Source organism: Lampetra fluviatilis, chromosome 56, assembly GCF_964198595.1.
Source record: "Lampetra fluviatilis chromosome 56, kcLamFluv1.1, whole genome shotgun sequence".
Lineage (NCBI taxonomy): Eukaryota > Metazoa > Chordata > Hyperoartia > Petromyzontiformes > Petromyzontidae > Lampetra > Lampetra fluviatilis.
The window spans coordinates 1,402,188-1,542,630 of NC_136330.1; the positions used below are offsets into that span (position 1 = coordinate 1,402,188).

Here is a 140,443-nt window from a genome sequence, read left to right on the forward strand (position 1 = left end):
CTTAATTTAGTGCAGTGCTTTGATTAAAATGCAAGCAGGGATTTATCGTGGCCATGAAATATCTGCTTATTAAAATACCGAGCGTCACACTTAAAAGTTTAAAGTCGAATTGATGTATTCGCGTTGGAAAGCAAACGCTGATAATTTTGTGGCCCTGTTTTATCGTTTTGGTGGGTTCGTTTTAGCTATCTGCATCTAACATACCCGTCATAGCATCTGCCATACTAATGTGGAATTTCTATCACTGGCTAAGGAGACACCAACAAAATTGAGCACCGCCAATGCTGCAATTTCAGCAAAGCACATCAATTGATGAATGTATCTTGATATAGGTGAGTGAACACAGCAAGCCATTGTGGTGTATTCTCAACAGAGCCTTGTTTCATCGTCTACCGGGGCATGTGGGGACCATGCCAAATTGACTGGGTTTACATGGCCAACTTTTAGCGCGCAGATTTGTACGATTGCGTGCCACTGCGAGGGATTCTATAACGCAGCGGATGCATCGAGAGCGCCCCCTGCCACCCTGAGTTGTACCAGCAGGGGGGGCAGGAACGTGCGCTCAGAGCTGTGACGCTTCCCGCCCTGAGATTCACTCTCAATGCAATACAGCACGACCGGTAGTTTGACTGGCGTGCACTTATTCTTTGGGTCTTTTGGCTAAAAGGGCCGTCCATAAATGACGTCACGCACCTAAGGGGGGGCGGGGTCAGACATTTGTGACGATGTGTGACGAGGGGGGGGGGGGTTGAGAAATGTGACGTCACATCAAAATGCGCAACTTTAAATAAATATATATAACACGTTCTACTTAATTAAATATACTTCTGTCATTCAGACGCTGTCTTTCCGACAGACTTGTTCTTCACCTGAGGACGGCTGCTTGCGTTGTGGCCGAAACGTCGTGAGAATTGTATTATTTTATTATGTTTTATTTTTATTATTTTATTATCTCCCTTCTACGTGACTTTACCGAAAGAACCAAGAATAACTTCCACCTTGCTGCGCAGAGATACCAAAGTGTAAAACTCTGCATTGCAACTTCGGCATACTATTCATCATTAAACCCCTCCATATGGCAGCAACTGCAATTGAATCAACAGCCGTTCAGAAAGAACTTGTCACCTGCATCGCTTCTGCATGGCCAGCGCACACGATCCATCCTCCGCGTCGTGCGATCCGGCACGCCGTTTCGCGTTTTCCGGGACGTTTGCTTGTGCACGCGCGTCCCCGGCACGCTGGGTCAACGGGGAGCTATAGCGCAACGGGTTCCTGCGCGTTCACTTGCGCGGAGCCGCGTGGCCGGTGGGGAAATCAGCCAAAGACGACGTCTGTTTCCCTTGACGCATCAAAACCATTACTTCCGGTGCGGTGCCTGCACCGCCTCTGCTCGAGTAACATCATAAATGGCGTGCCTACAGCGAGCACCTTAACCACATGAAGGTACCAAGCGGACACTTACGACGAAACAATTCGGTCCCTTTGGATTTCTGTTAATAAAAACACGTACTGCTCTCTCCGTGTGTTAATTGCGTATAGACACACGAGCAAAACTCTGTATACCGTACAGGCAAGAATATATCCTAAGTGTTTGGCTTTGCTTTAGGGAATCGTACCTTTCTCTTCACGTGACTCGTTGGTTTTGCCCGCGATTGAGGCTGTGCAGGAATACCCACAAGAGGTCAATAAATGAATCGAGTGGCAAAAGCCGAAGAAAATTGTCCCAATAATTTTGAGTAAAAATTGCTCTTGTCACCATCGGTGAGGTGAATCCCACCAGACTGTGTTCGATACTGTCTTATCCAGACGTGTATCTGACCCTAAATGGAAAGATTCCACGCAGATCGATAAAGATATCCCCATAGATCTGTTAAAATTAAAGAAACCACCGCTGCATCTTCAACTTCTCACGTTTCCCTTGTAAAAGTGGGAATTAACATCAGTGGGCTATTATCTATTCAAATAAAAGACATTAAACCGTGATTGATTTTTTTTCAACACCGGTAAATGTGCTCTGGCCCATCTCGTATCGCCAGCGCCGACGCGTGGAGCCGTTTGTCGGCGGTGTTTGTTGATGAGTGAAGAGCGTTGGGTGTGGGGCGCCTGCCTCTGCTCCCAGGATTGTCCCTCCAGCCCAGTGGTGATTAGAGTGTGCTTCCTCTGCCCAGTTGTTATCAGAGTGTGCTTCCTCTGGACCCACCAGCAAGTGGTCTGGGACGTTCCTCCAGGTGGTCTGCGGGGCGGTGGTGTAAACGCACGTTGATCGGGAAATAATGACCATGCTTTTCACTTTTGTTCCGTACGTTAATTCATATTTTACTCAGGATATTGAATTTGAAAATTGAATTAGGTTGTCTGCCGTGATTAAACTACCATCACCGTAAAATTAAAATACCTTCACCCTAACAAAAAAAACTTACAGCTGCGTTTAACAAAAAAAATGTTCCGGTAACACAGAAGGAATCATTTTCTATTACTGGCATTTAAGGGCTGGGTGGTCCGTGGAAATGTTTGCATCGGCTGAGTGGTCCGTTGGCCCAAGAAAGTTTGAGAAACACCGCTCTAGTATCACGGGGAACAACCCACAGGAGTCCCGGGGCAAGCCTCAACGAGCGTGGCCCAACGCCACTCAGATCCCGCACCTCCGATTCGTGTGGATGGTTACGTACAGTGCGTAAGAAGTTCAACATACATACAACCATCATCGGAACATGTATTTATGCTGGAGGAATCCGATGAGCGGTAAAGCTCTTCTTCAGAGATGTCTGGTAGGGGCACGGGGTGAGAACGTCACAACAACTCCTTGTTCATGTAACTTGGTGGTGTCCCGTGCCTTCGTCAAACGCCGCGCGATCCCTGTGAACCTCGGACGTTCACGTCGCACCCGAGGAATTGCAAACGTTGCCTCTGCCTGGTTTTGAATCTTGTGCATGAACACTGCATCAGCAGAAGCCTACATTTATTTAGATTTTGCTCTGAACCTCTGGCATTGACATTGAACTGTGAGAATCTGAAAGGTGCCTTAGTCTGGCTCTATGGGCCTCGCTTCTGTGTCCCTTTTTGTGTGTCGATATATATGCCCAGCTGCTGTGCAAGTGGCGAGTTCATGTATACGCGGAATGTGGACAGGAAACTAAAATGTAAATGTTACCACAGTGACGTTTGCTGCCCGTTGTGACGTCTCGCGATCCAGCGTGCCGTTGACTTTCTCGTGACGGACGCAGCTGATTGACGTTGACGAGGGCACGTGCCGCGTCCTGGAACAGTTGATGATTTGAGCATCTCTGTGTAACCGCGCACGCGTGTCCACTGCTCACGCCCGCGGTCGTCACTCTCTTGGCAGTCGCCTACATGCTGCAAGTGTCTCCGGAGGAGCTCGGCACAGCCCTCACCTCGGACACGATCTACACTAAAGGTATCGCGTTGCGTACGTCTTGGGTTCGCTGACTGTGAATTAAACTGTTGTTTTTTTTTAGATGTCCTTTAGCAACATTTTCGACGCATGGTACGTTCCAACGATACACACACTGCCCGGAATTACAGGTCCTACGCCTACTTATTTAAAGAGCTCCTTGTTGGGATGAGAAAATTTGAGGTTAATGGGTGACCGAACACCACCGGCTTTCTAGTAGAAGATTCTTTACCTCCGTGACTTTACCGAAAAAAACAATGAGTGTGGAGGAGTGAGTCGTTGGATTTTCTCGAGCTAAATCTGGAGTTTTCTGCATATTTCCGGCAGTGGCGCTGTCTTATGTTGGAGTAACAGGCGCAGATGTTGAGATGAGCTCCAGTGCTGGGTGGATACAAGTGGAGGCGGTAGCGGCAGCTGCTGGCCAACACAGCATGTGGACGCGTCCGCCCCTCCACTCTGGGGATCCCAGGCATTATAGAGAGCTGCCCCTCGGCGTCGCTATCATCGCAGAGCGCGAATTCCCGCAGGAACTGGGGCAGCAGAAGGGAAGCCCTCGTTGCGTTGCGCTGTGCACGGCAGGTGGCTCGCCGAGAGCCGCAGTCGGTCGTGTCGGTCCGCCTGAGTCCGCAGACCGATTGACCAGAGCACCGCTGAGAGTGAAGCGTGAGTGAGGGATTGTCTCTGCTCGACCACGTGATAACTGCACCGCACTCGTCTCGCTGCTGAGACAATTGCGGCGCTTTCGTCGCGCGCGGTGGCTAGGAGATGTTGACTACCTCGGCTGGTGTGTAGGAGGTCGTGGGTTCGATCCCGACCCTGATGCCTGCTGTATATTTGGAGTTTGCGTGTCTCTCTCTCTCTCTCTTCCCGTGGTCGCGTGGATTTTTCTCTGGGTCCTCCGGTTGTTCCCTCCACATTTAGAATCAACATCACGCGTTTAGAGTGTTTGTCTGCTGTAAATATCAACGTGAAAAGCTACTTGGTTGAGCTATCTTTCGTGGCCAGGTCACTTCTGGAAAAGAGCTTTCCAGCTCAGTGGGCCTTACCTGGTAAAACAAAAGAGTTGGTGTTTAGCGATGGAGATGGTTTTATTGGCGACATCAGTTCGCAACTGTCAGCTTTTTATAACATTTGCAATGCTTTCCAGGCATTGCACTCGTAAACTGCAGTCTGTTAGCCAATCTGGCTATGCTCTCTCTGTTTTTTTTTTCTTCCAGAAGGGCCATTGCCTCCTTACATCGTTAGCTAACTCTGTACGCTGGTCTTATAAAAGCGGCGTTAATGGCCCAAGGTGGTGAAGCGATTACGGCCGCACAACTCCTTAATGCAGATGGCCTCGTGGCTGAAGCAGACGGTGTGGTCAATCTGGCGTAGGGGACAGCTGTGGGCTCGAGCAGGGATGCACGTGTGAGCGATGGGCCGCGCGGTCTCTGTCCAGAGGGAGCGGTGCACAGCAATCTGTGACAGAGGCTCCATGATCCCGCGGCCCGGGATGGCCTCGGACATCAACAGCACTGAGCCTGGCACCGCTGCGAACCTGGTTTTTGTCATTGTGCTGACCCAGGATCGCTCTTGCAAATCAGACTACATCCTGGCCTCTTGAGTTCTCTTACATCGTTCAACAAAATAGACTTAGTTCAGACCTACCCTCTATTGTCCTTGCGGCATTGCCTAAACTCACGTTGGTTGATGATCAGCGATGGAGATGCAGACGGACGGAAGCGGCGTCACTTAGTGAGCGTAGAGCGGCTGTGGTGTGAGGAGGAGGATCAGGAAGGGGCGCCACGGTGGTGAGATGTTAACTACCTCGCCCGGTATACAGGAGGTCGTGGGTTCGATCCAGACCCTGACGCCTGCTGCTGTATATTTGGAGTTCGCGTGTCTCTCTCCCTGTGGTCGCGTGGATTTTTCTCCAGGTCCTCCGATTTTCCCCTCGACATTTAGAATCAACGTCACGTGTTTCGAGTATTTGTCCGCTATAAATATCCACGTGAAAAGCCACGTTGTTGAGCTGTCTCTTGTGGCCAGGTCGCTTCTGTAAAAGAGCGTTACAGCTCAGTGGGCCCTACCTGGTAACGTAACCGGGCAGCAGAAACCATCCATCAAACAACTGCCACCCCCCCCAACCTTGTCCACCCCCCCCCAACCTTGTCCACCCCCCCCACCACCTGGTCTACCCCCCCCCCACCTGGTCCACCCCCCCCCCCACCTGGTCCACCCCCCCCACCTGGTCCACCCCCCCCCCCCACCTGGTCCACCACCCCCCCCCCCCACCTGGTCCACCCCCCCACCTGGTCCACCCCCCCCCCACCTGGTCCACCCCCCCCCACCTGGTCCACCCCCCCCCACTTGGTCCACCCCCCCCTACCTGGTCCCCCCCCACCTGGTCCACCCCCCCCCCACCTGGTCCACCACCCCCCCCACCTGGTCCACCACCCCCCCCACCTGGTCCACCACCCCCCCCCCCACCTGGTCCACCCCCCCACCTGGTCCACCCCCCCCCCACCTGGTCCACCCCCCCCCACCTGGTCCACCCCCCCCCCCCCACCTGGTCCACCCCCCCTACCTGGTCCCCCCCCACCTGGTCCACCCCCCCCCACCTGGTCCACCCCCCCCCCCTACCTGGTCCACCCCCCCCCCACCTGGTCCACCCCCCCCCCTACCTGGTCCACCACCCCCCCCATCTGGTCCACCCCCCCCCCACCTGGTCCATCCCCCCCCCCCCCCCACCTGGTCCACGTGTGGTTGGCGCAGCAGGAGAGCTGCTGGCGCGCAAGCTGAGCGCCGAGGCGGCGTCGTGGGCCCGCGACCTCCTCGCCAGGGCCATCTACGGCCGCCTCTTCGGCTTCCTCGTCCAAGGCGCCAACCGCTACCTGCCAGCGGCCGCTGGCAGGTACGTCTCGGCCTCCCCGTCGCCATTTTGTGTTTAACACGTTTACCGCTATTTTACCGACTCGTTATTTTTTTTTATTGTGCTTTGCGCGAATGTTTAACTTATTTCGCGCCGCCGTACGTAGCCGACCCTGCTAATCGGAGTTGCCGGGAAGGACAAACTAAACACAAAAGCAACGTAGCGAAGTCCGCCGACCAAGTAGCTTGACAAATCTTATTTTTTTAACTCTGCTAATTTTCCGTCAACTGCCACAGCTCCCTCGTGTGCGGCACGTGTCCTCAAAGTCCTCGCCTCCAAACTCAAGATGATCCGTAATGCCGCTTCCTGGACTGCAAATTATACCGCGTCACCCCAATCCGCAGACTGCTCAGCCGGCTCCAGTCCGGTCCCGGATCGCGATTGCCCTCACCATCTCGAAGAGACTCCTTGCCTCTGCTTACCTCTCTCCACTCGTATTTCTAGATGTCGACTTCTGGCATGCTGGTGGTGACCATGATGACCATGATAATGATACAGTGGTGCCCGTCACATATTTAAACTCACACATCGTGTCTACGATGGCATCACTTGCGCCGCTGCCGCACGGAATTGCTTCCTCTGCCGATTTTAAGTCGGTGATAGAGTTCTGTGAGGACTCGAACACGCGCACACAAACACGGCGCAAACCCACGGAGTTTGCTTGAGTCACCGCTCTCCCGATAGAGCGTCATTTATTATTTATTAATGTTTTCTGCCGAGGCAAGCGCGGGCGAAAAGCCGCGGGAGAGAGATATTTCATTGTCCCGTCAGGCAGGCTCACGCACGCGCGCTACATTACGTTCCCATTTCATACACATCTCTTTTACATGTTAATACACTCACGGCCCCGCATGAGCCGCTGATAAGGGCTGGGACTCGGGTACAATTTATTGTGTTTGGGAGGAGTGAAGAACTGCATTATCACGCACCTCAAAAAGGGCCGCCGGAGAGATATCGGGGCCTCGCGGAGTGTTTTGGAACGATAACATTTCCCGCCGGCTGTTTATCGATTGCAGTCGTTCCCGCGCTCGTTACTCACGCGGCCACCACGCGCCGCCGCCACCGTTGCTGCATTCGACGCGAGCCGGACGCGCCGGTCCATCGCGCGGGCGGCGACGTGGTCCGCAAAGACGCGTCAACCGCTACGATGCATGGCGGCGGCGGCAGCGGCGTCTCTATAAGCGGGAGGTGTCACGCGACCGCGGGTGTTAATTTCGAGGAAGAAATTTAGCGGTAAACATATTCGCGGGGCAAATGTTTTTTTTTCATTCTTCCTTTTGTCAACGCTGGCCGTGAGTGGATGAAAATATGTCCAGCGTGACGACGCGCCGGCTGCTGCCCGCCCGTCAGAGACCGAAGCGCTGACCGCGACGAGACGAAATGACGAACGAGTCTGAATGAGGACGCGGACCCAAGTTATCGGTAATGTTATTGGAGGCTGCGGTGGACAGGAGGAAGGACCATAGCAGGCAATAGGCTATTTACTGCTTCTGTATTCAATGTTTTTTTGTGTTACGGAGTTCACCGATGGGCTGAGCTGATAATATCGGCGTTGTGGAGGGAGAATTGTGCTCATCTCACACCGGCGTTTAGAAACCTGCGAGTGTTTGACTACATTTTTTGATTGCTTCAGCCAACTTGACCAAGGAAATGGTTTAATGAAAATATTGACTTGACTAAAATTGACAGCAACATCTACAACAACATCAGCATAGAACGCATCGACTAAATTTCTGCAGGTCATCGTCAACTCGAGTAAGGCCGTGACCGAGACTAATTTGAACCGTTGAACTCAATGATGCCGGCCAAGTCCTCTGACCCGTATGCCGCGACCGGCTCCAGCTCGGCCCGGCAAATTCTACAGTGAATTACCGAGCGGGGTTGCTACCAACGAAATCTGTGACATCATTCACAAGAGAGGCCCATTGTACGCCCACACACATCGACTGAATCAAAATGATTGATAATGCATCTGCAAATAAATGTAATTAAAATCGGGTACCGCAATTTAATCCAGCTTTGCCAATCTCCCCATCAGAACGGTGGGGGTGGGGGGGGATTTTAACGACTACTCCACCTGGTTCTAAACAAGTGGCAGCAAAATTGAACTGAAAATTACCTTAAATTGCCCCTCCACATGTCCAGGCCTCGGTTACATAATGGAGTTGAGCACGGACATTAACCTTCCAGTGTCATTTACTCTGAGCAATTTGAATTTTTGCAATGTGTACGTGGGGTTTTAATCTCTCTCTTTTCATGCCGACGTTTTTTTCCGGCACCACAAATGAAGACGGTGGCTCTCCATCGTTGCCGGGTTGTTGCGGTCACAATCATGAAGGGATCTGAGGATTTGGGCGACGTGGGTGATGAGTTTGGCTGTTACATTCTCGATGATTATGTATTTTATTGGCGAAGGATTTCTGGAGACCATCTAGGAGAGTTAGAAGTTTCACTGCATCGCGCGCTGTCAGATGCGTTTCTGCGGCCGTCTGGAACGCTCTTCCTCCCGATATTATGAAGCCACAGGAGCTATGCTGTTTTAAATCTATATTGAAAAGTAATTTCTTTAGAAGTGCGTTTTGTGTTTAGTTTGTTGTCCTTCCCCCGCACCTACGATTATCATGGCTACGTACGGTGCCAAAGAAGTTCAACATACATACATACACGTATCAAGAGGAAGGTGGTGAAGGCATATATTTGTATCGGTCACAGCAGTAGACGGGATATAGAAACAGCAGTGGAATTATCACCTTTGAGGAAGACGTCAGTTTTGGCAATGTCTAATTGGGTGAAGTTCGAACCAATCCAAGATTGTGACAGAATACAATGCGGAGTGGCTTGTGTTGCGTCGATGAAATCGCAGATCTCGGTGACATGAGCAACGACACGAATGTTTACGTTGAAGCTGGAAATGAGCAAAAAGGCCCAACAATGAAAGGTCATGAAACACCGCAGCAGACATAGGTATTTTTTTAGAAGATGACAGCTCATGTATGGAAACATTTTTAATATTAATTTGAGAGGCAAGAGCGGAAGCAGGAGAGCTGTGTTGACCGGTAGCTATCGCTTCAGAGGACGTCGTCATCGACGCACACCTTCTCTTGGGAAATGACCATCGCCGTTGTGGGTCGGCGGTGGCTGCTATGCACGTGATCCCAGCACTCTGGAAGCGAGTGGGTTTGGTAGATCGAGCAGAAACGTCGTGAAACCTCCCTTCCCCGTGGGGCGCCGAGGAGGTGGTTGCAATACCCTGGCTCGCCAGGAGAGGGCGGTTAAGCGGACGTGGACTCCACCTGTTCCATCTGTGCACGGAAGAGAGCTTTGCCCCCCCGCCTCCTCACACGCGTGTGCGTTTTTTTTTTTCCTCCGGGATGCTCCAGTTTGCTCCCACGTCTAAACGCGCATTCGGGTATGAAAAATTATAATAGGTGTCTACCCTTTCTGGCAATTAAACAGGAGGTGTTAATCTTGATTTGAAGCTTTCGTGCCCGCAGGAATCCATACTCTTTGGTTCTTTCGGTAAAGTCACGTAGGTAGAAAAAATAAAATAATAATGTATTATTTTTATACCTACGTGACTTTACCGAAAGAACCAAGGAGTAAGCAGGTGTTAAGATGTTCAAACACCAAATGGATTCCCTTTGCAATGAATCAAAGTCTGCATTAACCACACACCATAATTGTGGTGATCATGCAAATAAACGTACTCTGATATATACTGCAGATATAATTTCATATCGGCAAAAAGGTCCCATTAAATAGCTGCTCACCCCAAGCTGTAAATGTTCTGATACGTGCATTGTCTTTGTACTGCTCGCCTTTTAGCGTTCTCTGGCCTAACACTGGTAAGTCTAGGCCAATCAGTTTCAAAGACCAAGGCAATTATTATAATATATTGGGGGGGGGGGGGGAACATCACAATATTCAAATTTGCTCTAAATGTCCCCCCCAATATATTGCTATTAAATAGATTTCTGTTTATGTGATTGTGGTTATGGTTGTACTTTATTAATCCCTAATCTCTGCCATTACATACAATAAAACAAGAACATGAAAGAGAAGAAACAGAGCAATGTAATACAATACACTATTAGACATTATTGTAAAAAAAATCCATCCTATGTGTTACTGAATTTGTTTATATTTTAGGCAGGAAAAGGCAGGAAATTCGTTTTCAAATTTAGATATTTTTTTCTGTAGGGGGGACCCCCACACCCCCTGGAAGATTTGGTCCCCCCCATGTTGACTACATGGCTACGGCCTTGTCAAAGGAAATGCACATATTTGATACTGGCAAAAAGGCCTCATTATACTTGTGCATGTACAGGGTGCTTAAAAAAAATGTGAACACTTCCGAGAATTTGCAACTACACCACAGGAAATTTGCTGCCTCCGGGCTCTGGAGACCACCTGGAGAAGATTCCAGGCAACGCGTTGACAACGATGGCGAGCAAGTGGGAGAGACTATTTGACTTTTTAAAGCTATTAACATTACATTTGTTATCATGTCACAGTGTATTCTTATCCGTTGTTTTTCCATAAAAAACGATATTCCCATGTAAGTCTTCACATTTTTTTTAAGCACCCTGTATTTGGTTTTTAAGCAAAAAATAAATGACAACTTTATTTGATTGACTCCATTGGGCAGTGAGTGGTTTTCGTCAAGACAAAGACACCTGTGGAAGAAATTACTTTGGCTGCACTGACCGGTATGGGACGCCAGAAAGTGTCTTTCCCCAGTGAAGCCCATCAAGCTACACTGCCCTTCTGCAAGCACAACCCGCCCAGCAGACAAACACGATTAGCACGGTTGGCTACGTACGGTGCGGAAGAAGTTCAACATGCTCACACCGTACTCTTTGGTTCTTTCAGTAAAGTCACGTAGGTATAAAATAAAATTAATCACGACGTCTCGATTGCAACACAAACGATCATCATCAGGTGGGAAACCAGTCAAACCACGGCAATAAATTGATTTCTTGCTGTGACTTTACCGAAGAAACCAAAGAGTTTGGATTCGTGCAGTCACGAAAGCTTCAAATCTAGATGCTTACACGTACGTAACAATATCATCTTACACATGAACACCGGGCGTTCACTCTTGCTTGCTGTTCCATCGACGCTGGGCAGTCCAGTCAGGTGAGGCGTGGCTGATCTGCCACCCATAGGGTGCGCACCGCACATCGACGTGGCGACGGTGCAGGATATCTTGCGATGTCTCCTGCCCTGACCGCCGGTACGCTTTGTGTTGCAGCGAACCCACGATGGAAATTGGCATCCTCAACATATGCGGCTTCGAGCGATTCCAGAAGAACTCCTTCGAGCAGGTAAACGACCGCAAGCCATGCGGCTGCGCCAGCGGACGTGTGGAGAGAGAAAATGTTGCGCTGGTTTTCATCGTACTCGGTTTTATTGGCAGACCTCTCCCTCCTCGCCTGCCAGTCTCCACACACTTCGTGTCCCCCCATCGCTCTGAATTGTGCGTTCAAGCAATTTTAACTCCCCAGCCGCGTGGCATCGTAGAGTAGCGGGAGGTCGCCAACTCGAATCTCGATCATTGGGGTGGAACCTGGCTCTAGTTCGTGCATGGCCCCGCCCATTCTTATCTAAGCCCCGCCTATTTATGTTTAAGCCCCGCCTATTAATATTTAGGCCCCGCCTATTTATGTTTAAGCCCCGCCTATGTATCTTTAGGCCCCGCCTATTTATGTTTAAGCCCCGCCCCCTCCTCTGGACGCGGGGTTGGGCTGGTTTTGGTCGTGGTGGGGGGGTTGTGGACGGAGTAGCAGTGGTACGTGTGTGTGTTGAACTTATACTCTTTGGATCTTTCGGTAAAGTCACGTGGGGTAGAAATACAATAAAACTATTGCTTGTGTTGCGATCGAAACGTCGTGATTTGTTTTATTTTATTTCTAACTACGTGACTTTAAAATAAAATAAAACAAATCACGACGTTTCGATCACAACACAAGCAATAGTTGTATTGTATTTCTACCCCACGTGACTTTACCGAAAGAACCAAAGAGTATGGATTCCTGCAGTCACGAAAGCTTCAAATCAAGATTGTGTTGAACTTCTTTCGCATGTCGCGTAGTCAACCGTGCGTGTCGGAGGTGCGTGAAAGTACGTAGCGGGTGCGTGAGGCTAATAGGTATGGGTGAGCTGGCTTCACAACTAAGGACCAGATATCCTTTTCGGACAATATCATAATGGATTGGGAAAATCGAATGTTCTCTATAGTGGAGCAGCTACGATTCCATTACATAGGAGATGTGCTACTAACCCATTGGAACTTTCGAATGCGATTCAAGAGTAGTTTTTGCACTTGTATGGACCTGTCAGTGAGCTACAGCTGTTTATTCAATTATATGTAATGGGCAAGGTTTGAGGATCAGTGTGTTGAGTTTTATACCAGTAAGGGCTGTTCCATAAGATACAAATAAAAAGGGAATTAAAATGTTACAAAAGTGTAACTTTAAACTTTTCTAAGAAGTGAAATTACAGCCATTTTTTGCCCAATTATTTCAACGTAACTGGATTGGATATTTTATCACGTAAAGATAATAATTCTGTAAAATTTAAAACGAGTTTTTCGTTAAAATTGTACATTAAATATCGTATGATGCCAGTACTCGTGCAATATGGATTTTCCTAAACCTGCCACTAGATGGCAGACTCGTAACGTGATCAGAGATGGTGGCACCGTTGCCCATCTGCACATGAGAACGGCGACAAGCTGTTTTGTCATTTGAACTCTGAGGATGTAAATACAATTGATATTGTATCGAAGAAATGTGGCAATCGAGGCATTAACCATTTTTGTGATGGCCCAGTTGCTGCTGCAACTCCATCCAAAGCGGGCTTGTGTCGAGATTGATTTTTGAAAATGCCTGACTTCATCAGAAAATTGTATATTCTTTAAAAATAATAATCATAAAGAAAAAGCTAAAGGAATTCCATGACAAGCATGTACCCGTACACTCGAGTTGACAAACCTCCTGGATTGGCCAGAGTCTCTACCGGAATTGGCATCGACCTCCCCGTGGCTATTGAAAGAGATTTTATTCGGATATTTAAATAAAATACATTAATTAGAAGAAGAACAAAAAATCTCCCGGAATATCTTCAAGCCATAGTTGGCAAACCATAATTTGCACACTGCATGTACCGGTGGTGCAGTAATTGCCTGGGACAGTTTGAATGGGATCTTCTGGAGCACCTGTCACACAGGCCAGATCCGGGCTCGTTGGATTCATTAATCTGTTGGGACGTCGAGAAGAATCTGTAGCTGGCAAATGGTGGGACATTGACGAGTGCTTTGAAAGCAGCGGGGCAGCCGTGTGGCCTGCCTGCACACGATTGTTTCAGTAGACGCTGCCTATGTGGGCAAATTGGCTATAGATGTTTTAGTTAATGTTTTTTTTTATAGTAAACAAAAATAAGTCTATATCTTGAAACACTCCTGGATGAGTAATATATAAATACGTACATGTTATATTTTACTCCATGCTGATAGGAAAAACATACATTTGTCGAATGTGCGCACGCGGTGTTTATGTAAGTTATATTTTAGCATTCTATCGACCCAATCGTAGCATATACATGTCAACTTGTAGAAGATCCGTGCACGTGCATGTGTGTCCAATTGCCTATCTGCGTGTGCATGCATTCCTGTATGCATCTGTGTGTACAAGTGCACGTAAAAATGTGTGTGTGCCTATGTGTACAAATGCCTATCTGCGTATGCATGCGCGCGTGCACAAATGCACGTGCATTTGTGCACAAGTGCCGACCGGCTTGTGCGTGCATGCCAGTGTGCATGCGCCGATCTACACGCTTGCAGGTGCCTATCTGTGCGTGCGCGCGCGTGCGCGTGTGTTTGTGCGCGTGTGTGTGCGTGCGTGCGCGTGCACGTCAGCTGTGCGTGAACCTGGCGAGCGAGCGGCTGCAGCAGCACACCGAGCTGCAGCTCTTCGCGCTGGAGCAGACCCAGTGCGCCCAGGAGGGCGTCGCCACGGAGACCGGCAGTCTCCACGGCAACCAGCGCCTCCTCGACTTTTTCTTCCAGGTGCCACTGCCGCCTCCACCGCGCCGTCTTAATTGGGTTCTGTGCCAAGGATGAGCGTTTGTATTTTCCACACGGAGACGGGAGAATTGTTGCGCCGGCTATATTTTGGTGTCGCACGTTGGGCTTTTGCCAAATTTGTTGACGGGTGCTTTTGTTTGCGATTTCGTTTGCGTGCTTCTCTCATACATATGCACATGTGTCAAGCGGTTGTTGTTGTTGTGCACAAGCCCAAAGGCTAAACATTGCCAAGCGGCCAGCAACGAACAGCACTCGCGAAGGTGTAATAGACAACGCGTGTCGTGCATGTCTCGCATTTATGCATTTCTAACGCGCATGGCGATGCTGCCACGGTTGAAACAATGCACGTGTCTTAAATCGCGCCTCGCCTCTTTCCTGCCAGCAGCAAATAAAAAAAGCGTATTCCGCAGTCAGTCGATCTGCCGAATCACGTCTGGACGGTGCGGAAGAGTCGGGACAAAGCACCGTCTAGAAACGGCTCGCCGAGATCACTTTCCCCAGCAAGTGGATAAGACTGAGCGGAGGCTCGTCGCGCTCTGTGGCTGAATAGCGCGCGGTACGCGTCCTACCCGTAAGGACGCAACGGGGTGTGGGGGGGGGAGATTACGCAGCGCCGGATCGCGCTGCACAGATGGTGCACACATTCAGACGGTGAATCAAAATTGATTCTGCGTTCCCCTGCTACCCCACTGCCGCCCCCTCCCCCCCACGTGCCGCACCTACACGGACAAATTAAAGCGGCTGCAAATGACGATGTTAAACAAGAGGGCAGCGCAGGACACGGGGATGGGATTCTCTCTGGGGCGGGGAGGGCGGCGTTCAGGCGCGTGCGCGGGAACGGGCCTGCGGGGACGCTGAGGGTTTACCTCTCTGCGTAGGCAGGGCCCGCGTCAATGATTGGTCGGCGGGTCATCAATCGCACGCCGGAGCATTCTACGAATTCCGATAGTAGTGGGCGGCTCTACCCATGTGAGACCCACGAGATGTGCGCATTTGATTTTGTGCGTGGGTAACACGTGCGTGATATAAATGCGTCCCCGAGTGACCCCCGCCCATGAAAAATAAGCGGAGTTCCGCTGGGAGGTGGCTCAGGTCGGGCCGTTGAGCTGGCACCGCTGAGTACCTGGGTTCGAATCATAGGCAGCCGCGTCGCGGTTAAACCGTCCTCTCGAATGTAGTTAGTCGATGGTCTTAGCCCGGTCACAAATGATTGCGAATAAATACCCATCACTTTACATTTGGTTCTGGCTAAATTCGTATGTATGTAAAACTTTTGTCGCACCGTGACGTAGCCAACCATGCTAATTGGAGGTGCGATTCCAGAACTGAGAATATATTGGTTTAAAGACTCCCATGCGACGAACATCACTCTCACCTGCGTAACGGACGGGAAAGTGCCGCCCTCTAAGAGACGTTTGGCCCGCACAGTAAAGAGATCTCAGAGGTAGTCCTGTGACAGCCACTTCCGTGGTTCGCTCTCTAACACGAAGGGTTTCACCGCTGTGCGAGGGATGTATCATGACAACGCTCCGATAGCACAATCGTCATGAAACGGAGGAGGTGGTGGCGCGGGGGTGGTGGTGGTGGATAATGATGACCCTGTGATTACTCTGCGGCACACAGAGACCGCAGGGCATGCTGCATCTCCTGGATGAAGAGAGCACGTCGCCTCAGCCATCAGACCAGGCCCTGGTGAAGAGGATACAGGGCTCCATGGAGAGGAGTCACACCAACGGGGTGCTCAGCATGCCGGGGAGGGACCGCAACGGCAACGCCCAGACCCTTTTCACCATCAAGCACTTTGCCGGAGAGGTATTGACCCCTGTCCGCCGAGCCTCTCCTGATGTGTGGGGCGGTGACGACGCCTCGGTTTGCGGTCCGAGTCCAGCAGCCGCGCCCTGGGTTAATAGTCGGAGCGATTTCTTGTTCAATTGAGTATTGAGTAGGCATTACGCGTTCCTATGGCGGGGGCGGGTATTCCCCATAGGATAACCACCGTTAAATTCCCGACTGAGCGGTACTCATTTAAACGACTGGAGTGCCGGGAGCTTCTTCAGAAAGCTAGCGTAGAATGTTAAACTCCCAAAGAAGCTCCAAGCGCGCGGAGCGAAACATTCGGACGTCTTGCCAAACAACCAGCGAGCGCATTGGAGAGCCGTCCAGCCAAGAAGTCGTCGCCTTCCGCTACCCTCGGCGCTGATCTCGCCGTCCCACGGCATGCCCTCGGTGTGCTCTGCCCACCGCTGATATTTCACAATAATTGGCCGTTTTTTTTTTTCTTTCAACAAACCCGACCCAGGGGGAGTGTAAATCTAATGAAAAACACGGCTCTCACGTCTCGTTCGGAAGTGCCTTTGTGTGCCGGACCATTGCTCTCCATTACAATAAAGCGTTAATTAAATTGCGGTACCCTTAACGTGCAAATAAATTAATTCTCAGTGGCCGGTTAGGATGACGGGAGGTATTGCCAACAACTGGAGTTATTCAAGAAGTGCCCGCGTCTCGTTCCGACCTGCTCGTGGCAGCACTCTATCCCCATAAAGATGGAAACAGATGGCGATTAGTCCACTTGCTGTACTGAGCATGCTCCACCTCGATGCCCACAACATCCTCCAGTATAAATAAATATTCTGATTCTGATCCACCAACCCTCGATGCTGACACAGTCGTGGATCGCAGGCCACGTGCGTAGCCACCGCGGTCCCATCGTGAAGGCCCTCATCCAGCAGTGCATCGACTAAAGGGCCCTACATGATGCCGTGCGGCGCACGAAACGCAATCGGTCTGGGCGGCGTCCTTAGAAGACCGACGTGACTGCTGGCTGACTTGTCCCGTTTCCGGACCACCGTTCGGAGTTGGGAATGACAGCGGACGCGTCCTGAGTGGTGCGTCAGCTGGCTGCAGTGAAATTCGCGTCGCTGCAGCCGTGGAAGCTGTGCGTGAAACGCCCTCCGGTGTCTTTCTTCGCAGGTCACCTACGACCTCATGGGTGCGGCAGCAAAGAATAAAGACCAGCTCCCTCAAAGCCTCCTCTTTGTCATGAAGAGTAAGTGAGCGTGCATGCGAGCGGGCTGCATAATGTGACGTGCGCGTGTATCCGGAACCAATAAAACAATAACGCGGTGATGATGATGTTGATGGTGACGGTTGATTTTCATGGTGATGATTGTAGTGATTGATTGAAGAAGTTTTAACACAAACCAGTGCTGAAAGCATGACTGTATTTTCAAATATGTATTTTGCAAGAACACGTTTTGGCTTGCCCTCTACACCATTGGCTTCCGTGCTGCTAATAATAAACACATCCGAGGACAAACGGCTGTTGGAGAGCAAAGGCCAAGACGGGAATATAAAAACGGCGGAGGAAGAATTGGCGAAAGAGTTAGCGAATCAAAATCAGAGTTCAAGGCTCAATGCTCGACAAGGACAACGAAGGGAAGGAAGGAATGGGAGAGAATGGTGGGTGGGTGGGGGGCTTTTTGCGAGCAGTGGGAAATCACAAGCTGACAACGACGACGACGACGACAGAATCCATACACATGATTTTCCTTCCTTGTTTTTGACATCATAATTATTGTTTTTGTTGCTGCTGTTGTTGTGCAGCTAGCGAGAACGTGGTGCTGAGGCAGCTGTTCCAGGCCCGGCTGTCGCCCACTGGGGCGCTGCTGCCCCCCACGGGGAACCGCTTCCCCTTCCGCCTCGCCAAGGCAGGCCGCCTGCACCCGCAAGCAGCGGCAGCAGCAGCCGCCGCGGCCACCGCCACCGCAGCGCGGCCTCGCGAGCCGACGGCGCTCACGAGCAAGGTGCGTGACACGGCCCCCAGGGGTGGGGGGTGGGAGGGGGCGGGGGTGGGGGTCAAGCGCCCCCGTCACTTTAGGTGAATGCCGCAGTTATAACGCCGTGCGGAAAACGGGCACAGGAAATAAAAAAAATAACTAAATTATATAAACTATACTCTTTGGTTGTTTCGCTTGTGTTGTGCCCGAAACGTCGTTATTTATTTCATTTTATACCTACGTGACTTTACCGAAAGAACCAAAGAGTATGGATTCCTGCAGTCACGAAAGCTTAAAATCAAGATTAAATAAACTATTTTCTAAGAAGGTAAGGCCCACTGAGCTGTCCAGCTCTTTTTCAGAAGCGACCAGACCACAAATGAAAGCTCAACGAAGAAGGCTTTCATCGTGTGGATATTTATAGCAGCCAAATACTCGAAAACGGACATCCATTCTAAATGTGGTGGGAAGAACCGGAGAACTCTGAGAAAAGTCCACGCGACCATGGGAAGAGAGACACGCAAACTTCAAATGTTACAGCAGACATCAGGGTCGGGATCGAACCCACGACATCCTGTATACCAGGCGAGATAGTTAACATCTCACCACCGCGGTGAAATGGGGTGTGCCACGCAGAGCACGATGCGTTCTGGGGGCGGGGAGCAGAACATTGCATGAAATGTGTTTTAGTTGGCATAGTTTTTAGTTTATTGCATGATATGCGGACCACGATGTACACGGCATCGACGCGCCGCTATCTGTGTGCACGCACGCAAAGGAGCAGCCACTCGCGTACCAATTTCCACGCTTAGCACGGTTAGCTACGTACGGCGCAAAAGAAGTTCACATTCATACACACGTAATGAGCGACTGCCGAGAGCCCTCGTGTAGAGGGGTCTCTAGTTTAGCTACACACAGCCGACCTCTCGTCATAGTCCCATCGCCTACATCCAACCACACGGCTGGCTGGCTGACTGGTGTGACAATGACGGCGATGGGAGCCGTGCGGAGGATCTTCCATGCGGCCGGACGACGGGGACAGATGACTGAGAGAGATGATGGAGAGAGATGATGGAGAGAGATGACGGAGAGAGATGAACGGCGAGCAGCGGACGCAGCCAGGACCCGGGACCCTGCAACAACCCTGAACCTTCGGTTCCATCTCCCTTATATACCTCTTGGCGTGGCCAGGCCCAGCCTCTGGCCACGCCCCCCTTCCAGAACCTTCCAGCAGGTTCCCGGAGCTTCCCGACTAACCCCAACTTTTAGCTTTAACCCAGATACGCCCCCTTCTGATTAGTTGTTACATAACCTTGCCCATACCCGCGATTACCCGTCCAGGCCGGCAGGTGGCACCCTGTCATTACACACACGCAGAGCACAGTGCACCAAGATAAAGGGTGCAGCTCTGCAATAGCCTGCTGTCACTGCCGCTCGCAGAAGAGACCTCCACGTTTAGAGCTTTCTCTGGCCCTCCAGAGGGTGTTTGGCCTACTCTTCCACGCTGACCAGACATCTTGGAAGAGGGTGGGAGCACCCACCGATCAACTCACTGGCGAACGCGATTAGACTGCCCTGGGTGGCTATACGCAGGCAGATTCATCCTCTCTCTCTCTTTGAGAGTGAGTGGATACTGTGCGGTGTGCGTTACGAGTTGAAATTATTAAGAGGCAAAGAACACTGTGATGTGACAGAATACGATGCACAGCACACAGAATATTACGAACGCAATTCAGAACACAGTATACAGTGGCTAATAGGGGGCATGTGGGACCATTGTCGAGGCCAGTGGTTCCCTGTGCTTAATTTAGAATCTAATTAAGGTATCCACAGCAATCGTGGAAATTAGACGAATGAAAAAATATATATATTAAAATGCCAGTGACAATTACAAATATGTTACAATATTTCTTCGCATTCATTACACCGAATATGGCAGGCTAATTAAGGCGCTGTTCCCAGTGGAGTTCGACTCATTAGTGCTAATGATTTAGGTTGAGGAAGAAGCAGTTTGGGCAAATATGTAATGTTAATTCGTAACTCCAGTCACAATCCCACACCTGTGGATCAACCCGTACGCGGTCTCGTAAGACTTCGTACCAAACCCCCATTGCCTTGCAGCCACATTCTCACAGCTGCACACAAGCTGATCTCAGCCGCCGCTCCATCTCCGTGGTGGATGTCCCCTCGGACGCGTTCAATTCCTCCGCTATTATCCCTGACCATCGGTCAACGTCCCTCCGAGCGACGTGTCCCGTTACACACACATATATATGATTTTATACGTAAATATATATAAATATATATAAAATCATGCATATGTACGTACGGTAGATCATCGATTATCCGGCAGCTTCGGAGGGAAGGTGGTGTCTGATTTTCAAAAACACCAGATAATCACTATTAATCGTGATTTAATATATATTATTTTAGCACATTCTTTCATAAGATTATGTTTACAGGTGTTGTGTATGTTTTAAGTTTGTTTACTATGTGAAATTGGTATAAATAAACATACACAATAGAGGTTGTTTTGGGTTAGATTGCGTAAATATATAAATGTGTCGCTTAAACCCGCCACCACCTGACACAGCCAACTAGTAAGGGTTGTCACGTAAACAGAACGTGGCAATTCGTCACTAGTACAGCACACCGGTGTGTCGGAGAGCCAAGCCACAACATTTACAATCTGAGTACGACGTTTCGCCAGTAATTACAGTAGCTTCATCAGGCGACAGCCAGATTTGTGGAGAAGTCAACCTGTTTCGTTCCTTATGTAGAGGCGTAGATGTGGTGACCACGCTTCTGCGCTCTCGCGCAAAGTGGGAGGGGGGGGTTAATGAGTCAACGTACATTATGCATTGTGCGAGCCCATTTAACTTGTCCTTCCTGTCTATTGTGTGTAATAAAATAGCCGTACCAACGGTAATCTCTATTGAAGTACGGTGGCCTGTATAGGCACGCATTTAAATAATGTATTATTTGATGATTCGCTTCCACGCAGCACTAAGGCGGTAGCTATCTGAACAGTTAAAGTTATTTTTATTTCTTTCAATTTCGATAGATTATAGAATTAGTCTTGGCCAGTAGTAGCTATTTTACACAGAACTTCAACATTATCAAAATCAATTGAGTGTCCTCGTTGGCACGCGTGTTCTGCTTCTGCTGAAAGTTGTATTTGGGATAATTTCATATTTCTCTGATGTTCTTTTAGTCTCGTGCTGATCATTCATCCTGTTTGCCCAACCAAACATTTACCACATTTGCAGTTAATCCTGTACACACCTTCTGTTGATAGCTTTGTATTTTACGTACCGTGCCAAATCTGACTCGGATGTTTTGTTTTTCCAAACATCTGGCTAGTTTATCAATTACTCCCGCAATGTACGGTATTTTGATCGTTTTAATTACTTGGGCAGTTTGAATGCTCGTGTTATTTGATTTTGTTTTGGCATTCAATGCCTTGTTGATTTGTGCATCATTGTAACCGTTCATTTGCAGCGCTTCTTTAACATCTTGAATTTCACTTCTCAGACTGTCACCATCTGACACTTTCTTAGCTCGATGAATGAGCGTCTTGATAAGAGCAAATTTCTGTGCGGGGTGATGGTGTGACTTTGCATTCAGACCAGGACTGGAACTTTTTGGAGTTTTGTTTTTCTTATTTACCCACTGAAAAGCCAGGAGGCTCCTACATTGGGTTGTTCGCCGACATCTAAATAATGGCACCGTGTGCTTTTACCTATGGGAGGACACCGGAGAACCCAGAGAAAATCCACGCAGAATATGGGGAGACCCTACAAACTCCACACGGAAGGGCGGCGTGAGTCGGGAATCGAACCCAGGGACTCCTTGCAGCGAGGCACGAGTATCACCGCTGCGCTACTGCCCACCTCTTCGCATGCATTTTAAATTTGTATTGAAAACTCATTTGTTGAGACCTGCTTTTTGTGTTTCGTTTGTTGTCTTTCCTCGGCACCTCCGATTATCACGGTTGGCTATGTACGGCGTGAAAGAAGTTCAACGAACATACTGTACGCACGCACCGTCTGAAGGCCGGTGCTCCGATGTCCGGAGTGCTCGCAAACATTTAGTGACCGTGTCCGTCCCGCCAGGCGACGGTGTTTCGTGTGCCGCTGCGTGGTTTTTACTTCGCAGAAAGGAGACTTGACCGACAGCGGCCCAGCAGCTGACCCGCAAATGGGAAGGTTTGCTCACTTAAACTTTTACTCGGCCCGTACTTGTTTTTCTCCACCGTTGATGTATCGACTCCCGTCTCGTGGGAAGCAGCAGGGGCCTGTGATTCAGATAGACTGCTCCCGGTGAAAACGGTGGCATTTCCATCATGGAATTTTCATCATGGAAATTCCTTAAGAGGGGGAGGGGGGAGTAGCGTAAACATAAATTAGCACTACCGTTCATTTGCATGAACAAGGAAACGCTGACTTTAACAAAAACATGTTATTTGACTGTTTTCGAGCGTCTGAAGCGTGTTGTGTATTGTGTGCGCATGCACGCGTTCCTCACGTTGCACACGTTTCAGAAAATGCAACGATGCACACGTCTCGACACAACATTTTGAATGCAATCTGAAATGAACACGTGCAGGAACGAGTGGATGAACGCGTGCACGCACGCAACGTAATCATGCATGCGAGCTGACACGCGGAGATAAATGCGTACGAGCTAGCGTGCAGAATTAATTGCACTTTCCTTCGCAACGTGCATTAAAAGACTTTCAATTTGCCATCAAAGCTTTACACAAACACAAAGACAAAGATCCCCCGTATATCCTGAACAGGCTGTTGGGGAAAGTGTTGTTGGCTAGTCGCACCTGTGAAGGCCGGCACGGCACACGAAGAGGTTGGGGGCAGGCACCACGCCCAGCCGCCTTTGTCTCCCTCGTGGTGATGTTGTACACATGGCACCAGGTACTCATTTGAGGCTGAGCCGACTTAGGGGAGGGCCAGGACCAGCTCAGATAATCGGCACTGGTGTCGGCCGTGAGTGGGAATCAATCTCCGATCGCCGGCAACGTAGCGCAGGACTCCACTCCTGCTCTGCCAAAGCTCTGTACACACACGCACACACACCTTACACACGCACGCATAATATACAGAGGGCGTTAATAATCATTAACATATGAATAATGAATGAAATACAAAGACCATCTCGAGATTCTGTACGGTGTAACCATATAAACCGTGAACCGTGCACATCGAGGACAATGATAATGAAGCAGGAGAATAAAACAACAGCCGGTGTGAGACCAATGGGGACACTTCAACAAGCGGAGTGTTTGGTCTGGTTAGACTTTCAAAGTCAATGCTGTTAGCGAGCACCTATTAATGTGCATGCGAGGCAGAGCAGTGGACCATTCGTTAATGTACGTAGGTATGTTGAAATTCTTTTGCACCGTACGTAGCCATGATGATCATAGGTGCGGGGGAAGGACAACAAACTAAACACACAAAGCACTTATCAAGAAATACTTTTCAATCTTTGTTCGATGACCGGCCAGAAAATGCACTGCGCAGTCAGCCCAGCGACTTGCGTTAGATCCCCCAGCCACCACGGCTAACATGAGTGGTGAGTAACATCTGACATCAGTGGTGAGTAACATCTGACATGAGTGGTGAGTAACATCTGACATGAGTGGTGAGTAGTATCTGACATGAGTGGTGAGTAACATCTGACATGAGTGGTGAGTAACATCTGACATGAGTGGTGAGTAGTATCTGACATCAGTGGTGAGTAACATCTGACATGAGTGGTGAGTAGTATCTGACATGAGTGGTGAGTAACACCTGACATCAGTGGTGAGTAGTATCTGACTTCAGTGGTGAGTAGTATCTGACATGAGTGGTGAGTAGTATCTGACATGAGTGGTGAGTAACATCTGACATCAGTGGTGAGTAACATCTGACATGAGTGGTGAGTAACATCTGACATGAGTGGTGAGTAGTATCTGACATGAGTGGTGAGTAACATCTGACATGAGTGGTGAGTAACATCTGACATGAGTGGTGAGTAGTATCTGACATGAGTGGTGAGTAACATCTGACATGAGTGGTGAGTAACATCTGACATGAGTGGTGAGTAGTATCTGACATCAGTGGTGAGTAACATCTGACATGAGTGGTGAGTAGTATCTGACATGAGTGGTGAGTAACACCTGACATCAGTGGTGAGTAGTATCTGACTTCAGTGGTGAGTAGTATCTGACATGAGTGGTGAGTAGTATCTGACATGAGTGGTGAGTAACATCTGACATCAGTGGTGAGTAACATCTGACATGAGTGGTGAGTAACATCTGACATGAGTGGTGAGTAGTATCTGACATGAGTGGTGAGTAACATCTGACATGAGTGGTGAGTAACATCTGACATGAGTGGTGAGTAGTATCTGACATGAGTGGTGAGTAACATCTGACATGAGTGGTGAGTAACATCTGACATGAGTGGTGAGTAGTATCTGACATCAGTGGTGAGTAACATCTGACATGAGTGGTGAGTAGTATCTGACATGAGTGGTGAGTAACACCTGACATCAGTGGTGAGTAGTATCTGACTTCAGTGGTGAGTAGTATCTGACATGAGTGGTGAGTAGTATCTGACATGAGTGGTGAGTAACATCTGACATGAGTGGTGAGTAACATCTGACATGAGTGGTGAGTAGTATCTGACATCAGTGGTGAGTAACATCTGACATGAGTGGTGAGTAGTATCTGACATCAGTGGTGAGTAACATCTGACATGAGTGGTGAGTAGTATCTGACTTCAGTGGTGAGTAATATCTGACATCAGTGGTGAGTAGTATCTGACATCAGTGGTGAGTAGCAGAGGTGTGGACTCGAGTCATGTGACTTGGACTCGAGTCAGACTCGAGTCATGAATTTGATGACTTGCGACTCGACTTGGACTTGCATAACAATGACTTTGTCCCACCTATGAGATGTGGACTCGAGTCATGTGACTTGGACTCGAGTCAGACTCGAGTCATGAATTTGATGACTTGCGACTCGACTTGGACTTGCATAACAATGACTTTGTCCCACCTCTGGTGAGTAGTATCGGACATCAGTGGTGAGTAGTATCTGACTTCAGTGGTGAGTAATATCTGACATCAGTGGTGAGTAGTATCTGACTTCAGTGGTGAGTAACATCTGACATCAGTGGTGAGTAGTATCTGACATCAGTGGTGAGGAGATGTTAACTCCCTCGTCTGGCGCGCGGGAGGTCGTTGGTGCGATCCCGGACCCAAGTGTTGTATGAGAATAGGGTTTATCTCTTTTGTCTGGCAACAAAACAGGTGTTAACTTGTCAAAGCATCAAACTTAAACCTTTGACAAGGAATCATGTCAGTTTTAACAACTTAAAACCTGTTTTTTTGCCAGATGAAAGGGGAAGAACCTATTCTCATATTTTATTACTGGCAAAGGAGGTCCCATGATGTAGATGACCCAAGAGTTGTATATTTGGAGTTAGCATGTTCTTTCTCACCTTGGTGGTCGCGTGGATTTTTCTCCGGGTCCTTCCAGTTTTGTGCCACCCCCCCTCTCCCTCTTGACATTTATAAACATGCCTTTCCCTTATTTGGCTGTTGCTATACATTTTTACGTGTAATGATGATGATATAGCCACTTCGATGAGCTGTCGTGTCTGGCATGTATGGCCAGGTTGCCTCTGAAAACGAGTTTATTGCTGAGTGGGCTTTACCCTGTAAGGAAATGAAATAGAAAAATACGACTATCAATAACTTTATAACACTTCCGAAAAACCTAAAAAGAAACGTACAATTCATGGCACAACGTGGCATCATTGCATTTATTATATCTTCATGCGTGTTGGGCAAAGCGAGGCAGGGTCCTCCTCCCGCCCCTGCTGTGCCAGGCATGACCCCGCCGCTTGTCGCGCGTCGCGACGAGCGGAGCCGCGTCGACTCCGTCAGACAACGGCCACACGCGGTGCTCGTCCCACTAAGACGCCACCGCCGCCGCTGCGGTGAGCGTGGGCGCTCCCCCTCTAGCCCCCTCGCCAGGAACCCCCCCCTCCCCCGGAACCGCGGGGGCCACTGATCGATGGGCAGCAATAAGCGAGCCGTTAGCCGCAATAAGCGCCATTGCCGCCGCGCTGGATACGCCCGGGGTCCGCGGTCGAATTAGCTTCGGTAATCGGGCAGGCGCCCAAAACCTTCAGAAGCGGGGGGGGAGGGGGGTGGGAGTTCCGCGAAGAGAATTCGCCGCAGGAATCACCCTCGGAATTACTCTCGGCGTCCAGCGTGAGAGAGAGGCGTCCGTGCATCTTGTAACCGCGCTCGCTCGCGCGCACGACCCGAGTTCAAACCGGTGGGTCCGGTAGTGGAATGCGATGGCCGCTGCGGCGATGAACGATTCGGAGCCCGGCTGCTCGTCGCTGCAATTTCGGTTACGCCGTCGTGCGAACGAACTCACCGCGCTTAAGGCGTCCAATGCGGCGTGACGAGCTCTGGGTCCAACTGCACGGTGCCAGGTGCAGCTCGCGAGCTGCAATGCTTTGGAAGATGTGATGCTTCAAATTAGTTTTTTTGTCAGATGATCTTACTGACTTCACGATCGCTCCAGCCAAGTGAGGCTGGGGTGGGCACTGCCGTGCCTTCTCACAGCAAAGCAACAAGTTCTAGATTTGAAATGTTTCTCCCCGCGTCGACACGTGCTTGCTACGTATATGTGAGCTGGCACCCTGGACACCCGTGCAAATGAAGTGTCCCATCTGAAGCAATTATCCAGGTGGAATGTTTTAAGGAATGGATGTGTCACACTGCAGTGACATCACGCACTGCTCTTCACTACACATCATTCACTACACATCATCACGCACTGCTCTTCACTACACATCATCCACTACACATCATCACGCACTGCTCTTCACTACACATCATTCACTACACATCATCACGCACTGCTCTTCACTACACATCATCCACTACACATCATCACGCACTGCTCTTCACTACACATCATCCACTACACATCATCACGCACTGCTCTTCACTACACATCATCCACTACACATCATCACGCACTGCTCTTCACTACACATCATCCACTACACATCATCACGCACTGCTCTTCACTACACATCATCCACTACACATCATCACGCACTGCTCTTCACTACACATCATTCACTACACATCATCACGCACTGCTCTTCACTACACATCATCCACTACACATCATCACGCACTGCTCTTCACTACACATCATCCACTACACATCATCACGCACTGCTCTTCACTACACATCATCCACTACACATCATCACGCACTGCTCTTCACTACACATCATCCACTACACATCATCACGCACTGCTCTTCACTACACATCATTCACTACACATCATCACGCACTGCTCTTCACTACACATCATCCACTACACATCATCACGCACTGCTCTTCACTACACATCATTCACTACACATCATCACGCACTGCTCTTCACTACACATCATCCACTACACATCATCACGCACTGCTCTTCACTACACATCATCCACTACACATCATCACGCACTGCTCTTCACTACACATCATCCACGGCATGCAGCTGAATCACTCGAGCAGCATCACAAGCTATCGCGACTCAACCAAAACTTTTGTCGAAACCTGGGATCTGGTAATAGGTTTTTACCCTTTGATCTGGCAACAAAACTGACACCTTTATACAAGGGATCATGTTTGCATTAACCACAACACTTGCTGTCAAAATGTGTTTGGTAGAATGTGTTTGAGCGAGGTGTGGTGGTGGCATCTACAGCTTTGGCCACGATGGCGTCTTGATCTTGACTCTGCATGAAACAGATGCATCGGTGCGTAACCCTCATCGTACACGAGTGTACGTATGTTGAACTTCTTTCGCACCGTACTTAGCCAAAGCGTGCTGGTCATACCTTTCCGCCCTCGTCGCACCTGTGAGATAGCTGTCGTGTCGGCGAACTCCGAACGCGTTGTCGCTCTTTTCTCTCCTTCTTCCTCCTGCAGCTGCTCAAGAAGAAGGGCGAGACCAGCAGCCTGGCAGAGAGCCTGGAGCATGGGCAGCAGCTGACACTCACCTCTCAGCTGCGGGTGAGTGCACCTGCTGATGACGACGACGACGATGATGATGATGATGATCGTAATCAGGGGCAGGAGATTACGTATAAACCATAATCCGCTTTTTTATTTTACTAAGCAAGGCCCACTGAGCTATGTTGCTATTTTTCAGAAGCGACGTGGCCACCAATGATAGTTTGAGGAAGTGGCTTATCATGTGAAAATTTGGGCGGCCAAAAAATCTGAACGCCTCTTTCTAAATGTGGAGGGAAAAACCAGAGAGCCCGGCGAAGAAAAATCCACACGACCACGGTGAGAAGAGGCAAACTCCAAATATACAGCAGGCGTCAGGATCGGGATCGAACACACGACCTCCTGTATACCAGGCGAGGTAGTTAACATCTCACCACCGTGCCGCCCCTGTTATCACGTGCAGCTGGCAATTTGCACAGTCTAGTAGAATTCCATAACGATTTTACCCCCCGTGTGATTGGGCACATTTTCATGATTCATGATCACGATTCAATTCAAGCATCGAATGTTTCTGACTTTGTGGTGAATGTAGCAGCTCTACCGGTGGCAGGATGTGTGTGTGCTAAACCGAGCGCAGTAGTGGCCTCATCAGCACCTGCAGATGCCTGTGTTAGCACGTGGAGAGAGCTTCAGAGAAGAAATGATCAACTCACGACCTGATCCGGGAGACCACACTTTGTATTCACCACGCACGGGAAAGTAATGGAGTTAGCCGGGTGGCCCAGGGGTCGGAGCACTGAGCCCGGCACCACTCAGTACCTGGGTTCGCATCCAAGCACCCACCGCCATGATTTAATACGGTTCCCAATTGTAATGAGTTGCTGGTTTTAGCCTGGTCACAAATTACTGTACACAAACATGTATGTTAAATTTAAATTTTCACAAGAAATTAAAAAAAGATATCTGCTTGATTTGTGAGCAAAATTTTTTTTTTTTCGTAGGGAATATGGAATAGTCCAGCATTTCCTTTTGTGCTGGGAGGAAAACGTAACGTGAAGGGAATTCAGAAGTGGTTCTGTGATATTTCCTTCTGCGGGTCATTCTATAACAGACTGGGTATGCACTGCTGGGAGAGAGAGAGGTCTGAGTGAACACTCCATCCAGTGACTTGACACTGGAAGCAGATTATGAATAGGAATAAGACCCAAAAACAATATAGAAAATAAACACATAAATGCACAAGATATCTTTACTCAGCAACATGAATAAACATTCTAGCTCAACATACAAATCACGGGCACGTGCAGCACATATTTCATTTATGCAAACACGGAGCGCACGTTATGACATTATCAGTCTAAATCCCACCTCTCATATTCATCCTGCCAAGAGATGACTAAAAATTCCCGGATTTCTACTGTAAAAAAAAAACCTTGCTCACTGAGATACAGAAATTACAAAATATGTGTGCAAACGTTGCAATAACTCCGGACCATACCCGTGGGTGGTGTAATCGGAAAAAAAGCGGAGGCCACAGCTGATCGATGACACCGCCAGACGTGAGAGCAAACGGCTTCGGGGCAGAGGCATCAGCCCCCCGCTGAGAGAGGCATTACAGGCGAGAGACCCCACACTGCCCCCCCCCCCCCCCATGGAGCGTGGCGGTGCAAAGTGCTCGGTCGCTTTCGCGTGACCCTCGACGCTATCACCGCCGCTGGTTGCCATCACATCCCCGCCCCATGCCGTCACCTGTGCTCGCCGCCTGTGAGTGCATTTATCGGAGAGGCCGAGCTGCGAGCGTGACCTTACGGAGGGTGGGGTGGGGTCACGAACGGTCATGCTCATGAAGTGCTCAGGGAGGAGGGGGGTGACCGTTACATAGGCCAGAGAGAGGAGTTTGGTGCCAGCTGATGTGGCAGTAAGAATAATGTTCCTTTATTTATCCAGCAAAAAACTCGCCAAGTCTCAAGACATTCCAGTGGAGGGTGCTGCATTGGAATGTTTGGAAAATTCAATAAGTTAGTGGTTGATTCGACTTGAAAAATACGTCCGCTGCTATAATTACGTGAGTGAGCTTGGGCAGGAGACATTGCGCGAAGAGTTGAGATTAACAACAGTGGCAATGCACCTCGGACAATGTCCATGGCTGAGACGGAGCGATGACATCGGCTAATAGAAGGTTGGATCGCAGCATTATGCGAGATGCTGACGGGGTTGGAGTTCTTCATCAAACAGTGGACTCATGATGGTTGCTGCTGCTTATAATTCCAGAATGTTTCTACATTCGCGGTCATTGATGATCCAGCACTCACCGACTCGCTCTCCGGCGATCGGTCGCATCCTTTACCACCCTCCTATCGCTACTACCTTGGTTACTGTTCCCAGTGACCTTACCTCATTGATTCCTTCACCCATGTTGAAGACTCTTGTCTCCCCGAGTGACCGTACCGCCCCCGTGCCGGCCCCCATCAGATGTCGCTGAGCGACGCGCTGCTGCGGCTGGGCGGCTGCACCCAGCACCACCTGCGCTGCGTGCGTCCCAACGAGGCCGGCCGGCCCGACGCCTTCGAGGCCGAGCTGGTGTCGGCCCAGCTGCGGCACGCGCGGGTGCTGCACACCGTCCGCCTGCGCCGCTTCGGGTTCCCGGCGCGACTCCCGTTCGCCGACTTCCTGGACCGGTGCGTTGCCCGGCGCTGAGTCTCTGTTTGGTGCAGTGTCTGTTGCTGCGTGCGTGCAGGTGTGTTAGCGTGGCGGTTAGCGCTACGCTGCGCTATGAAGCTGGCGACCCGGGTTCGATTGCTGCTCACGGCCAACATCAGTGACTATTATGTGAACCGGTCCTGGGTCTCCCCTAGGTCGACTCGGCCTCAAATTCGTACCTGGTGCGATGTTTATACATCGTTACTCGGGAGATAAAGGCGGCCGGGCGTGGTGTTGGCCATCCACTCCCTCGTGTGCCGTGCCGGCCTTTATAGGTGCTCGCTAACAGCACTCGCTTCTACAGTCTGTTCAGGCTATACGGGGGATCTTTGTCTTTGTAGTGGTTAGCGCGCTGCGCTGCGGTTTAAGCAAGCAATCGCAGGGCAGCACCATTACCCTTTACGGTGTTAAAATAAAACTACAACTCAAGATGCCGTACCGAGCCATTGCCAATTTGTCATGGATAATAATTGGAGTTTTACTGGATAGTGAATTTGTTGCATCGATTTGAAACAATCACCACGTAGCTTGCTCTCAGCGATGAGTGCTGGTCGATGCTTAACAATGCACTGTGACCTTCCACCTCTTTGCTACCGGTGGCTGCCTCTTCTCTGTGCAGTGCCTCCAATTGTGCCTGACCTTAATATTGAAAGCCGTGACAAAATATATATATATATAATAGGCCGATGTTTCGGTACATGGCCCTTTTTGAGGGCACAATAAAATCAATCGGAAAAGACTAAAAGCGATCGATCGAAGACCGATTTCCAACGAAGCAGCTCCGTGTCCTCTTGTCACCTCGGCTACGGCTCCTCCGAGCGGACGCCGTTTTTTTGTGTTTTCGTACTTGAACATCATTGAGCAATGCACGACGTCTCGCGGCCCTGACCTCTGACTGACCTCCACCCTCGTCGAGCGTCCAGCTCGTGGCAGTGGCTGACAACCTCGCCAGGCCTCTGTGATCACAGCAGCGAGCGACACGGAAAGAGACGACGTGGCAAACGCAGCCTCGGCGACGTCGCGAGTCGCCGTCTTGGGTCGCGCGTCTTTCTTAGGTCGCACGAGCCTCGCTCTCGAATCCCCATGGTGCCCTGGCGCAAAACTGCCCCCTGCCAGGCTGGGCCGCGTTGCCTTCCCTCTCTTCCCCGAGGGGTGCTGGTGATGGTCGGGGGTGATCTCTCCTTTCTGATTCGCGGCGGGCAAAATATCTGTAGATGTTTGAAGCGAATCATTCGGATTTTGCCGGTGTGTCATTTGCTTTTGTCCATGCTGTTTAGCACCCTGAGAACGATCGTTTAAGGGTGCTTTATAAGTTTAAATTATTATTTTATTCATACATAAATAAATAAAAACTCAACATATTCGTCAATAACATTGTGTGGCCTTAAAATAACAAACTATATTTAACATCGGGGCCCTTCTTCATAGCACATAAAGGGCTATTGCCCGAAACGTCACCTATTATAAATGTTCTCTTTTTAAGGCCGCAGTGTTTGTTGACGGATCTGTGCGTTTCTTAAAGGTGCGCGTGCACCACTCATAATGCAGCAGCATAATCGCCAAATATTTTTTTATATTTTCAAGGTTGCCTTGCACAGCATGCTGGTGCAATTGCAGGTCTTTAGACACAACAGCGTACAGATAATAATCATTATCGATGTTTAGTAAACAATGCTGTCATGCCAAATGATCGGGTAGCGCACGAAGCAAGGGTCCTTGGTGCACAGCGGCCATGAAGGAATGGAGCTCCCGCTTCCCTTCCAGGTTTAACCCCGAGACATTCCTCTCCGTTGCCTCCCCGAAGCCACGGGTTTCAACGGCGGCTACAACAACAACAACAATAACATCATCATCATCATCAACAGTCGTCCCCGACGCACGTTCTGACGTTTCGCTCATTCGGCTGAAAAAAAAAGAAATGTATCCCCTGGGGAAAAATAAAATGAAAGCGAACGTGGCGTCGCTGACGGGACGAGCGTGGAAAGGTCACCGGCGTGCCGGGATCTGTCGTCCCGCGCGCGCCGTTCCTCCGCCGGTGACAACCGGCCCCGTCGCTTTCATCCGCGAAGGTCGCCGCGCCGCTTTGCTCCGGAGGACTCCGCCGGAATCCTTTTTAGGTTCCGCCTCCCCGCGAGCGGACGAGGGGCACGGCCGCTGTGATCAACCGCCTGCGTGCGCCGGGCCACCGCCGCGTATTAAAAATACATTTCAAGGAGAGGAATAAAAACAGCCGCGTGTCAAAATAGCGGCAACGAGGCCTGCTCGCTCAGTCGCTCGCTCGGTCGCTCGCCTTCAACCCTCGATCGAGGCGAGTGTGCAGCGGTACGTAATTGGGCCGTTGATGTGTGATGTTGAAGGACGTAAAATCTCGTTGCGCGCTTCACGTGTCCATCACCCTGCGAGCTCGACGGTGTTTACACCTTAACCAGAGTCCCCTGGGGCGCGTGTGTGTGTGCGCGTGCGCGTGTGTGTGCGCGCGTGCGCGGCGAGGTGAAACGAGTGCACGTTTGACCGACGCGCAAGCCAGCTCGTGGTTTATCCTCCATGCCGAACGCCGTCTCCACGGAGCCACGTGGCCGAGTTTGATTCCTACAGCAGCCCACGGTGCGCACGATGCGGTCGTCGGTCGCGCCGTGGCATCAATTACAAGAGTAATGCCGATGTGATAACCTAAATCTCAAATTTGCACAATTTAAATTAAGACAAATGAGAGGGCACGCATGGTTATCTGAGGCCCCACTTTGGGGCCAACATGGGCCTTGAACCTCAGGCCGCAAGGACCACTGTCCGTGGCCTGTTGCCGTGGAGGTCACGATGACCTACCTCCAATTAGCACGGTTGGCTACGCACGGTGCGAAAGAAGTTCAACACGTGCATATCCGTACACGCGTATCCCTAGCTTTGGTGTCCACGCTCAAATATCACGAGAAACAAATGGTGAAAAACCCAGCAACTTTCACAATCGCCAATTGTCCAGGAAACGATTGCAGAAATACGAGGGCGACAGCAACTTTGATCACCGCGAATTGGAATTCTCTTGCCTTCGGTCGCGAGGCTTCCAACGCACCAACTCGTTCATGTAAATTCGAGCCATGAACTCGCGACCCATGTGCAAGAATCGATGTTCTTTTCTATTTGTGCATTGCCTGTAATGAGTTCACGTGACCCCGGCAACCACGAGCGGCCACTGCGTTCGCCAAAATTCTTGAATCGAATCCCGAATCTGATTTGCGACAATGTCTCGGGACAGTAAGGGGGGGGGTAAGTAGGGCAAAATGGGGGGCAGGGCGAGGTACAGAGGGGGGGGGAGAAATGGGGGGGGGGGCTGGACCGGGGGGGGGTTGGGGGTTGAACACAGTGCTGCAACTGAGACGACGCAGTCTGATGGACCGAGGCTGGTTGCCGTAGATCACGTCACCGGACTTTCAGTCTGCACCTCACGGCAATGTGTGTGCTTGACTGGCACTAAAACCAATATTTTTCCAAAAATGTCTTCCTCTCCTCTCCATCCCAGACTCTGCGAGGTCTCGTGGCTCCTCAGGCCATTCCGGAGGTCTTCCTCCGCCTATTTCTGTAAACGGAGTAGCTGTTGGCATTGCATTCGTACGTCCAATTATTCCAGAGTGACACCCATCCGGTCCGCTTCTGTGGACCTCTTTTTCCCGCTGTTGCCTTCAACTCTCGTTTGCCGTGGGCATTGTGCCCGCACGTCCGTCACGTGGCATCTTGTGGGCTGTGGCGAATTAAAACCGTTGATTCGTTGCTGCCCCATCGCAGGCAGAAGCTCGGGTTGCCGGTGGCCAGGTTTAAATTGAGCCTCGGCAAATGTAACCATTAACGCCCCATTGATCTGCGGTACGATGGTTACCTTGTAATTAAAGACCTGACATTTGTGCGCTGCGCTGCGCTAATGGAAACGTTCAGGCTTGTCCGAGGACGCCGTCTTTTCGGCGTGAGTGGCCGGGGGGAGGTGACGGGGATGGCTTATGCAGTGCGGGTCCCCCCCCACCCATCTCTCTCAGCTGGCAGGATGAAGGCTGCACTTGCCCGCAGGAAGTCTGCGATCGATGGGGAGCGAAAGGGACAAAAGGGCTTGCGTGAGGTGCAAGCCGCTCGCTGCGCCAGTTTATGCAGTTTCAGAGGTTCCAATCACGTCATTATAATGACAATGATCTTCCCGGCTTGTGACGCGCCGCCGCGTAGGATTTGCTGGCTCTCGAAGAAGAGAAAACCTCTCAGAGTGGCGAGGAACCAGAGAGAAGTGGGAAAGGCAGCAACAACGTGGTTAGCCGGCACCAACAGTTGGCCAAGATCTGCAGTCCTCTTATATTTTAAGGTGTTATCGGCGAATTAATGGTGTTTGCTCGTGGTGGGAAACTGGAGCACCCGGAGAAAACTCACTTGTGCCAGGGGGGTAACCCTCTGTCCCGTACAGACGTAACAGGTGGAGGCCACACTTGGCTGTACCACCTTCTTCTGGGGAGCCAGGAGACGGCACCACGGGAAGGGAGATTTTCAACATCTGTGTGGTGACCCACCAACCCTTGCTGCTGCCTCCACGGGGCTGGATAATAAGCCACGTGCATAGCCACCACCACCCGGCTAAATTCCATTTCCCTGACCCAGCGTTGTTCTGATAATTACCAAAGTGGGCCACCTGCATAGCAAGAAATACAAGTTGTTCATCTGTGAGTCAGTGAGGCTGTGAGTCAGAGGGCCTGAGTGTGTTTTCAGTGTAGAGTCGTGAGTTGACTGACCACAAGGGACCAGTGGAGTCTAACGTGGTAGTAATGGTCAGAGGTGTGGACTCGAGTCATGTGACTTGGACTCGAGTCAGACTCGAGTCATGAATTTGATGACTTGCGACTCGACTTGGACTTGCATAACAATGACTTTGTCCCACCTATGAGATGTGGACTCGAGTCATGTGACTTGGACTCGAGTCAGACTCGAGTCATGAATTTGATGACTTGCGACTCGACTTGGACTTGCATAACAATGACTTTGTCCCACCTCTGGTAATGGTGAGCCAAGCATAACCTGTGGACTTTGACCAAGACAAACAAAACTGAGCAAAACAGTTCACCATGATGATCGTCAAAGGTTTTACACATTTTAAACAACTTTCCCATTTCTAGATATGGCTTTGATTTATTTGAGGGTTAGGAATATGAAATATATTTATGGGTCATTATTTTTGTACTTTTGTTCAATGTACCTTTCATTGGTTGTGTACAAATGATTAGGTTAAAAGTGATTGAATGAGGCTTCAGGTCACTCGTACAATCATACCATGCAGTCATGGAACGCCTCTGAAGAGACCTCTACTGAGGAGATGGAACGATTAAATCATCTCGTGTGCAGGTGCTAGGTGGATTATTACATCGCAGCATCGTAAGATTGGTGAGGGCACAGAGAGGCCATCGTCTAGCAGTGGATTAATCATGGCTGATGATGATCATCATCATGCATTACTATTTTGAGCGTGGCCTTTTCGATATGCCGATCATCGATGCACTGTCTCATGCCTGGTTTTCATTTGACGCTTCTTGCAAAATCGGCGTAAACTTGTGTCCGCAATTAAAACGAAGTTACCGGCTTGACTCGACACCGATAGACAACGATCGTCTGGCTCTCACCTGCGCCGCTCATAAATATTATCACCCTGATGAGAACCTACCTTGGCCTGGTCCTATGACTGGGACCATGGCCCATGAAAGCCTTGTGTCTGCCATCAGCAGAGGGCACTGTCTTCTCTCAGAGCCAGAGCTCAGCCGTTGGCACTGCACCGTGGCTCACCCAGTACTGTGCGTAGGTTTTTAATAATGAGACCTTAACCAGCGGTCCTGTCTGCTGGACATCAGTGGCTTTCATATCTGTGTTCTGCGTAAAACATATTGTGGCAGCAGATCGACAACATTTCTCTACTCTTGAGCACACCCAAATATCTGGACAATTCCTTTGTTAAAGTTACTTCGTTTTCCACCTTGGCAATGTTTGTCTGGACAAGCAAGGTGTTTACTCCCTCCGGGCTAATGAGTTAAACGCACATTTGCGATGTACGCACATAAGCAAATGAATCGACGTTTCGCGTGCGTTTGCGAACAAATCGGTGTTTGTATTCAGACGGCGCTTTCGGCAACAAAATCGACCGGCGCGTCGTACACGCAGAACAAATCGTGAAAAACAAACAAACGACTGCTCACACAACAACATTCATCGAAGAAAATAATGAATACAAGATTATGGACGGACGTCAAACCTCCGCTGGCTGAGCCGAGCGAGCGAGCGCTTGCGGCCGTGGCGAGAAATATTTTAGAATTTCCTCCCATTTCCCCCGGGAATGAGATCAGTTGCCAGAGACAATAATGACGCCCGTAATGGGGCAGCTGCCTCGCTCCGTCCTCTGCTCTTGCAGATGATGATTGTCGTGCCTCCTGCTGGCGTCAGGTTCAAGCATGTAATGGGACACCGGGTCTCCCATGCACACGCTCACTGGTGTATCGTCCTAATGACTTGTCTCAATTACACCCAACTCGACAGCCACTTACACTGGGGCTGGCATTTCCTCTGCTTGTAGTGGACGGGAATATGCTATTAAAAAGGTAATGCTATTAGTGTCTGAGGTGTGGCTGGGTGTCTCTGGGGCCTAATGATCCTCCCCTGTCGTAGCCGTGAGCGAGCTTCGCTGGGATAGCCTGGGTTCGAATTCTGATATCTCACTCGAGTTGCCAGGAAAACAACGACGTGAGACTAAGTGCAAGGATGAAGAACGGCGTGGTTTTGGATGCGTCATGAGACTGATCCCCCCGAACATGGATCCTGTACTTGGCCGTGTGATTACAAAAGTGGAAGGAATCAGGAGTAGAGGCCAAGACGGTGAAATCGAGGCAACGGTTCAAGATGTTGGAGGGAAATGATTGCGACTGAGCGACGCAGTGATACTAGTTAAAGACAGAGAACGGTGGTGGAAATGTGTCAAGTCCCGTTGTCGTTAATGAGCTGAAGAAAGGGAACAGATGGTGAAGATGATAATGATCGCTTTTGATTAAAACTGGTCTTCAAGTATCAGGAGTTTACACTCTTTGGTTCTTTCGGTAAAGTCACGTAAGTATAAAATAAAATAATCAATCTAGATTTGAAGTTTTCGTGACTGCAGGGATCCATACTCTTTGGTTCTTTTGGTAAAGTTTCTTACCTACATAGCCTCTTGTCACAGCAGCCCTTTTGCCCACTTCAGCAATTGTTTCTTGCTGTGGTTGTCCCACCTGATGACGGACGCTTGTATTGCGCCCGTAACGTCGTGATTTAATTTATTTTATACCTACGTGACTTTACCGAAAGAACCAAAGAGTATGGATGCCTCCAGTCACGAAAGCTTCAAATCAAGATATCATGAGTTGAATTACCTGAGTCTGGCTATGTATTAATGTGCAACATAAAGACATTCCTTTATTAGTTTGTTTTTATTTCATTCAGCCTAGTTCACTCCCGAGACGTTGTTCAGTCAACACATCGGGTAAATTTAGTTCACTGGTACAGCTGAGGTGACCGACTTCTGTCGAGTGATTGTGTAAGATGATGCGCCTTTTAAACTTGAGCCCATTGTGCAAGGGAAACACGTGTCCGTGTTGTAAGCAGCATAGAGGTGTAACAATGGATCACGTGAGAACCGCCGAGGGGAGTCACGGGGTATAAGAGCGTTGACCAATATACATCAGCACAGTCCAGAACGGAAACGGCATTGTAGCTGAGCAATACATTAAAAGTTAAGTAACCCTAGCCCGCACTGATGCCCGTGGGCCAGCCGGTAGACTGTCCCCGGGGTGCCGTGTGAACACACAACCACGGCCCCACCTCTTGACCTCGCGGCATCGCCCCAGGGCTCCCCATGGGCCATTACATCCTCCTAATGGGGGGCACGTGGTCACTGTGGGGGGGGGGGCAGTTAAGACGGGCGGTCTGCGTGCACTCTGCTGTCGTGCGCGTTCCGTGAATTATGGCGATTGAACGGGGACCAGAATTTACGTTCATCGCACTAAACTCATTTTCATTTTACCAGGTAAGGCCCACTGAGATATATATTTTCAGAAGCGACCTGGCCACAAATGATAGCACGTTGATTCTGACCATGGAGGGTAAGCTCGGAGAAAAATCTACGTGATCACGGTGAGAACATGCAAACTCCAAATATACAACAGGCGTCAGGGTCGGGATCAAACCCATAACCTTCTGTATACCAGGCGAGGTAGTGAATATCTTGCCACTGCGACACCCCAATGAAGGAAGGAATCCTGCTTGCTGGTCAGCTGATGTCTGTTACAGGCGGAGTAAGGATGGCTTGGAAGGTAAAATCGGTCCAGGATCACCAAATGCTCAATCTCTTATGGGTAACTTGACTATGCGTGGAGATATTCGCCATCCCTTCCCATCAGCGATTCAACGAATTATCACGATAAAGAGTCTATTACATTAGTACACATCGTGATACTCTGTACACCATTACTACTGGACATCTGTGTAAAAAGAGCTTCATAGCTCATCGGATTTTTCCAGGATAAAATAAAGATTCTGAAAATACATAGAGACGGTCCCTCCGTGCTAGTAAAGGATAAACTGGCCACTGCCACATGAACGTGGAATGTCTACCATCGAATCAGTGGCACCAGTAGAGATGAGTGAGGCTCCCACGCTCATTTGCGCGCGGAGACAGTTTGACGTAAAGACGAAGGTCACCCAAGGTCAAATGCTGGCAATCCCTCATGAGCGCTCGTCTCGAGCAGTCGTGTAATATCTGGATGGGACCCGTTTAATTCCTACTTTGCAGATCACCTCGGTCGTCTCCCAATTGTGAGGGCGTATCCTGAATGAATGTTGTGCGGTGTGGTGATGCTCTGGTTCGACTGTATTATTATTCTGGGTTTTTTTCGCTCAGGAAATCCTTATTGAGTTTGTTTTTAACTTATGACTTTTTATGTCGACCGTGCTTTGTAGGTTGATGATGATTTTGGCTTTCCCACCAAAACGCCATCTTATAAACAGCAGGCCTGCGCCACAGTGGTTACAATCCCATATTGGGGGAGGCCTTGCAAAGGAATTGACACGTGAATTGACACGTGGTTTGACACGTGGTTTGACACGCGAATTGACACGTGGTTTGACACATGAATTAACAAGTGGTTTGACACGTGGTTTGACACGCTAATTGACACGTGGTTTGACACGCGAATTGACACGTGGTTCCCATGTTGACAGGTACAGGGAGCTGTCCTTGGTGCTGATCCCTCTGAGGAGCAAGATGGCCCCTCAAGAGAAATGCCGTCGCATTCTGCAGTACTGCGGACTACAGGAGTGGCAGGTAGCACGCAGCACAGCACTGCTCTCTACAGCGTCACTCTCTACAACGTCACTCGCACATACATCACACACGTTAGCATCGTGTGATGACTTGGGCGGTGGTGGTTATGCCGCATGTGGCCCGTGATCCAGCACTTTGGAGGCAGTGAGCATTGGCAGATCACCCCAAAGATGTTGTGACGCTCCCTTTCCGGAGGGCGTCGGGGACGTGCCATACCCTAGCTCGCCAGCAGAAAGTGGCACATCAAAATGTTGACTCCATCTGTTCCATCAGTACGGGATCGAGTGTTGTCCCCTCACATGTGTGAATTTTCTCCAGGTACTTCGGTTTCCTCACAAGTGTAAACACTCATTCATTGGCCCATAGCAGCTTAACATAGAGGATCGCAGAGCTTGGAAGAAACGTTGGCACTGGCCCCTCTGCCTTGTTGGCTGCCTTCTCACTTTGCCTGTGGTTCCTCGTACCTCTGAGTCATTCCGTCTCTACGAGAAGCGGGTGAGCACCGTACAGCGGCAGCGCGTTACAAGTTCTTAATATTATTAGCATCACAGCTAAGCGTCATCAGACAATACCACAGGCACAGCAGCATCACACAGAGCATCACAAATGTTACCGACTGCAGCGTTACACAGCATCACACACGGCGTCACTTGCACGCCTCGTTACTCACGTGCATCATCACGCGTGCAACATTGCAGCACAGCATCAATCACAGATCACCGACTTGCAGCATCGCGAGGCAGCATCACAGACCCCGTCGCACAAAGCGTCACCGATAATAATAGTTTTTTTACCCTTTTATCTGGCAACAAAACTGACACTTTTTTTGTATTGTGACTGCAGGTATTGTGGTCAATGCAAACATGACTCCTTGTAAATAAAAAAAAGGTGTCAGTTTTGTTGCCAGATAAAAGGGTAAAAAAACTATTGTCATATTTTGCTATTGGCAAATGAGGTTCCAATGGTGTTAAAGCGGCACTGCTCAATGTAATGCCGCATGGCAACCTGCTATTCTACCCCTGACATGCATCATCAGGCGCAGCTTCACTCACAGCATCGCGCTCAACTTAGTCCCGGCTGCCCCATCCGCCATGAAGTGCCTGTGCTCGGCGTGTTTGCTCACGCAACCGAGAGAGTGTGAATGGTGAGGCGAGTGAGCTTTGTTGTCTTGTGTGTTGTATGCGCATTATACTCAACCCACATTTGGTGGGATGTAAGTTCAAATCCCAGTAGGGGATCGACTCGGCTCATCATTCCGAACTGGGTTAACAAAGCGAGCACGGCAGTGTGAGACGTCACTGGGATTTATCATACGGATCTCCTGGGCTTCACCATAGAAATGGGGAATTGCCAACACTGGCTCTGGGGCCACCAATATGAATAAGATTCCGCTCCACAGGTATTCGAGCACTAGTACACTTTTATTTTCTATATTTAAAAAAATATGTATTCACTTAATTTTGGATATTATTCAGAATATGGTTAGATGGACAGAGTCATTTTAATGATCTTGAGAAAGGGGCTCTTAATGCACTGGTGATATATTTCAGATACATTTAATAGCATAAATTAAATATAATATATCCATGAATGCAGATATCTGCACTCAATTAAATCGTGTTTTCCCCATAAATATCCATGAATTATATCGCTCTTGTTGTAGATGCCCATCACCATTCATTCACATTCCACTATGTCCACACCTGCTCCAAACCTCAACTCGCCGGGTAAAATCTGCCACTGAATTTAGCCTCATGCCTCACCCAAAATTTATCTGTGCATTGTTGACTGCATCTTGGTCCCTTCCTTTGTTACCGAATATAAAAGTCTGTCGGTCAGGATTCGTGTTTAACGGTCATCGTAAATACGCGTATCGCACAACAACGGTTGCTCCTCTACTTGGTTCTTTCTTTTTATTATTTTATTATTTCCCTTCTACGTGACTTTACCGAAATAACCAAGAAGATGAATCCCTGCAGTCACGAAAGCTTTAAATCGAAACGGTTGCTCCCTCAACCCGCTAACTCTTGAAGCTTCTGCTTTACAGACTTTGAGCGTTCCTTCCATTTTATAGTTCTCGTGCGCAATCTTTCCATGACGTTATGCACGGACAAACCTGGTTGTTTCACATCCTCACTTCTGATTGTTTCCAGCCGGGTCGCTCGACCAACCACGTGGCTCAACGCGAGTTCAAATCCCGGGTTGGGGGTTGACTCAGGGGCATCATCGCCTCATCCCGGGATCGATCAAATGAGTGCCACTTTGTGGGAAATCAACAGCGAGTGTCCTGTGGTGGGATTTTCCCCTGCCATAGTAATGTGGAATTTGCATTACTGGCTAAGGACCGCGAGTAGGAAACGAGCACCGCCTCAATGCTCATTTTGAACCAAAAAAATCGACTTTTTCTGCATTTAATTCACCCCTAAGGTCTCATTTACAAACGACTTGTCATATCAATAGCGTGCTACCCTTGTGGGCTGCTGCCCTCAGCTGACCCATACACGGCCAAGGGTATTTTCACAATCGCTGCCGGTGTAACTGCCGCGTGCATTACAGGCTTGCACGGAACAAAGACAGAGACGAAGAACTCCTCTTTTAGCCTTAACAATAGACTGTTGGGGCAAGTACTGTTAGCGAGCACCTATGAAGGCGCTCTCTAAAATACGCACACACACTCGCACACACGCACGCACACACGCACGCACGCACACACGCACACACGCGCGGAATCAATGGCAACCGCTTGGAGAAAAGAATTTGAAATCAGAGGCAGCAACCCCCCTGGGTGTTCACGCTGCGTCGGGGAAAAAAAAGGGCCTCCCGTTTGCCCCCCCTCCCCCCGACCGCCTCCCTGGGCTGCTCCCTGCGTTCGCTGGGCCGTGCATGAGCCACGGGGCCTCCTGCGTCATACCGCTCCCGGAGCGAATCTCGTTTGTAGTTCCACCTCGCCGGGAATGATTGCGGCGAGCGTGATGACGTTTGCAGGGGACTCTGGAAAGAGCCGTGTGTTGCCTCTAACGAGATCAGCCTGAAGGCGCCGAATCTCGGGAGCCCACCGCGACGCGTGTGCCCGGTGTAGTCGCTGGATCGGAGACTGCTGGGGAAAATCAGCTGTGGTGTTTATAACAAAATCACGTGACCACAGGTGGTAATTTTTTTGGGATGTAATAACTTACTGGCAGCGCATGAACGATGATTGCGAATGACACTGGGGAGGAGCACACTTACTCTGCACGGTGTAAGAAGGTCGTACACGCTATGATGGCATCATCATTGTCGTTGTAATTGTTTTACATAGATGGACTCGTCCATCTGAACAACTGCCAAAATCGCTGTCCGTGGTGCTGACGTTAAGAAAAAACCGCCACGTTTTTCAAAATTTCTTGCTGTGTTTTTTCACACCTGATGATGATGATGATTGCTTGTGTTGCAGTCGACACGTCGTGATAATTTTATTGTTTTTTTTTTATTTTATTGTTTCCCTTCTACGTGACTTTACCGAGAGAACCAAGAATATTCTAAAGATATTAACATTTCTACAACAGCCAGTCATTTCACTTGCGTCCGAGGTAAAGGCAAGAGGAGCAGCCCCTGCAATTGCTCACTCACTCAGCTGCTGGCGGAAGGGCATCGATTAGGGGGAGCTCCAGAGAGCCCGTATAAAGTTGTATTTGACCTACTTTTCTATGCTGGCCAGACATCTTAGAAGAGGTGGAAGTATACTCTTAGGTTTTTTCGGTAAAGTCACGTAGGTAAAAATAAATAATAAAAATAATATAAATACAATTTTAAATCACGACGTTTCGGAGGCAACACAAGCTTCAGTTTAACACGTAGGCTTTCGCGACCAATATTGTTCATAAACCCAAAAATCGTTGATTATGAACAACACAAGCTTCCTTCATCAGGTGTAAAAAGGCACAGCAAAATAACTGTAGTGGGAGTTATTTGTGATGGGGAATGAATATATAGGGTAAGAGGAGGGGGGAGGAGCCAAGGGGGACGGGTGCAGGATGGGGGTGTTGGTGGAGCCAGGAAGGTGAAGGTGGTACTAAAAGACGGCGCCACGGAAGGTGGAAGGGGGACGCAGAGCGGGGGAGAGTGGCGGTTGAGGTTTAACGTGTCATTAACATGTCATTAACATGGTTAATCACACCTTTCCAATGATTGCTCCATCTTCTCGCTTGAAGTTATGTCTGTGTTTGTATATCTGTATGGCTTCATGAACAAATCTTTGGTGGTATCCAGACGGTGGGAGTATCCCACACTTTGCCCCACCACACGCAAAGTACACTGCAGTATAGCCACGCACGCTGCTGGGTGGACAGGGGGTGAGCTGGGGGTGGGGTTGGATTTAATAAACTTTCCCGCTGCAAGTCCAGCGACGCTGACTGTTCTCACCGTGTCAGCACCCTCTCTCTGCAGTCGAGTTTGTGTGCCCGTCTCACAACACGAAGAAGTGCTTATCAGCGGCGATGCCGTCCGCGTCTCCTGCGTGGACCGCTGCGAGCGGCGAGGCCACTGCGTGCCGGTGAGCAGCCGGAGCTGACGACAGCCGCCGGTCGTTCCCAGCGTCGCGTGTGCCGGGAAGCGTCGTGCTGCGGCTCACGCGACGCGCAGCCTCGGAGGGCCATGGGGCACCCTCGCTGGCCACACCGCCGCCGGCGGCTCTTGCGCCTCTTCATTCGTTCGTTCGTTCGTTCGTTTGTCCTCAGGGCTCATCGAGATGGACAATGCAAGAGGTGGCCGGGGAGACTGGAGGTTAATGCAGTCGGTCATCGTGCATGGACAGCAAAGGAGCTTTGTCCCAAACGCGTGACCTCACAAACTGCTCTTGCTGCCATAATTTATAGGACTCAATCACAACGCCTCTGAGGTTCCGGGTCAAATTTTGGGCTATTCAAAGCGGGTTCTCGACAATAATTTCGCCCCTACGATTAGCACGGTTTGACTACGTACTGTGCGGAAGGCATTCCACGGACATACTGTAATGATTTGATGATGTCAGGCAACTTGCCATTGGCCGCACGAAGGGACCATTGTGTAGGTTTAGCGTGCGTCTTCATTCCGCTGTGCCTACCGAGGCTGCAGGAGAGAGCAGGTGTGTGCTATCCGCGGCAATGCGGGGGTTGGGGGGTGGACATTGGGGATCTTCATATCGGCGAATTCACGTCGTTTTTTTGTGGGTTAACTGAAAATATGATGATTTTTTTCCAGATGGCCTCCACTTATGCGCAATAAGAAAATGTGACACGTAACAGGAGTTGCGATGGAATTTTCTGCAGAGCGTGTTGGGGGGTTCGGGACATGGCCAGTCAGGACCCGCGTATGATAGGATACGCTTCCCAATGTTACTCCACTTATCAACAACAACAAAAATCGCAGATAATAGGAAGCCATTGCACTATGCAGGATTGGAAAACATGCGTACATTATGCACGTGCATAGACAGGAAGGACAAGTTCAAAGGGCTCGCATAATGCACATGCATCATGCACGTTGACTCAGTAATCCTCCCCCCCATCATTGTGCAAGAGCGCAAAAGGGTGGTCAACACATCTACGCCTCTATATAAGGAACGAAACATTAAGACTTCTACGCAAATCTGGCTGTCGCCTGATGAAGCTGGTTGTAATTACTGGCGAAACGTCGTACTCAGATTGTAAATGTTGTGGCTTGGCTCTCCATCACACCGGTGTGCTGTACTAATGACGAATTGGCCACGTTCTGTTTACGTGACAACCCTTACTAGTTGGCTGTGTCGAGTGGTGGCGGGTTTTAAAGACACATTTATATATTTACGCGATCTAACACAAAAACCTCTATTACGTTTCACTTCGTTACATTCATCAGTTAGCGATCGCATCGTATGCTGTGCGAGTGGTGGTTCTAAGAACGCGTTCACGACGTACGAACCTTTCTCCCTTCAATCTTGATTTGAAGCTTTCGTGACTGCAGGAATCCATGCTCTTTGGCTCTTTCGGTATAGTCACGTGGGTAGAAAATTTAATAAAACATAAATCACGACGTTTCGGGCGCAACACAAGCGTCCGTCATCAGGTGGGAAAGCATGGTCTGCTGCTGCCGATTCATAGTTTAACTACGAAGGGAACAAAGTGTCGCGAGGTGTCTTCTTCTTGGTTCTTTCGGTAAAGTCACGTAGAAGGGAAATAATAAAATAAATAAAATAAAACATAATAAAATAATTATCACGACGTTTCGGCCACAACGCAAGCAGCCGTCCTCAGGTGAAGAACAGGTCTGTCGGGAAGATAGCGTCTGAATGAAACACCCCAGGCTTGTCGCGAGGTGTTTCATAGGTAAGCCGGCTTCAGGCTGCAAGAGCTCACGATGCTGACCAGCCGTGGGGAACGCAGGTCTGGGAGCTGTAGGTGCAGGCAGTCCTGCAATGGAGGCTGCTTGGGTTGGTGAAATGTATTCAGTCTTCTTCGTCTGCTTTCGTATGTCACGGTGAAATATTTGCAACATTTTATTTGTGTTCTTGATTCTTTCGGTAAAGTCACGTAGAAGGGAAGTAATAAAATATTATTATTTTTTTTATTATTTTATTACTTCCCTTCTACGTGACTTTACCGAAAGAACCAAGAAGATGAATCCCTGCAGTCACGAAAGCTTTAAATCGAAATTTTATTTGTGATTATCCGGGCTCTTGAGCTGTTCAAACCGTTGATCAGCCTCGGTGGATGCTGGGGGATGTCTGGGGATGGCAGTGCTGGGTCACGTGATCCACGGTGCAGGGGGCACCGTGAGAATCAAACCCGCGTCCCTTGTCAAAAACGTTCCAAGTTTTATTTGAATTTTACCAGGTAAGGCCCACTGAGCTACGTTGCTTTTTTTCAGAAGCGACCTTATCGCGTGGAATTTATAGCGGCCACATACTCTAAACGCACGTTTCGAAATCTGGAGGGGAAAACCAGAGGAGCCGGAGGAAAATCTACATCGCCACTGAGAGAACACACAAACTACAAATGTAAAGGCATCATGGTCGGGATCAAACCCACGACCTCATGTATACCAGGCGAGGTAGTTAAGATCTCGCCACCGTGATCTATACAAACCTGATCACGCACGCACACACCTACTGGATTACAATCAGCACCCCCAACAATCCGGAGAATACAGGGTCATTGTTCCTCTTTGGGACCGTGTCATTGACCAACGCGCGCACTTTCATCACGCACACCCACACTCGGACTCCATTGACGTCTCCGTCCCGAGCACCGTGCTTGGGGCAGAGACGAGTCCGCTCCTCGGCGTGCGATCGCCTCCCCTCTCTTCGAGGTGCCCACGTGCCCTCGGCTCCCTCCGGCTTCCCGCTCGCCGCTACGGGTGCCAAACGCTTCGGGCGGTGGCGGCGAGAGGAGTTCGCTCCGATCCACACGCATCCCCCCCCCCTCCGTGCAATGAGCCATCCCTGCGCCCACACCCCCCACCACCCCCCGCGCCATCCTGCGCTGTGGTGGCGGCGGCGGCGACGCGCCAGCCCTGCCTTCTTCATCGCGGCGAAGCGCACGCACCTGTGCCTTGATAAAATTACTTTGCAGCGCGCCGGGCGGAGGAAGGAGCTACGCTCGCGATCGCGATAGAAGCGGCGGCCAGGCGATCCGAGACCGCGTACGCACACACAGACACACGCGCAGAAGCCATTTATTTTTTCATATTCCGCAGAAGCAAGCAAAATGTTTTTTTTTGTTGCAATAAATAAAACGAGCCCGGAAGGCATTTCGATGTGTTTTATAGCTTGCCGCGCCGTGCTCGGATACTAGGGTCGGTGTTTTGGTGGTTGCCGGCAACGCCGCCGGACTGACTGCTGCGAGAGCAATCGCCGCTCGCCGGCGTGGGTTGTTGGTGATCCACGCTCGCTCGCTCGCTCGCCTGCTGCCCCTGCCAGCGCCAGCTTCTCCCGGGAAGCGGCGTCACCATGTCGGGGTTGCACTGTGACACTAGAAGTCTGCCCGTGTCGGTAATGTTGAGTGTGCTTCGCGCGCGTGTGTATGTGCTGTCTGGGGAGGGGTAATCGTCACGGTTAGCGCACCGCGATTAAGACGCGGCGCGATTTTCGATTCCCACACGCGGTCAACGTCGCTGGGCGAATATCTCACCTGGTTCTGTACCTCCCCTAGATCGACTCGGCCTCAAATAAGTATTGAGAGCGGCGCGTGTAGACATCGGCGCTGCGGAGACGTTGGCGGCTGCGCGTGGTGTTGGCCACGCCACCACTCGCGTGCCGCCCTGGCATTCATGGGTGCCACTCGCTCGCAGCACTTGCTCCGACCGACTGTGTAGGCTTCACGGGGGATCTTTGTCTCTGCGTCCTTGTGTTCTTGTACGCGCGCGCACGCCTGCGTTTGAAAATACGCGCGTATGTAAATGTGATTGTCGCCGCTTTGGAGGTCACTTAGAGGGTGATGAAAGAACCTCCCGTGTATCGGTTGTACATTTTTTTACACGAAAGAACAAAAGACGAAATGTGTGTATGACCTTGGCTTAGAAACGCTGTTAATGCCATTATTGAATCCACGCTTGCTTTGTGTAGATTTCCTCGAAGAGAGATAACCCTCTGCTCGCAATGGCATTTTAATTAAACAGGGCAGACATGAGAGTTGTATTTTAACACATGCCAACGGTGTTGTGCGCGGCATTGTATCACGCTTTTTCTATACGGGTAGACGGTTACTGAGATTAGTAACTCGGCACGCGCACTCTGCAGTGTTGTTTAATTCTATTAATGTATGTCCAGGTGAGAACACATTCGACAACCGCAAGTCTTAGCAATGGATGAGCTGGGTGGTGTGATGGTTCAATTGCTACAGCTGGCAGACGATTTTTGCGAGGAAATTCACCAAAGCGTGCCATCTGCCGTAGCCTGTTAAAGACCGCGTGTGTCGCACCGTCGGCAATGATGTTCTGAAGAGGATTGCAGTCCCCGCATGCGTTGTTAGGTAGCGGTGAGAGAAGGGATTGCGACAAAGCGTGGCGACAAAGCAGACGATTACACAGTTGCGGTTTTCATGAAGTGGAGTTGACTGTTTTTTTTGTTGTAGTTTTAGTTTCAATGCCATCGTGTGCATGATCGTCTACAAGCTCCCGTGTTTCGCTGCTGGTCTGTGCTGGACTGCGTGGTGTTCGGACTCGTGAGCGCTGGGTTGTTGCGCCCTGGGCCCGTAGCGCTGCATTGATGCGCCGTGTGACAGCCGCCCCCTTATCAATGGAACATGAATTAACTGACCAAGCATCTCAAGGCTCACTGATTGCCTCACCCATGTTGAACGTTCGGTCTACCAGAGTCTCATCCGCACCGAGTTCAACCACCGCACCGCAGCTCACCACACTTCTCTTGCCGCGTCTTCCCTTGCACCACTCCACTTTGGAATTTCTCCCATCATCTGTTTCCTGTCAAGCTCATACAACAACCTCGCGCATTACTAGAAACTTGTTGCACTCTTATCGATTACAAGTTTACGGTGAGAATGATAGTCGGTCGTTCATATTAACAATAATAACAACCACTATTTCATGAAGTGCCTTTCATATTGAAGTATGAAAGTCTAGTGGAAAGCGTGACGGTAATTTAGCCTGCACTTTAAACAGGGCCAGGGAGTGGACGGCACAGATGGCTGTACCACTGGGCTCAAGGACTTAGAGAACAGCGTGACCTCGGACTGCTGAGGGAAGGTTGACTGGGGGGCTGAGAGCACGTTGGGGGTTTGGTGGTGGGGGGCGTAGTGAGCTGAGAGGGCACGGATCGGCAGGCAGACGTGAGGCAATGGAGGAGGATCGTAGGGTGCGAGCTCGCGGGTTGATGGTGGTGCCTGCCGCGGGCCCAAGGAGCATACCGCGTGAACGCGCGCCGCAGGAATTGGCGTTCGCTCGGTCAGAATGTAAACACCAGAAGTTCAAATGTGTCTTTTACACCGTGAGAATTTGAGGCTTAAAATGGGGCTGGGCCTGGTCAAGGAAACCTTTGAGATTGTCGAAAAGTCTTTGGATTTTGTACTTCGTCATTACATTTAGAAATAATGACTCAACACTAGACTCGGTCAAACACACAGACTCAGGCTTGATTAACATGCCACAGTTAACTTAAACACGGTAGGTTTTTTGTTTTACGGCCAATATTACGATTCATAATTGGTGGTGGTTTTTTTGTTCAGAAATAATTTCTTTTTACATGGCCTAACCCGCCCAAAAAAACAATAATGAGTCGTAAGGTTCGTCGAGCAGACTTAAGACTAAACACACTGCCATGTTCACCACCACAGGCCGCATATGTCCTCCTTTGCAATGGGTCTATCTCGCGCAGCCACCACCCAGCCCAGTGTCCTTCACTCATTTTCAGAGGGGGGGCGCTCTCGCCGATAAGACATCATCAGTGGGAGGGCCACCACACCGTTTGAAACCATCGGGGGTTTGACAACAGCACGATGATGATGGGGTGGTGTTGTCACTCTTTGTGTATTGTCTGGGGCCGCATGCCAGGTGCCGCCAGTGCAATGAAGAACACTGCTCTGGCCTACACTCCTTTTTCTGTGTGCAGATGCACGAGTTATTTCTCTTTAAATGTTTACCATGCATGTCAACAATACATATAGCACTCACACAAGGATACCTCGGATAGAGTGGAGAAAACAATCCGTTGTCAATGTTGGATTGGGGTAGCAGGAGGGGAGGGGGGGCCTTTGGGTTGTTCAGTAATTGATGGCCGCAAAGAGGCTATTCAAACACACGAGAATCCGATTTTGTCTCTCGGGCGAGTGGACCGGGACTCAATCCCCGGGCTCTTAGAGTGCTCTCACGTCGGTGTCATTAGCCTTGAAGCCACCTCGTGTTAAAGCGATCGCCAATGTTACTGCATCATAAAAACCCAACAATTCCGTGCGAAAGCCACACATTTTCTCAAACCGGCGATCGCTTGAAATATTGATGAGCTCTCAGGCTCCATGTTGGGAGCGCGGATCCCTGCTTTGACTTGCTAATCGCTCTCCGTTTGGCAGATGGTGAATGACTCCGTTGAAATTAATTACTCGACAGATCTCTCAGACAATAACGTGATATTTTTTTTATTCGTATGTGGGATGAGCGATGGTTTTTTTCTCTCGTAAAAATGTTAAATGCTTTCTTTTGGTTGTTTGTGCTCTGATCCAAAACACGCGTGTGGAACTGCGCTTTTTTTATTTGTTTCAAATTTTAGGGGGTAGTGGGGAGGTTTGCACTTCCTTTTACGTGGCACTTCCATTGTCATGGCTCTACCGTCAACGGGCCGGCATAGTTGCGTTGATTTTCATGGAATGTATCGCTGTTGGAATGTGTTCATCGAGCTCGCACATAAGTCTGCTGTTGTTCTTTCCTCAAGCTCACCGTTGAGGCCAGCACCACAGAGCTCCCTCGCACCGGGGTGGTTACTTTGGCAAGGACAGACTGACATTTTGATAAGATTATTCTTCTTTATACAGACTGCACTCTCAGTTAATTTCTTCCCCCATTGTTGATTGATAGCTAATTTCTTTAGAACTGCTCGTTGTTGTGTTTAGTCTGTTGTCCTTTCCCCGCGCCTCCGATTATCACGGTTGACTACGTACAGTGCAAAAGAAGTTCAACATACATACAAAAATCCACGTTTTTGTTGTTTTAACGATTTTGCAACTGCATAGGTTTGTGCTATCATGGTGCTGCTGCTGCTGCGGCTCTCTGAGAAGTGTGTTTGTGTCTTACCGCGTAGCCTTGTTCAGAATTGTGTTTGTGTTGTACCGCGTAGCGTTGTCTAGAAGCGTGTTTGTGTCATACCGAGTAGTGTTGTCTAGAAGTGTGTTTGGGTCGTACCACGTAACGTTGTTCAGAACGATGTCCGACGTTTTGCTGCGTATGCGTGGAACTTCCAGCATTGTGGGAATAGGATTTCACTGCTGGGTTTACGGTAAAATTAAAGTTAACATTTTCCAGTCACGTGTTTGACAATTAAATATTGTTCACACTTTGTATTGCCTCGTTTAAATTAATATGGACAATCAAATAAAAAAAATGCTTTTTTTTCAGCGATAACAATGTAATTATATCCATAGTGTGGGGTTTAGCGGTCGTTAACTGACGGCAATAAACCTGGTGACCTGAGATCAATTCCCGACCGTGGTTAAGATCAGTGGCGAGTGGCATCTGAACAAGCCCAACACGCGTTAACCAGTGTGGTGGAGTACAGTCAAATAATCTCCACGGCGGACACTACCAGAACAAAGAGACCTTCATTCGGTCGTAGATTCATAAAGGGGGCCGTAATTACGTACGCCAATCCATTTCAAAGACAATGCATATATTACCAGAGCATGTTTGTTTGCCTGTTTTGCCACAAGTATGTGTCGTTAATGCAGACGTAATGCCTTGCAAAATATATATTTTGGTCTTTGAACATCTGAACACCTCTTTTATTGCCAGATAAGGATAAAACCTATTATTTATTTTTTTATACTGGCAAAAAAGGTATCCCATAGCTATGATTGCTTTTGTTACTTTGTTAAAAAAGAATAGCGATCGCAACGTGAATCCAATTTCCTTTCGCGGCGTCGCTCGTGACGCATCGCGTCCGCACCGCACGCATCGCTGTAGCGTCCTCGCTGCCTTCCGTCAGTCGGACGACGGTGTTGACGCTCACCTCCTGCGTCGGCGGGGTGTCGTGCGGGTTGGTCGGTGTTTGCGAGTTCACCCCCCCCCCGGACAAAGCGACTCCATTATTTCCACATCTCCTTGAGGGAGCAGTCAAAACAAAGCGTGACGCGCGAGGTTTGGGGCGTGAGCGAGCGCAGGACGTTGACAGAGGGGAGACATCGCCATGATGACCGGTGGACGGGGGGAAATCCACTTATCTTTCGTAATGAATTTATAGGGAAATCTGGCTCTGCTGAAATGTCGAACACAAGGGTTATCTGTTGTTCTCGTGTTATGCGTGAGTGTTGTGATTTGTGTGAGAGTTGTGTGTGTGTGTGTCTGCACGTGTGTTGGGTTTGCCTGATTGTGATGTCTGTGTCTGTATGAATGCGAGTGTGAGTGTGCGTGTGTATTAGCACGGTAGTTGGGGGCAGTTAGCGTGCTACGCTATGATCCCTGCGACACCTGCGAGCCGAGTTCGAATCCAGCTCATGGCCAAGATCAGTGGCAATAATCTGAACCGCGCCTGGGAACTCGACTATGTCGACTCGGCCTGAAAAATGAGCACTCCATCGCAGTCTGTAAACACGGGCACTGGGGAGACACTGCATGTCGAACCCCGGTCCAGAGTTGTGTTGTCCTGAATAAATTCGACTGAAATGATATAATTATCTACTCCCGTGCGGCTAGTAGATTTGGCAAGAATTACTTTTTTTCCGCGTTTGGAGAGAAGGATATGTGAAGGAAACGTATGTTGAACCCATCAACGCGGGCACCGCCGTTTACCCACGGTGCCGCACAAACGACATTCATTTCACTCCCCATTGAGTTCCGATGTCTTCGCTCCATCTTTCCCGCGGCCATCCCGTTGCGCGCGCTGAGACGTCATCACATCACATTCCTCCAGACGAACGCGGCGCTGCGTAGAGCGATGATGTCGTGTGGTTTTTAGAATCGTGTGTTTTTAAACTCGTGTGTTTTTCAACTCGTGGGTTTTTGTAATTCGTGGGTTTTTAAACTCGTGTGTTTTTTAATTCGTGTGTTTTTAAACTCGTGTGTTTTTCAACTCGTGGGTTTTTAAACTCGTGCGTTTTTTAATTCGTGGGTTTTTAAACTCGTGTGTTTTTTAATTCGTGTGTTTTTAAACTTGTGTGTTTTTCAACTCGTGGGTTTTTAAACTCGTGCGTTTTTTAATTCGTGGGGTTTTTAAACTCGTGTGTTTTTTAATTCGTGTGTTTTTAAACTCGTGCGTTTTTTAACTCGTGCGTTTTTTAACTCGTGCGTTTTTTAACTCGTGCGTTTTTTTAGCTCGTGGGTTTTTTAACTCGTGTGTTTTTTAACTCGTGTGTTTTTAAACCCGTGGGTTTTTTAACTCGTGCGTTTTCTTTTTCAACTCGTGGGTTTTTAAACTCGTGCGTTTTTTAATTCGTGGGTTTTTAAACTCGTGTGTTTTTTAATTCGTGTGTTTTTAAACTCGTGTGTTTTTCAACTCGTGGGTTTTTAAACTCGTGCGTTTTTTAACTCGTGCGTTTTTAAACTCGTGCGTTTTTTAACTCGTGCGTTTTTTAACTCGTGCGTTTTTAAACTCGTGCGTTTTTTAACTCGTGCGTTTTTAAACTCGTGTGTTTTTAAACCCGTGGGTTTTTTAACTCGTGTGTTTTTTAACTCGTGCGTTTTTAAACCCGTGGGTTTTTTTAACTCGTGGGTTTTCTTTTTTAACTTGTGGGTTTTTAAACTTGTCACACTTGGCGGGCGGCGCTGACCGCCTCCGCGTTCTCCGCTCACTGCAGAGCTTCACGATTCGACTCCTGCGGCCGCCCCGATTAATGCCACGACCCCCAAACAGGAGGAGGAATTTCCTTCAAGTCCGGCCGTCGCCTGATGAGGCTGCGTGTAATTACCGGCGAAACATCACGGTACTCGAATTGTAAATGTTGTAGTGGATTTACTCTACAACACACAACCGGTGTGCTGTACTAGTGACGAATTGGCATGTTTAGTTTACGTGTTGGGCGGTGGCGAGTGTAACGACACATTTATATTCACGCGATTTAACCCAAAAAACCTGTATGATGGGTGACCCACCTGCGTCGCCAAAATGACAAATCGTGAAACAAGTCGAGTAAAGTGCAGCGATGCAGGCAAAATAGAAATGGGAGCAAAATCAGCGGCGCCACCGCGAGTCGTCTGGCGCGGTGTGCGACGAAACCTCCGACAAAACGTCGGACGTCCGGACGAACGTGCGGTGCGATCCCGCTGGAAAATGCGCGAGAGACGGGGGCAAATATAACCCTCCTTCACTCTCGAGCAAGCGAGCACCACTGCAGGCAAACGCAACCATTCACACGCGACGCCGAACCTTAAATCGATCATCCCCGCGGCTTCTTCCGCGTCAGCGTGATAACGGACGAGGTGTAATTGAGAAGGACCGCGGCGTTTCAATCCCGCGGCGCGTAAGACGCAATATTTGTGTGAATCGTAGATCAATCGAACCCACGTCCATCGTGGAGGGGGGGCGGGGGGGGGCCACGCGTTTGCTGGAGACGCGGGCGCAGGCAGGAGGCTGTTTGTTGCTTCTCGTGTGCGTTAATTCCACTTACTGTGTTTTAAGCCACGCTTTTTCACAATTGAATGGCCCTTTGATGTCTTGAGCATGCAAAGTGACAGCCTCTCCATATGTCGGATTGATTTGATTTATTCGGTGCATATAAATGGGGTTCGTGCCTTAAGGGTGATTGTATGTTTTTGCACATTAGATAGTAATAATAATCATGCGTGTTACCGTGCTCGCCTACAGTGCATATTTGCTCATGGCACAATGTAATAACGTTTGATTGCTGATGTGTGCATGCGTGTGTGTGATTGCATTATGGGGAGCGGTCCCGCAGCGGTTAGCGGACCGCGCTACGAACTCTCGACGATCCACGTTCGATTTCCCGCTCGCGATGACGAATTTTTGAACTGGTTTTGGTCCTCCGCTAGGTCAACTCAGCCTTAAGTGGGTACCTGGTGCGGCGTGTAAGCATCAGCACCGGGGAGCATGGTGCTGGCCACCCACCCCCTCGTGCATTAATAAGTGCTCGCTTACAGCACTTGCCCCAACAGTTTGTTCAGGCTATATGGACGAGCTTTGTCTCTTTGTCTGTGTGTGTACGTGTGTCTCCATTAGCTCGGCCCCTCACGAGTCCTGCTCAAGCACTGGCACGGAGACCAGCTGGCCGAGATCTGCCACCAGCTGCAGCGGAAGGTGGTCGTCTGCCAAAAGGGTAGGGCGCTCTAACCCCTCGACGGCCACCGGGCAGCAGGGCGCACCAGAGACAGAGATCCCCCGTATAGCTTCAACAGGATGCCGGAGCAAGAGCTGAGGAGCCACGAAGTCCGTGCTCAGCGCACGACGGGGTTGGTCGCCAGCACCGTACTCGGCTGCTTTCATATCCCCGGTTCTGATGTTTTATGCACAGCACCAGGTTCTCATTTAAGGCTAAGCCGACCTAGCAGAGAACCATGACTGGTTAAAATATTCACCACTGCCATTGGGCATGAGCGGGAATGGAACTCGGGTCACCGGGTTCAGGGTGCGGTGTGCTAACCACGACGTCCCCACCGCCAACATGGCACACACACACACGCTCACTGCACCTTCTCAGCGCTGGTCTCTCACGGGGATGTATACACATATGTCTATGTACAGCCACTGCTGGATGAGCGTCTCACCACGCCGCGTGGCTCGTGGGGTGTGTGTGACCACGCAGGTCATCACGCACGCCGGGGGTGCGGGGTAGTGGAGGCAGCGATCAGTAACTGGCCAACGAAAACAGAGACAAAGAAGATAGCAGAGAGAAAGTCACGGTGCCAGATGAGAAGAGAGTCGAGACAGACTTGGCGCCATGGGGATATACTAATAACAGGAGCAAACGATCGGAAGAGTAAGTAAGCACATTTATTCACACGTGACTCTTGAAACCCGGGTTATCATGAGTGGCATGAGCTCGTGCCGACCGCACGCGCGGAATCTCTTCGCGGCAACAACTGGTGACCAGGATGCTGCAACATGCCCACCTCCGGGGCTTTACGAATTCAACTCTAACCTCAGCTCTGGGAAAAAACAATGTTTCGTGAGAACACTGACCAAAGCCGTGAGCTTTTATGCCAATTTGTGCGGATTTAAAAAAAAATCTCATTACGGTTCATAATAAGAGCCCCTTGTTTGTGATCTGATGTATGGATATATAAATAGATCACTCGCCACGCCACCATTGGCAAATTCTCAGATTGTCTCTGCACTCGAGCGCTTGCCAGGGCCAGATGTCCTCGTGCTTAAAACTGAGCCGATGTCACTCGGAGCTCAGCTTGCACCCAGCACCATGGCGCACGCACGCGGACGAAGGCAGTCACGATGAAGATGATAATGATGTCTGAAACTTTGTTTAACCACGTAAGCTTTCGCGACCAATATTGTCCATGATAAAGGTGGATATTGTTGCCAATTCTGGCTGTCGCCCGATGAAGCTGGTTGCAATCACCAGCAAAACGTCACAGTACTCGAATTGTAAAATGTTGTGAATTTACTCTCCAACACACCGGTGTGCTGAAGTAGTAACTAATTGGCAAGTTTTGTTTACGTGACGAACCTTACTGCTAGGTTGTGTCGGGTGGTGGCGAGTTTAACGACAGATTTATATTTACACGATTTCACCCGAAAAAATCCTTTATTATGGATAATAACATTCCCTCATTTTCCTTGCAAGGCCTCACTGAGACTCGCCACTTTTTCAAGGAAGTTCTACTTTTAGGTTGTTTGGCCGATTATACTAACGAGCATGTCACAGTTTTTTGAGAAGACACACGTGTGCAAGGTGTGACACTTATGGAAGCAGGTGACGTGGTAAAAGCAATACAAGAGTAATAAGGAAGCCACTGAAAGTTAATGTGTGATTGGAGTGAATCGGGGAACATTTGAACTTCAGAAAAACCAAACTGCTTTCGCGTTAGAACTCAACTCAGTTCGTAAACGCTCCATGGCCGATACAACAACAAAAATATACCGTTTTTCTGCTAGTCAACAGGAGTAGTTGAATCCAAGGTCTGGCCCCTTCCACATCAATGGCCTTTCCACTCCTGACCAAAGGCCATCATTCGAGGCAAAACCGTTGAGATGATTCCATCAAAACGCTCGAAGTTTTGATGAAATCATCTCAACGGGTTGGTTTTTTTTCCCTCCCAAACTTGACGAGAGGTGCAGCTCTTCGATGCTTCTTTGGGTTGTACGCCTGTACCCGGATCTGTGTTGTCCGGCATGATTTCCGACGTTTCGCTCCACGTGCTCGGAGTTTCTTCAGGAATTGAATTGAGCGAGAAGCTCACAATATGCTCACACAACCGTGAAAACAAACGTAGTAGGTAGTTAGTCAATAGTTAAACGGTGACAACCCCCAGAGTAGTTTAGACAATAGTTAAACTATTAAAACACACAGTACTTTAGCCTTCAAATAAACCGTGAAAACACGTAGTTATTTAACCAAAGGTTAAACCGTGAACACTCACGTCGTAGTTTAACCAATGGTAGTATTACTATTAAATAGTAGTTTAACCAATCCTATTTTTACTACTACTACTACCAAGTTCGAGATTTAGTGTCCAGTTTGACAGTGTGAAAATGCAATAAGCACCATGTGGCCCGGCTGTCAAGATGTCTGGGCATGTGTGAAAAAATGCATCTCAGCTCATCGGATTCCTCCAGTTTAAATAAAGCGATTCTGATTCTGGCGTCAGCCGGTTTCTTGTGTTCCGTCTTCTCCCCTCCGTCCACGTGGAACGGACCACGTGCCACCACTCTGCCAGGGGTGAGAGCAAAGGGGGCAGCTGGTACAGCCTTACAGAGCCCTGATCTCACCGCTCGCAGCTGAGCCGATCCCAACCGGAGGACTTCTTATGCCAAAGCGCGGCATTACAAGCTCCCGGCTTTGCAATAGTCCAAACAAACAAACGAGTCGGTGATTTCCTGCTCGAATTAACATTTAGACGGTACGTACTCATCTCCCGTTTTCTGCCCTGTGGCCCGAGGTGGAGCGGATATTCCACATTCTGATGACCGGGGGCAAGTCATTCAACAGCATATTGACTTGCCCACAAAGTTGTACTTATTTTATAGACCCAGAGGGATGATGGGCTGAGTCAACCCCCCACCACGCCAATGAGGATGTGAACTCGCAACCTTTCCCATTGCGAGCCGCCTGCTCTACCACGGAACCATCGGGTCAGTTATTGTGATTGAAGGTTGTATTTGCAAGTACATGTTGGGTGTGCGTGCGTGTGTGTGTATTAGCGGTAGTCTAGTGGTTAGCACGCTGCGCTATGAACCAGAGGTCGCAACCGGGTACCCGATACCCGTACCCTACCCGATACCCAGCTACCCGGCCGAGTACGGGTACGGGTACACGTTTGTGACCCTGGTGCGGCCGGGTACGGATACGGGTAGGCCGTGAGTCACTGGTGAGTCACCGTTTGTCACTCATTTCCCAACGTCTTGTCTCTTCTCACAATTCAAGTTCCTACAATCAACCCACCCGCGCCTGCAACATGGATTCATCCCAGAGATCGCAATCAGGTACCCGATACCCGTACTCTACCCGTACCCAGTCGAGTGTGGGTAGGGTACGGGTACGGTCAGGTACGGGTACCCGTTTGCGACCCTGGTGTGGCCGGGTACGGGTACGGGTAAGGAATCAAAACTCGTTTGCGACCTCTGCTATGAACCCGGTGACCCGCTCAAGGCCAACACCAGAGACGATTATTTGAACCGGTCCTGGGCCTCCCCTAGGTCGATTCAGCCTCAAATGAGTACCTGGTGTGGTGTGTAAAATCGCCACTAGGGAGACAAAGGCGGTCTGATGTGGTGCTGGCCACCCAGACCCCCGTGTACCATTCCGGCCTTCATAGGTGCTCGCTAACAACACTTGCCCCTACAGTCTGTTAAGGTTATACGGGCGATCTTTGTTTTTGTGTGTGTGAATAGAGCCGACCTAATGTGAACCTATTGAACATTTAAGAATAGCGAGGAGGGTCTGGTGCAGAACCGTTCTGCAAAGCTGTTTTGCTTCATTCCATTGACATTCACTTCGGCTCTCCGTAATTTTTCAATTCCAATTAGCAGATGAATGTTTTTTTGTCCGCGGTAATTTGCGCTGCCTTAAAGAGCGTCGCCACAGCGTCGCCGTCGTGCGGTGGATGTGACGGGCGAGGTGGACGGGGGTGCGTGTGGGTGGTGCCGAACAACATTTTGACATTCTGCGCCACAGCTGAAGCTGGCGATGCTGAGATTGAGCCGCCCCTGCTGTCTTCCGCCGCTCACGTGTGCAGATTATTTCCAGCACGAGTGTTTGTTGTGTTTGGGTGGGTGGGGGAAGGAGGTGATCACTGGCCATCTGCCAAGCCGATGATCCATGTCACCCAGCATTGATTAGGACAGCGTTTGATGTATTAGTCAGTGGTATGCAACTGGGGCCCCTTGACCGACAACACGTTTTTTGAGAAAGAAAAGAATGTAACACAGTTCGACTGTACGTGCTTGGTGCAGTGCATGAACCACTGCCCGAACGCTCCCTCCGCCTGTTCACAAACACTAAGCCGATGGGGGTTGCTAATTTGTCGACACAATTGGGGCCTTTATTAGTTTTCGCTAGTTTTCGTCATACAACGGTCCAGTATTTTTTTGAGAATTCGTTATTGTAATTTTAAAGTTGAAGTATGCAGAGATATATTTCAATACCAGAACACGGTTCACATGCAGTCATAATATTTTCTTTCGTCAATATTTAATTGGTCAAATCCACATTTCAAATGTTTACTTTCAGGATCGGTGTAAAAAAATAATTGCTAAACTTGAATAATTCTTAACAGTTTAAGATTTGAATCGCGACACGTACATGTAAGCATATGTCAATACAAACTAGCGACAACGTGTGCATCATGTAGGTAAAGGAGGCGCGCATATGATACATTGGCGCACTGAGATCCCTGGATACATTGCGCCTTATAAATGTAAATTATTATTTTGTACGCATTATTTATATTTTAGAAGGCTGTCATAGGGGAAATAAACAAGGGAAGGTCTTAAGCCTGGACTTGGGCAGGGAGTGAACAGCATGAGTGACTGATGGGAGGGAATTCCAAACTACAGAGAGGAGGAAGGTCGAGGAGAGGCAGTAGAGGATACGGAGCAACATCTCACTAGGCAATCTCCCACTGTTATGGTTACATAATTTATACATGAACTACGTGGTCAACAAAAGAAAATCCATCCATCCGTGTAGGAGCTGATCCTCTTGAACATACACCCATGCGATCTGTTTCCACGTTCGATTTTCATTCGGAACATTGCACATTCTTTGTTATTTCTCACCCAAAAAAGAAAAAAACGTGTCGTCAAAGTCGTCTTACATGGAAGGGCCTTCGGACGAGTAATGTTTTCTGGACCCTGGACAGAATGGATCCTTTCGATTTAAAGCTTTCGTGACTGCAGGGATTCATCTTCTTGGTTCTTTCGGTAAAGTCATGTAGAAGGGAAATAATAAAATAAAATAAATAAGTATAATAAAATAATTATTTTATTATGTTTTTTTTCTATTACTTTATTATTATAATATTTTTCTTATATGTATTTTAATCATTTTATTATTTCCGTTCTACGTGACTTTACCGAGAGAACCAAGAAGATATTTGTCTTTTGTCAACGTGACACTTTTTTTCTGATTGGCCGTGTCGGGTGGTGGAGGGTTACGACACATTTATAAATAACGCGATCGAACCCAAAAACGTGTATTATGAGTAAGAGGACAGAAGGCTCCGTGTGCGCAGCAAGGGACGGGATTCCGGGTGTACGACGACAATCCTCTGACATGCTGTAAATACCGAGGTGTCATTTCTCCAGCCGCGTTGAGACTCCGACTAATTACCTCCTTCATGATACAGTTGTTTTGCGGTTAGATCGCGTAAATATACAAATGTGTCGTTAAACCCGCCACCGTCGCACTCGATGAAAATGAGAAAGGAAGATAGACCTTTTAGAAACATCCGTTCAAAGTATCTGGCTGTTATATACTTCCACGTGATAAGCCACTAAGTTGAGCTATAATTTGTGACCAGGCCGCTTCTGAAAAGGCGCTATGTCGCTCAGTGGGCCCGAGCTAGCAACAGCAACAAATAAAATCGTGAAATCGTCGCTTCGAAATGCATTTCGGCACATTGTTTGCGAACGTGTAGGGCTGGTGCGTGGGATCGCACAAACATCCACCTATTAAAAACTCAATGACTGTATAATGCACGGTGGTTGTGTTGCACAGTGATGATGATGAGGGTAATCTGCCAGGATGCCCCATTCTGGACAGACGTCCCCAGCTGCCACATTAGCGGGGGGTGTCAGGTGGGATTAGCGCATTAAATGGCTTGATAAATACGCGGGTCATTCATCACGCATCCACCTCCTTCTCCTCTCTTCTCTCTCGCCGCGGCTCCGAGGGAGGAGATCCCAGCAGCGCACGCAGGAGCAGCTGCCCAAATAAGTGCGTTGAGTGTGTACGATTCGTGCGTATGATTAATCGTGTAGTAGTAATAATAATACTGTTTCAAGACTTCTGGTCAGCGTTGAAGAGTAGGCCCCTAGTGGGGCTGTATAGACCTTCATATAAAGCTTTTTATGATATACTTTTTGATTCCAAAAAAAATCACTTGTATTCGGGCGATGATTGGCTATGCACTTCGCCTGTAATCCACCAATGTGGAGGCAGCGACGGTTGTTGGATCACCAAGAGAAATCAGCACAACAAAGTACAGACTAATACCACGTGTTCCTTCTGTGTGGGATACAGCGTTGCCCCTCGCATGACTGGGTTTTCTCCAGGTGCTCCGGTTTCCTTCCACGTGTATAAACACGTATTAATTGTATTCATATTCTGTGGGTCTTTCGAAAAAGCCACGTAGATAGAAAAAAATAATAAAAATGAAAATAATAACAATGTCACGACGTTTCGATCGCAACACAAGCAATCGTCATCAGGTGAAAAATATGCCTAAAAATATGTTTATATATAGAGGACTGCAGAGCTTGGGAAATAATGATGGTGGTGATGATGATGGTGGTGGTGGTGGTGATGATGGTGGTGGTGATGATAATGGTGGTGGTGATGGTGATGATGGTGGTGGTGGTGATGATGATGATGATGGTGGTGGTGGTGATGATGATGACGGTGGTGATGGTGATGATGATGGTGGTGATGATGATGGTGGTAAGGATGGTGGTGGTGATGATGATGGTGGTATGTACTTCAGCACCGTACTAGCCAGGACAGCAATCACACGCCCCAAGTCGCCCTAAGTGGATGTCCACTCACTCGGGAGGAAACTCGTGAGTGTGAACGACAACAATGAGAGGGACTGGATGGCGTGGGTTTTCTTCGGCACGTAAGTGTCGAGGTTCATCATCGTAGTTTTGATTGCAGAATGTTTCACGTCCGTCTCGGCTTGACTGGCTCTCAGTCTCTTGTTGCCGCTCGTTTGTTCTCTCTTGTTAGCCTGCAATGTCACATCATTTGCATATAATTTTCACGAATCATGAATAATTGATTTTCAGACACACACACCCATCTCAATGCCAACATCGTTGGCGTGAGAATTGATTTGCATCAATGCATCGACGGCTTTGTTAAATGCCTACTTTATGGATGTGCCTTGTATTATCGCATGGGGATTGTTATCAGTGTAAAATTGGTCGTGCACTTTATGAATGATAAGCGCAACAACCTTGTGTCAGATTTGAAATCCAGAGGCTGGCGATCCAATCTGCCGGTGTATTCTATGGGGCACCACAGTTAGTCGATGGTCATTTGTGGTGGGGTAAACGTGGGTATTCCCACTCTCCCAAGACGCCTGACCAGAATGGAAGAGTAGGCCCATACCCTCGAGAGAGGCGCTTGAGACTTCCCTCTGGTGATGATCCTTCTGGCAGCGGTGGTGTGAGCAAGCAATCGCAGGGCTGCACTTTTACCTTAGTGTTGTGTTTCATGTTGTCTTACCCCAGGCCTACATTTAAAACGTACTTTTTCGACTCATTTAGTTCTTGCTTGGTTAAAAATAAAGAACATGATCGTGGTGATTATCAAGTTTTCAAGTTTGAAGTTTCATTTATTAGGTAGAGGCCTGTGAGCCATGCGGCTCTTGAGTCGGGTGCAACCGCAACAAACAAAATTATAATTTATCTTCAGTAATTTTATTTTATGATGATGATATGATGATAATGATCATTTATAGTCATTTTATTTTCAACCTCTCAATTTTCAATGCTCCTCCGGAGCTGTTGGTGGTGAGCCAACTTCGGTGTCTTTCCAGCTCGCAGCTCCAGTTTGACGGCCTTGTCTCTCGGTTTGCAATCTGTTTGCCGAGCTCAAAAAGAAGGCAAACACATGGAAGGCAACGGTCAGGACACATTGTGTGATACATATTTGCTTCTCTGGAGAAATTAATTAAAACGTTCAACAAACATTGCGCAAAAAGTGTGGGGGGAGAGGGGTACTAGTTTAATCACCAGATGAAAACAAACATTTATCTTAATCCACCCATGTGTCTGTCAGTTGCTGCTGCACGTACGTTTCGGTGAACTTCTTTCGCACTGCACGGTGCCAACCGCGCTAACTGGAGGTGCGGGGTGAAGGCAACAAGCTAAACACAAGAAGCAGTTCGAGAGAAAGGAGTTTTCAATCTCGATCATTTAAAATTGCTTAGCTCCAGTGGCTTCCTAACATCGGAAGGAAGAGCGTTCCAGACGGCCGCGGAAGCGCATCTGAAAGTGATGCGGTGACCTCCGTCTTTGTAGATCGATGGCCAGCCAAAATCCGCTGCTGTGAAGACGACCGGAGTTTGCGCGAAGGTTCATTTTCCTTGATGAAATCAGCGAGGTATTGTGGTTCATTGACGAGTGGCAAGCACTTTGTTGTTGTTCATTAGCATGTGAATGTGCCAGCCCGTGTCTATCACACGAGCCTGGCCAAAATAACATTGGAGCGGGGGGGTGGGTGGGTACCGTTATTTAGAATACCAATTTGAGTTTACTTCGGTTATCCGCATCCCATGTGGCAAATGATATGGCAAGAAGTGTCGGCCTTCCGTATACTTCATCACACAGTGCCCATAACATCTGATGGAATGGGCATGGTGGCCACCTTGTGTGTGTGTTGAGTAAAAAACTTTTTTTTTTAAACTAAACTATTTTTATTTTACCAGGTAAGTCCCACTGAGCTATGTAGCTCTTTTTCAAAAGTGACCTTTTGATCACAAATGATTTATCACGTGGTAGTTTCTAGCAGCAGGGAAAATTGGAGGACCCGGAGAAATATTCACATGACCACTGGGAGACTGTTGCAAACTCCAATTATACAGCAGGTGTCGGGTCGGGAATCCACGATCTCCTACATACCAGGCGAGGTAGTTAACATCTCACCACCGTGGTGGTCCAGCTGGCCATGATTGGGCAAGGACATAGGCCTACTCTTCACTTAAGAAGCTAGAGAGCACAGACTTAGACCTTTCTTGACTTACCGCTGTAACAACAAACAATGACATATGTTTAATAATGCACAATTTTTCAAATAACTAACAAATATCAAGCGCTATCGAGGCTCGGTGCTGCTTAGCTTCTAAGGTCTTCTGGGATTCGGTGCTTTCCCCGGTGAATTTATCAAATCGTAAAACGTGTTCGCACATGTTTTATGCGTCGCGGCGAAAATTACGAAATGTTTTGTTATTTAAGATGAAGCTGATCAGAAAAGTCTAAAAACCAAGAACAAGGGTCTCCCGTAAGAGTTTTCGAGGCTGGCATGACTTTACGATCCAGACGACCCGTGTCCTTAAGCGTAAACTCACGTGCCTCTCTGCGCGATGTCACGCGGACACGCACGCGTTGCGTTTAAATCTGCGGTCGATATCTCGCCGGTCGTGAAGAAACCCACCCGCATCTCCGCCGGCCATCGGTAAAATAATCTCAAATCCCGCAACGCGATCGCGTTTGTGAACGTACTAGAGTTTTTTTTTTCTTGGTTTAGATCACGTAAATATAATTGCGTCGTTAAACCCGCGTTGTTGGGAACGTTTACCGTGGGCGGCGAGAGCGACGCGGAGGGAGAGCGCGGTGGCCAATCGCGACGAGCGTCGCGCCGCTTTGAGAAATTATTCTGTGCCACGGTGGGGGGCGAGAGAAAATTTGACTTTGTAAGCATTCGAGGGAGCCTCGGCGCCCCCACCAGATAGCGTTTTAATTCCCAATCGCGAGCGCACACAGGGGTGGGGGGGGGGGCAGCACAACCCATATGGCACGCGTGCCTCCGCCAGTCGCCCAACAACAAAAAACACAAACCACTCCCCGCAAAAAAAAAAAACATTTATAAAAAAAAAACCCTGTTTACAAGGCCAGCTGTGTGCTAGTGTCAGACCCAATCCTCCCAGTCCCTGGGTCCCACGTGTGCCTTTCATATGTAAAGAGACCCCATTTCCATGCCGTCCTTTCACGTAGGCTGCCCCCCCCCTGTAACCCTGCCACTGCTCCCCCCCCGCCCCCCCCATTCTCTTTCTGTCGCCCCCCCCCGCCCCGTTCCTTCCCCGACAGCGGTTCGGCGCTTCATAGCTCGTCAGCGGCTGCGTCAGCGGCTGGCCATGCGCCGCTGGGACTCGGCGTGCACGGAGGGCTTCCCGGGCTCGGCGCAGGACACGGGGCTGCGCGCGTGCACGGCCGCGGCGGCACCGAGCGGCGCCGCGCGCTCGCACGCCCGGGCACGGGGATCCACCGCCAGGGCCGTGGCCGCGGCGCGCCGAGGTCTGGCCGGCGGCGACCCCGCCAAGGGGTGAGTTGTGTCATCTCCGCCCTGCCCCCCGCCCCCCGCCCGACGGGCGGTACCTCTGCCACGCGCACGCCGCTTCGCGGGTGACGGCCGTCAGCCGTGCGGTGCGCCGCCGTGATCAGGCTTCGCCGCCGGCACCAATGCCGCCGTCGTCGGCGTCGTCGGCGTCATCGTCGGCGTCACCGCCACCGTCATCGTCACCTCGCCTGCATTCGCCTGCATCTTTTCCAACGCATAAATTGTTTCCTTTGCCACCATCGCGGTGGATGCCGAATAGAATTTTTCCGCGGTACGAGCTTTCGTTGACGTAACGGGACGACGTTCAGGGTGGCCGGCGCCTTGAAGGGAACACTGGGGGGGGGGGGGGAGGAGTTGAGGGTGGAGGTAGGCAGAGGGACGGAGAGGAGGGCTGCCAGGTGACGTGCAGGTGGCAGCACGCCGATCTGCAAGGGATCCTCCGTGAGTCTGTGTGGAGCTTTGAGTGTCGCTCTCCTCGTACACAACTCTGGGGACTCCGGCCTCTTCTCCTCCTGCCATGAGGAGCACTGCTCGGTGCCCGTGGTCAAAACATCTCAATGCAGGATCGCCTGTGCCTACGTCTGCATTCTTCTTTATTCCGCACGGTGTGCTTGGATGAGAAGTGGCCCTCTCTCTTTCCCCCACCGGTGCAATGTGAGCATGCGTTGCTTTTATCTGAACTGTGCCTTTGTGAATGACACTGTGGCCACACTGTGGCCTTAAAATGAAATGTCGACTGTAATAGGCGACAGGGATAACCGATAACTGACCGACGGTGCTATTCTGTGAACGCCGTCGCCCGCCCGACCCCCTGCCCCCCCCCCCCTCCCCACGCTCGCAGCACCTGCGGAGGCCGAGCAACGAACGGAGGGAAGGACGGAGGCGCCGCCACCGGCCCGGGCCGCTGCTGCTGTGGCTCGGAGGGCCCGTCCGGCGCTGGCCGTGGCTCGCTGACTCTGCCAGCGGCGGCGGCACTGCGTCCCGCGGGCCGCTCCATCCCGCGCTCGCCGTCCCTCCACTCGCTGGCGGCGGCGGCCGGAGAGAAGGTGACTACGGGGAACGAGAGGGGGGCGGCGGCGGCCGGAGGGAAGGGGGCGACCGGGGCGGGCGGCGCGGCCGCGGCAGCGCCGGGGTCCGGCGGAGGGGCGGCCGGTTCACCGCGTAGGCAGCCGCCGCCTAAGCCCAAGCGGAACCCCAGCACGCGGCTCAGCGCGTCGTACGAGGCGGTGGGGACCGGCGGGACCTCCTCCGCCGGCGCCACGAACCAGGCGGAGCCCTTCGACAAGTCCGGTGAGATGCTAAGCGGCGGGGAATAGATAGTGGGTAGTGGACTCAGATCGGTTCTTGTGAAGGGCAGGTCAGCGTATGGGAGGAATGTGTTGTCAATTTTATTTTTAGGATTGATCTGGCAAAAAATCTGAAGATAAATTATTAAAATGTTTTAATTTTACCAGGTAAGACCCGATGAGCTATGTAGCCCTTTTTCAGAAGCGACCTGGCTACAAATGATAGCTCAACGAAGTGGCTTATCACGTGGAAATTTATAGCAGCCAATTACTCTAAACGCATGTTTGATTCTAAATGTGGAGGGAAAAACCTGAGGAACCGGAGAAAAATCCACGCGACTACGGGGAGAACATGCAAACACCAAATATGCAGGCTTCAGGGTCGGGATCGAACCGACGACCTCGCCACGGTAGCGATATGATTTTGGATGATCCGTAGAAGACCTCGTTTTCAGATTCATCTGACGGTATGATGTCACAGGATATAACATCATCAATGTCTTAATTTCCGTGCTGTTCTCACCAAAATAAGTGTCAGCGCTAAATTATGTAACTTTTGTAATTTCATGTAAATGAAAAAAAAAATGTGAAAAAGCACCTGAAATGTTTGTTAAAAATCTTAAATTCGTACCTAGCAGGTAGCCATCCGATTTTTAAATCACTTGAAAGCCCATAAATATGTGCTACCACCCGTCGTTGGAGCAGTGGCGAGAGTTTTGTCTTTGACCAAATCGCCCCAAATGTGGTGGATCTTGTTAAACGTCAGACTGCCAAGTGGCAGTCAGCTTGATTAGAACTCTCTAGTGAACGTATCTCAATTCTGATCCATTTTAGCTCATCGCAATTCTCTTCCTCATGGCGCCTTTACCTTTATTGCCTAAAACCGTGCCAAAATAATGCCCTGTAATAGGGACCCTTTATACTTATTGGGTAGGGACTGTTCAAAAGCATTGAGGTCTACCAAAAGTAGAGATGCAGTGGCTTCATGTTAACCTAGCAGCTATCCACGAGATCCACACGGTCAACCCTCACTCACGTGATCTGACTGGCGACCGTGTTGACAGCTGGTCAGCCGTACGACGACTTGCTCGTGAGCGGTCAATAAAACAACCCTCGCTGCGGTCCCGCGCCCCGACAGAGCTGAAGCCGCGGCCCCACAGCGACGACTACAGCACCATGAAGAAGAACCCGCCGCCCAAGCCCAAGCGCAACCCCAGCACGCGGCTCAGCGGCTCCTACGAGGAGATCGGCGCCCAGCCGCAGCCGCCCGTGCCGTCTGCGGCCGGAGGCGAGCCCGGCTGCCTCTGGGCGGAGGAGGCGGACGACGGTGAGCCGGTCTACATCGAGATGGCTGGCGACTTCGGCAGGGGCTCGACGCCGGAGGCGGCCGAGTCCGAGTACGAGGAGATGAAGTACTTCCACCCGAGCCCCGGGCCGGACGACTCGGGGGGCTCACGCCGCGGGCGCCTCGCCAGGCCACCGCGGGGCGCGGGAGACGAGGACGACGGGCCGGGCGAGGGGGCGGCCGCGACGCCACCGTCGCCGCCGTTCCTGGCGCGGTCCCCGCCGCCGTCGTACCGGATCCCGGCGCCGTTCCCCGACCTGCTGCCGCACCGCCCGCCGTTGCTCGTCTTCCCCACGAGCGGCGCCAACTGCTGCCCTCCACCCTTCGACGAGTCGCCGCTCACGCCCCTGGAGGTGAAGCAGCTGCCTATCCTGGACACGGCCATCATCGGCTACGTCTCGCGGCCGCCGGACGGCGCCGGCCCGGCGTCCCCCGGCGACGAGGAGGCCCCGGCGCTCGGCGGCGCAGCGAGGGCCACCACCCCGCCGCCCCCTCCGCCGCCCCCACCGCCGCCCCCGACCGCCACCGCGGCCGCGCCGCCGCGCGGGCCGCGAGCGACCGCGGCGTCCCTGCGCTGCCGCCAGTCCTCGCTGCCTTCGCCCAACGAGCTGGCGCGCGCCGCCAGCAGCAAGGCCCAGCGGCTGCAGGCCCTGTCCGGCGCGGCGAGGTCGTGCCCCGCGGGCGCTGACTTCGCGAAGGCCTCCGAGGACGCTGCCGACTCGGCCGCGAAGGCCCAGGGGAAGGACGGGCAGACCGGCGGAGGCCGCGGCGCACGTACCGCGTCAGGCGAGACCCTGCCGGCGATCGGCCGGAAGGACGGGCGCGGGGCGCGGGCGCCCGGCGGGTGCCACGCGGCGGCCGAGCGACCACGGTGGACGGCGGCGTCGTCAGCGGCGGCGGCATGCGGCCCCGCGGCGCAAGCCCTCACAAGCCCCCTGGACGAACTCAACAGCATCTTCAGCACGGGGAAGCTGCCACTGCGCCGGTCGTCGGCCGGGAGACGCATCAGGCAGCCGAACGGTGAGCGGCGATTGTGGACGGTAGAGCCGTCCACGGTTCCTGCAGGAATGGAATTAAACTAAACAATTTTTTTACTTTACCAGGTAAGGCCCACTGAGCTACACAGCTGTTTTTTCGGAAGCGACCTGGCCACAAATAGTAGCCCAACGAAGTGGCTTGTCATCATGTGGAAATTTATAGCAGCCGAATTCTCTAAACGCGTGTTGATTCTGAATGTGAAGGAAAAGACCAGAGGACCCGGAGAAAATTTTATTGCTACTGCTAGATTGCTGCGTTGCAAGGCTGTGAGAGATGTCGGTGGCTTAGGGAGGTCTTCATCCAACAGTGGATAGATTATGGCTGATGGTGATGATTAATGCTTCTTGTTTCTAACAAACACAATCATGTGTGTGCTGGGGCACAGATGAGATCCTGAATCCGGGCGACCGCCTGTGATTAAAGCAGGTTATCTTGGTAAAACCACGAGGTTGTCTTGGTAAACCCCCGAGGTTGTCTTGGTAACACCACGAGACTGTCCTGGTAACACCACGAGGTTGTCTTGGTAAAACCAGCAGAATGCTATAATTCCGCAATTACGTCAGATAAGTAAGATGTCGTGAGGTTTGCAGATCGCACTTGCACTGTAGCCTGTGCCTTCAATGCTCCCCTTGTGAAGGAGGGTGTACGCATCGGCCCGTCGATGTTCGCCTAGATGACGGCATTCGCTGCGCTTAAGGTGACGTGAGGACACGGAAAGGGTGGGCCCACTGCGAGAAGAAGCCACCTTTTCCCACCCATTTGACCCTTAGCTAACCCTCGAACTTTCAGCTCACCATCGAACGAAGACGGTGGTCACCGCATCGCGTGGCACTTTCAGATGCACTTCTAGGAGCCGTCTGGAACGCTCTTCCTTCCGATATTAGGAAGCCACTCGAGCTGTGCGCTTTTAGATACACATTGAAAACGAATTTTATTAAAACTTGTTTTTTGTGTTTCATTTGTTGTCTTTCCCCCGCACCTCCAATTAGCGCAGTTGACTACGTACGGTGGTGCGAAAGAAGTTCCACCACACACACAAACGCGCGCGCACATTTACCGTGCGAATGGGAACGTGCAAAAGTCGGAAAACAACCGCGTTCTCGCGTGACACCGTTGCGTTGTTTCCGCGCGGCGATCGCAAACAGCGCTGCCCGTGGCGGAGGGGAGCGACTTGCTCAACGGGAACCCCAGCCTCGACGAGGAGGGGACGGCAACCACCGCCACCACCGCCACCACCGCCGCCAGCAACGGAACCAGGAGCGCGATGCCCAAACCCAGCAGCACGGCACCGGCAGAGGCACCGAACGCCGGTGGGACCCGCGGGCGGACTCCAGCGTTTTGAGGGCGAATGGGATTTGTCGAGTCCGGGTTCTGCGTTTGAAGTTGCCGTTTGTATTGTTGAACCAGGCGAGCGCTCCAGCGACAGGGAGAGCGAAGTTTGTAACGGTAAAGTGGGTCGTCAAAATGACTAAAGTGGGAAAAAAACACAGATAACAGCTTACGCGCGACGGTTAAGCAAATAGTAAATCAGAGTTTAAAAAACTGGGTTGCAGAAAAAAATCGAACGCAGTGCACAAACAGAATGGATGTGTAATACATTTCCCGTAACAAAAGTTGTAGTGGGAAAAAATACTTTTAAAGACCATTCATACTAAAATTAAGTGATTAGTTGGTGATCATAGGTTGGTGAGCAATGGAATTCTGGTAATGGGCAGAGACTTCTGTGTTACACCTTTGCAGGTGGGGGGAGCAGGGCCCTCGAGATACAGGGAGACAGCGAGAGAGAAGGCGCAGACGAGAGACCAATACAGAGAGAGACATTTTAAAAAGACGTTGAAAGAGAGGCAGACGGAGGAAGATCCAAGGAAATAAATGTTTGGTTTGCGAGTTTAAAGGTGATGGGTTGCGAGTTTAAAGGTGATTCGGTTTAGTTTGATGGAGATGTATTCTTGGTTGGTGTTGAATGGTTTGACGATGATGCTTAATTACGATTGTTAAGTGTCGTACTCTGTGTACCTAATATAGGAACAGACAACAGCACAATTTTGACTAAATCGCGTTCTTCTTCAACAAGCAATTCTCACGGAACTGTTGTTGTTGTTGCTTCATCTCCCCATTCCCCGATGCTCACACATGACCACACACATGCACCAACACGCACGCACCCGCACGCACACGCACGCACACGCACGCACACGCACGCACCCGCACGCACACGCACGCACACGCACCCACCCACACGCACACGCACGCACACGCACCCACCCACACGCACGCACACAGCTCCCAATGGGCCAGAGGCACCCCCAGGGAGCCGTCCTCCACAGCCGAAGCAGCAGCAGCCGCCAAGCGCCGTCGGCAGCACCCAGTCGCCTCCACCCGTCGCCCGGGCCCCCAGCGCCCAGCACGAGGCTGCTCGCAAACAGCAGGTAGCTCCAGCCACGGGCAGGCTGCCCCCGCAGACTCGCCCCCACGCACAAACATTGTGGCCTGCACGGCCTGGTGGGGAGAGTGCCGCTTGCGAGCGCCTGCAAAGGCCGGCACGGCCCACAACGGGGTGGTGTGGACAGAATGTAATGCTCGACTGCCTTTGCTTTAACATCACCAGGCACTCATTTATGGCTGAGACGACCCAGGGGACGTCCGGGACCGGTTCGGATATCCGTCACCGTTGTAGTCTGCGAGCGGGAATCGAACTCGCGTTATCGGATTCGGAGCGCAGTGAGACAACCACTGTGGTAAACCGGAAGAAAATACACGGGTCGCTAGTATTAACCAGGGCAGCCACCGGACTCGAACCATGAACCTCAGGTGGTGAACGCGCTACCACAAGGCCGTGTCACGGCCCAATTTCCTGCTAGGCTTTATCAAAGTGATACAGCATTGTATTTGAACCAACATAGAGTAGGATATTTCCTTCATTGATGGGCCCTCAAAGTCTGAAGCTCTGAGTTAGAGCCCCTGATGGCCCCTGTGTTAATCCGGCCCTGAATATGACTTGGGAATTATGCAGCTAATTATTTGTTCGTGGTGGCAGTTCGCGTCCCCTAATCCAGCACTGTGGAGGGTTGGTGGATGGCACAGATGGTGCAAAATTCCCTTCCCGTGGGCATCGAGGAGGTGGCGTATACTTGGACTGAGTCAACCTAGGGGAGGTCAGCTGTGGCACACAATGTAACTCTGGTGGGTTCTCGTTACAGTGCCCGAACCTCCGGACCAATACGCACACAAAGATCCCCCATATAGGCATGACAGACTGTTGGGGCGAGTGCTGTTAGCGAGCACCTATGAAGGCCGGCACAGCACACGAGGGTGTGGGTGGCCAACACCATGCCGGGCCGCCTTTGTCTTCCCAGTGACGATGTTTACACACCACACCGGGTACTCATTGGAGGCTGAGTCGACCTAGGGGAGGACCAGGACCGGTACAAATAATCGTCACCGGTGTTGGCCATGATCGGGAATCGAACTCGGGTCGCCGGGTTTGTAGCGCAGCGTAGCGCTAACCGCGACACCACCGCTCCCCACGCCCACACGTGCACACGTGCACACGTGCACACGTGCGCGCGTGCGTGAATCTGTACGCGGGCAGGCAGTTTTGGAAGGGGAGAGTTGCCTGTTCACTAATTGCCATTGACGGGGGGGGGGTAGGGGACACGGTGTTCGTGGCCCGGGTGGGACGAGGGTGCCGAGACAGATGGGGCTGAAGGGGCCTCGTTCCCCCCTTCCTTCAACTCCTGGGCTCTCGTTGTTCTCCAGTCGGCGGGGGGAGCGGGGGGTTAATAGCCGGTGCCACGATCGCCTCCCCTGGCAGGTGCGCGCATTCCCACCGGGCTCGGCTCGAGGCCGCTCGTTTAAAGCCGCGTTCATCGTCGTCGTCGTCCCCCGCCCGGACCCCACCCAGGCTGCCACCTGCATCATTTATCGTTGTTTGACCCCAGTCAAAGCAGCAGGTCACGGTGCCCGCAGTCTATTCGACTGTTCGCGGGTGCCTGTCGTGCCTGAACAACCAGGCCCTCATTAATCCCTTGCCTCTCCTCAGTGCCAATTAAAATGAGGAGTGCCACCATCCACATTTGGGAAAGCGTTTTTCTTTCCTATTCTCCCACAAATGACACCTCATTTTTTTCAGCAGGACGTGTACCCACCCCCCCCCCCCCCTGTTATTTAATCTTATTCAGTGCCACGTCATAAAAATGTTGCTTAAAGCGACAGTTTTAAATTAGGCTTATGCCCAGCATGGCTCTTGCTACTTTTTAAAATAAGGCTGCAAAAGTCAAAATGTGTCCGCTGATTCGGGTCATCCCCATTGAGTTCTCAATTACTCCCTCTTGTCAAGTTGTGGCTGTAGTTTAAGCGTCTTCAGAGTTTTATTTATTTATCTAGATGTCTCTTCGGTGTCTGTCTCGTCTGGTTCTACATTGTCATTACGCCAGGTATGTATATTATATATTATATCTAAATGTTCCTTATTAACCATCGGTTTTGATGCGTGACAGCTCATTTGTATCAACCCTGGTATAATTACAGCCTCGTGTGTCCTGATGCCGCGTGGCCGAACATTTGACGCGGAAAAAGCTGACGGTGGCTTTTTTGGGTTTTGTTTGTTTGATTTTTGTTTAATTCTGCAATATGAAAAAAAAATGCCCGCGCAACTTAGCAAAGCGGAGATTAATGCCGCTCACGAACCTTGCCCCTATTCTGCTTTGCATTCATTTTCGTTTCTTCCGTTTTGACTTATAACATCATCCCCCTACACCCGCGCCTGCCCCACTTAAAAAAAATACTTATGCAGTAAAAACGTCATCGTAGTACAAATCCTTCGGTAATTTGCATCATGTAATGACTTCAAATTGTGTTTGACTACATAGTTGCCAAGACTCTGGGTCAGATTAACCCAAGGGTAAATATTGTTTTGTACCTGTCACCGTGCTTGTTAGAGGCACTCACACCCAACGGTACAAAAGACAAAGGCAAAGGTCCCCCGTATAGCCTTCACTGACTGTTGAGGCAAGTGCTGTTAACGAGCACCTATGAAGGCCGGCACGGGGTGGCTGGCCAGCACCACGCCCGACCGCCTTTGTGTCCTTACCGGCGATGTTTACACACCAAATTTGGTACACATTTAAGCCTGAGTAGACCTAGGGGAAGCCCAGGAGCGGTTCAAATAATTATCACTGATGTAGACCGTGAGCGGGAATCGCACTCGAGTCGCCGAGTTCGTGGCGCAGCGCCCTACCACTCCCCTCCTACCTCCACAATCTCCATGAGACAAAGGCTCTTTTCATCGCACCCATCACCTGCGCCATCGAGGTATCCAGAGTAGCTGGGTGGCTGAGGAGACAAATGATACTCACGTCAGCGTACATACTGAGCCAGCACTGCTGAGACACCCAGTGGGGGCCATTCCACCTGCAGTGGCATGAGCAAGCAATTGCAGTGGCTGCGCATTTACCTTCTACCCAAGATCCAGAAGTTAAGTTAATAGGGCTCACCATCTGTCGTTGCCACTTTGACAATTCCGAAACAAGTCGATGCACTTGCGTGCCTTTGCTCACGACGATGCTTGACATCGCCAGTCCACGCCAACGACGGCCCTGGGTTCGGTGGTAGAAAGTAATCGTGGCGAGGTGACGCTTACATTGTGCACCATTGAGCTGTGACAGAGAGTGTGCCTCCCTCATTGTGTGCGCGGGATCTTTAATGACGTATAAGTTACAGAAGATGGCACAATTTCTCTTTGCGTCAACAACCACTGCCTTCTAAGCCTGCATCCCCCTGGGATACGCCTTTGCTATTTCAATGGGCGGTCGCTCCCTCTTTGGTGCTGCTCTCACTGCTCGCGCTGTCCGTTCCACCATGCACGTGATCCAGGTCTCCCTTGGTCACAGATGCACTGATTCACGGTGAATTCTCACGTGGTTTTGATAATAACGAAATTTTTTATTTATTAGCAAAATTACCAACAAGATTAGGGCTTCATTTTTCACTCTATTTTCCAGAACGCCGCAAGTGGCTGGCTTGGATGGAGTAGGGTTTATCGGCATAAGGTTACAGTAAATAATGTTGTAGTCCTATGTTCTGACAATCCTCTGAACAGGTTTCAATGCAGAAATAAGGTGAGATTTATGCGTGGCGTGGCGTGGCTAAAATAATGTTTGGAACAGCGTTCCGGACTCTTCCGGCTGAATGAATCGCCGGGCACGACTATCACGAAGCTTGCGTCGTACAATAAGCCGCAGTTATCTCGGTGACCCTACCGGGGCCTCGCCTGCGACATCACGGGGCGGCAGTGCCCCCCACCCCACTCCGTTCTTAGAGCGTCCCACGCCGGCAAAGCCCCACGCCTCCCCCGGGGAGAAAGCCGCCCACTCTCGCTCGCTGTGCCGCTCGCTGCTAACACGGTCGCGCTGACCCGCGCTGCTGTCGTGCCCAACCAAATGTCGTAGCAGCGAGTGAGCGCTCCGTGGGGGGGGGGGGGGGTGAAGGGAGGGGTGGAGCGCAAGCACCGCTGCCTACTGCCAGTAGCGCACAATGTCCCCGTGTGGGTTTTATCACAATTGAGTGATGTGATCAAATTAGACATGGTCGCACTGAAAACCGTGTTTAATTCCGCTCTTGCAGAAATCGCCGGTGCTACTCACGACAGCGGACGGTCATTTTGTTCTGCCTCCAGTTTTTTTTTCCTTCTGTTTGACCAACGTTCGAATAACGTCACGCGATCTTTACCAACGTCCACTGTGCAGGAGTCGGCGCGCAGTATTTATGGTTCGTGTACACGAACGCGCCGCCGTGGCGAGATGTTAACGACCTCGCTTGGTGTACGGGAGGTCGTGGGTTCGATCCCGACCCTGACGCCTGCTGCTGTATATTTGGAGTTCGTGTGTCTCTCTCCCCGTGGTCGTGTGGATTTATCTCTGGGTCCTCCGGTTTTTCCCTCCACATTTCTAATCGACGTGCGTTTAGGGTATCTCTGATTGTCGCGGTTAGCTACGTACGGTACGAAAGAAGTTCAACATACATATATCTGGCTGCCATAAATTTCCACTCGATAAGCCACTTTGTTGAGCTGTCATTGATGGCCAGATCGCTTCTGATAAAGATCTGTAATCCTCAGTGTGCCTTACCTGGAAAAATGTTAAATAATTAAGAGTATAAAAATAGAAACATTGCTATTAAGCACGGTGTTAGCGGTTTTTTTTTTGTACTTGGTTTCTATTGCGCCACCGTTGACACGTTACATTACGCGCTGCGTGTTTGTGTGCGCGCGCACTTTGGGAACGATGTGAACACGATACCGAATAGGTGTTTCGTTTTCAGTGTTCAAGTTTATTTTGTTTAACCGGGATTAGAACTTGAGCCGAGGGTGAGTCTCATTTGCTTGTTTCATATGGCAGTTGAATATTATGCGAGTTTAATAGTATATCTAACAGTATACTATACGAGTATACTATTATAATAGTGTAATAAAAGACTTGACCACGATATCTGGCTCAGTGTCCTTTATTCGGTCCGTACTGCGTCCCCACACGGCTGTCTCTCTTATTCTCTCTGTGCTGGTTCCGATGTCACTCCAGTCCACATCAGCAGCCCCGCTGCTGTTCTTGTCGCTCTTGCAGCCCCACAGCAGCTCCGCTGCTGTACTCTCACACAGCTCCCTTGGCTGTTCCTGCTGCAGCTCTGACGGCCTCGTGCTGTCTCGCCTTCTCGTCGCTCCTGCGACTCCTGGCAGCCACCCCGCTGCTCCTCACACACAGCCTTACTGCCTATCTCTATCTGCAGCTTTACACCTCCCAGTAGCTCCCTACTGTTCCCAGGGTTGGCTCCCGCTTCTGACGGTGCCCCCTCGGCTCGTACGCCCGCGTGGCCCCACACCTTTCCATTCACACCCCGACTGCCTTCTCCTTCCGGTTTACCCGCTTAAGGACCCCCTACCTTTCACCCACGTCACCTGGCTCCGCCTCCTCGTGACGTCACATCCGGAAGGTCGCTTTCGCCCGCATTACACCACCCTCCCCCATAGAAAAAACCCAGCCGACCTCGGCTGAACAACACCAAAGCGTAATGCGGTGAACCGACCTTCCCCCTTAAAGGACACTAAGCATGCAATATAACAACAAGAACAACACACAAGTAACATCGACGAACGTACGAAAGCATGCGATAAATACGACGGCAAGAACAAGAACAATAACAACATACAATCAACGAAACGTAAGCGATTTGGAACGAGTGCGGGTCGCCGGCCCGTCCCGGACGGTCGGCGGCCCACTTGTAGAACGGGGACGCGATGGAACACGAGAAATGACAGGGGGTAATTCCCCTGCTGCGATTGGAAGTCCACCGACATCTCGTGTCCCTGACGAATCAGTCTTGGTCATATTCGGCGAATGCGCCTGCAGCGGGGTCGGAAGGGTCGCCGGGCTTGAAGGTCCCGCAGCCTTGGCAGGCGCCCTCCGAGCAGGCCCACTCCTCCCCCGCGGTGTCACGGTCGGCCTGTCTGGAACAGGTACGACAGGCGCTCTAGCAAGATCAATGGACGCAGGCGGGGAAGAGTCAGAGTCAGCAGCAACAGACCCCGGCAAGGCAACATTGGGAGATGACGCATCACGTAGGGGAGCAACATATGGTTTCAACCGCGACGTATGAACAAACCAACGGCGAGAACCAAACTGAACGCGCGCCGACTGTGGATTGGGAACCTCAATGAGGCGCACAGGACCATGCCAAGGTTTGTGCAATTTAGGAGAGGTCCCCGGCCGCACCTGCGGGCAATGGAGCCTGGCCAGGTCTCCCACCTTCCAGGGGCACTCCCCCTCAGACCGCCGAGCATACCGCTCGTTCCGGGCCTGGGCTTTGGCCGTAGCCACGCGGGCGTTTTCCCGCGCCTCCGTAACCCGGCGAACCGTGTCCTGAATGTATTCAGGGAGTGGTTTACGAGGTCCCTTCACCCCAGTACCCAATTGCACATCCACCGGAGGCACGTTTTCCCGACCATACATAAGGTAAAACGGCGAATACCCTGTAGCCGCATGGGGCGTCATCCTGTACGCCGAAAGCACTCCGGGGATGTGCAGATCCCAATCCGATTGCTGTTCACTCACAGTATGGCAAAGCATGGCAGACAATGTCCTGTTCAGCCGCTCAACCATACCATCCGTCTGCGGATGGTATGGAGATGTCCGTATCTTCTTAGTCCCAAGGCCTGCGCACACTTCAGCCAATAATTTAGAAGAGAAATTTCGGCCCTGGTCCGTGAGGAGTCTCTCCGGCGCCCCCTTGTCCCCGCTGCTCCTCACACACAGCCTTACTGCCTATCTCTATCTGCAGCTTTACACCTCCCAGTAGCTCCCTACTGTTCCCAGGGTTGGCTCCCGCTTCTGACGGTGCCCCCTCGGCTCGTACGCCCGCGTGGCCCCACACCTTTCCATTCACACCCCGACTGCCTTCTCCTTCCGGTTTACCCGCTTAAGGACCCCCTACCTTTCACCCACGTCACCTGGCTCCGCCTCCTCGTGACGTCACATCCGGAAGGTCGCTTTCGCCCGCATTACAATAGTATAGTGTACTGTTATAATAAATAATATTATATTATACTAGTATACTGTTATAATCGTATTGCGAACTGTTCTAATAGTATAATATACTGTTACAATAGTAAAGTGTACTGTTATAATAGTATAATATACTGTTATAATAGTATAGTGTACTGTCTTATAGTATAGTGAACTGTTATAATAGTATCCCATCATCATGTGTGCCTCTGAGCCGATTTCACTCTCGTTTGTGGTTCAATTCCCACGGGTCGCTCACGTTTCGCCAGTCTCCTCTGCAAGTGTGAACCTGAGAGACAAATGGTGCTACCTTCATTATTGAAATGCCACTTTCAGAAATATCTTTTATCAATGTTCGCCATCCATTAAAAAGGTTGTAAGGATGGAAAATAGATTTGAAAGATTGGCTTTCGCGACCGATGTTGTGGTTCATGATTGACTTTTGGGGCAGATCGCGTGAATACAATTCCGAAGTGTGTCGTGCATCCCCTCAACCGCCCGACACAGCCAGTTCAGAAAGTTGTCACGTGGTGAACAAACGTGTCAATTTGTTACTGCTTCAGCAGCATGAATTGTGTGTTGGTGACCGATGCACAGCATTTAAGTAGCTCGTTGCTGTTGCTGATTGCTCTTTTTCGCGTGTGCTCTCTTCCAATGAATGGCACATTCAAGCCAGCCCAGCGCGGGTTGATTTTCCACTGCAGAAATGCGAGGAGACGTGCTACTGCTGACGTCGTACGCGAACGCGCTCGTCATCAGCCCTGCCCCCCACTCCTGGCCCTGCTTGGCCCCCTCGAGCCAGATTTAGATGTCTTGCGAGGATCGGCCCTACGCTGGCTCGGCTCGGATGTGTACCTGAGAAAAGTGTTATTGCTGTACCCACCCGTAAACCGTGGGAATCGCGACCGAGGCTGCAAACTGGACCGATTTGCTTTTATTTTTTTTGTGAGTTGCGCGAGCAATTTGTTGGTGAGAGTTGTCTGGGACACGGCGCTGTGACTCTCGCTCACCGCTGGCTCTGGTGCCTCCCGTGGGCCACGAGAGCCCCCTAGCCCCCTCCTGCTGCCAGCACCCTGTGTCCTGCTGCCAAGCCGTGAATGCCGCCTCCGTAACAAAAACAAACAACAAAAAACATCGCAACAGCGGCAGCGGCAGTGCAAATAATGAGCCCAGGGGTCGGATCCCAAGGGTACCGGAACACTGACTGTGGAAAATCAAGGAGAGCTATAATTAATACATTGCAGTTATTACCAGCAAACGGAACACAATGGCCTGTGACATGAATTGGATGGGGCTTCAACTCCACAGGGGTCATGTTACCCCCCCCCCCCCCGCCATTGAAATATCCACCTGCCATTAATTGTGCTATTTAGTGGTGCCATCCGAGACGATAAGTTGCGATGTCACTTTGGTGTCTCGTTTTACTCGAGTCCACGTTGCGGCGCCTTCATGCTCGGCGCAGGCGGAAATCACACCTGAAGTTCACAATATCAGATTGACGGCATCATCATTGCCATTCACAGGTCGGCATCGTCGTCGGCCGTCATCATTGTCGCGATCATCAATTGTTCATCGATGAATCCACATCGTCGTTGTCTTCGTCATCTAATGCTGCGGCCGCATGACAGGACCATCGTCAGTCGAATATCACAATGCGTGATGTGGCGTTCCTCGAGCTCACTGTTCTGTGTCTGCACTCTGGGCAGGAGATATAGTTGACTTGGTTGGGCAGTAGACTTCCAGGTCGCAAGATCATGGTTCGACATCACCAACATCATCGCCATCACCGTCGTCAGCGTCATCGGGGGGGGGGGGGTGCGGGGTGGTGTGAAGGATTTACCACTCTGGTGATTTGGCGAACTTTCGCGATTCAGCGTCGCGATTTGATGGTGTCGACGTGGAGTCTGACTGGAATCCTGTGTGGGCCAGCAGATGTGGCAGCAGCTGAGCACGGAGCGGGACCAGGCGGCGCTGCGCGAGGTGCTGGAGTGGCGGCGACGTCTCTGCGAGGAGCCCTGCCCGCCCGCCGAGGCGTCCGCGTCTCCGGGCACGCTGCCCGCCGTGCTGCGCAAGCAGGGCTCCCTGGGCGCCCGCGTCGAGCCGGGCCCCCACCTCAACGGGCCCTCGGAGAACGGAGGGCCGCCGACCCCGCACCCCGCCGCCGCCGCCCCCGTCGCGGCCGGCGTCGTGCGCGTGGACGTCGGAGCGGCCCGCGCCCCGCGACCTCGCGACGGCTCGGCCGAGCCCGGACCGCCCATCGAGAACGGAGTCGGCAAGGCGGGGGAGGGTCGTGCCACTGCCGCCGCTGCCGCCACCGCCAAGGTGCAGCAGCAGCAGCTGCAGAAGCAGCGCAAGGGAGTGTGGGATACCGCCATGTGACCGCCGAGCGGTCGCGGGGCCGCGAAGGGAGTGGACCCCTCGTAACTTTTTGTCTTTGCGCGCCGCCGGCCATCGCCGCAGCCGCCGCAGTTTTCTCCGACGGGGAAAGTGGACGCTAGCGGCCACGTCTGGGACGGCGTGGCGCTCGCCAGTGCCGAGGGAGGGCACCGTGCTTGGGTGTCGTGGCGGTGCGTGAGACCGTGATTTTCGACTCCCCTGGGCCGGGCAGTGTGGAGCGAGCGTCTCCTGCCGGCTCGGCCAGCTCGAGGTGCCGTCCCTGTGGCGCTTCTCCGCTGTACAAATTGAAATGTGCTCTTGTCAAAGCCGTGGGTTGGTGGTGGGTGGGGGGGTCTTTAAAAAAGCGATCGTGCGTCGGTCATTGTAACGTCATGATGGATTTTTCAAATTCAGGTTCGGTTTAATTTATTTATTATCTAGTTTACTACAAATATGCAATTGAGTGTATAAAAAAAAACAAATATCTTTAAACAAAAAGTATTGCGGACGATGTATTGGTCCCCGTGCACACAAACCTTTGTAATATTCCACGCAGCGCTCTTGGGTTTATTTGGTCTGTGGGATTTTACAGAGGGACTTTTGAACGCATATCACTTTTGTTTTTTACATTTAAGGTTTTGCATAAGGTAGCGCCGCCACCGACGATTTTGATACACCGTGGTCCATGGTTCAATACACGTATATATATATTTACACTCGCGTCCACATTTTGATACGTTCATTTTATGTACAAAAGCAGCTGTGCTGTAAGACATTTTTGTAATCGGTGTTAGCAAGCTTCTTCTGCGCGGAATTCTTATTTTCTTTTCTTGGCATGCGAACATTTGTGTGCGTGCGTGTGTGCGTGTGCGCGCGCAACCCCCCGCGCCCACCGTTCTCCTGCACATTGGGACTGCTGACAACGCTGCGACGAATTCTACCTGCTTCACGAGAGCGCCCCCCCCTCCCTCCTCCTTCCCCCCACCTGAGCCACGTCACTCCTCACTTACCCCCCCCCACCCCCCCCCTCCTTTAGCTGTGTGTCTCCTGTGAACGTGCAGTGACTTATTATTGAGAGGTACCGTTGTGTGTGTGTAATAACAATAATGTACATAAGCACGTTGAACTTCTTTCGGGCACCGCTACGTAGCCAACGGCGCTAATCGGAGGTGCGGGAGAAGGCCAACAAACTAAACACAAAAAGCAGTTTCTAAAGAAATGAGTTTGTCAATCTTGATGATCTAAAAGCGCGTAGCTCCAGTGGCTTCCTAATATCGGAAGGAAGAGCGTTCCAGACGGCCGCAGCAGCGCATCTGAAAGCGCCGCGCGATGCGGCGACCGTCTTTGTCCAACGGCTGTCAGCCAAAAGCCGCCGCCGCTGCTGCGAGGATGAGCGGAGTTCGCGTGATGGTGGTTTATGCTCCTTGGCGAGATCAGCGAGGTACTGTGGTTCATTTGTGGCGGGCACTTTGTTCCGTGTGTGTGTGTAATGAGTGCGACCTCATGACGTATTCGTTCGGCAACCGGATGCCAATGTAGCTCGGCGAGCCACTGGGCGAACACGGTGGGAATAAATGTGTGTCGCTATTGAACGAGAGCATTTTCACCATTTTGAACGTGAAGGTAAGTGACTGAAGTGACGCGCGATATTAAAAGAAGTGGGCATCCCCTCACCCCACCCCTTTAGTTTAAACAGAATGGATGCTGAGCTCGGATTGAGAGAAGTTTGAGAGACTGATCACAGCAACAAGTCACGAGAGAGCGGTTTGATCAGGCAATACTCGGGGTAAACAACATTCCTGCTGTATTGGCAGTGATGCACAAGCACACTCAACAAACAAAACAACGACATAGGCCACAGAGGGAGAGAGAGAGTGGACGATTGGAGTTGGTTTAGACTGCATGTTCATTTTCTTTTCTAATGTATTCGAATGACCAGTTGGTTTTATGTGAATATTAGCACATCAATAGTTGCCGAACAGTAGCTCGTCAGTAAATATTCATATACCAATTTAAGATAAAAACTGGTCATCAGAAAACGTTTTAAAAATAAAATTCAGGCCCCACGGTGTAAAGTGCATTCTCAAACATTTATTATTATACACTTATCTTTCTGGCCTCTCCATTAATGGTCCATGAAGAAGCGCCATTGGCCAATTATAAAAAATGAAATATATTTAAAGTCCAGTCCACACAATGTGATTGTTTCTGCCCTCGCATTGCGAGTGAAGAACGGACGACGCCTTGACGACCCGGCGGTCACCACCGAGGTGCTGGCTCCGAGTGACCCGTGAGTGAAGTCGCGGCTCATGCTTAGCGAGTTCCTGAAACTCGACTTGCTCACAAAAGTACACACGCAAAAACACAGTTGATTAGATTTGTTTTGTTTTTGCCAAATTCCGGTTCTGACAATTAAAATTGTTGCTTTGGCTGTGCTGAGCTTCTTTCGCTTTATTTTCTTAATTTTTTTCACGCTTCTTTCTCTATAGTGTGGCGACATCCAGTGCCCCATCGTGTGGATAAAAGGTCACTTGAAGAGACTTTGGAAGCAGTTCTGTGGCATCTCCTTCCACGGGCCGCACTCTTGCACAGTGTCGCATGCGTTACACTGCCACTGAGCTACCAGTGGCATGTCTCTGATGGCACGGTTGGGGGAAAAGTGGAGGGAGTGTTTTAGTTGTATTATCATTGACGTCCTGGACTTGTATGGAAATAACTCACGAGCCTCAAAAGCGCCGATTTTATTGCGGACCAGTAGCCGATGACGACCCGTCGCGCTGTCCTGCACGGCGCAACGTCGCGTATCCGACCGCCGCGTATTCGCCCTGGCCGAAGCACAACCCGCGCACGCGCTGTGGTATACACACGCACGGCTCCACCGTGCGTGTTATAACGCACGTTTCACAAATCCCACCTGGTCGCACAGCAGTGTATATTCTGAATCCCGCGTACGTTCGCTTACTTCTGCGTGGCTGTCGACCCACGCGGTTTTTACCCCGTAGTCTTGTACAGGGAAATTGAGGTTTCAGGTCCATACGGCGGACAGCCGTTTCAATACGGGCGACAAAAATGATTTCGTCCTATTTGTATTTCTCCCTTGTGATGGGACTTTGTCGGATGAACGCTGAGATTTATAAAGGGGCACGCGGATGACAAACACTGTCCGAATCGGTCCGTAATAATGTAGGGGCACTGATAAGGGGTTGACAGCCAAATGTGCACGGCCAGTTTGCTCGACGCTTTTGACGACCAGCAAGCCTGTTCTTGCACCAATGCGATGATTATGTAACTGACATATTTACGCTCACGAATCCGACCTTTCTGGCGTGTCCGCCTACACCCCGAGTTCCCCAGCGAGTCGAACACGCGGCCGTTGCACTGCGGCCGCCGCCGCCCCAGCCGCTACTGCTGCTGCTGCGTCCTCGCTCGCAAATCTCTTCGTGCTCATCGTCTCCGGACAAGGCAAGAGCTCGCGTCTACCTCGTGAGAAACTCGCCGGCTGCTTCAGATTCCCCTCGCACTCTCCCTCTCTGTCACGCTCCCTCCCATCTCCCTGTCTCTGCCTCTCTTCCCTCTCCCACTCTCTTTTTTTTTCTTTTCTTTTTACGATCAGTGGAAACAAGAAGATGCTCGATGTAGTCGGCACTTTGCTTCGTTCATCATTTCGTTTTTTGTATCTTTGCTTTATGTACCCCCCCCCCCCCTCTCGCTCACTCCCTCGCTCACTCTATCCCTCTCTTCCCTCTCCCACTCTCTCCCCCCTTTCCTTCTCCCTATCTCTCCGTCTCTTCCCTCTCCCTGTCTCCCCCCCGTCTCCCTGTCTCTCCCTCTCTCCCCTCCCCCACTCTCTTCCCCCTGTTTTACGATCAGTGGAAACAAGAAGATGCTCGGTGTAGTCGGCACTTTGCTTCGTTCATCATTTCGTAATTTTGTTTTAACTTTGCTTTATGTAAACCCCCACCTTTCGCTCACTCTCTCGCTCACTCTCTCGCTCTCTCTCTCGTTCTGCTCTCTCTCTTCCCTCTCCCACTCTCTCCCCCCTCTCCCTGTCTTTCCCTCTCTTATCTCTCCCCCCTCTCTCCCCCCCATCTCCCTGTCTCTCTTTCTCTCTCTCTTCCCTCTCCCTCTGTGCCGCTCTCGCTCTGCGCAATGCAGAACGAGCCGTCCTCCCGGTTCCTCATCAATTCACACGTTTTTGCAAATGAAGGATTTCTCTCTCCCCTGCCTTGGCAAAGAGGCTTACGATCCGCAGCGATTCAGAAACGCATTAACCAGGTGGGGATTTATCACATTTCCTCTCTTGGCCATCCAAAGCTCTATTCCTCTAGGTATTTAGCCAATAGCTTGACAGAACAGTCTCTACTAAGCAATACCTCCTCCCCCATAAAGGGCAGGCTGCTGATCAAGTTGCCTGTTGGTTTCAGCTCAAGTTAAAGCGATTTCCTGCTCAAATGAGCAATGCTGCGGGTGCCCATCTCCCGTGTTACAGCTCTATGCCAGCGATGGAAATTCCACATTTCTATGACGACGGCGAGTCTGTCCACGGGGCAAGGAAATCAGTGTTGGGTCCTGTTCAAAGTGGTACCAATCGTATCCACCCCCTCGTGAAGCGGCACGCGACGTCGCTGTGTCCGCTGAGTCACCAGCCAGTTTCACTGCAAAGGGGCTGACGGAATCCCCCGGGTTGCGTTTCAATTACAACTCCTGCTACGGGCTGGGTACAAACCTCAAACTAACGCCAGAAGCAGCAGCAGCAGCAGCAGCGAGTGGGCGCATCGCTTCCTCTGCCTGTAACGAGTCGCACGAACCCCACGGCGCACGCCGCGCGTGCATGTTACACAACGTGGCGACTCTAACTCGTCCGCATCGATGCAAAGGATGTGCGTATACGTTGAACTTCTTTCTCACCGTACGTAGCCAACCGTGCTCTATCGTTGGTGCGGGGGAAGGACATCAAACTTGGAAAGGAAGGAACCTCAAGCTCCCCCCCCCCACTCCACACCTCCCGCCCTCCACTCTCCAATGTTCGCGGTGCAGCACCGCAGCAGCAGAAGACAGCCGTCAGCCCCCACCTCCGGGCCCACCCACCTACCCACTCGCCCGTGCCCGCAGTGATAAACAGGGGGCTTCAAAAAGATGTTAACACTTACATGGGACCATCGTTTTTAATGGAAAAAGAACGTATAAAAAACTAGATTTGAAGCTTTCGTGACTGCAAGGATTCATATTCTTAGGTTTTTTCGGTAAAGTCACGTAGGTAAAAAATTAAAATTAATAAAAGTTTAATAAAAAATAAAATAAAAATCACGACGTTTCGGAGGCAACACAAGCTTCCGTCTTCAGGTGGAACCGTCACGGCACGATAGCTGTATCAAGTGAGAGTTCCACCTGAAGACGGAAGCTTGTGTTGCCTCCGAAACGTGGTGATTTATTTTTTATTTTATTTTTATTAATTTTAATTTTTTACCTACGTGACTTTACCGACAAAAACCTAAGAATATGGATAATAAACTGCCACGTGATAACAAATGTGATGTTAGTAGCTTCAAAAAGCCAGAATCTCTCCCACTTGTTCGCCATCGTTGTCAACGCGCGCCTCGAATCTTCTCCAGGTGGTCTCCAGAGCACAGAGGCAGCGCATCTCTCGTGGTGTTGTTGCAAATTCTCAGAAGTGTTAAAAAAAAACTAAATTAAGCATCCTGTAAAGGTGACCCAGGACTCCGCCTGTCGCGGTGCGTGTCGTGGTTCGCGTGCTGGACTTGCGACCTCCCGGCGCGGCAGTTGAAGTAATGGGAAAAGTTTTGTTTAACCCCCCACACCACCCCCTACCGCCGATATCCACCCAGCGGCACAAATGACTGAACCACAGTCGATCGGCAGATTGCACGTGGTGGGGTAGAATGTGGATACTGCCACCTTTTCATTTACAAAACGTCTTGCTCGCATGGATGGTCGAGGTCAAACACTTCCTCAAAAGGGGCTGTCTACAGCTCCCTCTAGTGGAGGCCCTTCTGCCAGCAGTGGCTTGAAAAATCAATTCCAGCGCTGCACCTTTCTCTGTTATGTTTTATCCCCAGCACTGATGCACCCGCCCCTCCCCCCACCACGTTCCCCATCCTCCCACGGCCAGGTTAGGTCACATCGACCCATGCTCTCCAAAGGTTGCGTTCATCTCTCAACACCAGCTAATGATTTCATTGCAGAGTGGGGGCCCCATTAATACCGTGCACGCCCACGCTTTCATACATTGGCTCGGACATCTTTGGGATGGAACCCCCAATGGCCTTTGTGCTCATTAATGGGCAGATGTAGACAGAGCCGTTCAACGATCCCAATGTCTCCGTTAAATAAGGAAAAACAATATTTTGTTGTTGTTGTTGCTAGATATTTCATCACACTGTGATGGATGGCACCGCTTGCGTCATTTGAGCATTTGATTAATGATGACCCCGACACGGGGAGATGCCAATAACTCATCAGGTTTCAAATATCTCTGCGAAAATTCCTTGCGATGCGCGACAAAACGGCGTGCGATAATAATGCTCGCGGCTCGAATTAGAATTGTCTCGGCTGGGTCACGTCGCCTTTGTCATTAACCAGTCGAATTTTTTTTTTCGTTATTTGATAGGTTCGCAAAACGTATTTTAAAACGGATGGATATCTTGTCAAGGTCATCAACCAGATGGTCATCTTAGCAGATACCGTATTCTCTCGAATATAACACCCACTTTTCATCCCTTGTAATTTAACGTAAAAAAAAATTGGAGGGTGCATCTTATACTGTAATCCCGTAGGCGCGTGTCTGCGTGTGACCAGATTCGTATAACTTGATTGACGCCGGGCACACTCGCTTCGCGCGTCTGAATTCCTGGAGCGTCTCCTAATCCAGAGAATACGGTATGCTCTGCCTGCTGATCGTGTTCTCTCGTTCTTTAATGGGCAGGCTGCATAGAGACGCAACGGGCCACCTAATGTTTCGTTGACATTGGTTTTGATGATCTCGAGTCGGTGCAGGGGTTTCGGCACTCATTACAGGATCAGATGCCGCCTGAACATAACCATTCATGCCCCACCCCACCCCCCTCCCCCCCCCCATATTCCGCACTCCGATTTGGAACCCAGGAGCGTGAGAAAAGCTGGCCACGGATTATACTCCTTCATTCTGCAAGCCTAAGGCGGCAGACATTTGGGGGAACGAATCGTCGTTCCATCTCCACACCTAATCAGAATCTTGTATGTACACGGCTCGAGGACTCCAATGAGCGATTAATGATACTGGTCGCGAAGCCGACGTGTTTAAGCTATAAAGCTCTTTTTATTTTCACAGACGTTCAGTAGGGGCGGTTAAGATCGTTGAGAAAATTCCGAATCCTCCTTCCTCTTGGTGCTTCGCACCACGTCTTCGCGAGTGCCGCGCGTCTCTCCGGGTCCATCCATCCAGGGGGAGGGAAGTGAAGCCATGAATTTGCCTTGGCTCGTTGTACTCAAGCCTGAGTCCACCCACCGCAGGTGCGGCTCAACGCCCCCCGCCCCTGTTAGCTAAGGCAGGCTCGGTGCGTACGGGCAGTCTCGGAGGCATCGCCGTTGAGCGTTAGACAAACGAACATCGTCAACCCAGACGAAGATGAATATCTGGGGGGGGGGGGGGGGGGAGGATACACGGGCCAAGGAGCCGATGTGGGTCTGGGTTGCTGTGCTGTGGTGGGCTAGCGAAGGCATTGTGGGGGGGAGGGTCCCCCCTCTTTGACATTGTGGCCTCAATATCTTTCACCTTAACCCGCATCCAGTGAAATCGGTCTGTGTTGCACAATTACTGCAATAAATGTTTGTACGGGGTTTACAAGCGCGTGCGTGTCCTTGGCGGTGTGGGGAGCGGTGGCGGAGTGGGGAGCGGTGGCGGAGTGGTTAGCGCGCCGCGCTGCGGTGCCGACGACCCCGAGTTCGATTCCCGCTCACGCCCAAGAAGAGTGGCGAATATCTGAAACGGTCCCGAAGCCTCCCCGAGGTTGACTCAGTCTCAAATGAGCACCCCGGTGCGTTGTGTAAACATCATCGCTGGGCAGAGAAAGGCAGCCGGACGCGGCGCTGGCCACACCACCCTCTCGTGTGCCGTTCCGGCCTTAAAAAGGTGCTGAATGACAGCACTTGCCTCTACAGTTAACGGCTACACGGAGATGTTTGCCTTGTTCTTTGGTACAATGTAGGCTGGGCCTAATTTCAACTGGGTCTGTCGGGTCGGCAACCGCGATAAATAAATTAACATATCCACCCGGCACACCACATCCACGATACCTCTCTGACTGTGGCTACGAGTCACTGGGTCGACTTCAGTGACCGGTGGGTGGCCCGGTGATATTCAGGAGAACATCAAGCCCCAAGTTCCAATTCCTGACAAAGACAAACAGCTCACCGTGCCGTACAGTATATATTTCGACTTGCAATACCTATTTAGGATTACGCTCGTTTACATAGGGGAGCCTCAACGAGTCCCCATACTCTTATAGGGGGGGGGGGGGCGGTGGGGGCTGCCAAGTTTTGGCAGTAGGAGGCAATGTTGTGTGTAATCCAACTTGAGTCATTTTCAGCATTGGGATGTTTTTTCCCCCCAATCCCAGTTACATTTTTATTTTGTGTTGCTTTGGTAGGAAGCGAGAGAACCCAAAGGGACCCCGCGCTGAAGAGAGGGGCAGAAGACACAAACTCTCGCCACCTTGGTGGCGGTGACCTCAGCACAACGCCTCTGCCAGGCCAGGTGCACTGATGCTGGCAGGAGGTCACGGCACAGACCCAGGTGTTGTGGTTTCACTGACTGAGATGACTGGCAGATGCACCACCGCGTTCTCCCTGCTGTGCCATACTTGCTGCGTTTTATCCGTCCAGCGCTCCGCTCGTTGTTATGAGCCTCGCTCCCCTTGCCCTCCGCTGCTGCTGGAGGGCGACTGCCTCCAACTTCCCAGCAGCAGCAGCGTCCTTCACGAGCCTCTTCACGGATTATGATTGCACTTGCGACCACACACTATTAGCCGTGGCCCCGACTCAAACTTGGCTTGCACAGTCTGCAACATTGTGCCACTGCTACACCCCTCCATAAGTTTAATAAACAAATTAATCACGAGTAATTATGTTTGATGATTGATTGATGTGTGTGTTATTCGAAAGCAACTGTTAGTGTAGTAACAATTCAGCCGCCAGTTTGAAACGGTTCATCTGAAAACATTTGTTGTAAATTTATTTCTCATTAGGCCCCACGGTGTAAAGTGCAGTCTCCAAATATTGTCACCCACACGATCTCTCTCTCTGGAATCTGTATTTGTGTGTTGTGAAGAAGGTCCACTGCTTGAAACGTCGCCTGTGATAAAAAATATATATTTTAGGGTCATAATGTTATCGACACGCGCCTTGTGTGTTGTTTGTCTTTTTAAATTGTATTGTCTCTATAGATATACAGTATATATTCAGGCAATAAAAAGTTAAAATCCTGACTTAAAGCGCTCGTGACTGCAGGAATTCATATCAAGAAGGAATTCAAATCAAGAAGGAATTCATATTATTTGGCTCTTTCGGTAAAGTCACGTAGATAGGTTCAAAGAAAACAAAATCTGCGACGTTTCGATCGCAACACAAGCGATCACAAGCAATCGTCATCAGGATGACGATTGCTTGTGTTGCGATCGAAACGTCGTAGATTTTTTTTTGTTTTTTCTTTGAACCTATCTTCATGACTTTACCGAAAGACCCAAAGAATAAGTTTAAATCCCTCTTAATTCAAGTGATGGCAGAGAACCAACGGGGGGCTTTGCGGTGCAGTGTGACCCCGTGACCCACAGCGGCTGTCCACGGCTGCCCTCGTGTCCGACGGTAAGAGGGGGGGACATGCCGAGTAATCGCCCCCCCCCCCAACCCCTGCCAGCATCCATTATTAACGATTAGCCGTGTATGAATAATGCACGCGTTCGAGCATACTTAAAACAGTATTACAATGCGCTCCGTTAATTCGTCACCCCCTCCCCTGCCCTCCACCTCCTCGGTCAACGCGTGGTCGGTCGGTCGGCGCTGGGAGTGGACTGGCGGCTCCGTCAGAGCGAACGCGGCCCGCGCCGGATGATCCGGGGTGAGTTTCCACGTCTCGAGATCAAAATCGCGGTGGGCCACGTCACCCCCCGCGCGTGTACGAGCTTCACCTCCTGCGGCTCGTTTTGTCGGACCCCTGCTGGATTGAGGGCCTCCCCGTGCTGCGTCGGGTCGTGGTCCGAGTGCCGGTTGGTGGGGGCGGCGGGCAGCATAGACATCGCGGAAGAGTGCAGTACAACAATGGACTTTACTGCACTTCCCACTGATATGTAGTCGCACACCAGCCGGGCAAGGCGGGTAGCCCATTCAAACACTGTCTTAGGCGGCTTCGTCTTTCTAAGCGTCTGACATCTGAACAGACAGGGAAGGATTCTATGTTATCCAATCATATTTTTTTTATATAGTCTTAACTGTATAACAGACAATGTGTGATGCCATACCGACATACATGTTGCGACTTCTCATCTCTCGGTGGTTTCGCGCACTCAACGGACATTTAGTATTCCTGTGGGACAAGTCCATCCAGAGGACATCCGATTTAAAATTCACGAAAATTGATGAACATTTTATCCAACCCTGGAGGGTGAGTGGGATGACTAGATGGACTTGCAAGGCGAGTGGTCTGCCACATCACTTGATCGTCCGATAGAGTAACGTAACGACCGCAATGAAATCAACAAACCCTGGGGATAAATGGTTTTTGATATTTGTCTTGTCTGGAATCTGAAAATGCGTGCAAACCAGGGTGTTGATCTCAATACGACCGTGTGGAGAGCTCAGAAACCTTTTTTTTGTGATGTACCCTCATCCACGGGACACTTTTGTATCCCTGCAGGTCAGTAGCTTCGTGCGTGTGACCGCCACCATGACACGCACCAACGCGGCACGCACCAACGCAATCACCAAAGCGCTGCGTGCGCTCGTTTCTCAGTCCGCATATCCTGGTGAGGGTCGCGGCGGCAGCGTGCTGAGTCGTGGTGGTCCACACCTCCCTTTCCCTGGCGACAGACTCTAGCATTACATTACTATACACTACACTATACACTACACTATACACTACTACACCACTACACTACACGATACACTACACTATACACTACACTATACACTACACTATACACTGCGCTATACACTACACTATACACTACACTATACACTACACTATACACTACACTATACACTACACTATACACTACACTATACACTACAGCAGCGCATTAAGTCGTGGTGGTCCTCACCTCCCTTTCCCTGGCGACGGACTCCTAGTTCTACATTACTATACACTACACTATACACTACTACACTACACGATACACTACTATACACTACTACACTACACGATACACTACTATACACTACTATACACTACACGATACACTACACTACAGTGTAGTGTAGTGGTGTATAGTGACTACACTATACACTACTATACACTATACACATAGAGTGGTGAGTGAGTGAGTTGTTGTGATCTGCAGAGTGGTGAGTGAGTGAGTTGTTGTGACGTGTAGAGTGGTGAGTGAGTGAGTTGTTGTGACGTGTGGAGTGGTGAGTGAGTATGTTGTTGTGACGTGTGGAGTGGTGAGTGAGTGAGTTGTTGTGACCTACAGAGTGGTGAGTGAGTGAGTTGTTGTGACGTGTGGAGTGGTGAGTGAGTGAGTTGTTGTGACGTGCAGAGTGGTGAGTGAGTGAGTTGTTGTGACTTGCAGAGTGGTGAGTGAGTGAGTTGTTGTGACGTGTGGAGTGGTGAGTGAGTGAGTTGTTGTGACGTGTGGAGTGGTGAGTGAGTGAGTTGTTGTGACCTACAGAGTGGTGAGTGAGTGAGTTGTTGTGACGTGTGGAGTGGTGAGTGAGTGAGTTGTTGTGACGTGTAGAGTGGTGAGTGAGTGAGTTGTTGTGACGTGTGGAGTGGTGAGTGAGTGAGTTGTTGTGACGTGTGGAGTGGTGAGTGAGTGAGTTGTTGTGACGTGTGGAGTGGTGAGTGAGTGAGTTGTTGTGATCTGCAGAGTGGTGAGTGAGTGAGTTGTTGTGACGTGTAGAGTGGTGAGTGAGTGAGTTGTTGTGACGTGTAGAGTGGTGAGTGAGTGAGTTGTTGTGACGTGTAGAGTGGTGAGTGAGTGAGTTGTTGTGACGTGTGGAGTGGTGAGTGAGTGAGTTGTTGTGACGTGTGGAGTGGTGAGTGAGTGAGTTGTTGTGACGTGTGGAGTGGTGAGTGAGTGAGTTGTTGTGACGTGTGGAGTGGTGAGTGAGTGAGTTGTTGTGACTTGCAGAGTGGTGAGTGAGTGAGTTGTTGTGACGTGTGGAGTGGTGAGTGAGTGAGTTGTTGTGACGTGTGGAGTGGTGAGTGAGTGAGTTGTTGTGACGTGTAGAGTGGTGAGTGAGTGAGTTGTTGTGACGTGTGGAGTGGTGAGTGAGTGAGTTGTTGTGACGTGTGGAGTGGTGAGTGAGTGAGTTGTTGTGACGTGTAGAGTGGTGAGTGAGTGAGTTGTTGTGACCTACAGAGTGGTGAGTGAGTGAGTTGTTGTGACTTGCAGAGTGGTGAGTGAGTGAGTTGTTGTGACGTGTGGAGTGGTGAGTGAGTGAGTTGTTGTGACGTGTGGAGTGGTGAGTGAGTGAGTGAGTTGTTGTGACGTGTGGAGTGGTGAGTGAGTTGTTGTGACGTGTGGAGTGGTGAGTGAGTGAGTTGTTGTGACGTGTGGAGTGGTGAGTGAGTTGTTGTGACGTGTGGAGTAGTGAGTGAGTTGTTGTGACGTGTGGAGTGGTGAGTGAGTGAGTTGTTGTGACGTGTGGAGTGGTGAGTGAGTGAGTTGTTGTGACGTGTGGAGTGGTGAGTGAGTGAGTTGTTGTGACGTGTGGAGTGGTGAGTGAGTGAGTTGTTGTGACGTGTGGAGTGGTGAGTGAGTGAGTTGTTGTGACGTGTGGAGTGGTGAGTGAGTGAGTTGTTGTGACCTACAGAGTGGTGAGTGAGTGAGTTGTTGTGACGTGTGGAGTGGTGAGTGAGTGAGTTGTTGTGACGTGTGGAGTGGTGAGTGAATGAGTTGTTGTGACGTGTGGAGTGGTGAGTGAGTGAGTTGTTGTGACGTGTGGAGTGGTGAGTGAGTGAGTTGTTGTGACCTACAGAGTGGTGAGTGAGTGAGTTGTTGTGACGTGTGGAGTGGTGAGTGAGTGAGTTGTTGTGACTTGTAGAGTGGTGAGTGAGTGAGTTGTTGTGACGTGTGGAGTGGTGAGTGAGTTGTTGTGACCTACAGAGTGGTGAGTGAGTGAGTTGTTGTGACGTGTAGAGTGGTGAGTAAGTTGTTGTGACGTGTAGAGTGGTGAGTGAGTGAGTTGTTGTGACTTGCAGAGTTGTGAGTGAGTGAGTTTTTCTGACCTGTAGCGTGGTGAGCGTGTGCATTGATATGACCCAGAGTACGTAACGTTCAGCCTGGTGGACCGATTCCTCAACACGAGTTTCCTCCCACAAGCCAGAACAACAACAAAAAACATCACCGATGGGATTGGTCAAACATCCCTCCCGCAACGAGTCTCGAGACTTGGCGAACGACTTAAAGGGCCTTAAACTAAATAATGGTGAACTACGTATCCAACGTGTCGCCCCGCTCGTCGGAGTGGGCTCATCCCGGTGAGCATCCTCGATGCAAGTGCTACATTCCTGCAACCACGAGTCAGTCTCTCCGGGGGCTTAGTGCACGTTCAAATCGAATGAAGAGAAACACAAACAGCGGGGAGATGCGACAAACAGACGGCCCCAAGTGTTTGCGAAAAAGGTCTTTGGACGGCCACGGAAGCCCCTCGAGCAGTGTGGCTGTGCAGGCACTCGGAGTTGAGTGCGTCAGGGAAGACACAGCCGAGGACAGCAAACAGCTGTTATCTTGTAGCTACACTAAACTATAAACTCAACACATGTGTGTTTTTTTTGACCAGGTAAGGCCCACTCAGCCGCTCTATAGCTCTGTTTTCAGACGCGACTTGGCTATCACAAACGATAGCCCGACGAAGTGGCTTATCACGTGGACATTTATAGCAGTAGAATGCTCTTAACGCGCGACGTTGATTCTACACACCTATGCCACGTGGCCCGAAGCCTCTTTCGTTCATAGAAATTAAGACATTTTTTTTTCATTCGCGGTTGATTGGCGCCTTCATTGCGCTGGAGTGACATCGTTTACGGACGCATTGATGCACAAATGGAAGTTTAACATCAATAAATGAAACCCTCCGTCAGTGGGCGGCGACCGCGGCCACCGAGAAGGAGAGAGAACCCGTGGAGCTGTCACGTGTGGACTCGATGCCCGAATTCACAAACACACGGAGGAGGAGGATGGTGAAGATGATGATGCTGATGCACCACTCTGCAACTCCCGAAGCAAAACGTCTGGCTCAACGACTGCGGCGCAGTGCCGGATGAAACTCGTGCGGGGCTTGTAGCATATGTGATAAAGGGACCCTACTTAAAAAAAAAACATACATCTTAAAACACACACATTTTTAACTAGCATAGTAAAGTAATTGTATTTTTTAATTTGCTATACAACCAGATAATACGACAAATCGCTAACCTTAAACACCCAGTCGTTCATGAAAGTTGAAGGCGGTATACTACTATAGTAATAGAGCAAGTGCAGATTCACTGAACCGGAATTGATAGCTTGAAAGCATTTAACGCGGGGCCCTTGAAAGTACGTGGCCCGTAGCATTTGTAGCTACTTGTGCTGCTACGATAATCCTGCACTGCTGCAGCGTACAATAAGAGTTGTTGCTCTTCATCAACATCGGCTACAAGGAGGAGGAGGATTTAAATCGCTTCGTCGGTGTATTAGAGTGATGCCACTCGAGTGACATCATGGATGTAGCTTACAAGTATATTTGAACGACTTGCAGCTATGGTTGAAAACGCCAAAAACATTAGCTCTGTCTGTCCGTGTGTCTGTCTGTCCGTGTGTCTGTCTGTCCGTGTGTCTGTCTGTCCGTGTGTCTGTCTGTACGGGAGGAGGTGGGAGTCATGATACATCTCCTAAAGATGATCCAAGACTTAAGCATCTCGTTGCGTTGGCTATCGAGGGCTCGCCCTACAGATGCCAGAGACAAATTGACCAAAGGGTTTCCAAATACTTGATGATGAAACATTAAAAAAATAAAGTAGCACTACTGAGGCACGTCTGAGAAACCACTTACAGGCGACCCATCGTCAAGGATTGTCCGTGTGCTGAGAATCATAGGAATCGCGGTTAATACGCTGATGGGAAAGAGGAGTTTCGTGGTATCTACAAGGTCAGAGCTGATATTTGGGTTGCATATTCCTTGAATTCGTAGTTTATGGGAGGAGTCTAAAAAAAACCGTGGCAGTCCTGTGATTACTCAGGCTTCTTGCGGGTGGAAAGGCCTCCACTCCGGGTCGTGTTGTCAACTATTCCAGGCTGCCCAAACATCTTGAACAAGTTGGGAGTAGCCTACATTTACCTCGCCACAGACGACCACCGGGTTAACTTAACCCCTGTGAACCCATTTAAACTTCTGGGTGGACAGAGGCAGTGGTGGTGGAGGATTGAAAGCGATGTTTTATTTCACCAGGTAAGGCCCCACTGAGCTATGTGGCCCTTTCAAAGAAGCGACCTGGCCACAAATGATAGCTCAACGAAGTGGCTTATCACGTGGAAATTTATAGCAGTCAAATACTCCACACGCGTGATGTCGATTCTAAATGTGGAGATAAAGCCCGGAGGACCCGGAGAAAAATCCACGCGACCATGGGGAGAGAGCGAGACGTGGAAACTCCAAATATACAGGCGTCAGGGTCGGGATTGGACCCATGATCTCCTGTATACCAGGCGAGGTAGCTAACATCTCGTTATAAAAACAATCATAGATTAATTTTGATGAAGAAAATTGTGTTTAACACGTAGGCTTTCGCGACGAATATTATTCATAATTAACGTTTTTGGGTTAGATCGCGTTATTTATAAATGTGTCGCAACCCTCCACCACCCGACACGGCCAATCAGTAAAAAAGTGTCACGTTGACAAAAGACAAATAGTTGACTACTTTAGCCCACCGGTGTGTTGAAGAGTGAATCCACAACATTTTGTCAACGTGACACTTTTTTACTGATTACCCGTGTCGTGTGGTGAAATGTTGCGACACATTTATAAATAACGCGATCTAACCCAAAAACGTTGATTATGGAAGAAAATACTTGCCAATTGTTTAAACTGCCGCGCCGGGCGATCGCATCGACCAGGCGACCTCTGCCATTGCAAGCCCAGCGGAGTTGCTCGCGGTCCCGTCCGCTGTGGCAGAGCGCAGCTCGCGTTCAGATTGAGAATCGAAAACGTTTCATGGCGAGAAGTGACCAGCACGGGGCAGCACTTGACGCTGAACCTGAGCCCTCGATTCGTTCATAATGGACATTTTCCTGGGCCTCCTCCTCCTCCACCAACCGATGTTCACGCATCCTTGTTTGTCCAAATGATTAACAGGCGGCAGGAATTCGAGTGGCACACTGCCTGTGCTCGGCACGTCTGAGCAGCGAAACGATTCGCTCGCTCGTCCCCTCGAAGCTCACAGCGCGCCGTGTTTATTTCATTCCGCGGCGAAGTGATCCCGCACGCTGCCCCCATCCCCCCCGCACTCCAGGGCTATGAATCATCGTTGTGCATCGCTATAAAACATACATTTCATTTAACAACAACTAAAAAAAAAGATGCATTAAGTGCGGCGATGACATTTACCCTTTTCCCTACATTTATGACGGACCCTATTAAATTGTTCCACCCCCACCCCCTTGGTTTGTGCCCTTCGGAATGTGGCGCCCTGTGACGTACGGGCCCCCCCCTCTCCACGCTCGGGCCACGTTGGCAACGTCGCTGAACCTCCCAGCGTAGTTCGCGTCAATCTTTCCTCCTTTTTGTGCCCTTAACTTTGCCAACTCCTCGTTCGCGCGACGAGTGCGGTTGTCGCGGACGGGGAGCTGACGGGAGGCGCGAATTCCCGACGTCTTGCACAAGGAGATGTCAACTACCTCGCCTGGTATACAAGAGGTCGTCGGTTCGATCCCGACCCTGGTGCCTGTATATTTCGAGTCTGGATGTATCTTTCTCTCCGCTAGTCGGGTAGATTTTTCTCCAGGTCCTCGGGGTGTTTTCCCCCCTCCACATTCAGAATCAACGCGCGTTTAGAGTCTTTGGCTGCTATAAATACCCACGTGATAAGCCGCTTCGTTGAGCTATCAACTGACGCCAGGCCGCTTCTGAAACAGGGCTACATAGATCAGTGGGCCTTACCTGGTCAAATTAAAAATAGTTGAGTTTAGCATTTATTCGCAAGAGTGTGCCGGCGTCAGGGTCAACATTCCCAAATTCGAAGCCTGACGCCCGCTGCTGTGTATTTGTAGTTTGCGTGCCTCTCTCCCGCGTGGTCGTGTGGAGTTTTTCTCTCCAGCTCCTCCGGTTTGTCTCTCCACGTTTGATCTGGTCGAGTGGTGAGTGTTTGGCTGCCATGAATGAACACGATGATATAATCCACCAACTTTGTTGAGCTATCAGCTGTGATAGCCAGGTCGCTTCTGGAAAAAAGCTGTATATAGCTCAAGTGGAGCCTTAGCTGGTAAAATAAAAAACAAAGTTTAGTTTCGTTTAGAGAGGCACGAAAACGTTACAGAGTGTGGCCCGAAACTAAGAGCACCGTCGATCGTAGATCAGCTAAGAACCATCGTGTCACCTGCAATTAAGTTCACCCATCCCGCTGCCTTTACCTGAGATTGGATACGTTTACAGTAAAAAAAAAGTGACCATTTTAATCGGTGTCCTCGTCCTATTTCATGCCCTTAGAACGTCAGCGATGCCCTTCAAACATGACCGGGCAGCCACGGGAGTCGAACTGTCGGCTCTCAGCCTGCTGACCGACGACCCCGTGACATTGCGGCACTCCCAGAGCTGCGTGAAAGTCATCGAGTGGCCGTGCCGTGGGGACACGCTGTCCCCTGCCATGGGAATGGCGATGCTCTTACCGCATCTCGGAGCTACCAACAGTGATGAGGACTGCCCTCGCCGCGATTATTTGAACAAACGACACTCTGACATTTGCCATGTTTAATGGATGTCATCGACTACAAATGTAAAGGTTAACGATGACCGGAATGGCCTTTATTTGTCCGGTATAGCCTTACTTGGTATCAATACTCTTTATTTGTCCGGTAAAGCCTTACTTGGTATCAATACTCTTTTTTTGCGTGTCAGGAGGTTCTCAGGGCATCACAATGTTTGGTCAATTCCATTCGACACCGACGCTGAGATCGCATTTCCACGTCCTGTGTGATGAGCCCAATACGCGCGGGGGGGGGGCATTGCAAGCAGGGCCGAAACCCATGGGATTTCAGGTGTCTGCCGAACCTTTTGAGTTTGGCGACTTGATATTGATTGACAGGTCACCGTCCGTCCGAGGGATCCTCGTTTCCTTGTTGTCGGAGGCACCCCCATCGGGGTTGTTTCAGCTGGCCGCTAATCGCACCAAGAATGCCGAGCGTAGTTTCAAGAGGTCGTGTTCCAGAAAGAGAAAATAAAAGAAGGGAAGGAAAAAAGTGCCAGCCTGAAAAGGAAAACAATCCTGCAAACGTTGATACAAAATCTCTCGTGGATATTTTAAGACCCCCCCCCTCCTCTCTCTGTGTTGTTGCTGTTGTTGTTTGCTGGTTGTGAGTTTGCGAGTCGTGGGGCAACTTCCCTCTGTGCGCTTTGGCTGGGCTGCACTTTGCACGGACACCGCCAGAGGTCCAACATCGCCTTGGCGCACGCGAGATCGCGGTCAGTTCATGAAGCGCTCGGACGCTCAGACAAGCCGGGCAGCCCGTAGCGTGGTCACGCGAAAACTTGTGGCAGCCATCGTCCAGTAACGCGGCACCGCGTGGGCTTTCACACGCGCTCCACTCGATAGCCGCGCGACCTCACAGACCACAACACGACAACGCCGGCGGTATAACTTGGCAAGGCAGTCTAAACAAGTTGTACAACCTGTTCCAATGCAGGCGCGCATGTGTGTGTGTACCTCTGTTAAGGCTATACGGGGGATCTTTGTCTTTGTGTGTGTACACAGTGGGGAGCGGTAGTGTAGCGGTGACCCAGGTTCGATTGCCGCTCACAGCCAACACCCAGTGACAATTATCTGAACCGGTCCTGGGCCTCCTCTAGGTCGACTCAGCCTGAAATGAGTACCTGGTGCGATGTGTAAACATCGCCACTAATGAGACAAAGGCGGTCGGGCGTGGTGTTGGCCACCCACCCCCTCGTGTGCCGTGCCGGCCTTCATAGGTGCTCACTAACAGCACTTGCCCCGACAGTCTGTTGAGACTACACGGAGGATATTTGTCTTTGTGTGAGAGCACAAATCAGGGCAGTAATTAGCCAAGAAAGCCTCGCCAAGGTTCAAAACTACTACCCAAGAGAATCCCGTTTTAGGATGTTTCGCCACTGTTATCAATTAGTGATTTTATATCTTTTTCATCACAATGTTTATCGCCATCGAGACTTGGAACACATAAATGCGTGGATAAATCTTGCACAGCAGTGCGTCCCTTGCATCAGAGGACGTCTGCAGATGCGATTTTAGTGAATTTTGCGCTGAAACATTCGTCACGTGGCCGCTTCTTTGTGAGTATTCTGCATCGGGAAGATTTGTGATTCCTTTTTTAAATTCAAGGAGTGTTGTTTGTTTTTAGTTTTTACTCAATGGTAAGAAACCAAAGTAAGAACGGATATTTATATTGAGTTTCTTGTTCTTCCCCCGCACCTCCCCTTTATAACATCGTGCTACAGGCCCCGCACTCGCTTCATCCGGCACTGCGTACTTTACGCACCCCCCCCCCCAACGAGACCCCCAATCTGAGTCACTCACCAGGCTCGACGCCTCTAGAAGCAACCCAAGGTTCCGACGCGATCCGCGGCGTGAATTTAAAGTTGATTTGGTGATTTAAAAAACGAAAATCTGCAAAGTTGTTTCGTGAGTCGAGCACTCCAGCCGACAGTTGCCGCCCAGCCGGATTATTGACGATTCAATTGCGGGCGAATGTTGCGTGCGATTTAAACTCCCGACACCGAAGAGGAATCGGGCCCGCAACCGCAGAACGGCAAATGCCACGCGCGACGTCACGGCGTTCATTGTTCGCACGTGGCAGACGTGGGCAAAAGTCCCTGGCAGACGTTACGCGAGAATTGAACCGTTAACTCCAAGCGAACCGGCCCAGTGGGACGTGTCCCGAGTAGCCTATTGACAGCGCGCACGCGCCTGTGCGTCCGCGCGTGCGTTGTTCGCTTTTGTGCGCGTGGGGAGCGTCGCACGCAGTAACTCGCACGCAGCCTCACTCGATCCGGGTGACCCGGCCTCAATGTTTATTCACACGCAACACGAGCCGCAGCCGGAATTTGAACTGCAGACTGTCCCTGCGACTTGGTCAACTCGGGTCAAAGTAAGTTTCTGGTGTGGCGCGTGACCGCCACTGCTGTTGGTGGAGGACGGGGGGGGGGGGTGCATAAATGATCCGAAACGTTTGACTTTATTAACGTTCTGCCACGCGTCGAATGCGGTTTATTGGGTAACACGAGCCCCGAGCTGCGTGTTTTTGTTGTAAATATTTGCTTTAGATTTGTATTACAGAGCGCTGAGCTCGCGCCGCTGAGGTCATAGGTTCGACACCAGGTTTCAGCCACCCCTGGTTCAACCTGGTTTCTGAAGCGTCGAGAGTCGGTGGGTCTCAACCAGGTCACAAATGGCTGCAAAGACGCACAAACACGCAACACACGCCGTCCTGGGAAACGTCGTGAGAATTTTTATGATGTTTTATTTGTATTATCTTATTATTTCCCTACTACGTGACTTTACCAAAAGAACCAAGAATACACGCCGTCCTATTCAATTTGGCTCCGCACTGAAATTTGATAGATTCCGGTTCTGCGAATTAAAAAATATCGGTTTTAGGGGCAAACATTACTAGCAGAGAGACCAGGTGTCACTTGAAGGGATCTCACAATCAGAATCTGTATTCTTAGGTTTTCGGTAAAGTCACGTAGGTAAAACAATAAAATTAAAATTAATAAAAGTAAAATAAAAATTAATTCCACCTGAAGACGGAAGCTTTAGTTGCCTCCGAAACGTCGTGATTTTTATTTTATTTTTATTTTACTTTTATTAATTTTAATTTAATTTTTTTACCTACGTGACTTTACCGAAAACCTAAGAATATGAATCCTTGCAGTCACGAAAGCTTCAAATCTAGAATCAGAATCTGTATTTAGACTGGAAGAATCCGATGAGCTATGAAGCTCTACTTCACAAACGTCCAGTCGAGGTTGCCCTGTGGAATCCGCACCCGTGCGCCGTTTCTCCCACACGGAGGGCGACTTTTATTCTGCTTCTTCCTAAACTGTGACTCGGTGGTGTGCAAGTCAACAGCTGATCATCTCATTCCAATCCGTTCACATTGACAGGTTGCTCACGGTCCACTCCTCCTCTTCGTCTCTTCGTCTCTGCCTCTATTCTTTTCCTGCGTATCGTGGCAATATGTTCGGGAGCTACATGACAACGTTGAGGTCCGCTGCGAGCCACGAGAGGGCTTCAGGAGGGAGTTCGCGTGGCTGTGCTGCGTGTGTGTTGACTCGAATGCGTCATCCAACTCTGTCGAGCAACCCCATGGTTATTGCGGGGTCGTCTTTAAACTCAGCAGTGGCTTCAGCGTAACAGACAAGAAGGCGTTACCTTGAAAATAACGATCTTGAATTTTGAGTGGCATCCGAGTACAAACACAAATACAAAGACCCCCCGTATAGCCTTAACAGACTGTTGGGGCAAGTGCTGTTAGCGAGCACCTATGAAGGCCGGAACGGCACACGAGGGGGTGTGTGGCCAGCACCACGCCCGGCCAACTTTGTCTCCCTATTGGCAATGTTTACACTCCGTATCGGGTACTCATTTGAGGCTGAGTCGATCTAGGGGAGACTCAGGACCGGATCAAATAATCGTCATTGATGTTGGCCGTGAGCGGGAGCCTAATGCTCACACAGCATACAAGCACGCACACCATAGCCAAACGCTGCGGCGTGTAAACGTCCAAGATGAAGTCACAGATGTTCGGCCACGTAAGCACGCGGACACCCACACATCGCCAAGCCAAACAAGCCCAAGCCGTGGGCCAGCCATGCGCGCCCCTTGAGTCGACTGCAGATTTTGTCTCCAGCGAGACCTGCACACCTCAAGGAGCAGGCAGGCCCAGGCAAGCGTTTGCCCCCCACCCCCCGCCCCCTCCATGGCTAAAGTCGATGCACGCGCCCGGCTTCGACAAATCTTGGCGTCGCGGGGAATCTGACGTCCGCGCGTTGGGCACAACCGAGGTCGAGGCGGTGCGTTGGCACCGTCTGGACGGGCTGCCACTTTCTGCGTCTGCACACACACAAAAAAAATCCGGCGTCGATATCCAAGGTTACTTGGATATCGCCCGAGTAAACGTCGCCCCGCAGGACAACTGCCAAGCGACATTCTTCGCTAATGACAGGGGTTTGTGTCGTTGTTCAATATGCAACGTGATAAGAATTTGCGGCCGGGAGGGAGGTGGAGGGAGTTTGACGCGCGCAGCCGCCCGGAATGTGTTTATGAAACGCGGTCCGTTGGGCACGGAGTGAGATGCCGCGTTATGCAATCGCCGACCACGTTACCACACAACCCCCACCCCACCCCCCTTTGCTCATCGGCGTAGGGGGCCTTCGGTTCCATCAAATGAAGAGAGTCGTGGCGGGGGTGGCGGCTAACGAATGATCGCGAACGCACGACGGCTCACTCGACGTTGCACCGCGCATCGATTTACACGTCTCGCTGGGAAACGCAAACCTCTCTCGCTCTTTTAGTTTTTTTTTGCTCGATCGTTTGCATGAGATTTGTGTCACTTCGTAACGTAGCACCTCCACACCCCCGCCCCCCACACACTTTTTTGTATCCCGCTACATTTCTCGCCAATCGCCTCCTCTCACGGGATTCCGAGAAGTCATCTGAAAAGTGGCCAAAATATAGAGGGGGGGGGGTGGGGGAGGGAATTATCGGAGCTTCGTGTTCTGCCAAGAGCCGCTCTTTGACACGGCCGGAGCACCGCAGACGCGTTTCACAACAACTGCGGAAAGCGCCTACGACTGCGACCAATTTGCAATTTTAACATCGCTACTTTTGCCGCGAGCGACGCCGCCTCTGCACTGAAGCGGCCTTTGTCGACTCGGTGAGCGGCCGAGAGGCTTCCAGATTGGCGAGGACGCGCGGGCGGAACGGCATTTGCCGCGGCCACGTGGCCAGACGAGGCGCGGAATTCGGGGAACGCTGCGCGGGCGAAACCCAAAACGTGCCCAGCCCGCGCGCCGTCGGTTGTCTGAGCGCCCTCGCGAGCTCCGTTCGCCGTGGAAAAACAAAAAAGCCAACGAGCTCACGGGCGTTACAGCCTCCTCCGCCTCCTGCTGCTGCTAGGGCCACGGAAGGTGCATCGACCCAGCCTCGCAGGGAAAACTCCCCGCACCGGTGCAGGCGCGGCGACACTACCTTGATTTGTGGGCAAATCGACTCGCTTGGTCTGGCCGGCTTTGTGAGTTCAACTCCGACTCGGCCTGCCTTCCACTCCACGCTCAAGTGCAAATTAAGTCGGCTTGCTGACTTGCGTGTCAGTAAATAAGTTGGTTCGTGCTATGAACAGACTGGCCACCGCCATGGGAATGTGGAATTTCCACCACTGGATCAGGTGCACCATTGGAAATGAGTGCCACTCTATTGCTCATTTGGTCAAAGAGATTGCTTGACAATTGACTCAGCTTCTAAATTGGGGCTTGAATTAGCGTTAGAGCTCGGGTTATGGGTGTGGGATAGTATTAAGGTTTAGAGTAGAGTTAAGACTAAGTCTTAGATGAGTATTCAATTGAGGAACAGTGTACTTGCTGGGGCTAAAGCTAGGGCTATGATTTGGGGACTTTATTTAAAGTTGTAAATGTCCCGGGTTAGGATGATGGCTATGCACAGCAATGCGGGCCGGTCAACGCTATTGCAAACGACGTGGGACGGTGCAAGTTGGTTCTGTAAATCCTAGTGGTTACAAGCTGCCCAGAACTTGCGCACTCGGCTGCAAGATACTACGACTCTATGTTTCTGCTCCAAGTGTGATTGTGGTTGTTTGTTGTGGTGAGGCTGTCCCCCGCCTATCCCCTCACCTACTGCTCCACAACGCCCCACGTACACCGAAACCGGCCCAACGCCTTGTCCCGGGGGGATGGTTGGAGAATCGGGGGGGAGGGGCTAAACAGAACAAGGGCGGGGCCTAAAGAAGAAGGGGTGGGGCCTGTAAAGGAAAGGCGCAGAGCCTCAGGAGGAGAAGAGGCAATGGGGCCTCATCAGGAAGGGTTGGGGGCATGAAGTGAGAGGGGTGGCGCCAATAGAGGTTGAGCTTCTCTGTCGATTTGATGATAAAACATGGAATAAAAAATATGTTGCAGCGTACCATTGGTGCCTCGAATACGGCCACACGCAAAGCGACTTCGTTATTGTGGTTAAGTGGAATGCACGTTGCAACGTTTTGAATTCCAAGCCGAGCACTGAAAGGCATATCGCACGGTAAGGGTCTACCGTTACACTAATTATTTCTAAGCTAATTTATCAACTGGGCCCAAGGAACTAAACTCTTCTAGGGCCAATTTGGGGATAATTTGTTAAACCTTTACCGTGAAACTGTCTCGTTAGCATGTCTGACTAGAGTAATATCTCCATGGACCTTGTCTCCCGGCAAACTTTCTCTCCGCTCAGCGTGACGCTTCGCGAGACGGAGCAAGGTGATTTAGACCGCACATCATAAGCCGCCGTGTGCATCCTCGAAAACAATTAGGCAAAGTTGCAACGAAACGGGCTCATGGGTTTAAAACGTGGTTCCATCGCGCCCAGCGACGCATTCGTTGTTGCCGTGCTTGTGGTCAAACGGCCCCGGATCCAACAACAGCGGGGTTGACACGCGGCGGTGACTTTGTGGAGAATAGTGACCCCGTGGTGGAGCTCTGTGGCTCGTGCCGCGGGAGGGGGTGGGGGGGGAGGGAGCTTCTCCACGAGTGGAACTGAATTGTGCTCCCGGCACGCCTGGAGCGAGGCGTCGGAACTTCGTTGTTCGGACGGCGCGCGGCGTGACCCGAACACGCATCGGAGCAGCAGCAACATCAGCAGCAGCAGCAGCAACATCAGCAGCAGCATCAGCAGCAGTACAATCAGCAGCAGCGCAATCAGCAGCAGCAGCATCAGCAGCATCAGCACAACTCACGCACGTCAGTCGCGTATCGGATACATTCGCGAGCTTCGGGAGACGCACAATTCTCGTGTAACTAAAAGGCCGAAGCCATCGCTCATTTATTTATTTATTTAGTGTGTGTCTCTCTCCCCTCTGCCCCCGACGAGAAGTCGACTTTCTGTCGACGACCGCGCCGCGTGCAGCAGACGCGAGTCACGTTCGGGAGGCGGAATTGCTCTGAGCCAAAGTGTCGCGTCGCCACGTGCTTGGGGGTGGGCGCAGACCCCCCCCACCCCTGCCCCCCCCCACCCCCCAAATCGGTGCCCTGCGACGTGAGAAGCCCCTCGCCAAGGTTTCCCTGCCACCTGGGCTCGTAAGGCACCCAGGCATCAACGTCGATGGGTTGCCACCTGTCCTGTTTTGTTTTCTCTTTTCCAGGATCCTCTTTTTCGAGGTAGCATTTGTCGCAGGTTGTATGTGGTTCTTCCCGAGATCTTGATGCGCTGTTTGGAGGTTACATGTCACAACTTCTGCCTTGGATGCAATATCTAACTTAATATACAAAGGAATTAATTGCTAGGTGTATTTGCGCTTCTTATTGGTGCGGTTAACACGGTGGACATGGGGATCGACTCTGGACCCAGGTGTGGGGGTGAACCCACGCGTGCCTCAGCACAGGAAGGGTCACCACCCCAGGTGACCCAAGGAGTCAGGGAACTGAGCCCCGGCTTCGCTGAGGTCCTGGGTTCAAACCTGAGGTCGCGGGTGTCAAGCCACTGTCTGTGGTTTATCTGGGCTCTCAAGTTTACCGAGTTGGTTGTCTAACCGCGCTGACCAATGACCACACAAACTACATCGTACGTATTTCTCCAATTACTTTGATTAATCTAAACGCAAACAAGTGGATTTAAAATTATGGTTTGAATGACATTTTATGAACACTACTTTTGCAGGGCGTATACAGAGACTCCCACCCAAGTGTGGGTTGAAGAGGTAAACATTAAAACATTAAATGACTTCGGAAGTAGTTATGTGAGGTCATCTTCGCAGGCCGTTTTCCTAAACAGGATGATGCACTGCTCACTGCGGTACCGGCGAGGAAGGCGATGAGTCTCCGTGTGGGACGGCACTTCCACGGGCATCACCATGTTGCGGTCACCTGCACGGCCCTTACAGAATGTGCACTGCACAGTTATCACAGTTACACGAATAACGCCGTGCACGCGCGCGCACGCACACAAATTAAATGAGCATTAAATAATGAGACTGCATTTCCAGGTGAAAGCCAAGGAGCAATGATTGTTTCTTGTGTACCCACCGCGTGTCACTTACAGCCCTGAGCCAGTGATGGAAACTCCACGTTGCTACGGCCAAGGGCGAGTCTATTCATGGGGCGACCACCATTGATTTCCCCGCACAGAGCGGTAGTTATTTTATCGACCCCCGAAAGGATGATGGGCTAAGTCAACCCCCCCCCCCCCCCCCCACCAAACCAGGATGCTAACTCGCCCCCCTCTAACGGGTGGTTGGCGAAGGGACGCTCGAACGGCTGCCGATGTGAAGTCGGCAGTCCGGGTCCAGAGGTGGGCAACCAGCGACTCGGGTAGAGGGTGTCGCCTCCTCAATGACCGTTTCGTGCAGACGTTCGCTCGCTCGTTCGTTTGCTAAGGATGCCACCACCCGTCACGTAATCGCCACGTGTATTGTGCGCCTCTTGAAATATTGAAAGGGTTTTTTTTACTCTTGATTTGAAGCTTTCGTGACTGCAGGGATTCATGCTCTTTGGTTCTTTCGGTAAAGTCACGAAAGTAGAAAAATAATAGATCACGACGTTTCGATCGCAACACAAGTATAGTGACATAAGAAGGGAGGGGCTGCTGGGGGCTCTGGGACCCTGGGTGGGCCAGGCGCTTAAGCCTCTTGGCACCAGGCGTTGGGTTCTCAGGCGCTTAAGCCTCTTGGCGCCGCCAACGGGGGGGGGGGCTGTGTGTGCTCTGTGGGATGTCTGGTGTCGCACACGGCCCCACCCCTCGTTGGACCAGGCATAAAAGGGGAGCTCCCTGGACGATCAGGGCCCAGTCGTAGCTCAAGACCCAAGACCCAAGACCAGCCATCGGAGGACCCTGGGACGCTGTGAGAGCCAGTGGTAGGACTCTGGAACTCCCGACTCTACGACCTTGTGAGGGCGAGTTCCAGAGCGTAGCCAAAGTAGAGTATCTAGGCTGTGTACCTAGGCTGTGTACCTAGGCTGTAACAGAGTATCAGGACTGTTGGAGAGTTGGACTGTTGGAGAGTGTTGGGTTGTAATAAACAAGTTACCTCTACAAGTGTCTCCGGAACCCATTACACAAGCAACCGTCATCAGGTGGGACAACCACAGCCGGAACAGAAAAACAACTGCTGAAGTAGGCGAGGGATCTGCTGTTTTACCGAATTCGAAAAAAAAATGTCTTCTCTTGTTATTTTGGTAGCCGACCCCCTCGTTGTTCAGTCACACGGACAGGCACAGAGAAGGCGCACGTGGAGACACGCGGTGCACGTGGACAGAGACACGAGGTGCACGTGGATGGAGACACGAGGTGCACGTGGATGACATAGGTACATGATACCCTGCGACAAGACCGCAATTGCATCGGTGCATGTAGCCGTGTACAACGTCGCCCTCATCACAGCCGCAACCCGACGCTTTGCCCTATAGCCCAAACACCCTCGCAAGGCACAGCCTCTGCTAACGTTCTAGCGATTGTCTTATTGCGTCGCTTAGCTCCTAATCCAAGCCTGCACATTAGCCCCAAACCTTCACGTCAGACTTTACCTGCACACTCGCCCTGACTGTATCGCTCACCTGTAGTCTACACCCCCCCCCCCCCTCCCGTGGAAATATTTTAATATCGAGCCCCAGACAGCACTGGCTGTTCCTACCCACAACCTCAACTCAAAATATATCTTCAATCCCCATCCTAACCACATTCACAACCCTAATTATATATACAACCATTCATCTTAGCCTTAACCCTAACTAAAGTCTCGTTCCAACTCTAGTCCCAATCGTAAAACCCCAACCCATGCCATAACCAAACCCCTGACCCTACTGACGCTCGCTCTGACCCCAAGCCCCAACCTAACCTGGTCTCAGCCTTCACGCCAGCCCCACCCATACAGCCACTCCGCTACCTCTAACCTGAGCTCTAACCCTAAGTCCTAATCCCAGTCTCAATCCTAATCCCCTTCCACCGCCCCCACCACCTCCCCAACCCAAGCGCGAACCACGGCGGCTGGGGAGGAGAGAGAGAGAGGCTCCTCGCGGGAGCTTCGCTGTTCGCAGGCTGGGCACGTAGGGACCGCGCCGCCACGGAGCACGCCGGTCTGGCCCGAGTGGGGGTGGCGGAGGGCCCGGTGGGTGGCTGGCTGGGTGGTTGGTTGGCTGGGTGGGTGCCTGGCTGGGTGGCTGGGTGGGTGGCTGGCTGGCTGGGTGGCTGGGTGGGTGGGTGGCTGGCTGGGTGGGTGGCTGTCTGGGTGGTTGGGTGGCTGGCTGGGTGGGTGGCTGGCTGGGTGGGTGGCTGGGTGGGTGACTGGTTGGCTGGGTGGCTGGCTGGGTGACTGGCTGGGTGGCTGGGTGAGTGACTGGCTGGCTGGGTGGCTGGCTGGGTGGCTGGGTGGTTGGCTGGGTGGGTGACTGGTTGGCTGGGTGGCTGGCTGGGTGACTGGCTGGGTGGCTGGGTGAGTGACTGGCTGGCTGGGTGGCTGGCTGGGTGGCTGGGTGGTTGGCTGGGTGGGAGGGTGGTTGGCTGGGTGGGTGGCTGGGTGGCTGGCTGGGTGGCTGAGTGGCTGGCTGGGTGGCTGGGTGGGTGACTGGCTGGATGGCTGGGTGGCTGGAGGAGCGGCCGGGTGGGCGGGAGAGAGGCTGCAGGGAGGCGGGGAGGGAGGGGAGACGCGGTGCTGTCTGCGAGGCGAGACGGGACTGCCGGGGGGAGAAGTGGGTGTCGAGGCGATGGGCAGGAGCGGAATGGGACGATCCATCCATTCCCCGTTAAAACAACAACAAGAATGAGAAACAAAATCTCCAATTCGTGTTTTTTAACCCTCTCGTGCTTGAATTGTTTCAAGTAAAATCAAACCAAAGTTTCACGTCATTTCTTTTAACGGCCGATGGTGAATTTTAATAGTACTAATTACAATAATAACAACGGAATGGAATGCGTCCGAGAGGCCCGACCAACGAGGAGGAGATGGAGCGATGACCTCCGTGTGCACGTACTATAGGCGGATTGCTACATCGTCGGATCGTGAGAGGTGGCAGCAGCTAACTGTGGCTAGGCATTCATCCAGCAGTGGACTGATCATGGCCGATGACGATTAATTCAATTTTAGACGAAGCAGCATCCCCAAAAAGTTTAGAAGAAAATCGCTCATTTTTTTTATTCGTAAACATTATTATATTATCATGGTGTACATTTCAATGGGCACTGAGCATTCACCAGCAACCCCAACTTGAATGTGGAGGGGCGAGCAGGTGGGTGAAAATCATCCACACGATTATAGTTGGAGTGGCAATGCCGATGTGCACGTAGATCCTGGGGGTTCTCTTGGAGAGTGAAACGACTATGAATGAACCACACGCGGAGAACTGCAAAAGCCCCCTGAAAAAAAAAATAAAGCGATTATAACAATTAACACATTCATTGCAAGCTGTCGGAATAAATATGATCCTTACGGTTGATTGATTTGTTTTCTCTTACTCCCCAATTCAATCTTGAGCGATAATCAAATAAACAAATATACGCTGCTTAATCTTGATAACAACCATGTTTAACTAATGTAGGTGTCTGAGTTATATATATATATAACGTTAAATGGCAGGTGTCATGGAAAATAATTGCCAATGCGAAACGAAGCAATGTAACCATTGTTGCGGCGTGGGTCATGTGGAAAGTCTCACAGTCTCGAAACCCCGGAGCGGGTTGATGCCATTCCTAACGCTATACCTTGGGCTGGGTCAGGGTGACCCTCAACTCCCCCCCCCCTCCACCCTCACCACGCCTCCCTCCCCATTGTATAATCTCACAATACTCCTCTCCCCACTCGCGTTCCTACCAGCACAACAACTAGAGAGGTGGCTGCGGGGACTTAAGAGAGCTGATGAGCCACCGATGCTAAGAGCCTGGATTTAAATCCTGAGCTTCCACCCAAGACAAAATAATGGGCTGCGTATGTGTGTTGGGAGTGGTATTGGCATGGCCTTCACAGGTGCTCGTTAACAGCACTTGCCCCAACAGTCTGTTACGGCTATACGGGGATATTTATTTTTATTGTGGTTATCGCCCTTGCGCTACGAACCGGGCGACTTGATTTTATTCCTCATGGTTAACATCTGAAAAGGGATCCGGTGCCTCCCCTAGGTCGACTCAACCTTAAATGAGAACAACAACACTGATGACTACACAAAGGTGGCCACACCAACCTCTCACGCACTGTGAACCCAACGACTGGCATTCATGGGTGCTGCTCGTGTATATCACGTGCCCCAACAGTTATACAGGGGATCATTCTCGTTGCGGTCATTGGGCTTAACATTATCACACAACCAATGTTTTTTGTGCAGTCATTGGCGGTGATGTGGATTTCAGCTAGCTATGATTTGATGGTCTTCAAAAAAACTATGGATTTTTTTTTACTTTCCCAGGTAAGGCCCACTGAGCTATGCAGCTTTTTTCAGAAGCGACCTGGCTGTCACGACTGATAGCTCAACGAAGTGGCTCATCGTGTGGAAATGTATCGCAGCTAAATACTCTAAACGCGTGATGTTGATTCTAACTGTGGAGGGAAACACCAGAAGACCCCGGAGAAAAATCCATGCGACCACAGAGGGAGAGAGACACGCAAACTCTAAATATACAGCAGCAGGCATCAGGGTCGGGATCGAAGCCACGACCTCCTGCACACCGAGAGAGGGAGAAAACATCTCGCTGCCGCGGAAAGACGAAATGGGTGCTGAAGATGCGGGGGTATGAACTTGGCGACTTGTGGGTGCATGCAGGGTTGAGAGAGACTATTAGATCATGGTAAACACTTTGCTGAGCTTATGCAATATGGGGAGGAGGGATTGGTGAGAAGTGGGTTTTTGCCATCTACGAACATTCTCAGACGTCTCCTTTTTTTGTCCGAAATTAAGCAAATGATTTGGTGATGCCTGCCGCTGCTGCTGCTACGTTGGCAGTGATGCACAGGCACCAATTAATACATAACAACAAGCTCACCACGTTCGTCGATAACACTCTGGCCTTAAAAGGAAATATATATAATTGTCGACGTTTCGGGCAATGGCCCTTCTTCGTGTGCTATGAAGGAGAGGGGGTGGGGGGGCACTTCCCGATCGTTGCTGATTATTATCTTCCGTTCAGCCCACGATGTTCTTGTTGAGTCTTTTGGTGTTTAACAAAATATGAAACAGTACTTTGCTAATCTTGTTCACGAGCGAGACGAAACGCGTTTTATTTTGTTCCCCCTCAGAGGTATAAGCATTTGTAGGAACGACACTTTCGCCAATAAACCCCGTGACTTCGAAAGGAAATCTACAAAGGTGTAGCGGCTTGAGACGATGGCCATTTCTTGACGATGCGCTGCGAACAAGGACCTATTATATATATGTTTTACTTGTTAAAGCCACACCCAGTGCAATGGTTCCCCGCCCCCTACCGAGGGATTAGCCTGGGGGAACACGAGGTGGAAGGGCAGAAGCGGTCAGTTTCAATTTCATATATTAGGTAATAACCCTGTGAGCCATGCGGCTCTTGACTCGGGTGCAACCGCAACAAAACAAAAACACGAACAATAAAACATCTTAAAGTGAACTACACGCAACAGCAAAATCCTGGGAAAAAAAACAGCAAAGTCTTCCAGAAAAAAACACCGCATTTCAACGCTCTGTGCAACAAAAAAACATGGGAGGGGAATGCGAGCCGGGTGCTGTGTATCACAACAACAGAGACGCGTCAGACGACGACGGCGGGTGTCGTCGTCGTTGGATTTGTTGTGCTCGCCCGTCTCCTCGTTCCCTGTCGCTGCAGCATCACGCGCAAGTGCGTTCGCGTTGCCAACGGCATCTCTCATTTGCGCCTTTTTCACATTATAAAGTCAGTAACAGCATCATACGACGTGCCATTCTCACGACGTTTCGGCCACAACGCAAGCAGCCGTCCTCAGGTGAAGAACAGGGCTGTCGGAAAAACCGAAAGAACCAAGAAGATGAATCCCTGCAGTCACGAAAGCTTTACATCAAAATACGACGTGCCCTTATGAGATGTGTAGCCATCCGTATGATATTATTTCAATACTGTACATTTCAGGAAAGTTCACTCTACCCAGCTGTAATTATGATTTAATATAAGATCGGTCGATTGCACCAAATGTGACGTCCGACGTTTCTCCCCGCGCGGCTGGAGGCTTCTTAAGGAAGTCAGCGAATTCGGTGCCTCGAGAAGGAGGAGCTCTGGGGAAGCTCCCTGGATGAGTTTGGGTTCACTCGAGGTGTTCCACTACGGCTCCTGAAGAAACTCTCCCCCAACCAGCACCGTGCGGACGCGCTCACAAACCTCCATCGCAGAGCGGCGTAACCACTCAAACCTGCTTGGGGTTTTCTTGGCAGCGGTCTGAGGCCACTTTGCTCAAATATTCAGGAATCCCCCCCCACCACCCCCATGGGTGATGGGTGTGAGCGCCGCACGTCTTAAGGAGGTAGGGTTAAAGCTCGGCCTTGTCGTATAATTTTGGCTGCGAGCCTGGCAATGCGGTACTTGGAATTTGCAGCAACAACAACAACAACCACCACCGCCAAAACAAAAACAAACCAACACCAATGTCTGCCCTGGCCCATTGATTGTGAGAGGCCAGAGTGTTGAGCGGGCCCGCTGTGATGGCGTAATGCCACGTGGAGAGTGGGAGGAGGGCGCGTTCTGAGTGCAAGTCCCGCGTGTACGCCAACGCGTTGTAATCTGGCTTATCACCTCCAATAATAATAGGGTGGGTGTATGGGTGGTGACCTTTTGCTAAAAGTTGCAAATGCTGCCGGCAAGCGGTCGTCTTTGAAAGACGCACCACGATGAACACCCGCACGTCACGGGACACACATTCGGGATGAGCGTCAACGTGTGGCGTCTGCTATTTTCTGGCCACGGTGCCGTCCGGGTAACACGACTTTCAAAATGATTCGCATCAAATCATGTTGAGAGCAGGTGCCATCCTGACTCTCTGAGCAAATGAAGGCTCATTTTTCATATTCTTAGGTTTTTTTCGGTAAAGTCACGTAGGTAAAACATTTTAATTAATAAAATTAAAAATAAAATAAAAATCACGACGTTTCCGAGGCAACACAAGCCTCCGTCTTCAGGTGGAACCGTCACAGCACGATAGCTGTATCAAGTAAAATAAATTCCAAGAAAACAGTCCTTGTACATATAGGCTCATTTATTCGGGAGTGTATAATATTCTAGGGGAGTCGAGGATGCAATGCGTGGAAAGATTAAAAAAAAGAAGCGAGAGCTGGAAGAGAGAAGAGAACGAACGGGAAATCAGAGGGATCAGAGATGGGAAATGAATGCAACAGCAGGAGCCAAGTCCGTCGGGAGAGACGAGGACAGTGAGAGGCCACGCCAGGGGAGAGAGCTGAGTCTGTTTTCACAGGGGGCGGGGCAAGGGATTCAGTGGGCGTGGCCACACAGGAGTCACGTGATTTACGGGAGTCCTGAGCCGATTGAGATGTACGGTATAGATAATACTGGTAGGAACCTCCTGGTTACACCAGCCCACAGGGGATTATTGTATCCTTCCGTCGTGCAGGGAGGGCTGGGTGGGGAGGTAGGGGCTGGGAGGGTGGGGAGGGGCTGGGTGGGGAGGGTGGGGATTTGCTGGGTGGGGAGGGTGGGGAGGGGCTGGGTGGGGAGGATGGGGCTGGGTGGGGCTGGGTGGGGGGCGGGAGGGGTGGGGCTGGGTGGGGAAGGGGCTGGTCACCCCGTGGTGCCCTTATAAAACTCAACGTTTAACCTACTCACGCCGGCTTGTGCCTGCCCTCACAGTCGGCCATATTTGCGGAATACACCACGCCGCCGTTGACCCTGGCCATTGACCGAGCAACCCAACGTTCCTACCAGGAATGTGTTATACGTAGTAAATGCAACGCGTTTGAGAGCACGTCCACTGCGGAGATGGAGTGATGAAGTCAGCCCCGGTGCACGCGCTGGCTGGATTGTCACATCGCAGGATCGCCTTCATCCAGCAGTGGATCCAGCATGATCGCCGTGGCCCTTTGTAAATCCGCAGCCAGATGGCGACCTGCCCACGCCGTGTCGGTCATGGGGGTCATTCTGACCATACTTCACCACGCTGCTCAGTACGGGCTGGTGAAGGGAGAGGTTCCCCAGGACCGGGTCAGATGTCACACGCCACTGATGGTAGCAGTGGGCAATAGTCAAGAAACCCACAAGTCGATGGGCTGGAAGCTCAGCGGTGCTAACCACCGTGCCACCGCTCCACCCAGAATACAGTATATATATTTTTTAATATTCATCAGTAATTGTTTGAGCTCAACGATAATGATGGACAATACAACATTGTTCTCATTAAAAAATCTGTAAATCAGCCGAATTTAATTTAATACAATTGCACGGCGCCTCTCCTGAAGCCATCTTTCCCAATCCACGGTTGTTGTTGTTGTTGTTGTCGTCACGTGACCTTCCACGGCGCTCTCAGTTGCATCATTCGTCTCGGTGATGCATCAGGGCCGCCACTAATCCATCCCATCGAGCGCCGGGTGCCGTCTTCTACGGGCAGCGTCGTCGTCGTCGTCGCCATCGTCATCACGATCATCGCACGACGCACGACACCGCAACGGCCGTGCGACGTGGACGCGGCCTCCGTGAACAGGGAGCTCCGTCTCTGAACGTGAAATGCACGACGGGGCCGCCGCTGTTGTTGATTTTTTTTACTTCACGTTTATTTCGTTTTGTTTGCAAAATGTGTGGTGCTGGTCTCCCCCACCCCCTACCCCCCTCTCCCTCCACCACGACACGCAAGCCGGCAGCGGTGCCCGCAGAGAGCAGCCTGGGCAAACCGGCGCATTGTGTGACCCTTCCAGAGCCGTCAGTCTGGGACTCTGCCATCTCGCAGCCACGATACGGGAGGGGTGGCAGGGAGACGGGGAGGGCGTTCATACAGAGGGTGGTGGGGTAGATATTCAATAATGAAGCTTCCCAACAAACACAAAAATAAAATCCCCCCAGATAACCGACGCACCACCACCACCAGTCACACACCCCCACCTCTCCGCATCGCCATCTCGGTTCAACAACGAGATCATCACCGACGCCAAGAAACATTTTGCAAGAGGTAGCGAGTGGGGGCCCCGTAGTCACAGCGAGCAGCAAGCGGGAGATGTAAGAGACGTGGTGGTGGTGGTGGTGGTTGTGGCTCCACCTCCCCGCCACAACGATCGCATTTGGTGCCTTCCCCCTCCTCCCAGTCGTGAAATGAGCACAGATGTGTTTTTTTCCAAAGCGACAAAAACACATCCATCCATTCCTCTCTCTCTCTCGCTCGCTCCCTGTTGTTGTTGTGTGTGTCGGGGTGTTTTTTAATGTCTGGCTGCAAGGTCCCCCAGCCCTTTTGGAAACGCACGTGACGTGGTTATTGTTTTTTTTAAACGCCGCAATGATACACGCACACACGCGCGCGCGCACATTTTAAGTCGTGCAATTGTAGAGAGAGAGAGAGAAAACACATCGGTGGATGGAGGAGGGTTCGTCTCATTTCACTACGAATTTCAAGCTCCCGCACAGCTTTGCGCAAACCGCGTCCCCCGCCACTCCTCGCCTGCCCGCCGCCCAAAAAAAAACCCCAAAACGCCTCGGTACAAAAATAGCAGCAGCAGCGTTGCGGGGTCGCGGTGCAGCTGTGAGCTGCTGCTGAGCGCCGATGGCTCAGAGCAGCCGTGCAAGACGTGGCCCCGTCCGCCTGCCGTGATGCACACAGGAGGACCCCACATCTGTAGCGACACACAGATAAAGATCCACCCCCCCCCCACGTATATGTGCAAGCGTGCACAACATACTATTCAAGGCAAGTGTTGTTCGCGAGGAGCGCCTAAGAAAGACCGTCACGGCACAGGAGTGGGTGGCTGGTCAGCACCACGCCCGGCCGCCTTTGTCTCCCCAGTGGCGATGTTCACACACCGCACCAGGCACTCATTTGAGGCTGAGTCGACCTAGGTGAGGCCCAGGACCAGTTTCAGATAAGCGTCTCTGATGGTGTTGGTGGGCGTGAGCGCGAATCGAACTCGGGTGGCCGGGTTCGTAGCGCAGCGTAGCGCAGTGCCAAGCAGCGTGCACCCACTACAAACCACAGCAGCAAGAACCCACTCACAAGTCCACGAATGTGTGGACGCAGCCCTGCAATAGCTTGCCCAAGTCACTGCTGGCGGAATGTCCTCCGCTCGAGAGGCTAAGACTGGAGCTCCATTCAGTGGAGGACATTTTTACTTTGGCCTACTCTTGCACACTAGCCAGACGTCTTTTCCGAAGAGATGGGAATACTCACACTTTACCCAACCACACGCAACATCCACAAGCGAGTGGGGGGGGGGGTTGAAACACGTGGCCCCATAACTTCAACTGCCGTGCCGATAGATCGAACCGGTGACCTCTTGGTTTACAATCCCTAGTGTGCTGCGAACCACGACGCCATGGTGGTTATCATCACTTTATCTCAGGGTGTTTTATAATGGCGCAAGTGTGAGTTTGTCACTCTGTCCCGGAATTGTATTTCTTTAAAAGCCTATTTTTTTGTTAGCGCGTAACATATGCGAAACGTCACTATTCAATTAAGTATTGATTTTATGTTTTTTATGTAAGTAAAAAAAAAAATAGATTTTCAGTTTGGGAAACATTAAATCCGGTTCACGACAGTCCGATTTACGGCACAGAAACTTCGCTTAGGATACAGACACTTAACTTATGACACAGAAACTTCACTTAAGGCACAGAAATTTAACTTACTGCCCATCTCCCCACTCGTCTGAACAGCGATGGCGCTACCGTGCAGCGTGCTACAGAGACACTCAGGTTTAGTTTTCTAAAGGTCAAGGCACTTAAGCAGATGACGGAAGAAGACCAGGTGACACAAAATAACGTTCAACATTTTTTTTATTAGCCGTGTCAATTTCTGTAAAAAAACATGTTCAGTATTGTACACTTAACAATATTATTGGCCTATTGACTTGTAGCATTAAGAAATTACAATGCTATGATTGCTCCATGTTATTGTCTTTTCATTTCTTCCTCAAAGTAGTTTAGCCAGGAGGCCCCAAAGCTCTCCACAGGCTCCATAAGAAGAGGGACCACAGGGCCTGCAAATATTCAAGTGCCACGAATATTTATACAACGTGTCGACAATATTTGAAACGCGTTTAACGAGAGAGATATATTCTGCGTGTGAGCCAGGAGGCTGTTTCCGTAACGGAATAATGAGCTTCGTCAAACATTAATGTACACATTAATGTGTCGTAAACAGTTTGTCCCGTACATTGACTGCGTGGAGAGGAGCATGACGCCTCGAATGCAACGAATAGATTTAGCAATTACAGTGCCATCCTTGTGTGTGTGTTTATGTTTTGTTACCAAATTACGGCTAAAATCGTTTCAAAGGGTAAACGTTTTCCACACGGTGGACTGATGCGCAAACTCGACTTGCGATGATTGATTCGATCTCCCGGTGTGCCAGTTGACACAATGGGGCGAGTTTCTTAAATCCCTCCCCCCCTCCATGCCTATGTCAACTCTTGTCTGTTACAACTTCCAAAGTGCCCGTTTGTTGCTGGCCGCTTGGCGTTTGGGGGGCCTCTGGGCGTGTAGCTCAGCAACTTTGTGTTTAAAAAAAAAAGTAGAACGCATTGCAAAGGGGCTGGTGGTGGTTCGCGATGGGGCGGGGAAGTTGTAACGAAGTTGTAACGATCTATCACAGCCGTGCACTTAACACAACAACTCGAGCGGCGATGACGACACAACAACAAGAATACAAATACCAGGATTTTGTTAAAATTCAAACAAAGATACACAAGCAGGTGTTGAATTCAACACTTGCCCGTAACAAACACGGTCTAACGCGTTTATGCATCAGTGCCGTGTGTCCATCCATACCAGGGTTGGTGTCACTCTAGATCTCCTACAGATCGAATCTGAACGAAATGTTGCTAATGATTATTACATTTACAGAGCGCTTTTCGATTTGAAGCTTCCGTGACTGCACGGATTCATCTACTTGGCTCTTTCGGTTATTGTCACGTAGAAGGGAAATAATAAAATAATAAAAATGTAACATAATAAAATACAATTCTCACGACGTTTCGGCCACAACGCAAGCAGCCGTCCTCAGGTGAAGAACAGGGCTGTCTCATTCAGACGCTGTCTTTCCGACAGCCCTGTTCTTCACCTGAGGACGGCTGCTTGCATTGTGGCCGAAACGTTGTGAGAATTGTATTTTATTATGTTAAATTTTTTTTCTTTTATTATTTCCCTTCTACGTGACTTTACCGAAAGAACCAAAAAGAAGAGCGCTTTTCATCAAGGATCTCAAAGTGCTGTACAGGACACAGCAGCAACAACCACTCGGCATATATTATAAATGCATTTTAAGAATCATTTACGAAATGGGCATATGAGCAGGGGACCCCGGCTACCTGGAGGATTTTCTTGCTCGCCATCCACTCCCCTCCTCCTCGTCGTCGTCGTCACATCCGCTTCGATCCCTCGCCGCTGAGCGATCTACAGACAGCAGCAGCCAGCGGAGCGACTGAGCCACCTCGTCCGTGTCCCCCGTGCCTTTGGCCACAGGCAGTCCACGTGGAGGTGCCCACGCCTCATTCACACCCAGTGCCGGATGAAGCTCGCGCGGGGCCTGTAGCGTCTGTTATAAAGGGGCCCGAAATAAAAATAAAAACACGTAAATATTGAAACACACAAATTTTTTACTTGCGTAGTAAAGTAATTGTATTTTTTCACGTGCTATACAGCCAGGTAATACGACAAATCGCTAACCTTAAACACCCAGTCGTACGTAAAAGTTGAAGGCGGTATAGTACTATAGTAATAGAGCGAGTGCAGAATCACTGAACCGGAATTGATAGCCTGAAATAATTTAGCGCGGGGCCCTTGAAAGTGCGGGTCCGTAGCTACTACACATGTAGTAGCTACTACATGTGTAGCTACTTGTGCTACTTGGATAATAAACCAGTCCCGTCCAAAGTTAAAACGAACCGAAAACACTGAACAATGTGCCTGTTTTATTAGCCTGGCGGGGGCACACCTCAATTGATGTCACAAAATGCATGGTCGCAGATGAACCTAGCGATCACTTTAATCGCTTGTAATGGAGAGATACATCGTTAACGCACACTGAAAGGCGCCTTTAACGAAAGATGAAGTTTGATTGAGTTGTGTTGCGATTGCGGACTTTTCTTTCAATGAAACCCCAGACGAATTGCTCAACGGTGGGGTGGGGGGGTTATACCACCCCAAACCGGATCGATACATGGGACTGTTTGTAAATGTAGTTTTTGTTTCACATATCTCCTCCCCTAATGCTTCCGTAGCAACTATCAGCACGCGCGTACTCCCACATCCCGTTGGGAAGCCTCGCGCGATGCCGGCACGCGGCCACGTTTGCTGCTATTTGGTCTTCTTCCCAACTTTTAAGTCGTAGTTTGTTGTTGGTTCTTTTGCACAAAGGGGTTTGTTGTTGTTGTTGTCGTTATCTTTTATCGAACCACTTTTAATTTGTGCTGTTGCGGGAGAAAAGGGGGTGGTGGCGGAGTGGGGTGGGGGGAGACCCCCAGATCGTCGAGTTGATACCGCCAGATTCGGACAAATGAACGATGCAAAAATTGAGAAAATAACCGGGAGAGGGGGAGGCCAAGCCGACATGTGGGGGAGGGGGTGGTGGGGGTTCTTCTAAACACCCGAAGGTGTTGGTGGGGTACGGTCCGTGCCGGATTATTATAGTAGCACAAGTAGCTACACATGTAGCAGCTACATATGTAGTAGCTACTACGGGCCCCACACTTTCAAGGGCCCCGCGCTAAATGCTTTCAAGCGCTAAATTCCGGTTCAGTGATTCTGCACTTGCTCTATTATTATAGTACTATACCGCCTTAAATTTTTACGAACGACTGGGTGTTCAAGGTTAGCGATTTGTTGTATTATCTGGCTGTATAGCAAATGAAAAAAATACAATTAATTTACTATGCTAGTTACAAATTTGTGCTTTAATATTTATTTATTTTATTTAGGGCCCCTTTATAACGTTTGCGACAGGCCCCTCACTAGCTTACTCCGGCACTGGGCAGGGTGATCGTGGTGGTGGGGCAGCTCTTAGACGTCGCTCGTGGGGTGGCGGTGGTGGTGACATGAGCCCGGTAAACAAATTATTTGGCCCTTGATTTGAAATTATTTGGACCGACCGAGAGAGAGAGAGCGCGCGTGAGTGCGCGGTGCGCGCGGCTGGGTGGCGTGTTCCCCCGCCCCCACCACGGCCCCACAAATCTCCACGGACCGGAACGGATTTTGCCGCAGCCACAGAACACGACCTCGCCAGGCAGCCCGTAACGACGAACGCGATGTTCATCGTTACGTGGGCACAGACGAAGCCGAGGCAGGGCGCCCTGGCGGCTGTCGAGACGAGCGGCACACGAGCTTAAGACTGTGCGGGAGGGAGGGGAGGGATGGGAGGGGACATCGATTTGTAATGCCAGCCAGGGCGAGCTGTCAAAACGCAGTGTTTTGCTGCTGCTGCCGCCGCCGCTGCAATTGCTGCATAGAAGCTGTATAATAGGAATAATTTTTCGTGAGTTTTACGATTTTTTTTGCGAATGAAAGTGGGCCACAGCAGCGCAGTGGGTGACACGTGTCTCTCACAGCAAGAAGGCCCTGGGTTTCATTGCCGGCTTGGGTGCCTCTCGCGCGTGGAGTTCTCTGTGAAGTTCTCTCCCCCTGTTCTGGGTGGCTTTCCTCCGGCTTCTCCGCTTTCCTCACATCGCGATTCGTTTTTATTTTTATCGCGGTTGCGAGTCCAGAGTGGCCAGAGACAAATACGCGAATCTCGATGTGTTACTCAGAATCTCCATGTGTCTCTGTGGGTCTCTACATCTCTATGTGCCTCTGTGTATCTCCATGTGTCTCTGTGGGTCTCTACATCTCTATGAGTTTCAATGTGTCACTCGGTATCTACACGTGTCTCTGCGGGTCTCTACATCTCTATGTGCCTCTGTGTATCTCTATCCGTCTCTGTGGGTCCCGACATCTGTGTGAGTTTAGATGTGTCTCTCTGGGTCTCTATGAGTCTCTGTTGGTCTACACATCTCTATGTGTATGTTTATATTTCGATGTGTCCCTGTGTATCTCTATGAGTTTCGACGTGTCTCTCTGAGTCTCTTAGTATCTCTATGTGTCTCTCTGTATTTCTATGGGTCGACGACATGCTCCAATGTTTGCATGGGGGCCGTCCATAAATGACGTCACGCGATTTTGGACGATTTTTTATTCCCCACCCTTCGTCACACGGCGTCACAAAAAGTCAGACCCCCCTCAAATATGACGTCACGAAGCTCTGCCCCCACAAAAAAAATGAAACATGCTTCAAATCGCTTTAAACTATTGTCATTGTAGTCCGTATTTAATGTGGCGCTGCACTCTGATGTTGTAGGAGAAAACATTTATTAAAAAGTCTATTTAATTAAATAGAACCTGTTGTCTATATTTATTTAAAGTTACGCATTTTGATGTGACGTCACAAATGTCTGACCCCCCCCCCCCCCAGGTGCGTGACGTCATTTATGGACGGCTCCTGAGCGCTGTTAACGAGTCCTCGACGCAAACAGGTCACGTGGCTCCTGTGCGTGGACGCAGAGGTAACAAAAATAAAGCCCACCCGTGCAGCTTGCCCAGACTCTAGGGGCAAGTGCTGTTAGCGAGAAGCACATATGAAGGCCGGCACGGCACACGAGGGGGTGAGTGGCCAACACCACGCCCGGCCGCCTTTGTCTCCCTCGTGGTGATGTTTACTACACACCGCACCAGGTACTCATTTGAGTCTGCATCGACCTCGGGGAGGCCCAGGACCGGTTCAGACAATCGTCACCGGTGTTGGCCGTGAGCGGGATTCGAACCCGGATCGCTGGACGCTGGGTTCGTAACGCAGCGTAGCGCTAACTGCTGCGCCACCGCTCCCCTGTGCCACGTGGAGATAACCCCCCCCGCCCCGACGCGGCTGCAGAGACTTTTAAACCACTTTCATTGCTGCCAGCAGCAGCAACAGCACTGGAGCCGATTTCGATACGAAACAAAGTCACCAGCGACAAATAATTACCAAACACAATGAAAAAAAAGCCACGTGGCGCTCGACGCGCCGCGCGCAACGACACAAAAAAACGTCACGTGGTGGTGGTGGTCGTGAGAAGGTGAACAGGAGGGTGCCGTTCACGCCGGTAAAGAGGGGCTTTTCCTGCCCCCCCCCCAGCCCTCCCCCCCCCCAGCGTTCAAAGAAGAGGACGCGGGCAGAGGATAGCGCTGAACCCATCTCCGACTCGCGCCACCGCGCCTCACTCGCTCGCTGCCCGCTCTTCGCCCGGGGCTGGGGTTTCGCAAAATCACCACCACCACCACCCCTCGCCGCGAAACCAAAATTGTGGCCGGCGTCGAGAGAGCGGCGGCTCCTCCGGCAGGCGGCCGCTAAGTGAAAATTAATCACCCGTCCGTGGTGCCAACGGGAAGTCAACCGCGCCGTTTAGTTTCCCTCGTCAGGGCGAGAGGGCAGGATGCCTGTGGGGAGTCATTCGTACCGGTTCGTACTCCTCCTACCTGATCAGTGTAGCACGCGGCCAGGACACAGAGTGACGGCGAAGGCGTCAACGTTCACGGTCCGCCAGACGAAGCGCGTTGACTCCGCTATGGCTTCCACGCTCCTTGTAATGTACCCCACGCGTCTTCCCTCGTCCATGGCTCACAGCAACGGATGAACATTGGAGGGGGGGGGGGGGTCACGAGGGATCTCATCGCGGTGACGAGGCCGTCACGGCTGCTCACCACAAATACCGGAACCCATAAAGCGAAATTTAAGCTCCGGTAATTATTGTGGGTTAATCATTATCATGACGATTATTCTTCACGAACGGTCTGCTCACGCGGGCCACGCTCGCGGTCTATGGAGCCTTCCCCATTGCGCGCACGGGGTCACAGCCGCCTCCACCTTGCACTCCTCATCTCGTGACGCCTTGCAGCAACGAGAACAACACAAAGTTGGAGCAGTTTCCTTCTCAAACGAGCTATTTTGGCGGTGCTCGCCTACCGTTCTCAGCCCTGGGCCCGTGGTGGCATTTCCGCGTTCCTATGGTGGGGCTGAGTCTATCCCAAAGGAGAAAAAAAAGCTGCCGAAATCCAGACAAGAGTGGTGTTCACGTTATTGAGCCCAGGGGGGTGGGGGGGTGATGGGCTGAGTCATCACCCAGACAGGGTTTCTCATTGAACGCTGGACCAGGTGGCTCGGCTCGAGAGCGAGTGGCTCGTGGTCGGAAGGTTTGCGAGCTCGGACCTTGAACCGCGAGGGTTTGGCTGTAGTGGGTCCGGCATAACCGAGGAATTTTTCCTGAAGTGTGCAAATGCAGGGGGTGGGAATCCGGTGAAGCTCCTCATTCGTAGCTGATTTTTTTTTTTGGGGGGGCACTATTGACGCATCGTATTATCCTCGTGCAACCAAGAAATGAACTCCGCTGTATCCATGCGGTCACATGAGTATGAATGCGGATAATAGGATGAATGTTTCCGCAAACTTTTGGGCAACTCCTCTTACCCGTGAAATTGGCAGGATTTCAGATTTATCGTGTAAATATTTCTCCACAGCTCCCAGCCACTTCATTAAACATGCAGCAGACTATGCACGTGCGCGTCTGAGAGTGAAGCTCCATGAATTAAACATCCGTAAATAAAACTGCCTACTGGTTAACCTTTGCCTGCGCGTGACCTGCGTTCCCTGGTACAGACAACGATTCGGCCGCAGCTACGAGCTGCACAAGCCTCCGGGCATGCGGTTTATTTCGTGAAAAGCCCCGTCGGATGAGATACACACTCTGAATCGTAAAAAAAACGCTGGCATTCCCATTGAGAACGGTGTCGTCGCGATGTTCGGGCATTGATTAAAGCTCATCAATCATCACCATCAGCCAAGCTTGATCGCCCCATTTGTTGGAAGGGTTGTCCATGCTTACCACGCACTCACGTTCTTAGTCATAATACAAGTGCTTTATCGAAACGGGCTGTGGCATTCCGCTCCTTGACTCACAGTTGGGGGAAGTGGCCAGTTCAAAACCCGGTCGGTGAATGACTCGGCTCCTCGGCCCTCCGGGATCAATGTGGAGCACTTTGAGAGACGTCCACAGATGTCACCTTTTAGTCAAGAACACAAACACTACGGTGCAGCTCTGCAGTGTTTCTATTAAACTATTAAACTATTTTATTTTACCAGCTAAGGCCCACTGAGCTGTGTAGCTCTTTTTCATAAACGACCTGGCTATCATAAATGACAGCTCAACGATGCGGCTTATCATCACGTGGAAATTTATTGCAGCCAAATATTCTAAATGTGGAGGGGAAAACCGGAGGACCCGGAGAAAAATCCACGCGACCACGGGGAGAGAGACACCGCAAACTCCAAATATACAGCAGCAGGCGTGAATGGAGTCGTTGTGCTGATGCGGTGTAGAATGTTACACATCAGAATTGGGTCTGATGGGAGCCTGGAGTTTGTACCCAGGGTCTTCAGCAGTGGCGCCTCAGTGCTCTGGCAAGGATACAGCTCCAGTCAGTGCTGCCGTAGCCACCTGGCCACCCCCAATGATTACAGGTATCGTGTGTTTTCTATCACCGATGATCAGCCAGGTGTGCCGTCATATTCTCAGGTTTTTTCGGTAAAGTCACGTAGGTAAAAACATTAAAATTAATGAAAGTAAAATAAAACAAAACAAAATAAAATTCACGACGTTTCGGAGGCAACACAAGTCTCCGTCATCAGGTGGGACCGTCACAGCCGAATTAGCTGCATCAAGTGAAGCAATGATTCAAGATGTAATCCCTTATAAGCAAGTTGAAGGGAGGTGGAGAGGGGGGAGAGCTTATCAGGCTGTGGTAGCCAATGAATGGAAACGTATCGGGAGGGAGGAGGAGCGGTGATCAAAGACTGCACGCAGTGCTCAACACAATGAATGGAGACGTGTCGGGACGGAGGGCGAGCGGCGATCAAAGACTGCACGCAGTGCTCAACACAATGAATGGAGACGCGCCGGGACGGAGGGCGAGCGGTGATCAAAGACATCACGTAGTGCTCAACACAATGAATGGAAACGTGGCGAGCGGTGATCAAAGAACAATGAAGAGATTACTGTTAAACACTGTGGATGTTAACACTCGGTGAAGTAAATTAAAATAGTACCTGTCAGATAAGATGGTCCAAAAAGTGTAATTAAGTCTTTTTTGCGTGGTTAATGACATCTTTCCAGTGATTACTGAGTTTGTACCCATCATCACGGTTGAAATTATGTCTGTGTTTGTATATTTGTATGGCTTCGTGTACAAACCTTTGATGGTAGCCCGGAGGTTTGCAGAGAACCTTGGTCTCGGAAAAGACAATTTCATGAGAGCCCGCCGAGTTGTAGCAATGATCGGCAACGGCCGAAGAATCATTTCTGCCGTGTTTCAGATCTGACTTGTGCTCGCGGACACGATCAGCAACATGACGTTTTGTTTCTCCAATGTAGCAATCACCACAAATGCAACTCAATTTGTAGACTCCAGGATACTGTAAGTCAGGAACGACATCCTTCACAGATGGAATCAGATCACGGATTTTATGCACTGTACTGAATCGGACTTGGATCTTATGTTTGTTTAGAATTTTGGAGATCTTTTTGGTCACGCCTGCTATGTATGGTAACGTGATAGTTTTGGTCAGAGTTTCATGTGGTTGTTTCTGTGTGGTGGGAGAGACAGCTTGGCGGATAGTGCGGTCAGAGTATCCGTTCATCCTGAGGGCCCGATGTACATGTCTTAATTCATCAGTCAGGTGGTGTTGGTCAGAAATGCCATGGGCTCTGTGGTATAGCGTTTTGATGGGAGAATTCTTTTGAGATGGGTGGTGGTGGGAATCCGGTTTCAAGTAGGAATTTGTCTTTTCCGAGACCAAGGTTCTCTGCAAACCTCCGGGCTACCATCAAAGGTTTGTACACGAAGCCATACAAATATACAAACACAGACATAATTTCAACCGTGATGATGGGTACAAACTCAGTAATCACTGGAAAGATGTCATTAACCACGCAAAAAAGACTTAATTACACTTTTTGGACCATCTTATCTGACAGGCACTATTTTAATTTACTTCACCGAGTGTTAACATCCACAGTGTTTAACAGTAATCTCTTCATTGTTCTTTGATCACCGCTCGCCACGTTTCCATTCATTGTGTTGAGCACTACGTGATGTCTTTGATCACCGCTCGCCCTCCGTCCCGGCGCGTCTCCATTCATTGTGTTGAGCACTGCGTGCAGTCTTTGATCGCCGCTCGCCCTCCGTCCCGACACGTCTCCATTCATTGTGTTGAGCACTGCGTGCAGTCTATGATCACCGCTCCTCCTCCCTCCCGATACGTTTCCATTCATTGGCTACCACAGCCTGATAAGCTCTCCCCCCTCTCCACCTCCCTTCAACTTGCTTATAAGGGATTACATCTTGAATCATTGCTTCACTTGATGCAGCTAATTCGGCTGTGACGGTCCCACCTGATGACGGAGACTTGTGTTGCCTCCGAAACGTCGTGAATTTTATTTTGTTTTGTTTTATTTTACTTTCATTAATTTTAATGTTTTTACCTACGTGACTTTACCGAAAAAACCTGAGAATATGAATCATTGCAGTCACGAAAGCTTCAAATCTAGGTGTGCCGTCATTGTAAATCATGCTACGTGGCAACTGCCATCCACAACTCTCGCAGCCGGCGCAAACTTCGCAAAAGTGTGCCCCCTGGAAAGATGATCGCACGAAAAACCCACTGCTTACCAACGAATCTCTTGAGCAGCGCACCGTCGACAGAAGGCCCCCCCTGGGCTCCGATCTTCCGCGAAGCATCTGGTCACCCGGAAACGACCGCGAAACATCGGACGTGGACTCAATGACCGATTCGCAAATACGAAGAAGGCGTCGATGCGCCGCTCTGCTACTCCGCACGCGATCGTCCGGCTCAACAGCCTTCAATGTGCAATTATAATTGTTGCTCTACGTCAAGATCGGCCGCCGAACGACTAAGAAGAAGATCGACATTTGGGAGGATCTTGCGAACGACAAAGAGTCACGTGGCGTGCTGCTGCTGCTGCTGACGTGCGCTCGAGTGTTCAAGACGTACCATGGCCTACAACAATCGTTTATTCACATTCAGATAGAACAGTGCACGTATATTTTAGATTTGAAGCTTTTGAAGGTTCTCTGCAAACCTCCTGGCTACCATCAAATGTTTGTACACGAAGCCATACAAATATACAAACACAGACATAATTTCAACCGTGATGATGGTTACAAACTGAGTAATCATTGGAAAGATGTGATTAACCATGCAAAAAAGATTTAACTACACTTATTTGGCCAATCTTATTTGACAGACAACTATTACAGGTTTACCATGTTCAGTTGTTTTCTCCTTGTCACAGGTTGAGTCACAAACCGTACCTCTCCATAACAAAGGCTCACCCTCTTAAGCCTCACCTTACTATATGAATAAAAAGTGTGCTGTACTTGCCGCTTCCCCCCCCCCCTCTCCAACCATTATATAAACGGAGTGGAAGCTCCTGCAATCTCTCATTTACTTGATAGAGCTGTCGTGGCTGTGACGGTTCCACCTGAAGACGGAAGCTTGTGTTGCCTCTGAAACGTCGTGATTTTTATTTTATTTTACTTTTATTAATTTTAATGTTTTACCTACGTGACTTTACCGAAAAAAAACCTAAGAATACGTATATTTTACCCATAAAGCCGTCCTCAGGTGAAGAACATGTCTGTCAGCCCGACAGACCTGTTCTTCACCTGAGGACGGCTGCTTGCGTTGTGGCCGAAACGTCGTGAGAATTGTATTTTATTATGTTTTTTTTTCCTTTCTACGTGACTTTACAGAAAAAACCAAGAAGATGAATCCCTGCAGTCACGAAAGCTTTAAATCGAAAAATGAAGGCAGTTTAAGTGTGAACATGTGTGTGTGTGTGTGCGTGTGACCCGGGTAAAACCATCAACTCACTTCGCTCGAGAAGCTGGTTTCATCACGGGTGGCTGCCCAGATGAAACCCCCGAGATCTCGACGGTTCCCTGACATTGCCGTGTGGGTCTGTGGAACAGCCTCGGTGGCAGCACTGGGCACAAGGCAAACCCAAGCAAAAGCACACGTAAGGGCCTCAATCAGCTCAAGAGGAAACACGTGGGTGCGTCAAATATCAGCTTATATGCAAATCGTAATTAACATAACACTACGATTAACATAACGTGCCCTAATCTCCACTGGTGCCTGCATCTCTCATCTCACTCCATCCCCCATCCGCCACACATTTTTTTCTAATCTTGCCACATCTATGACTGCCTCTTGGGATGTTGTGCATTGCAGTTATTAATTTCTTCTTCGGGCGCACCCCAATCCCCCTTCAGTGTTTACAAAGCCCGCCCTCGTGAGATGGCAGACGATTATGTCGGGACCCTTCAACTCCGCACCTCAGATTATAGCCGTTGGCTACGTACGGTGCGAAAGAAGCTCAGCGTACATGCATACATACTCGGAGCCCTTATTGCGAGCCCCTACACCCACCGACTGAACCACCCCGCAGCCTAACACCGCGACGCCTGAGACCAAGCTACAAACCATCCACGCCGCCACCGCCACCACCACCGCCAGCCAGTGAAGGAGGAAACTGCCCCCCCCCACCCCGAACTCTTCCCACTCCACCAGCCGCCCCACCACACACGCAGAGAGAACGAGCGAGCGAGAGAGAGCAATTGCCCATTTTTAAACTCCGTCGTTAGCAGCCTTTGAGAGGCCGCTATCAAACATGCGTGGCGTTTAGAGAGCGCGAGAGTAAAAGCAGCGAACATTCGGTGCTCTTCACTGTGCGTACAGCAGCAGCAGCAGTAGCACGGGTCATCAGTACCCAGAACGCCCCATTAAAAGAAGAGGGAGGAGGACATCGTGACCTGGCGCAGCATATTGTTTGTGCCGTAATGGGGAAAAAAAAGCATTACATGCTGTGGTTGGCTGGTTGGTGGTGTTGGTTCGAGCTTCAAAGAATACCTGGGGTATCAATGTCAAAGGTACGTGATGTATTGTGCCGGGTGGCTGTTAAGGGTGTTTGCGAGTGCACGGAGAATATAAATGCGCGAAGTGTCTTGGCGGAAGGGAGAGGGAAATAAAATAGAGCAGCACCAGCTCCGGATTTGGTGTTTTGTTTTTGATGTTTTGGGGCGTAAGCGAGTGGTTTTATTCGGCACGATGTCCGACGTTTCACTCCGCATGACGGGGAAGTTATCTTCTCACCCAGGCGCTGTACATACCTGGGTATCTGGATAAATACCTGGGTACGCACTGAATGACGTGATTACAATTTTCAAACGAATACAAACTAAAGCGATCCGCAAATCGAGCTGCGATGAGATTTGAAATTTTGCACAATCCTGGATAAAAAAGCACGCATCGAATCGACCTGAAATCACGATGTCAACCAAGCATGACGACACATTCACTCCGCCTCTCTATACGCTGTGAAGAATGGGCATTGCCCGAAACGTTGCCCTAAGTGTCGTTGATAAATGACGACTTTTTTTGTTAACCATTCTGGTGCGCCACTGCCAACGTAGCAGCAGCAGCAGCATCGCCACCACCACCACGACGACCACCAAGCAGCGTGTTTACATCTGCAGACAACAGCTGCCAAACCTCCTCCTGCCTTTAAAGACCTCCACGTACCATGCGGCCACGTCTCTGTTAGCGACTGCGCCTCTTCGTGGCCCCTCCTGCGATGCCGAAGCACTCGGCTATCGCGCTCCCAGGAGGAGGTAACGTAAGAAAAAAAGTGTCGGACACTGTTACCAGATCTAGAGATCAAAAAAGCTTCTATCGACTGCGGGGGAAAAAAAAACAATCGGAACTTTATGGGAAGAGGTGGACAAACTAAGTTGCACAACGTTCCACTGCTGGAATTGTTAACCTATCTCAAGTCCCAACATTCTATATATTTTTCTTTTAAACGAGGAAATTGTTTATAGTTTTTTTTTAGTTTTACCACTTGTAGGCCACTGTTGCTGCATTCCCCTTGTGCCGTATAGCTGCCGTGGGTGGGGGGGGTAACCCTTGGCTACACTGCAAGCAGGGCATGGGGATGGTTGAGACGTGATGATGTCAGGAGCTTTGAGTCTCCAAAGCATTCATAAGCACCCTGTAAATGCAAATCCTTATCGTTAAAATATTTTTTTATAATAATCATCATAAAAAATACTCCCACCGCTGATTGTAAACCCAAGTGAAAGAAGCCACCACAGCAGACAATGAATGTTTGTCCCAGCACGTTCACTGCCGGTCGGAGAATGCCACGAGCCTCTGGCGTCTTCACCAGGGGGTCGAGTTCGTGCCCCGTCACAGGGACCACGTGGTCAGATATCTGAAGAGGAGATGCGTCTGCAAATTCATCATTTGGTGATGCGGCCGCTGCATTTGGCAATGACGGTGGCCTTTTAAGGAACAAAAATACATATATATGTAATGGCAACGTTTTGGGGAATGGGCCTTCTGCATAGCAAATTACATTTAAGCTTGTTCATTTAACAATTTACATTGTTGACAACCATCCGAAATTGTTTTATTTTCTTCATGCGACCTCTAGATGGGGGCAATGTCTCTAGTCTGGCAACACGGGCGTGAGGTCGCGGGGCAGGCTGCGCCCACGGAGGATGACCGAGATAAAGGGGGTAGCAGCAGTAGTAGCAGTAGTAGTGGTGGTGGTGGTGATCTCGTCAAATAAAGCAGTGGGTCGGGGGGGAGGGTCGATGCATCCCCATATATGCAACGCATTGCACCCCTATGACCCTGACCTTGAGGGGCCCGGCCACAGCGCTGTGCGGTCAGAACGCACGCAGGCTGACTTGGCATCACCCGTGTGCCTTGCTTACAGGGGCAGCTGCCGCCGGGGGTTCCCCTTGGCTGGACTCTGCAACGGTCCTGCCGGCGCCGTGAACGCATTTGGCAATGTTGAGTGGGCTGCTCGTGTCTGTGTCTGTGCCTCCGGGGGAACCCGTCCTCCCAGAAGCGCAGAGACGCCCGGGTGGCGTGGGGCCGCCACGACACGACCCACCGCCGCGAAGGGCTAGGGCAGCAGAAGCAGCAGCAGAAGTAGAATCAACAGCAGCAGAAGAAGAAGCAGCAGCAGAAGCAGCAGCAGAAGCAGCAGCAGAAGTAGAATCAGCAGCAGCAGCAGAAGAAGCAACATCAGCAGAAGCAGCAGCAGAAGAAACAGAAGCAGCAGCAGAAGAAGCAGCAGCAGCAGAAGTAGAATCAACAGCAGCAGCAGAAGAAGCTGCAGCGGCAGAAGCAAAAAACATCAACAGCAGCAGCAGAAGCAGCAGCAGCGAGCGGGCCCAGCACCGCTCCGCAGCCCGAGCCTGTTCTCTTTTGCGCATCGAGAATAAGCCGCCCGTGCGCCTCATGGCAAATGGCCACGACGCCTTCCTCTCCATCGCCTGCACGCCGCACTCGCCTGTCTCTCTGCCACGCCACAGACGCACGTTCTGCCCGCGTGCGCAACAATGCAATCGTTTTTGTTTTTGTTTTAAAGCGCACAGGTCAAACGTGGTGTTAATCGTCACGACGCCGCCGACGACAACGACGATTAATGCAGCAACGAAATACAAAAAACATTCAATGACCGCACGGCGCATGAATTTGCGGGCAGCGATGCACGCGCGCGCCGCACGAGGGCTCAGGAGGAGGAGGAGAAGGGCGACGTGAAGACGCCGAGCTATTTTTAGACTAATGGATGCTCTCTCTTTTTTTGAGGACAGAACGTCCAGGCATTGACACTGTCGCACGCGAGACCCTCCCCCCATCCACCACCCCCTCCTCAATAAGCGCCGCTGCTCCGGCGTTGCGAGACCTGCGGTTCGCGCTTCCCGCTTCAGGAGCGGTGCTGTTTGGGGTTATGGGGGGGGGGCAGGGCTCGGGGAGCCCCGGGGGAAGTGAAACGACTCCGGGTTTAGGGGGGGCAGGCGAGGGGATGGGCGGGGGGCAGCTCTGCCAGGCGTTCGCAAGCGAGCAGACGGATGGCTGGGGGGGGGCTCGGAGCCGAGCGAATCGATAATAATAATAATAAAGTATTCATAATAATAATAATAAAGTATTAATAATAATAATAATAAAGTTTAAATAATAATGAAGTGTAAATAATAATAATAATAAAGTTTTAGTAATAATAAAAAAAAACACTGCCCGACCTCTCTCCTCCCCATTGGCTGAGCAAATCCTCGTCTGAGTCATTCTCACCACCCTCACCAGCACCACCACTACCACACCACCACCACCCTCACCACCACCACTCTCACCACCACCACCACCACGCTCACTACCACCACTACCACCACCACCCTCACCACCACCACCGCACCACCACCACCCTCACCACTACTACACCACCACCACCCTCACCACCACCACACCACCACCACCCTCACCACCAGCACCACACAACCACCCTCACCACCACCACACCACCCTCACTACCACACCACCACCACCCTCACCACCACCACCCTCACTACCACACCACCACCACCCTCACCACCACCACTCTCACCACCACCACCACACCACCACCCTCACCACCACTACCACACCACCACCACCCTCACCACCACTACTACACCACCACCACCCTCACCACCACTACCATACCACCACGACCCTCACCACCACCACACCACCACCACCCTCACTACCACCACCACCCTCACCACCACTGCGCCACTGCGTCTCAAATAAAACGCAGACGCCAAATTCGGCCTGGCCAGAAAAAAAAGATTTAACCCGTTGGCCTTGCACGAAAACAAAGATCCCCCGTATAGCGTCAAGCAGTCTTTTAGGGAAAGGGCACTTCGCGGGCAGCTTCAAGTCCGGCACGGCACACGAGGCGTTTGTGTGACCAATACCACGCCCGGCCGCCTTTGTCTCCCCAGTGCTGATGTTTTGACACACCGTGCCAGGTGCTCATTTGAGGCTGAGTCGACCTAGGGGAGGCCCAGGACCGGCTCAAAGTATTCCGTGTTGGGTCGTGAGCGTGAGTCGAGGTCGTGTTGTACCGTGCTCGTAGCGCAGCGCGCTAACCACTGACGCCACCACTCCCCGTGGCCTTGGCACACACGCGCGCGCGCAGTGCCCGTGTCAAGTCCCCGCTAATGTCACGTGCACGTTGTTTTTGCTGCTGTTGTTCTGTTTACAATGCGTGCAAGTATTGTTTTGCTGTGACGCACTGTACGCGCTTGCAGATTGCCGGTACGCGTGAGCGCGTGCGGCGCGTTATTGCGCGCTGTGCAATGAACGCTCTTCTCCGGTGGACACTCATCCTCGATGTGATGACTCCCACCAAGTCGACCACGTGTCCTCCATGCGATAGAAGTAGCTACGGAGCGCGTCTCCCGACTCGTTGACGCTTGCCCCGTGGGGGTATGGCGACGGCTTGGGGAAGGAAGCCTTCATCCAGCAGTGGATTGAGCATGGCGAGACGATAGCGATGATGATGATGATGAAACATGTCCACATTGACCAGTGTGTGTTTGTGTGTGGGTAGCGGCTCGCATGCCCAATGCTTCGTAATTCAGTGGCAATCATGAAGCAGTGCGAAGAAAACGGCGTGTCCATGGCCACGACTACCATCATTGGCGGTATCCGATCCAACCTGCGCCGACCGGCCGTTGCGAAGTATGGTCCAACAACCTTCGGTGACCGACGCAGCACGAGGAGGCCTTCGTCCAGCGGTGGATGAAACGAGGGACTTTTGAAGACGAATCCTTCATATTATCCGCACTTCTCTGCAGATGAGAGGAGTGACCGCCAGAAGTGGCGTCATGGTCACCCCCGATGATCCGCATTTATCCGCGGAGAGCTGCACGGATAATAGGACTAAAGTCACAGACACAAGTGTGGACAATTGGATCTGCCAATAACGATACCCGCCCGCTCCGCTCCCCCCCCCAAATCACCGCGCAAAAGATGAGTTCCCCCCGTGCATCGCATTTCCTGCTGGCTGTTGCTTAAAAAACTTTAAAGTGTAAAGATCTCGGTGCTATTCTCTGCAGCGTGAGCTTTTATTGAAGCTACATTTCCCTCTGCCCACCAGTCTGGGGGGAGGAGGGGGGTCCATGCGTTGTACTGCGTGTGCTTGAATTGGAGAGCATCAGCGCGTTCCTTGTCTCGACGCCTTCATCTGCATTGTCACCATGACTCTTCCGTCGCATTCGGAGGCCAAATTTACGAATTTTGACAGTTTCAGAAGCCAAAATCCCACGCCGCGTTCTCGCAGCGTCTGCGCGCTTTGACGAGGCAAGCCGGCGTGCTCGGTAGCGGCGATGGCTATGCGCGTGGCCTGTTCACGGAGCACTGTGGAGGCAGCGAGGAGTAGGTGGATCACGCGAATGTTGTTGTCGGGACGATCCTGGCCGATCGTCTTCCCACAAGTTGGTGTCGACGACGTTGCCACTCGCTCACGTTGCACTCGATTGTATTCGGACGACGTCATTCCGAGATCAGCAGCTGCTGCTGCTGCCTTCTTGCTCCTATGGTGACTCAGCGGCGGTGCGAGGCGTAAGCGAAACTGAGTAAAGCTTGGGGCGGCTCCAAGCAGCCCAAGGGGTCACGAAGTCGCACAAAAAAAACATTGGGGTGACACCAAATATCAGCTCGAACTGAGATCCTTCTAAATAAAAACGCGTACCATTCAAATGACACCGATCCATTCATTGTAACGGGTCTGTTGCCATTGTTTGGCACACCTGCAATATAAAATGTGCGGAGCCTGTCCGTCGCGTACCGCTCGCGGTGGTGCGAAACACCGACAAGATTGTTTGATTAGGGGGCCCCCAAATCGACGCTGGACTCACCCACGGATGGTGCCAACGCTCTGATAATAGGGCCACCTGCATATGTAAGGTGATCAGTGCTCCACATTTACAACAATGCAGGTTGGGTTTCTGTGGTAACAGCTCCACGGCCGGCCCCACGCTCCCAACAGCTGTCTACAAACAACACTCGCTTTGTTTCGCGTTCGTGAGCTTTGTCATAACTCGAGTTATAACCGTGGCCTTCTGTTCCAGGGCACGTGTCCACCACGCAGCCAAATGGTATTACTCCACTTTAACGGCGCCAGGGTCGTACCTCCAGCGGGGTGAGACGGGCCTGATGACGGAATGGATCGTAGGGCCCTAAACATTCTCAAGTAGAGTTGTACCATTTGGCTGTGTGGTGGACACGTGCCCTGGGAAATAGAGAATTTTAGTGAAATTTCTCTCCCCCGAAACCGTTTGGCGGCATTTTGGTTTTAGAAGAATATCTGAGCTGGCGCCTCACCGCAGTTCGCGGCCACGTAGTTTTAGAAACAAGCGTCTAGACAATGTTCATGATTTCTATTTAAAGCATTCGTGACTGCAAGGATGCATATTCTTGGTTCTTTCGGTAAAGTTACGTAGAAGGGAAGTAATAAAATAATATAAATATTTTTTTTATTTTATTATCTCCCTTCTACGTGACTTTACCGAAAGAATCAAGAACATAATGTTAATGATTTCTGCTGTTGTGGATTGACACACAATAAGCCACTTCGTTGAGCTATCATTTGTGGCCAGTTCGCATCTGAAAAAGCGGCTCATGGCTCGGTGGGTCATACCTAGTAAGATTTAAAAAATTAGTTTAGTTTTATTTGTACATATTTTAAAGTCTTTTGTTTCCCTTGCATAAAATGTGCACTCCTATCATGCTTTTGTATTATTATATACGTGTTGTTGTTGTTGTTGGAACGTTCTGACGTGCCCCTACTGAGCGTGTGTGAAAAGGATCTTCATAGCTCGTCGCATTCTCCCTGCAGTATAAATACATCTGAGTTTGAGACGATTAATAATGACGCTCGTTTTAATCACGTGTTGTATTTACCTGCGGTGACACGGAACAGCGAGCTCTGCTTACGCGTCTGATATCCGTATTATGGGGGGGGGGAGAGCTAGTTTCTAGGGGCCGCCCTGTTAGGCCACACGGTTCAAAACAACTCGGTGGAGGGGTGCCTCCCTGGGCCGCTCGCTCCGCCGTGCGCCACGCCGCGGGCGTTCGGGCGGCGCGTCGGGAAACCGGCGGCGGCGCTGCGCTGCTCACGGCTGTGAAGACGCCGCGCGCTGCCGCCTGTTGGCACGGTCGAGACTCACGGCGTGGTCAAGTGTCCGCGGCGGGGGAGGCGGGGGGACGCTTTTTCCGGAGATTAAATCGGCCTGGGGCCCCGCTCGCCGTTTGCCATTGACCTCGAGACGTCGCTTCGAGGGAGGCCGCGCGAACAAAGCGTCGGGACCAAGACGACTTGAGGGGGGCCGCGTCGATCTTGGGGGGGGGGGGGGGGGGGTCACGCGGGGCGATGTTTCCGACTCGGCGCGATGGAAGAACTCCCGGGGGCTGACCTCGAGCTCGCCGCTTCGGGCGATATGAGAGCGGCTTCCACAAGACGCTTTGGTGAGCCGCGTGTGGCGATCGCATCCGTACGGCAGCGAATGAGCCACTGGAGGAAATTCCGTTTTATTATTAAGGTGGGTGAGGTGCAGTGTCTTTTTCGGACAAACAATACAAATGAGACGGCTAGCTTAGACAGATTAGACAAACGAGACAGATTAAAACAAGCAATGCAAATGAGAGAGACGATATCAACAAGACCGGCATCATCAATGAAACAATACAAATGAGAGGGTACAGCTGAGACGGCATTGAATCAATGAACTCGTTCATTAAAACACCCTCTGGGTGGGGTAGCAGCCTGCGGGGCTATGAATACGCTGGTAACTCTAGCCTCGCCTCTATCGCATCTCACCACCACCACTCCCTCCTCTACACTCTTGGGCTGATTTTCCCCATCGGAGTCTCGGGTCAACGCAGGGACAGCCCCGACGCTCCGGTCGAATCCCACCGAGCGGTCCGAGGCGGATTTTTTAAATTCCACTCCCCCCCCCACCCACCACCAGGTGCGGTCGACGGGGCTCATTGTGCAGGGTGGCTTGTAACACGAGAGCAGCCGTCAGTCACTGCGCCTCCATCGGCGTGCACGTGACAGCCGCGATTTCAAAGGATCCGCACGGTGCCCGGGATTCTGCCGCGTGGGATCCGTCTGAAATCACAAACCTCATCCTGGAGTTAAACTCTTAGTTCTTTCGGTAAAGTCACGTAGGTAAAAAAATTAAATTTAAATTAATAAAAATAAAATAAAAATCGCGACGTTTCGGAGGCAACACAAGTCACTGTCATCAGGT

At 50.8% G+C, this 140,443-nt stretch overlaps 1 protein-coding gene and 2 long non-coding RNA genes across 4 annotated transcripts; 1 reads left to right on the forward strand and 2 right to left on the reverse strand.

The window, feature by feature from the left end:
* Positions 1-4,886: 4,886 nt before the first annotated feature.
* On the forward strand, positions 4,887-84,307 carry LOC144950120 (unconventional myosin-XVI-like). The gene is made up of 17 exons (XM_078880181.1): positions 4,887-4,935; positions 6,167-6,305; positions 11,578-11,650; positions 14,242-14,391; positions 16,033-16,221; positions 17,380-17,455; positions 18,013-18,212; positions 28,208-28,291; positions 30,704-30,909; positions 40,187-40,289; positions 56,116-56,212; positions 66,598-66,832; positions 67,689-68,137; positions 69,272-70,498; positions 71,662-71,826; positions 72,800-72,945; positions 82,000-84,307. Exons 1-17 carry the CDS (start codon positions 4,887-4,889, stop codon positions 82,447-82,449), a joined length of 4,038 nt encoding a protein of 1,345 aa, XP_078736307.1. The 3' UTR covers positions 82,450-84,307.
* Positions 22,482-25,710, reverse strand: LOC144950052 (uncharacterized). Its single transcript, XR_013640338.1, has 3 exons — positions 25,688-25,710; positions 23,020-23,278; positions 22,482-22,554 (listed from the first exon to the last, which is right to left on the reverse strand). It is a non-coding gene; the product is annotated as an uncharacterized LOC144950052 (long non-coding RNA).
* Positions 84,308-121,336: 37,029 nt separating the features above from the next.
* LOC144950054 (uncharacterized) lies at positions 121,337-133,482 on the reverse strand. Of its 2 annotated transcripts, XR_013640340.1 has the most exons (5): positions 133,408-133,482; positions 131,163-131,274; positions 129,938-130,006; positions 125,693-125,833; positions 121,337-121,603 (listed from the first exon to the last, which is right to left on the reverse strand). It is a non-coding gene; the product is annotated as an uncharacterized LOC144950054 (long non-coding RNA). The 2 variants fall into 2 exon arrangements; XR_013640339.1 differs by lacking the exon at positions 125,693-125,833 and having other exon boundaries at positions 121,337-121,745.
* Positions 133,483-140,443: the final 6,961 nt, after the last annotated feature.

What these genes read in the sequence shown, in the direction of transcription:
- LOC144950120 (XM_078880181.1), top strand. Translation starts at nt 4,887, where the DNA reads ATGATCCCGCGGCCCGGGATGGCCTCGGACATCAACAGCACTGAGCCT. An exon ending in TCCTCGACTTTTTCTTCCAG is followed by an intron (nt 14,392 to 16,032) that starts GTGCCACTGCCG and finishes TGCGGCACACAG; the next exon opens with AGACCGCAGGGCATGCTGCA. An exon ending in CACTCACCTCTCAGCTGCGG is followed by an intron (nt 28,292 to 30,703) that starts GTGAGTGCACCT and finishes GGCCCCCATCAG; the next exon opens with ATGTCGCTGAGCGACGCGCT.